At 34.6% G+C, this 111,951-nt stretch overlaps 3 protein-coding genes and 1 long non-coding RNA gene across 5 annotated transcripts; 3 read left to right on the forward strand and 1 right to left on the reverse strand.

Moving 5' to 3' along the window:
* Positions 1-8,366: 8,366 nt before the first annotated feature.
* Positions 8,367-26,821, reverse strand: LOC128546123 (uncharacterized). The gene is made up of 4 exons (XM_053531188.1): positions 26,302-26,821; positions 25,429-25,650; positions 24,714-24,788; positions 8,367-16,565 (listed from the first exon to the last, which is right to left on the reverse strand). Exons 1-4 carry the CDS (start codon positions 26,819-26,821, stop codon positions 14,092-14,094), a joined length of 3,291 nt encoding a protein of 1,096 aa, XP_053387163.1. The 3' UTR covers positions 8,367-14,091.
* A 37,571-nt stretch (positions 26,822-64,392) lies between these two features.
* LOC123542958 (uncharacterized) lies at positions 64,393-72,250 on the forward strand. Of its 2 annotated transcripts, XR_008368613.1 has the most exons (4): positions 64,393-65,469; positions 66,837-66,972; positions 67,590-67,758; positions 70,378-72,250. It is a non-coding gene; the product is annotated as an uncharacterized LOC123542958 (long non-coding RNA). The 2 variants fall into 2 exon arrangements; XR_006684873.2 differs by having other exon boundaries at positions 64,406-65,469; positions 67,590-72,237.
* A 19,451-nt stretch (positions 72,251-91,701) lies between these two features.
* On the forward strand, positions 91,702-100,354 carry LOC123542985 (uncharacterized). The gene is made up of 2 exons (XM_045329044.2): positions 91,702-91,880; positions 98,349-100,354. The coding sequence occupies exon 2, from the start codon at positions 98,464-98,466 to the stop codon at positions 99,955-99,957; it is 1,494 nt and encodes a 497-aa protein (XP_045184979.2). The 5' UTR covers positions 91,702-91,880; positions 98,349-98,463; the 3' UTR covers positions 99,958-100,354.
* Positions 100,355-103,846: 3,492 nt separating this feature from the next.
* LOC123542948 (uncharacterized) lies at positions 103,847-111,622 on the forward strand. Its single transcript, XM_045329002.2, has 7 exons — positions 103,847-104,095; positions 105,193-105,228; positions 106,057-106,260; positions 107,328-107,495; positions 109,660-109,848; positions 110,352-110,460; positions 110,581-111,622. The coding sequence occupies exons 1-7, from the start codon at positions 104,008-104,010 to the stop codon at positions 110,690-110,692; spliced, it is 906 nt and encodes a 301-aa protein (XP_045184937.2). The 5' UTR covers positions 103,847-104,007; the 3' UTR covers positions 110,693-111,622.
* Positions 111,623-111,951: the final 329 nt, after the last annotated feature.

Below are 111,951 nucleotides of genomic sequence, written 5' to 3' on the forward strand. Positions count from 1 at the left end.
TGCCGAAAAGAAAAAAAACAAATAAAATAGCATTAATTTTGCTATGCCCAAGGTTTTAAGTCTTACCCAATTTCAAAAGCTTCAACGGATCATCCTTGAGAAAAAGTGTTGTTAAAAAATCTTAAATTTTCAAAAACCAAACTTTTCCTATAGAGGGTCTACATCTGCAACTCCCGAGAATTCCAGACCGGACCAACCGGGTCAGTTCGGGGTTGTAAAAAACAGACGAAATTTTTTTTTTCTATCCTTTTAAATTTCAAGATCCGGGGAGTTCAAAGCAGACGACAATTTTACATATTCCACAGGAAATTTTAAAAAAAAACTTTTTGTACAGAAAAGGGAAAATTTGATCAGTTAATGGAACGCGGAAACTTGAAAATAAGAAATATTCAAAAACAGTTAGCAACTTACACCCCCGCCCCCCCCCCCAACACCACAATTTTACATTTTAGTCAGTAAATTTTAGAAAAAAGAATGGGCGCCCTAATTTTTTATCGCCCCTCCTACTTTTTTCTACATTGCAAGTTTATCAAAATGCCAAAAACTATTACATAAAAAATGTTAAAATTTTTCATCTGGACACAATTTATACGCCCTTTCGACAGCCTCACATCCTTTCAGTCTTACATGTTTTCATTGTTTGCCATACAGTCATTATCTTTTTTTAAGTCTGTGTTCGTAGCCTATTTTTTTTTACAGGAAGGGAAATTTTGAAGCTATTCAAATTTTTGTAAATTTGTTAAAAGTTTCTCCAAAATGAGATAAACAAACTAAGAAAAAATTAAGAAATGAGAGAAATATTAAACAAAACACTAAAGAACAAGTGGGCAGCGGTTGAAGCTTCTGGTAAGGGATAACGTTGTTGTTCAGTTTTAAAAATTTGTATCAGATTTCAAACTTTTTGTTACAAAATCAAGGGGAAAAATCTGCCTTTTCTCTTTCAAAGGGGATTTAAAAAAAGATAGAGAAACTCGTGTGCTTATTGAAAATTTTTTGAGACTTAGTTTAATTTTTCTCAAAATCTTTTTTTAATTATAAGCATTTTAACAAGACAATGGAAACACCCCCTGCTTTTACGAAACAAGAAATAACAGTAAATGAGAGCAAAGCACTTAGGTCCATTGGAACTTATTGATGAATTATATGTAATTTGAAAGATTCAAGTTATAAACAAGAGCTTAGAGAACACTTGCATGAATTAACTGACAAGGAACATAAATTATTTGGGACACTCCTACTGGATTATTTAACGTATTGATTTACACCAGTCCCTTAAATGACCTCTGTTTCAAACGTGATCTTGACCAAACATAATCTAGTTTTTCCTGGCAAAAAAGTTTTATGCCAAGTGATATTGACCATTGACCTACTGAACCAGAACCAATAGGGGTACTTTTGCTGTCATGTCAAATCTTTACACTCATAACAGTTAAACAAGCGTTCTCCAGTTATCATCCGGAAACTGATTAACAATAGACCGGCCAACATCATCATCATTAACCATTAATATTTACCATATACTCCCTCCTTCTTCGAATGAGGACGAATAAATTTCAAATTAGAAGATGCCCAATGTTTCCTGCCTAGTCCGCCAATGCAGAGTCGTAAAATAGGCAAGATGATCAATAGAGATAGGGGAGAAAGACAAAGATACACGAATGTTAAGCTCAATAGAGATCATCCTACTTGGCATGACAATCACTCTAGAAGTTACAAATTCTAAGTCAAGAGGTTCTCAAGTAAACCCGTGTTTTCCATGATTCTGGCCACCGTGTATCACCAAAACATTTTCAGTCTCAGCCCAGAAGTTTGATGATGAAACTTTATTTGTCACTTATAGTTAAAAAAAAAAATAAAAAAAGCTAATATCATGTTTAAAACTAACTTTAAGTTAATTAACTATTTATCAAATGACTTTTTTTCAGTATTGATGGTCGGTTCTCATCTGGAATTAAGTCTTGAAGTTTTAGTAAAACTGTTAGTATAATTACAAACTCAAACTCACTGAGATCGAAAGATGTTTGTGAACACGGGGCCAGGCCCCTGTGACCTTGATCTTTGATCCAAAGAGTCCACACAATCTACAGGGGTCATCTACCTCTGCATGTCAAATCATTCTATGCAGTTTTCAATATTGTGGAGGTCATGTGGTTCACAAGTATTTGATCCAGAAATAGTTTTTTTTCCATCTTCAATGCCTCTGTGACCTTTCCCTTAAGTCAAGTGACTCCCAGAACATTAAGGGCATGATCGGCTTTGGTAATTCCTATGATCGTGATAAAAGTTCCGGGTCAAATGAATCTAAAGTATATGGTTTGGAAACTGTTTTCAAAGTTCTGGTTCCTGTGACCTTAACTTTTGATGAAGTGATTCAACAGAGGGCGCAAGATGGCCTAGGTCACTCACCAGGGAAACACTCCATAACAGTGTAAACATATTTGGCATTGTGATTTCAAAGGAAACAAATATTTCTGACCAATTTCCATTAAAATTGATCAAAAATGTGGTCTCTTAAGTGTAAAACAAGTGTTTTTCTTCAATTTTGACCTAGTCAGCTAGTTTTTAGCTAAGATGACCTACAATCGAATTCCACCATATATTTGATTAAGGGCAATCATTCTGGCTAATTATTCATCAACCTCGAATAAAAAATAATCCTCTATCGCCTACAAAATCGTTTTTATTTGATATACTCCTAGCGACCTAGTTTTTTTTGATCCGCAGATGACCCATATTCAATATTGAAACCTTAAATTATATCAAGGCTACATTTCCGACCAAATTTCATGAAGTTCAATTGAAAAATAACATCTCATTGCTTACAAATGTTTTTCTTTGATTTGACCTAGTGGACCTAGTTTTTGACCACAACAAAATTCAATTCACATTAGAGATGACCCCATATTCAATCTGGCCAAGATTTTGTCAAGGCAATCATATTTGACGTAAATGTTAGCTATGAATATCCAGTGTAAAATGCAACCCTATTGCGTACAACGTGGTTATCTTATTTTGACCGGGTGACCTTGTTTTTTACTCTAGATGACCTATATTTTTTTAAACTCCACTTAGATTCCATAAAGATTCCGTGTAAAATGCAGCCCCTATTTAAGGTGCCCCCAATTTGAGCATGTAAATCACATTTTCCAACTTAGGTAATTGAGACTTTTTTATTTCGTTTAAACGAAAGATTTCTGTTTAAACGAAATAACTATTATTTAGATTATAAAAACTATATTTAGGGCGCAACCGTACTATTGCATACACAAGGTTTTTATTTGATTTGACCTGTGAGACATTGACAGGTTATTTTGTTAATGATTTTTTCCCAAATGAGACCTCATCTTGGTAAAAACTGGCTATGAATATATTATATAAAAATTACGTAGAGCAAAAAACACTTCAGAATAGTTCTTAAACAAAAAGCAACCTATTAAAGAAAATCTACAATGAAATTAAATGTTTCATCCAATTTAAGAACCAAAACAACTACTACTATCTCCATATCAGCACACATCATGATCTTCGGGTTGGCATTTCAGTCAATTTTTAGCTGTAGATTAATATTATGCCTCATAATCATGAAATATTCAGTATTATTATATTTACAGGTCTTTTGGGATCATTGAGTCCATTCAACATATATTTAATTACATTTCTACTTAAGCCAGCGCTAGGTGGGGGTGGGAGCACATTTAATTACCATCATGAAAAGACTCAATCAAACCGGGTCTGCTATTTTCATCTTGGCTGCATTCTATGCTTCCAAAGGATCTTTTAACGAATTTTATTTTTCAATTTTTAAAAAAATTTAAAACGAATTTTTTAACTATTTTAAACTAAAAATTTTGTTGCCATTTCCCAATCTCACATGAAAAAAATCGTCGCCGAACGTGAATATTTGGGGGGAAAAAACCCCCCAATCTCTGGGGACAAAGGCGAATGGAAAAAAATAATGTTTTCTTTCGAATTAATGACATGCTCGGGGGTTTTTTTTTTAAAAAATTTGGTGCAAAATTTAAACACGAGTACAGGTGTGGTAACTAAAAGTGTCAGGTATTAATTTCCCGCACGCTAGTTTCCGCACTGGGAGATAGTGAAGTATGTCAGCCCGTCTGGGAAAAGTAGACAGAAGGATATTTTATTGATTTTTGCTCTCACATGGGGTTAAATTTTACCCGGGCTTTAACATTTACAGCAAGATTTTAAGTACTCATGAACTACTGATATTTGCAATGTAGACGCTACAACTACATATATGATGGCTATGACAAAACCGAAAGAACATAAAACTCTCGGTAAACGATATACTCGGGGTACGCCCCCCGTACAAATCGTTACCTCGAGTTTCAATGCTCTTTCTATTAACTTATACCCTTTAATAACATGTCAATCATAAACACCAGCTGGTATGTAATATTAAATCAAATTGAAGTGCATACGTTCGTATTTTCAAGAAACAGGTACGAAGCTTGCTCCCCCTCCGTTACGCTTGCAATTATTTTCCTAAGTCGTCCAAATAAAAATTATTTACGTAAATATTATGAAAGGATCGTATCTTTCTCTATGAAAAGTAAAAAGGATAACACCTCTTCTGTTGATTTCATGCAATATATTTTGCATAAACCCATTTCTGTGCTACAAAGTTCAACGGATACACGGGTGCAATTTTATCCGAAATAGAACATGTAGAAAGCACGCCGTGCTAACTTAGAGTTTTCTGATCACGTAACCAAAACAAGCTCTTCGGGTTGTGCAGGGTAACCAGTTATAAACATTTAAGTTAAGATCCAGTTTGTCGGAATTCAAGGACCAAACAAATTCTTTTTTCTTGTTTGATTAATTTTTTATATTTTTGTCACTGATTTTCTGATTTTATTTTTTTTTTGTACTGAAGTATTTTTCTCAGTCTTGGGTATTTAGAATCTGAGCATTATCAGAGTCAAGGCCGTTAAGGGTCAATTAGAAGTTTAATAAAGATTTTTCCTGTGTGACCAAGTCTTTAACTGAAATGAGAACCCGGACCTTAATTATACACTGATCACTGTTTTTATTCGGTTGAATTCCTTAAATATAGATCTGTAGGTTTATACGTATGAGACAGAAATTGATGTAATAAATTAGAAATGATATATGAGCCGCGTCATGGGAAAACCAACATAGTGGCTTTGCGACCAGCATGGATCCAGACCAGCCTGCGCATCCGCGCAGTCTGGTCAGGATCCATGCTGTTCGTTATCAATACCTATTGCAATTAGAGAAACTGTAAGCGAACAGCATGGATCCTGAACAGACTGCGCGGATGCGCAGGCTGGTCTGGATCCATGCTGGTCGCATACCCACTATGTTGGTTTTCTCATGGCACGGCTCAAATAAAATTAAATGCTAAGACTTGTTTGTATGTAGCCAAGTTATTGTCCAATATTACGATATGTCTTTCTATGACAGGCTCTATATTATGTGTTATAGAATCATGTATACGATGCCAATATTTCATATTTGAAAATATGGACAGTCTCTACATTGTATGTAAGTTATTACGAAATCAAAGTACGTATGTGTATAAACAATATCGCTGGGTACAAATATTGCACAAACTAAACGCAGTATGAATATGTGCTACCACTAAAGTCACCTTCAGCGGTTATTAGACTAAGTGAAATGTGAGTATTATAAAGTATGAAATATGTTTTTAAATAAAATTATAAGAACTGACTTTAGCACATCATGCCAAGATTTATGATACTACTTGCATGCAGGAAAAATCACTATACTTAAAATAAATTAATAGAATTAATATTGACAGTTGATGCAGGTTTTGATAATTAATGAAATGTCTTTTTATAGCAACCGCAGATAAGTTTAGATCTTGGATGTCATCCTGCCAGAGACATATAGACTCAGTGTTTTGGGATTTAAGATTCGGTTAAATGTAACTTTATCATGTAGTTCCGCATATGGAGGTGCTAGGGAAGTAAGAGATATTGTACAATTTATTACATCTCATGAACAGATTCAATTTAATCGAGTCTGCCATAAATTTGCTATGATGTGTTTCATGCTTCCAAAACATAATCTTGGGGGGCTACGTTTCCGAGTGGTTAACGTCGCAGACTTCGAATTACTTACTCCTAACCGATGTGGGTTCAAGCCTCACTCGAGGTGTCGAATTTTTTATCTAAGGAAGTCATCCAGCTGGCTTACAGAAGGTCGGTGGTTTTACCTAAATGCCCGCTTTTAATTAAGGTAGTTCTGCACGTTTGGATCGAAATTTTTTCTACAATGTAGAATTTGATTAAACTCTGATTTTTCAAAACTTCAGAATAGACCTTGAAAATTCAGCAAATAAAAATGATAAAGTCGTGTTCTTGATTATTTTGTTAGACTGTTTTGAAAAATTTGGACCTCATGCAATACCGTTATTTCATAATGGAAGTCTATGGGAAAACCACAACTTTCATAACATTTTCGCGAATAGAAATTTCTCTACAATGTGGATTTTGATGAAACTTCCCATAGTTGTCAATAAACATATGGACAATAATTTGATGAAATAAAATGTATAGGTCCATGTGCTAATTTTTGAGATATTTGACCATGATTAAAGTGAACCGGACATTTCACGCTAATTTTGACACATTATTTTGAATTTTTTAACGTCCCGTATGTTTTACTACCATTTTTTTGACTTTAGAAATATAGCAACAGTGCCATTGTAATAAATTTACTCACAGGTTTCAATTAATTCATAAACTGATTTTCATTCCCGTAGGCCGAATCCAGGCTTTATTCTACGTTTTCCGAATAAATAACGTCACGCCATCACTTCCGGGGTTTCAAACGTGCAGAGCTACCTTAAATAATGCACGGAAGAGCTGGGTTCTCCTTCAACCATCAAAGCTTGAACTTGTTTTCGATGCGACGTTAAGCCCAACAAAACAAAACAAACAAAAGACCGTCACAGATCTTCTTAGTACTATCTGTTAAAATATAGTGTTCTGTTCTAATACTTAATATTTTACAATCATGTAACATAACATATTTGAGCCGTGCCATGGGAAAACCAACATAATGGGTTTGCGACCAGCATGGATCCAGACCAGCCTGCGCATCCGCGCAGTCTGGTCAGGAACATGCTGTTCTCTAATTCCAATAGACTTTGAAAGCGAACAGCATGGATCTTGACCAGACTGCGCGGATGCGCAGGCTGGTCTGGATCCATGCTGGTCGCAAACCCGCTATGTTGGTTTTCTCATGGCACGGCTCAATTTTGTTTAACCAATTGACAATGTTGTGCTTTGAAAGGCTTTCTGTTGTTGAGAGCTGTTCGATTTGACTTCGTTCAATACTTCATGTTTTGATAACTCTTCCTTGGAGGTAGGTAGAATAAAGGAGCAAAATTGTTTAATCAAGTTCATTGCGGTCGAATATATATCACAGTTTTAAGTTACGCCTAAAGCATATTATTTGAAGACATAATTTAGAAAATATATCGACGATACAGACACATCTGTAGTAAATATAATATTATGCAGCGCAAGCAATTCCACCTCTTTATATATATGTTGATATGAATTTTAACTATATCATATGAGATTTTTTTTATCAAATTTTAACTTGCACTTTTCATAATGGTCTTTTTTTGTGCTAATAATCTATAAAACAAAATGTGAAACAGGAAGTAGTATAGAAAATCTCATTGTAACATGTAGTTGTTTCATGGTATTAAGAATAAACCAATATAAAGACTCGCAAACAATAATTGTAATATTTACAATACTTTCGCATGCGCAAAGATAAATCTGTTAGACTTGTTTATTTAACGAACGCACGAGACTATAACGTGACGGAAAAGTGGAACATTCCAGGCATCAGAACTTTGTAAGTCACAAAGTACATGTTTATTGACAAAATCAAATCACAGCAAGTGTTGGTATTAATTGATCTGATAAAAATGACATAACGCATAAAACGTATTAAACAGGAAAGTGTGACACTTTCGAACATTTATGTTCTTTTAACTTCTCTTTTTAACTGCTGTGCCAATTTCAGCAAAGACAGTTTGACAGAGAAGTACATTTTCGTCTCTAAATATTCGGAAAATGTGATAATTAAATTAACATTGTTCTTACTCCCGATGAAATAAATTAAAATAGCCTTGAAACATTATAAGCATTTCTATGACATGCATTATTCAATGAATGATTACAGAGCTAAAAACAATACTAAATACATTGTCACACACATGTTCACGAACGGGTAAAATTAAGTCCATTATTCAATGAATTCACTACTGAAAGCAACACTTGTATAAATATTCTGTAACATACAATGTATGTATGTATGTATGTATGTATGTATGTATGATACATGTTCACAATCAATAAACTTTACTTCATTCATTTTAAGAATTCAGTTCTTAAAACACTTGTCTAATTGCTTTATCATGTAGTACATATTCTTAATCAGTTAAATTTACTTCATTGTTTTCAAGAAATTCAGTAATTAAAACAACAATTGTATAAATATTCTATCACATACATATTCGCAATCAATTAAAATTTGTTCATATTCTCAGTGAATTCAGTACTTAAAACAAAACTTGCATAAATATTCTGTAACATACATATTTACAATCAATAAAGTTGACTTCCTTTTTTTCAAGGAATTCAGTACTTAAAACAACGCTTGTATATTAAGTACTCTATCATATACCATGTTCTCAATCAATTTATTTTACTTCATTTACTTGAAGGAATTCAGTATTAAAACCAACAACTGTATAAATACTCTATCACATTGATATTCACAATCAATTAAATTTACTTAATTTTCTTTCCAAGGAATTCAGTACTTAAAACAACACTAAGTTTTGTATAAATATTTTATAGCATACATTTTCAAAACTAATTAAATTTACTTCATTTTCTCAATGAATTCAGTACAGTAACTTTAAACAAAACTTGTTTAATATTCTATAGCATACAATAAAATTTACTTTATTATCTTTTTCAAGGAATTCAGTCCTTAAAACAACACATATATAAGTATTCTATCACATGCATGTTCTTTTTTTATACCATGTTCTGTTACTTTTCTTCAGTTTTCATGGAAAATAGTACTTAAAGCAACAATTGTATAGATATTCTATCATATACATATTCACAATCAACTAAATGTAATTCATTTTGTTCAAGGAATTCAGTACTTAAAGAAACAATTATATAAATATTCTATCACATACATACTAACAATCAATTAAATTTACTTCATTATTTTCAAGGAAATCTGGTATAAATATTCACATGCATGTACACAACCAATCAAATTTACTTCAGTTCATTCAATGAATTCATTACATAACAACACTGTTGAAAATATTCTAACATATATATTATGCACTATCAATCAAATTTACTTCAGTTCTTTCAATGAATTCAATGCTTTAAACAGTACTTGTATAAAAATTCTGTCACATACAAAATCTAATACATAATCAATATTTTCAACGAATATCAAAATTCAATTAAACAAAGATGGACAGAATACAGGTTATTAACGTCATAGCCTTTATTGCCTTTATATCAAAAGAGAGAAAATGTGATTGGTATGAAATTAACTGCGCACAAATGTCAATATATTTCTACAAAACAACTACTAATAATAGCGTAAAACCAAGCTGCATAGTTATTAACATTTGATTTTTAGAAGAACAATAAATGCAACCGCTCGGACCACTAGAGCAGAAATATCAAAGGGGCATGACAAAGTGGATGTTTACTATTGTTATTATTATTCAAACTTTATCCTGCTGGCGGCAATTGATTCTGCCTTTGCGACCAGCGTAGATGAAGATCAGCCATAACGTCCGTGCCGGCTGATCATGGTCTGTACTGTTCGCTATTCAGTCAGTAAATATTTAGTAAACAACCATTCGAAAAATAAATGGTACTGCGCAAATTGAATAATGGAACAGTCAATTTTAGAAATTTAGCAGGCTCAAAGTTTATTGACAGGAGTGATACAAGTTCTTATCAAAAAAATGTTTACATTCTATTTACAGGTAGATTAGTGCTGGAATAATAGATGTGCTCATTAATTTCAATATGCCAAATGTGTTTAATATACACCTACACAAATCATGTGGACAAAAAAGTTTAGTATTGTACAAGTAAATACGTACAGAAAGGAACAATTAGAATTGCATCTTTTGTATTGCATTTTGCTGCACTACTTCCATTTAATATACATGAATTGACACAGTTCTATAAATAGAGCACACAAAATATAGACGCAATTCTATTTTAACATCGATATACTGTCAAAACATTGAAGATTTCTTTCGATAACAAACCACAGACAAAACAATGGTTGTAATAAATGAAAGGGTCATCATAACAGTACCTAGATCTGGGATTTTGTATTCGGCTGTCACGGACTGTTCCAGGCCGTATCACTCAGCGCTTGCGCGCCTCCTATTACACTAACTTGGCATAATTCACTCGAGCCAAAAACAGCATTCCATATCAAACTTATATAGCAATAACCATATTTTACTTTAATAACCTGTTTTATCCCTATCAACTCAACTCACAGGGCAGTCCTAGGTAACACGAGGAATTATTAGATGACGAGTAAGAATTTGGTTTGATGGTGATAAACGTCTCAGGTTTGCACGTTTTGAAACAGATGTGGCGGCCGAAGATGAGTGTATCAATTTGATCGTCAACAAACATTGATTAGAAGGAATGAAAAGACAGCCATTCATTAAATGTAAGACACATTTATCCACTTTCTTAAATACTTCATAATAACCGTTTTATTATTTTCTTTGTAGAAATTTTAGAAGGAAATATGACCCAGGTAGAAACTTCAGTTACCGCATAAGCGCATAAGAACAAAAACTGGCCTTCATAATAGGTATATTGTATATGCCGATATGCCAATAAATCTAAAACTGGAACTGAAAATGGCCTTTATTGTCCGTCATGCAGTCCCGGTTTATTATGTGTAGACGATCATTATCATGATTTTTGTCATGCCTCTGCTGTAGGTCGAGAGCGTATCAGTTTCGGATGTAGAACATTGACGTTATAAATGCATCATATTTGAGTCTGTAGACAACCAACCAGTATTACGTCTAATGACACACGATGAGAATGTAGCCGAAACCAAGAACAGCGATGATCACAACGCTTGTTAAAACAAACATTAGTACTATTTAAAACTATTCTCTATCAAAACTGTTCACACTATTGTGTTGGTCTGAAAAACTTAAATTTAGAGAAAATACGTGCCGACTTTAAGCAAATGACTATTATTTGATTTAGCTGTTATTCTTCTGGAATTTAAAAACATTTGTTAAAACGAAAATGTCTAGTGAACGTTTACCAAAGTCGTATAGTAATTTGAATGTAGTGGTCTCGAAGTCCCCACCCCTCCGCAAAAAATAAATAATACAAAATCAACAGAAAAAAACAACAACTGATATTCACATCATTGATTCCACAACCAAACCATGAACCTGAATTTATAAAGAAAACAAGATATCATCAACATATATAAAGTATTTTAGATAATATACTACAACTTTATTTCTATGGAATTCATGTATTAAGTTAAAGACACATCTGACATTTTCCTATATGCATATAGGCAAAATTTTTCCTACAGACAGAATTTCTTTACATTTTGTGTACTGACTGAGAATCAAGTCTAAAACGGAAATATGTATCAAAAGCATAGGTGCCGGTGCTTGATCTTGATACAAATAAACTTGGACCTTGAAACCCTTTGACAAGTTAAAATCATAAAATGTTTCAGATATAAAGAAATCGAAGCATAGTTTTCACTGTTAAGGAAAGCTAAAGCATCTAAAACTTCATTCCTACTGCTTCAAAACGTACAGAACCGTGGAAATTATCGTCATCAAATTCGTCCAACAATTATTCGTATTAACTAGTACTGCCATACGTTCCTAAATAATAAGTACTATGACGTTATCAGTCGTTACTGTGTATTTGGGCGTAATTGCACTTTCTAAAGACAATTCTGGTTAGAGTAATTGTAAAACATACTGTATGCAACAAAATATCAACTTTACTATTTGGTCAAAGCTTTTGTAAGCCCAGATGTAAGTATGCAATTAAAACATACCCATAATATATCTATTGTTCGAATCCCTCTATGTTATGTTCAAATATGTTTTTGTTAACAAATGAGTTATTATTTTTCTCTGTATATATAATCATCAAACAAAGTGTCATATTACAGAAAATTATAAAAATCTTCAGTCAAGTCCACACAAATGCGTAAAATATATTTTCATGTAGGTCCAGCTGAAATAACTAAAATTATCCACATCTATGATCAATTTCAAATATTTTGTAAACAATGAGTCAACAAATATTTTTCAGTCTTTATAACAATCATACGAAGTGTCCCTATTGCAGATAATCATAATTAAATCCTCCATCAAATCCGCACAATTTCGTAAAGAATCATCTTCAAGTAGGTGCAGCTGACGGTGCTTGTGAAAAAAACCCACCAAAAACATACAAACTTGTCCATACAGTTCGATTACTAGGTCATACATGTTTACACGTTTTCAAACCAAATTTTCTCTACTTGCAAAATGTCCTTTCTACTTTTTGATTATGTTTTGTTTTAGCTTGAGCTCACGTTTTTCTTATACAAGACACATTGAAAAATGGAATCCTGAGTTAAGGTTACAAAACGCAATCTTTAATGAGAATTCCTATAGTTTTTTTCCTTTCATAGAATTTTTTTTTTTAGTTTACATATATGATAGGAAAGTTTGTGCTGAAAACAATGAACAAATAAAAACAATAGGTCACCAGGCTTGTTTTTGTGAAAAATTGTTTTGAACACACCCACTGTTGCAGAAACTGCCAGCGATTTTTCAACATTTTCATAATTTTCTGCTTTTTTTTTATAAATACCAACAAAAATATGCACCAAGACAGCACAATACGGTTTTTTTTCTTTTTACAGATTTTATTATATACTTATTTGATATCATATTAGTCATATTTGTAATACTATTATAACAATAATGGGTACAAATGAAAAAGTGAACTTTTTTTCAATGAAAAATACCCATAGTGAAGAATATTTTTTTTTAAATTTTGAAAAAACTCTTTCATAGAATTTTTTCCTGTTTTTCTTGTGTATAGATAATTGCATTGTGAGCATAAAAATGGCTAAAAACTTATAGGTCACCTGGCTAAATTTTATGTTAAGACCGCTAGAATACAATACATATTCGGACGGAAAATGCCGCGAACCTGGACAAATTGATTACATGTATGTCTGCTAGAAGTTAAAAAAAGTTTTAAAAAATTCTTAATTCTTTCTATAATTGAATACTAAATAATCTGAAAGGTGATATTGTCTAATCAGTACTAAGTCAATTATCTTACATTATATGAACAACACTGTCTTTGTACTAAAATGCGATGTGAAAACACAACCACAAAAATAGCCAGATACCTGTCAGGCATGATACTTGTCATTGTTGTCAATACAACATAAACCAGTATCAACATTTGATTACTGATAAAACTTATGAAAAATATTATTTCATTCAAGATTCCTCATATTTAAGATTGTCTGTAACATGTTTCAAGAGATTTTGACTTCAGCTCAGTTTTCCATAGAAAGTGTCGGCTGCGCAATAAGATGCACATAAAAACTATAGGAATTCCCTTTAATATTTATAATCATGATGTTTACGAAAACGAACTGTACAATTTGAAGAATGGCGAATCGAACATATCTCCCGCTCAAGCTTTTACCAAAAACTAACTGCAAAGAAGATAGCTCTCGACGATTCGAAATATTCTGTTTTACCTTCTGCGATATCGAGTTATATTGATATAGTATCGCCTCATGCAGGACATAAGGCATTTTGTATCAAGTGACATGACAGAGTTATTCCGAATAACTGATTATCTGTTCCAAATGAAATCGTCAAAAGGTCAGACTCTGAGATCAATTACGAACCAAGTCGATCCCAATATAACAGGATAATCGATGCAATGCTGCTGGTATCAAGAACTGGAAGTACAACTAAAATCCATTAATTAGGTTTCTCAACACATCCCAGTCAACGTTAACACATTCACGAGAGCAGTTTGAAATTGCAGTGACCAAGACATCAAGAGTTGCTTTATCATCTTCCTTCATATCCCATTTTAGAAGCATTTGGTAAATCTGCATATCAACAGTTTGGTTATTCATCTCAATATGTTGTAATTCTATTTCGTGAAGACCTAACTGTAAACCAATCTGTTTCCAACCTTGCCCGATCGCCATTGAGAGTGTGCTGTACCCTTTCCTCGTCAACCTTTTCTTTGGTGCCCTCTCGGGTTTTGTTTCACTCAAGTACCATTCATCCCGAATGTCCCTTGCCTTGAAACAATGACTTTTCCTGTCAGGACAAGGACATTTGTCTCTTGAGATCAGACTTTTAAAATCACAGGTCTCCTTGCTTCCCTTGAAACCGTGTTCAATGTGAAAACATCGAACAACAAGATTCGTCGCAAAGCGTGATTCATTTGTTTTCTGTCTTTGATATTTATTCATTTCTGTGTTGATGACAAGTTCTATATATCTTCGAAACATGTCGCAGATATTGGCACTGACATCGTCAGAAGGACAAAGAGAGACGACTAGAATTTCAAGTCTATTTTCGTTCATCATCAACAGTCCGGCATGATCAAAATTCAATTCGCACGCAACAACATCATTATAGATGATAAAACAGCCATCGAATTTGATAAGTGGCCATCTGCTCACTACAGCTGCCAAACATTGTTGGTAAAGTATTGGTAGAATACTTTCATTCACTACATTGAAGCCTAGAGCGACCTTAGATGATGTTTTATCCTTGCAAAATGCTCTCAGCATACTATCGTCAGCTTGTACCTTGAGGAAGCTCGGAACGATATAACTACGAAGTGGTTGGTACGAATTCGTAGACTCATTATAGCTTACCATGTCGGAAATGATGCGATGCTTTTTCAAGAACTCGACCAGTATTTCTTTGTATTTGATAAACTCCTCATTGCCACTCTGCGCCCAAACTTCTTCAAGCAACTCCGGTTCCAGTATTGCTGTGTCATATAGCTTATTCCAGAGTTTTCGCATTTTTGGACGAACTTTACAAAATTGTTTAGATGTAATGATGCAGCGGAACGCGTCGATTAGAAACTGAGGTTTTAAAACTACATAACGAGCTAAATCCCCCTCGTCAAAATAGCAAATAGAGCCTGTGGCATGTTGGTAGGAAAGGAAAAGCTTGATCTGGTCAAATGTGTCGTCATGTTCTTTTGAACAAATTGGAAATTCATTTCTGCTATCTATTTCTATAACTTCGTCAAAGCTAACGATGCTCTTTTTTTGGGATTGCAAATCTTTTTCTAAAGGTATCCATTTTGCAGGTAAGTGTCGCTTCTTTTGATTCTTCTTGATGTCCAGTATTGACCTACGTAGCTGCTCAATACCATCATCAGTCAAAGTCATGTTGGATACTGCGAAATCTTCAGGCTGAATATGGTTAAGGCATATCCTATCCTCGAAAGTCTGTCTGATGTCTTCAAAACAATGCTCAATATTTGCTCCTGCCTTTAATTTGTCCATGTGTGTTCCAACCAAAATAATTGGTGGGTCATGACCATCCACGCTCCCTACAAACGAATCTATTGAACCCACCCAGAATTTCATGTAGTCTCTAAGAGTTTTCTTGTGCAGAGGGAATTCATCATCGTTGATAATGGTATCCAAATCCTTTTCGAGGCTGAATACTAAAATGTAAACAGCTTGTCGAGAGTGAAAAATCTGATGGGTTGCATAATAAACAAACTGTCTACCAAAATCCCATATACGTATTGTTGTACTTACATCAGGTTTGTTACTGTCTGTCTCATATCTCATCAATTCCGATTTAAATTTACTCAAATTTTGAAAACGAATGTTTGACTTGTTTGCCTGAAAACTTACACTTCTGTCGGAAGAGCTTGCTTGTGGCTGATGATATTTTTCTGATTTAAACTGACCATGATCTAAATCAGTGTTGGAAAACTTCATCTTTTTATGCAACATATGTTGCTCATCAATATATTCAACCTCGTTTTCGGTTGACGGATAGTCATAATCTTCGCCCGGTCCGCTTATCCCGCTATCTTCTAATTTCAAATGCAGAGGTTGAGACTGATCCTCAAGAACTGACTCATGTGTGCGCGTACCTTTTGCAATATTAACTAAACGCCGAATCTCTTCACCCTCGGAATCTACCTCATCTGGTGGCTTCCATTCAGTATCGCTTATTGCGACACATTTTTGAACTTCTATTCCATCAGTTGATTCAACTCTTCCGATTGGCAGTTTCAATAAATTACGCACTAATGACGTCTTTCCCTGACCATAACAACCAACGACCATGACTCTGATGGTGTTGTCTACTTCTGTTCCTTCTTTTAAGGCGTTTTCGTAAAGTTGTCTAGTGAATGGATCATCTTCTAGCTCATCTGGTACTGCTTGAGCTAATTGAAAGATAACATATGTCTGAATTATATAATTGTTTGTTTGATTGAATAAATGAATTGAAATAGCATGCGAAAGGAATTTGTACCTCGAAAAGAATACTCATGCAAAAACAAATGGAAGAAGGATATCCTGATTAATGAATAAATCATATTTAAGTCTTCCTTTCACCTAGCAAGATTAACGATCTCCAGGAAGCACGGATGAAAATAGCATGCGAACAGATTTGTATGTAGAAAAGAATACTCATTGTAAAGAATACAGTCAATGAATGTTTGGATATTAGGTTGTCCGATATCATGATCAAGCCCATACACTTGGTGGAACTTATAACTATACAGTTACACAAATTTATAATACCCCTATATCAGTATCTATTGAGTAGATATTGTGAAGTTTGCAACAAATGTAGTTAAGAAGTGAGTGATAATATTTTATTATATTTCATTGCATAATAATCAAAATTTAGAAAACAACAGTACGTAATTCATCGTTGCCTTAAAGTGCAAAATCACAAAAACTGCTCCTGCTCCAATCACACTGTTTTACAATTGGCTATTAACCTGCATGCCCTCCTTGGGTGTTAATGACGGCTAGGTAACGTTTTGACGTCACGTATCGATGTACTTAATTTTTGGGGAATGTTGATCCATTCCTGTACTGGCCTGGCTCTCAGCTGGGGAATGGTCTTTGGCACGTGTCTTTTTACCCGGCGGTTCAGTTCGTCCCAAAGTTTTTCCATAATATTTAAAGTCGGGGACGTGGATGGCCAGTCAAATACGTTTATGTTATTAATACACAACAGCGTTAGTCTAGCTCTTGCGGTGTAACAGGGGGTGCCATCCTGTACAAGCCTCTAGGGTCGGATGATTTCGTTCTGATACCATGCCGCGTTCAAATTGCCCTCCGTGAATACTAGGTTCCTCTTGCGGTGCATGGACACCCCAAATTAAATCATAACTGATCCTGGTCTGTACCTGTCACATTCGGTGACATTTTCATCGATAAACCTCTCTCCCCTTTCACAATATACTCGTGCACGACCATTGTTACCACGTAAACAAAACTTCATTTCACCTGTGAAAAGAACACGTCCCCATTCTGCGATGACGCCGCGCCAGCCCTGTGTCTCTGCGTAATGAAAATGTTTTGAACAGCGACGCGTCGTCTCCGCTGACGGTAGAACCGTATCATTTGCTGGTCCTGTACGGCACTTGTAACACGTCCACGTTGCCGGCGAGAAATATTATCTACGCTGCCTGTAGCTCTGTCCTGTACTATCAGCGTTTTGATGGTATTGCGATGTACTCCTATTCGCCTTACAACCTGCGGAAAAAACGGATACACTCTTTATAACAAAATCTGTGATATTATCAGTTTAGGGTGACACTCGATTTATTAACATTATTAAATCTGTTTAATTATTAAAATGATAAAAGTTTTATATAAAAATAACACATACAAATTGAAACTTACCTGTGACTGCGTGACACCAGCGTTGATAAGCCCGACGGCCCTTCCTTGAAGAAAATACGTCTGTCCCATTTTGTGTTTTATTTTTATTATACGGGCCGTAAAAATATATAACATGACCATGTGCAATTTTAATTCTCGCCGTTTGCACCATTGCAATATTCAATACGATAAAACACTATTTCATTTTACACTAATGAGATAACAGCTTTGATGAGATATCTGAGAGACATTTTTTCACATATCGAAACTTTTCTTTATATAAATTAAATCTTGAATTCGCTCAACACAAATATTATCAGATTTCCAGAGAAAGAAATGAGTACGTTTACATGATAACGTCGGTATAGATGATTAGATGTTACATTGTAATCTAACGTTACGGTAGCAGAAAGTCTTTTACGGATGTCAATACTGACATTGTTGCGGGACTAATATCACAATCATATATACAAAGTTTTACTTATCTATGAAAGGAACTTGTACGCTGTACAGAAGCTTTTAACAGAAATACATTAGATGTTGTTATGTTATTTCATTCAGTACTTTTTTTATTACTTATTTTATGTTAATTGTGACAACCACCAAATGCACATGAGAAGCTCGTATGAATAAAAAAGCTACACAAGACTAAATACAGACTGTTAACTGGGTTTTATTAAGGCAAAAGAAATGTATATGAAACAGAGTGAATTTTAGACATATCTGGCCATTACAAAGGAAAAATAAAATATTAATGAGAAATGGAAAAAGACATTACCCTCCCGAATTTATGATACTTGAAACTATGCAATATTTTAAACGACATTTGAAGTATCGAAATTTAAAGAAAACATCTTCAAATATGGTCTTTATGTTAAAGTTTCCTTCAGATATAAGTTTTAAGTGCAAGCAAAGTGAGGACTTTGCACACAAAATCAACATAAAACGGTATAAAACAGAGATTACTTCCGCCGCACACGTACATAATTTTTTTATAGCAACGTCTGAATTGTTCAGTGTAATAACAACATAATAATAAGATATGATAAATTTATTTCTTTTTTATGTTTTACTTAAGAAATAATAAGTTCCTTACCGTTGTTTATAGTGGAATTATACATTCCACGATAAGAAACGGTAAGGAAATTATTATTCCGATTCTAACATGGTTGATAGGGGTTTATTGCCTGAACATTGTCATACTACATTTCGTGGCGAAAGTCTGTTGTTAGGAAAGTCACGTGGTATAAACATATCGGCTGTTATAATAGCCTCCCCAATGAAATACAACACTATTTTTTTTTATTGCAATACGCAATTTAATGTAGTTACTACAGGTCAGTAAACGGCCGCCATGAGCCATGATGAGGCACGACAGGAAGTGAACAGTTTCCTTTGATTAATTTAAGTATTAACTTCAAAAACGGTAAGCAGAACTTTCTTCTTAAATTATTTTGCATTGTAAATGTTAACTGTAATAGTGCTCGAGGCAATGTTGCCAGTGAACATGTGTAAGGCACGACTGTCGCTGATTTGCCTTTTGGTAGAACTAGGAGAAAAGTTTTCCTAAAAAATGTTTGATTACAATATAATCTATTTTTTATACAAAATTTTACTTACATTCAAATGACAGACTGTTTTTAAATTTGTATGTAATTTGCGACTACTTTTGGCAACCATAAATTTACTAAGATTTTGAAGCTTGAATCGCTAGTAAAAATAATTTTACTTTCAAATTGTTTTATAATTATATTTGTAAAGGATAATCTGATAATATTTATAACCGTCAAAATTTTGAAGGACCAAAATATTTAAGAATAAGTCACAGTTCTCAGTAATGTAAAGTTTTTGGTTTTATCGTTTGCGCATATCGTGTGTAGACGCAGTAATCACTAATAATATGCAGTAAAAATGCAAACTTACATTATAAATACAAGGGAATTTTAAGGTGATAGATGCCCATCTTTTATTTGCTACTGGAATTCTGAGAAATTAAATTCAAACCCTAGGGATATAAAATATAATGGTAAACTTGTAATTTGATAAATAAGTGAAACAATCATTTTATTGTCAGATCAGTAATTATTTAGCATTTGTCTGACTTAAGATATATCAGAGAAGTAAAAAATACATTTATGTTTTTAGTTCTTTGGGTGTATCAGCAATATTAAAAAAATGATGATGACTTTTTTCCAGTCTTATATTTATCAGAAAATCTGTAATTTAAACTTCATTCACGGTTCAGATATATAATCGCTTTAGTAGTTAAATTTTGGAAAACTTACTTCATTATTCTAATATCTTGCATAATTTAGGGCTTTGCTGATTGCTGTATCTCTCATCATAGGATGGTTTCACATACGAATGAAGACTTGATACATTTTTATGACCAGCTCCAGACATTATTGCTCTGCTTGAATAGCCCCTCTTATGTAGATAGGAGCCAACAAAGGCTGTTAAAGAGTGATGTGTGTACCTTTGACTGAGACATGCTTTTTCAGACAACATAGACATGAAACTTTACACCGACAGCTTTGTTTGCGTATCAGATTTTATGAGCAGGTTGGAATTTGTCAATAGGTCGCAGAAAGAGATTAGGACACTGGACTTAGCTTTGATATATATTTTAAGTAAGATCTCATCGGACATCGTGGACCTTCATTTTCATACAAACGTGGCTCTTTTGGATCTTCTCTATGGTCTAAACCAAGATTGCTTCGTTGTATGACATATATTGACAGCCCTTTGAGTCCATTTTTACAACAAAGGAGTCCTTCCTAAGGTCATGGAGGCCTTCCTTCCTGGCCACGGCAGCCGAACTGACTCAGGATATCATACAGAACTTCATTCTGCAGTGTTCCTGGATGATGCTCTGAAAACAGTCCACTCTCAAACAGTTTATTCACATCATCCTCAGTAATTGGCTCTCTGTGTTTACTGAGGTCCTTTCCTTCACGTTTAAGCCCCTTAACCAATCCAGACAAAATTGATTAGAAAACATGAAGTCCCTGTCTTTCATGATATTTATTTGCCGTGACACAGGTGGTGTGGTTAGATAGCGATTTATTCCTGTTTTGAGGCCAATAAGACCTGCCTTGGAGTAGCCGTCACCTTTTTTTTTGTCTAGACTGAGGGATAGAATTTCTGTAGGATTTTATCCAACACAGATACCTCTAACCATTCAAACTCAGTACTTACTTTGGTAGCTGGTTTCTTTCATCCAATCTGTAGTAAATTTATACATTCAAGTAGGGGTGTAATGGTACGCCAGTCTCACAATACAATATATACCGGGATACAGATGAAACAGTACGGTACATATAGTGATACATGTCAGAATTCATGTGACAAAGAAACAACAACAGTTTTCCTACATTTGGAAAGTACTTGAATTGTTTCTTTCAAGTTAAAGAAAGTGTTATAAATAATATACTTGTGTAGTTACTATCTTTAATATTCATTGTATTAATGATTTCATTCAATTGTAGCTTTTTACTGTATCGTTTCTATATCCTGAAACAGGCTTTTGATACGAAATGTGTACCAACTGACTGATGACATATGATATGTATCGTGATACAGTATTACTATATATCGTTACAATCTCGCATTTAAGTTTGAAATGATAACTTTGAATTTTATTTATTTAAATTAGAATTTTTTCTGCCACGTCATGGAAAAATGTGCTCCATTTTTTATTCAACAAAACTCATTTAAATCATTCAGTTTTTTTTATAATCGCTATTGCATTGCTTAAAATTACCTTACAAATAATTTTACAGGCCTTTACATGGATTATTATTCGATATATACAGAATTAAGGTGCATAGGAATTGATTCCTGAACCATGGTAAATCAGACAGTAAACTATAAAATTGTCTTATGTGTATTTTAATTGAATTCTTAGAAGCTCACGGAATTATGTTTATAGTAATGATAAAAATATGCCTAACTTTGATTTATCAAATTACGAGTTACAATATTTTATGCGATATTTTGACATCAAAACTGATGTCAGAACATCGCCTCACAAGACTTAGTGTGTATGTAAACTGTTGTCTATTGCAGAATGTACAATGGTTGATTTCATTTGTTTGAGTTTTGTTCTGGACAAAATGTCAGACTGCTATAGAATTTTCAGAAACTATGATCAACTTAGATTCATAATAATTGTTTTCAAATTATCAATAATAATATAATGAAATTAGTTTTTTAAGTTAATTTTTTTCCCAGTTGAACATTATTTTGCTTCTCTTCTCTCTATAGATCAATGGTCAGAATGCTTTCTGCTGTATGTAAGAAGTAGGAAGTGGTCTGTGTTCAAGTCCCAGTGGAGAGTTTAGCTAAGAAATGATGTAGACTGGTCAAATTTCGGAAGAAATATATAATCAGGACTCACATGTTTGTTTGTCAAATAAGTTTCAGCAAGTTCATTATTCAATATTCAGTGATAAACAATGTTTGAGACAACTTCATGTATTATGGTGTAAAATAAATCCTGGTTCAATTCTGCGTACCAGGCGTTATGTCCTGCAAGACAAGAGGTTGCTTGAAAAGCCCATGAATGAAGTTCAGCATTATGGCTATCATTATGCTTTAATGAGCAAGTTAGGACAAAAATGAACTCATACTGCCTGATTTAGTTCTACAACGGTTCATTGTTCAGATTTGGGTATATTTAAACACACAGGTAATGCCCTTCTGGTTTAAGTCCTGTGCATCTGAATTCTGTGCTTATTTTATTTTTTCAAACATGTTACATTGGAATGAAATGATAAAAAATTATATTAATAGTTGATGATCCATTTAAATAGTTTTACCGCCCACTTTGCTTGTCTGTCAGTTTGTTTTACAGTGTTCTGTGCCCGCAACATGTTGACGGAGGTTTCTGTTGCTGCATAAATTCTAGGTACTTCAGTTTCAGAAGTAATTTCAGAAGTGATCGTGTCCACTAAAGGACCAGGCAGTGACTAGTTCAGGTGCATCTACTTGTGAAGATGTAGCTGTTAGTGTGTCATAGAGAATGTCCCTTGTAGCATTGTTAATGCTAAATTTTACCAGTCTCAACTTTGACATAGTCTGGGTCTGGCATTTCATCGTCAAGACCGCTCATATCCTCCAAACCAATACAGTGACTTGAGTGAGAAACTCATTTAATTCCTTGTAAGTTGAAGTATGTTTTCAAATATTTTAAAGGTAAAAACACATTTGGTGATCCTCGAATATTGTGACTGGACAATATATTTGTAGACTGAACCGTCATAACGATAACCAATAACTCTCCATTCTTTACTTGAACCTCTTAACTCACAAATAGCCCCTATACTTATCATGTTCGCCATGTTTACTTTTTTGCAGACGAAGTGGTAGCCTAGTAGTACAAATCTAGGTAAAAAAACTACTTGTTTGCATCACGTGACCTAAACTTCATACACATTTTCATTCATAAAATTTTAATGCACGTGGGGGTAAAAAGAACAGCGGGTACTGACTGGGTTCCTTGATATATATTACGTCATTATGTGCTATTTTTAGCTACCCTTGTTTATCGTAGATTTTATCGAGATTGTTTTTAGTCTTTGTTTAACTGGCAATCAAATACAAATATGTTAGAATAATTCATTTCAAAAGTGATGTAATTAATATACATCATGGACTAGCGTATTTTTCCAAAATATTCCCTTTTTAATTATTCTTGGAATACTTTGCAAGGGCATGATAACGAAAAGCATGTTTGAGTGCGTGCATGCGCGCGCGTGCGTGAATATTAGCGTGTTTAGACATCCTAAATCTCGCGCCGTTGTTGCAGTGAAGAGAAGGCAGAAAATATTTTACTATTGACATAAAGTTTTCTAAAGCAAGTGTTATTTAGAAATCTTTTTAGCACCACCAACTCTTAAAAATAGGACTTTTTGGATCATTATCACTCGTTAACGAAGCTTGGAGATAAAACCATTGATATTCGTATGCGTTCTATATGTATTGCATTAAAATCAGGACACTCACTACCGACCATGTCTTCTTCATTTAATAAATTATGATCTTTATCAGCTAGAGAAATGTTTACCCAGCAGATAAAGTTTTTGCAAATAGTGTTGAAGTCGATAGAATATCTTATATTAAGACATAAAATACTGAACAATATCCCTGTCTAACTTCAGTAACATTAAAAATATTAAAGATCTTGCTTGAGAATATGTGTACTATCGTTAACTTTTATTGTATTTATTTTATGATAATATTTACTTTCATAAACATTGTAAGGCTGATAGGCGGATGCTCCTCGACCCCTATTATGCCAGTGACGGGGAAAAAAATTGAAGGTACCCATATGGGGCCTGAAAAAAGGAGAAACCAACCTATGTTCTCAAATGACCCATAAACAACAACAAAAAGAAACGCCAACAAAAATAGGGGTAATGTATCCTCTAAGAGAGATTTTTGTTTGACAGGTCAGCACTATGGAATATCTTTCTCACTGATAGCTAAAATGTTGGTATGAACACATACTTAATACAGTTTGTTTACATTTTAAAAATGCAAAAGTCTCCTTGAAGATGCTACCAAAATATCGAGTAAAGGTGAAAGAAAAGAAAGAAAGAGGAAAAGGAAAAAAAATATTGCTGAAATAAAATGCTAGCTTAGTACTAGTATACTAACAGCAGTCAGAAAATATTGAAGAGCAAAGTTACCTTCATCAGTTGATTTGCTTGGACGTCTTTGAGGAGATCTAGCATTGTCGTCAGAAACGTCTGTTGATTTTTCACCTATCAACAAAAAACCGTAATATATAATCACTTGCTTAATTATGTGTAATGTGTGATTAAAAAATGTGCTTCTTCTGTAAAAGTGCACATAACAACAAAAGAAAATGTCGAGGGCGATCTCTTAATAACTGAGTGGCCGCAAGCACGTTCATGACTGAAAAAAAGATAAATTATGTCAACAGTATTTTAGTTAAAACAAATACATTTATTCTGGTGTAACTGTTAAGTCTAAATTATTTGTTTTTGATTTAATGCCGTTTTTCAACAGTATACTAGTATCAGGTATGTGACGGCGGGCAGTTAATCTAAACAGTGTTCCTGGATTATGTACCAGTACAAACCTGTTCTCCGCAAGTAACGACCAACTTCCCCACATGAGTCCGAGACGGAGAACGAATTATTTCAGACACAATGTCATTTATCAAATCGTCACAGAGAATACTCCCCGACCGGGGTTTAAACTTATGGCCGTAGATCTACGCTATCTCTATTGAGCCAAGCGGACGGGCTCAAGTGTACATTGACTCCTCATATTAGAAAGAGTGGAACACAGTACAAGGGCAAGATCATTTAGAGATTCCAGGAAGCTTCTGCACTCCAAATACATCGGCATGTTTAATATACCTTTATATATACCTACATCTCACAACAGGCATGGGCATGGTTTTAAGCATCTGTTGAATAGCACTGCGAATTTCCGGATAGTCATTTTTGTTTTCGACTTCCTTTATTGCATTACGACACGCTGTGTGTATTATGTCACCAATATATATGTCTTTGCTTTCCCCTAGGGCTATATTCAACAATGGCCTAAAACTCAAACACTGAAAGAAAAATTCTCTAAATCCATCAACCTTGAAAACTGTAGTAAACAGTGTTTAATTATCTGTGGTCAATGTAGTTGTTTTAACTAAAATACTGTTGTAAAATATATCGTTTTGCGATATCTAGAACATTATTGCAGAAATGTTGTGGTAATAACATATTTGTCTTTTTAAGTGATGCCAAACATATGCCACCATACATATCAAATATATTAAATTATTGTTTTTTTTCTAAGCTTTTAAACATTTTTCCTACGATTACGTTTAAGTTCTAAATATTGTTTTTTCGTTTCGGTCTTCAGTCACACTCACTTTGTGTAACTTGTCCATTATTTCTGTGGAAAGAAATGTGCTGTATTTAATATTAAAGCAACACGGCGTAGAATTAGAGGTAACGAGCTAATACTCATTTAGTTCAGAAAATAATATATTGGATATTTAGTAGAGTTTTAAGCAGTCATACAAACATCAGTAGTCAAGGTAAACCATAGTCAAGACGGTTCTTGGGTCAGTGATGACTTTTTTTTGTCATAAACACAATTATAATTATCAAAGCTGTCTACTTTTCTGCTACAAATGAATCTAAAATAAAAAAATACTGACAAGGATCATAAAAAGACAGATACTTTTTCTCATTTCGCTCTTGTTTATCAATTTGTTTATTACAGCCTGGAACGAGTGTTCTGTACCTTTTGTCTGTTTCGTAAGTTCTGCTATACATGATGGGGTGATAGGGCCAGTTGTGCATTCCTGAATAACCTTAAAACACTCGTCTTTCAGCTTTTCACTTAATCCAGTCGACAGTGAAGTGAGTGCATTTTGTAATTCCTTCCGGATTTTTTCGTATTGATCGGCACTTAGCGACACAGAGATATGGGCGTAAAACATATTCCTCACATACCTAATAGATTTTAAGTTATTTTTCACACCGTCGGTTAGTGACTGTTTAAATACCGTCAGTAATACCGTTATTAACGTGGCTAAATCCCATGTTCCTACGTCGGTTACTCCAGTATCTGGAAACAATTTTTCTTGCTGCTTTTTTACAAATAGGTGCTTTAATTTTCTTTCGTGTTGTTTTAGAAGTAAATCAAGATTTCCTCCGGCCTTTCGTAGTTCTTTGTAGAAAGTTTCTTTTAACATCAATCCCCCTCCTTTCAGGAGCAGCATGTATGCTCTCAGATAATATTCGTCTTCCTCGGTAAACATGCCTTCTGTAATGGGAAAGCTCTTAATCTTTATTTCTGCAAAACATCGGAACCTTCGAAGCTCTATAGAGCTCGTCTGAACAAAGGAAACCCCAGAAAAATAATATAGTTTTTCTATTCTTATGTGAAGGGCAAAGTCTAGGAATCTATATGGTCAGGTCGGTGTTATATCCACGTGCCCGGTATTGTCTGAAAATGCTCAAAGAGGCTCTATTACAACAAGAGCTGTACAATGAAACAGCGCGCTCGACTATTTCGATACGAGCACATCTGAGGAAGCTGAAGAAGTCGCTTGAGTGTGTAATGACTCCAATGTGGATAAAGGTATTGGCCAATAATTTATATTTGTGTCAAAACAATTAAACAATAAGAAAGATAAAGATAAAATTTATCAAAACATTAGATTAGTATAATTGTAGGCAAATGGGGGCATGATTAAAGAACTATTGCGGAAAGAGTGATGCACCTTTTGTCATATGACGTGGATGATGACGTGTAACAAATACTTTAAGTTTGAATCAAATCTATTTAGTAATAACTGTGATAAGTGAGTAATAACTGCACTAAAACTTTAAACTGAATTACGATTGAAAAAATTCCCTCTGTAATAAAATATATATAGTGAAAATGCATCAAAATTAACCTCAAAATCTAGGTGAAATGGGGCTTTATTTATGAAATGTTGGTGCCGAAGTTATGGACATTGTGTCATATGATGTGGGTGGTAAGCCTGAACAACTATCTTAAGTTTGAATCAAATCCGTTTAGTAACAACTGAGATAGAGTGAAACTGCACCAAACCTTTAACTTGAAATTCTATTAAAAGGGGGATTTTTCATGAAATATTGGTGCAATAGTTATGGCCATTATGTCATATGATGTGGGTGATGATGAGAAATAACTATTTTAAGTTTGAAACAAATCCGTTTGGTAATCATAGAATGAAAATGCACTAAATCTTTAACCTGGCATACTAAGTAAAAAGGGAAATAATTCAAGGAAACTTTTTTCCAGAGTTGTGGACATTGTGTGATATGATGTGGGTGATAATGTGAAACAAATATTTTATATTTGGTGCAAGAGTTATGGCCCTTGTGCCATTTGATGTGGGTGATAATGGGGAATGACTATTTTAAGATTGAAACAAATCGATCAAATAATTACATAGATAAAGAGGAAATGCATCAGAACTTTAACCAAAGTGTGGACGTGGAAGGACGTTGACGCCGGGTCGAGTAGGACAGCTCTCCATACTTCGTATAAGGAGCTAAAACGCTGGAAGTCGTTACTTGTATATATTACCTATAATTGTGCCGGTGCGACGTTTGTCCCAAAGTAAAATCATATAAAATACAATGTTCCAATTAAATGCTGTTTCTGTGAAAGCTTGGTCGAAAGATCATTTTAACAGATTTGATTGCATGATTTATATGTATGATAGATATATAATCAATATTACCTGTTTAAAGGGAATTCCTATAGTTTTTTATGCGCATCTTTCTGCGCAGCCGACACTTTCTATGGAAAACTGAACTGAAGTCAACATTTGTCGAAACATGTTACAGACAATCTTAGATATGAGGTTTCTTGAATGAAATAACATTTTTTGATAAGTTTTATCAGTAATCAAATGTTGATACTGGTTTATGTTGTATTGACAAGTATCATGCCTGACAGATATCTTGCTATTTTTGTGGTTGTGTTTCACATCGCATTTTAGTACAAAGACAGTGTTGTTCATAAAATGTAAGATAATTGACTTAGTACTGATAGGTCAATATCACCTTTCAGATTATTTAGTATTCAATTATAGAAAGAATTAAGAATTTTTAAAACTTTTTTTAACTTCTAACGCACATACATCCAATCAATTTGGCCAGGTTCGCGCCACTTTCCGTCCTAACAAGTGTTGTATTCTAGCGGTCTTAACATAAAATTTAGCCTGGTGACCCATACATTTTTAGCCATTTTTATGTTCGCAATACAATTATCTATACACAAGAAAAACAGGAAAAAATTCTATGAAAGAGTTTTTTTAAAATTTAAAAAAATATTCTTCACTATGGGTATTTTTCATTGAAAACAAGTTCACAAAAGTAAATATGAAACAATATTTTTTTTCATTTGTACCAATTACTGTAAGGATAGAGTATTACAAATATGACTATAATATTAAATAAGTATATAATAAAATTTGTAAAAATGAAAAAAACCTTATTGTGCTGTCTTGATGTATATTTTGGTTGGTATTTATAAAAAGCAGAAAATTATGAAAATGTTGAAAAATCGCTGGCAGTTTCAGCAACAGTGGGTGTGTTCAAAACAATTTTTCACAAAAACGAGCCTGGTGACCTATTGTTTTTATTTGTTCATTGTTTTCAGCACAAAATTTCATATCATATATGTGAATTTAAAAAAAATCTATGAAAGGAAAAAAACTATAGGAATTCTCTTTAAGCTTAATGTTGTTCGACGATTAAAGCAACAAAAACAACTTAATGCAAAGCGGATCAAAATCTATTGAAAGCGTCCTAAAGTTTGTTAATTTTCTTTCCAGAAATAACATTTTCTCTTCCTTGAAGAAGATTAATGCACAGAACTTACCAGACCAGTAATTTCTTTTTCTTTCTAGTAAGTAATCCTTTAAAACACTACTGTGATTGTAAGTTACTCCGTATCAAGGCAAACGATATGAAGTCGTTCTAATCTACGCAAGTGTCGTTTTTAGAAAATGGCTATAATATCAATTGAAACATGTTACGTGCTATTAAAGTTAACTCGTTTTCAACTGTAGCGCATATTTTGTAGAGATCCCGGGTGTTTTAACAATTGTATCATTAAATATTGGTTGAAAATTCATTTCATTTCTCTACAATATGCATGCTTTTATCAACCGTGTCATCTGCACTAGTCCAATTGAAATTTTTAATAGCCTATTACAAGGGTGACCAAGAAAACCAGATAAAACGAGCTTAAACCAGTCTAAAGTCTGTTCCACCCATTACGTTTACCTCGTTTCTAAATTATCAGTATCGGTAAAATCGTCCAAAAACATATTTATATACCATACATTAATATCTCTAGACTTTTTTTCATTTTTTCAATAAAGTGTATTTGAAAGATATAATCTTGGATTTTTCTTTATTCCCCATAGACCGTCATGCTATATGACGTTACGTCGACTTTTTAATATGGCGGCGTCCGTAGCGCAATAAACTAGGGGTCAACTCAAAATTTAAACTCCCGAGTTAATATTTAAAAAGACTGTGTTTGTTATCGTATTATGTTAATTCTTGGGGGAATTTATGTTAAGCCACCTCAACATAAAAAAAAATAAATAAGAAAATAGAAAGAAACAAACACAAAAATCAAGGACATTCTAAAAACAAATGTGCGTGCGAACGTCTCGATATTTTAATAACACATGGGCATTCTTCTTATATTATGTTTTCTGTCGTTGAAAGAAAATTATATATAACTTGACTTCAGTTGATATGACCTAAATAGATATTACCTCCTAGAAGTTTTTTTATGGATTTAATTAATAAAATTGGAAACTAAACTTCGCAGTCCGTATATTCCCTTTCAATCACGTCACATTAACGTTTTATATTGTTATTATTAAAATAATATTTAATAGCAACATAAGTTAATATTTTCCATTTCGATCCGCATCTTGTACATGTTTGTCCTTGAAAACGGAGAGAATATGAGTATGAGATGTACAGGGACACATTAAACATTGCTCAGCTGGCAATTATTCTTTTGTCCGCCAGAATATTAAGTGAAAGGTCTTTTGTGATTCAACTTGACGTCCTTTTTGAAGTTTAACAAATAACAAAAATATTAATATTTCCGAAAGAATATTTTCATAAACATCTAGTCACCCTCATACAGAAACAAAATTCATTCTCGCGCATTTTCATTTGGTTAACTTACAGAACAATTCAAGATTACGTTCTATAATAAAACCAGAATCGTAAACCGTGGCAACATGAAACTTTATGAATCGTCTTCAGTCCGATTTAGGCCCCCAACGTGCATGTTTTTGTTTCGGTTTCCTTTTTATTTCGGTTTAGGTTTCGGCGTATATATGAAAACATTCGTCAGCTATAAAGCATTCTATTTCTTTCAGGTTCAGTTTTGGTATGCATAGTTATGTTAAATCTCTCTCAAAGCTCATTACATGTACACTAAAACAATATGTTTCTATAATCTTTGAACCATTAGCTTTGCATCAAATTCTTATATAGTTCCTCTCTCAAATGGGTTTTCTGTTAATTCTAGGAAAAACCTCTTGTTTTAATTAAAAGTGCGGGGAACAGCGGGAAGGAAGGATGGAGAGGGGGAAGGGAGGGTGCAAAATACATGCTGTACACCAACTCTCATAGTTGTTGGTGTCCTTCAGGTCCCGCTGCTCCTACGCCTATGTTACACTTTCTGCTAATCATTTTGATCATTCTATCATATTTTCTTCGATCGCGCGCCTCGTCACGTGCCAAATATTACACATGTGAGCACAGGTCGAAAAAACAATCTATCAACCGCGGACTTTATCAACAGAGACAATAATTAATCTGTGCTTGTTTAATCCAGAAGAAAACTGAAGTTACGTAACATTTGCGACGATTGCGCACATGTATACCTTTGTGGAATTCAACAGGAATATACGATATATAAAAATAATGAGCAGAAACAAAAAGAAAATATCAAACCTTTGTTAAAAACCCTGACTGGAGTAATATAAGACTAAAGAAAATGTTTAAATCTGTTTCTGGACACCGTAGCTCTGATGGACAATAAAAGTTGATAAAATGATAGTTCGGGGATATTTTTTTGTAATTGAAATTGGCGGTTATAAATAACAATATTCTACGTTCTATGGCTGCTCTCTAGACTTCATACCACTTATTTAAGGTATTAGGCCCCTAATAGCAATGATTAAGAAATGGCATTTGCTTGGTATATTCTTACAGTTGACCGTGCTTTACATTGTGTTGCAAATTTTTAAAAACTTTTACCGTGCCGTATTTTATAAATTTTGTATAATTAATGGCATTTCCTCAAGCTCAAGCGGGGACAAATTTCAAAGTGATGGACTTTATCTAAAACGTTTACAGAGAATTCATTTTACCAATACTTTTTATGAAAGAAAATCAAACTTTTGGTAAACATATATAAAACTTAAAATAAAACTGTCAATATCATCTTTTTAGTGTGCCTCAAGTAAACGGGTTTAATGTGACAGCATTCTAACTCCAACATTGAAAAATTAAGGTCGAATTCTGTTGGTCTGTTTTGAAGATTGCTTGCTTCATTCAAAAATAACCTTGGGGCAGAATTAAAACCAACCTACATTTCTTCCACAATATGTAATCTAAAGATTGATGGCAAAATAAGGAACTTTTACCGTGTGTAACTCAGTATTTTTAAAGATGTCTAACTCTACCCCTTCTGTTTCAGAGGTAAATTCATTTTGAACAGCAAGAAATCGCCTATCAAATGATTTTATTCCCATTTTTATGCAATAAATCATTAACAAGTCTTGAAAGAAGTAAAAACTTACTAGAAAAAATGGAAAATAAGGAAAAAAAAGTTTGATCCCAGTGGGGTTTGAACCTACACCCCACCCCTGAAAATTGCAGTCAAAGTAGGTTTTTGGTAGGAATTGAATACTGTTCAAAAAGAAGGTACTCTATTATGGGCCTAATACCTTAAGTCAAATATAAATCTGGTATAATAATAATAATAATTTGATAAGTAGAGAGAATGGGTTCGCGGTCCGATTTTGCTTTTAAAGAAATTTAAATTAGCAGCCTTCGGATCAAGAGTAAGTAACGGGCTTAAAAGGAGATGCTTCCATATAAACAGCAACATTATATAAAAAAATGAAACAGATAGGCTGATGAAACGATAAACAATTAATCATTGTTTGAATATAATATTTCAAAACGTAAAGTATAATTCCAGCATGACATTACGTCAGGATTTCTATCTTCTATCGGCTGATTGTACACCTATGTAATTTTCCCTTGTGCGCTTCGTATAAATCTGCATAGTGCCAGCAATACTCCGTCTTCTATCTCATACGTCATCAGTTTCTTTCGGAGAAAATGATTTTAAATTCTCTTGCATACACAACCGGGACTCGATATGATGAATATTACTTTTTGAAAACTGACCGTTATGAAAGAAATTGAATATGTGGCGGACTGTAAATACTTCAGTATGGATGCTAAAATACTTCTATATCTTTGAACCATGCGTTTGGAAATGATGTTAAATTGAACAAGTCATCGTTTCAAGGGCATGGTGCGATTGATGACTGAATTTCACCGATGTTTAAAAGAGCTTATTTGTTTACAACTGATTCATTGAGGATTGGATAGAGCTACTGAAGACTGGAAGAATTTTGGAGGGTTTACAACTTTGATAGGTTAAAAGTGAGTCAGTTAACATTTTTTTTTCTAGATCTAAATAACATGTTTTTAAACACAAAATTTTAGTTCACTCATGCACGCACTTGCAGGGTATTGTAAACGAAATGATATTTGAATCGTTCCTGATAAAATTCACGTGAATTTTCCCGTAATACTTCAAATTTAGAGAGCAAACTCCAATGGCGACAAGAAATTACAATGGGAGACTGCCGTTGAAAATATAAATTTGTCATTTATTTGGATGTTTAACAAAGAAGAAAAAAATCATTAAATTTCTCGAGGGTGACTTTTTTTTAGTTTATCAATCCATATTTACTTTGCCGGTAAGTGTCGTAGTTTTGTCATATGACACCAAAGTTGGGTAAACCTTTGGAATGGAACAGACTTTAATCAATAATTAAACAACTACATTGCGCACGCTGGATTGCTTCCTCACTTAAAAACAGTTCTACACACAAAGCCGGGTTTCAAACCTATAGCGGTGAGTGGGAAGTTACTGAAATTATTCGATGTCAGCGAACTTAATGGAGTGCTAACCATAATGTTATATGAAAGCCGTCGTCGCGCCTTCCTTAAAGGTTGACAAACTTTATAAATATGGCCAGTATTGCATAAGTGACAGCTAAAATTTATTTAGTAATCTGATATTTCGACGTACTTTTTTACGTACTTTAATTTTTTAGATGCGTTAATCAATATTTTTCAAGTGCTGTAAAAGTGAAAGCAAACATTTTGATAAAATATATGATTTCAAAAGCTCCCGCAAAAGAGATATTTTGACACTGACTAGATATAGCAAAGTTTATTAGGCAGGTCGATTTTGTGCTATATCTTGTACATGTTGTATGAGGGTAGGTTAAATTAGAATAAAACCCGGGACAAGAGAATGATTTTCGTATAAATTCGTTTCAAAATCTTAAGACATCAAATCAATATTCGCATGCATAATCTATAACACATAACGACTTCATAAATATTTAAGCAGATAATTTCTTTTGTTATTGCATAAAAGGTTCTTCTACTGGTTTAAATCAAATAAAGATTTTGAACGCTCGATACAATTCATAGCTTGAAAGATGACTCAGTTGGAAACTACGTTACTTATAGATTTAAACGTAATATGAATAAGGCTGAACTCGATATTATTGTTAAACTTTATACATAAACAATTGGCAAACGTCTAATACAATCATCTGATATCTAGCATTCCAAACGTGATCTAAATTACATTGTATTGTTTAAAAACAAACATTTTAATGATCTTAAAATTCTATTGAATTTTTAATTTAAAAAAAAAATCTATCTAAAATTACAGTAGAAGTCTATATAAAAAGGTGAACTCCAGAACGGGGCAAAGTCTGACCCCTGGGATATAACTTGAACAAATGTGGTAGGAGACCACTATGCCATGCTACAAATCAAATATCTAAGCTCAGAGTATTTCGGTTTTAGACATAGTTTATTCAACATAAATATAAAAAAAGCAAAAAAAAAACAAAAAAAACAAGCAAACAATGAAGTGAACGGTTAAGATAAATTTCCCGGAAACATAGAGCACCCCAAACATATTCAGATAGCATTTTTTGCAAAGTAGGACCAAAACAAGACACTGTAGCGAAAAATATACATGTAGCAGACGTTTGCTTCTAAAATCCGAGAACAAGGACTATGGACCATGCTCAACGGACTAGACCTGTACTAACAGCCCATCCTAAAATGTACAGTCTCAAATTAATTCCACAGTCACTTATGTAATATACATACACAGAAAATATACATGATCTGAAATGGATATTTGAAACTTAAGAGCGGCCATTAGAAAACATTCTAATAGGTAAACACAATGAATTGTCAAACATACTGATTTCTATTATAAGGCATAACTTTTTACAAGGTTACAAATATGAAACTAACTATGCCCATTTTGTATTGTTTATGTTTAGTACTAATGTTTTGCCTTATAAAACTGAATATATTTCATTCCAATCGTTCAATTGGTTTTCCGTTCAGGTACTGAATAAATAGCGGTAAAATGAAAAATGGTTGATACATGACATATTTTTGCGTATGTTAACTGTATCTACATAATTCATTAAATGACATAACTATCTAAACAATTTGCAGTAAGGGTAAGATTAATGCTTACCAGCTCTTATCCTGTCTTTTATACTAATAAAGCCTTCTTTGATTACTAGACTTTCTGCCATTATACAAAATACAATATATTCATTCCGCCATTTACTCCTAACGTACAGGTTGACACTCCTTTAATATAATAAATACGTAGCGAAGTGTACACGAAATCACCCGCATTATGGTATTTTTGGCACAATTCATAATACACTTAGGTGTATACATACTATATAAAAACGGAGGTTATTTAGGCAGTGAAACTTATATATATATATGCGTAGTAAGCTGTATCAGAGTACGTAAACTGGCAAAAAAATTTCATTTTCTGAAAATATATTATTTGGCTTGAAAATGATCCCGGGTAAAATATAAGGAAAAAATGGAGACAACCCAGCTCTGACTTTATGGTAGGCTTAGGTGGCTATTGACCTTAGTAGACATTTGCGAATTAAGTCTACGTGGACTGTGGACACCTAAGACGTTACATTTTTCAAGGGGACTATCTCAACATAATTTGATTATATTATACGCGGTAAGAAAAAGAGTTTATAACGGCAATAGGGTTTGGGTTATTATAGCATCACTATGCGGTAGGTGATATAAATTCTGATGTACCTGTTTAAACTTGACTTTTCGAAGAAAAAATAGAGCTAAAGTTTTTGATAAAGTCAAATATCTCTGTTACTATCAAAATTGAAAGCTATTAACTTGAAACTTATAATAGTTGTTAACTATCAAAGTCTACACAAGGAGAAATAATCCCCATAACTCTGATTGAATTTTGACAGACTTATGCCTCTTTTTGCCTTAGAATTTCTGGTTAAAGTTTTTTTGATAAAGTAAAATATCTCTGTTACTATCAAAGCTATTGACTTGAAACTTAAAATAGTTATTTACTATCGACGTCTACACTAGGAAAGTCTTTATTACTCTGATGTGAATTTTGACAGAATTATGCCCCTTTTAAATTTAGAATTTTTGGTTAAAGTTTTTGATAAAGTCAAATATCTCTGTTACTATCAAAGCTATTGACTTGAAATTTAAAATACTTATTTACCATCAACGGCTTCAGTAGGAGACATAATCCCCATGACTCGGATATACCTGTTTTAGCTTGACTTTTCGAAGAAAAAGTAAAGCTATTGCACTCACTCCGGCGTCGGCGTCGCCGTTGGTTAAAGTTTTTTGATAAAGTCAAATAGCTCTGTTACTATCAAAGCTATTGACTTGAAACTTAAAATGAGTATTTACTATCGAAGTCTACATCAGGACAAAATAAACCCCATAACTCTGATTTGAATTTTGACAGAATTATGCCCCCTTTTTACTTAATTTTTTTTTTGTCAAAATATTTGATAAAGTCGAATATCTCTGTTACTATTATAGCTTTTGACTTTAAACTTAAAATGCTTTTTTAATATCACAGTTTACACGAGGAGAAACAATCCCCGTTACTCTGATTTGAATTTGAGTTATGTTCCGATTTAAAATTTAAAATTTAAATATTTTTACTGACTCTAATTCAGAGTCAAGCACTGGGAAAGTCGAGCGCGCTGTCTTACGGACAGCTCTTGTTCCGTGTTTCTGTCCATCAGAGAGAAGTTATGCTACACATATCGCCAACAGTATTAAAGCGAGTCATGCGCTCTGTACGTCGTCATAATATGGTGAATATTTGTGCCAAGTTTCTTTTAAATCCTTCAAGCAGTTCAAGAGTTACACATTGCACTAGAAACAAAGTTATATGGCCTTTGACCCTACCCCTAAGTGTGACATTGACCTTGTCTCGATGTGGTGGACATTTGTGCAATGTTTTTTTTTAATCCCTCAAACAGATCAAGAGTTACAGAGTGGACATGAAACAAAGTCATATGACCTTAACACCTAAGTGTGACCTTGACCTTAAAGCGAGCCACCTGATAAAGGGGTTCTGCACGTCGTCTTGTTGTGGAGAACATTTGTCAAGTTTGTTTAAAATCCTTTAAGGGGTTCGAGAGTTACAGAGCGGAGGCGACACGAAATTACTAACGGATAGACGGACACACAGACAGACAGGCGGCCAGATGAACACCTGTGGTATCCAAAAATACGTCCCCCTGGGCATATAGTAACAACAAATCTATTACGTTTTCCACAGTTTTCACAATGATTTACCTACTGACCTACATTTTGATCCCAGCTGACCCTGTTTAGATTTTTTCATGTTTTCCTATCAAACATTATTTAAAATTATCATGTTGAGACGGTCCCCGTGAAAAATCGATCGTCTTATGTGTTCACAGTCCACATAGACTTAATTTGCTAATGTCTAGTACCTCGTGCATTCTATGCACTCTTTACCTCTAGGCAGGGAAAAAACATGCATAATTGCCACAAGGACACAAGGATTAACAATTTGAATAGAAACAAATAATAACAAATAAGTTAATGCCCCGGGGAAAGTGTGTCATTTCTTGTAGAAAATTTTGTCGACAAACAGACAATTATTTTATACATATATATGCGCCCACAGACTTTGTCCGCAGCATATCTTTTTTTATGCATGGAGGGGTATTGATGAAACTTAGCACAATTGTTCACCATCATAAAGTGCAGTGTTATACGGAAGAACCAGGTCTCTAGGTCAAAGGTCAATGTCAGACTTAGAGGTCAAAGGATACAAGAATGAAAACTTTTTTTGGAGGATTTTTTCAACATACAGGAAAAAGTTTGGTGCATATTGGCAAACATGTTCACTACCATGAGACAGAGTGTCATGCGCAAGAACTAGATCCCTTAGTCTAAGGTCAAGGTCACACTTAGAGGGCGGGGGTCAGATACAAGAATGACTTTGTCCGAAGCAATTCTTCCTCATGCGTGGAGGGATTTTGATGTTACTTAAGGCAGTTGTACACCATCATGTGACGGAGTGTCATGCGTAGGTTCTTCTTTAGAATTTATTGTTACTATAATAGCTTATAATTTTAAAACTTTTTTCACTACTTGTCGTAGGGAAAATTTGAGACCATTTTTCTGTAGTACAACATGCATGCTGCATGCATGCATGTAAATGACTTCTATTGTAACATTTTTATAACTGACCGAGGGCAAAATCAAGACCATTTTTCTGTGGTATACATATCGAGGGTTGCCCGCAAAACTGCGGTAACTGCATTTTTGAAAACTTTTCAGGAAAAGCTAAAAACTCCCTTATTTTACAAGAAACAGCTTATTTGACTAAACTTGAAGGTATGTTGGAAAACTTTCATTGACTTATGAAAATAAATTCTTCTTTTATGTCTAAAGTTATATTTATCTGAGATATTTGACTTACAATTACTTACAACTATATTGCATGACTTTTCTAACTTTAAGCAGTCAAGTCATTACCGCAAAGTGTTGTAGCTAGACTTACAACTCCTTTGGGGGCTAATCAATTTCTCTTGCATTGTCGATGTTTACTGCAAAAAGGTTGTATCTAAAGTTACAACTCTTTTACAGTATTCTAGACTACAAATTATTTACATTGGTATCAGTTACGACCTTTTGCATTTGAAATAAAACTTAAAATTATGCCTTTCTAACTTTTCTTTTGCTTTCTTTTTTATATACACTGAAAATCTGGAAACGGATTGGTGAATATAAACTGTCTGCATTGGTACATTTGCACTCAATCAGTAATTTAAATGCTAATTCTGGTATAGTTCTTTACTTTTCCATAAAATCACACCCCTATACTTCTGGCAACAACTTCATTAGAATGCGAACTGTAAACTTGTTTGCACAATCTGTTTTATTTTCCTATTTAAAGAAGATTGAAACTGCGGGTGTTTGTACACCACTATTATTTTGTTACAGTGTTATGTGACATAGATGTCAAAAGTACTGAACATTTAAGCCATAGTCCTGTAGTCTTTCTCCTGCACTAAATGAGCGGACTGGTATAAATATCCGTGACTTTTGTAATGAGAGTAGTATAACAATTATGAATGTAACAATGGCATTTCTATAACAGGGCTGGACGAATTCCTTGGAAGTAATTGTAGTTCTGAAGGATATCTGCTTAGAATTTTCACTCGTCCAGCTTCAGTTTGTACTCATCCTGCTAGAAGAATTTTTTACAGACATGTCTTTTCTGAAGTTCCTTAAAAGTAGTACACGGAGTATTAATCATTTCTTGATTACCGAGGGTCTACCTAATGCAGTCATAATATATGGTACATTAAGGATCGAGAATGAATTACTGTGAAATCATTAATATTCGTGGGGGACTAATTTTCGTGGATTTTGTAGTTGAGTCAATCCACGAAATTTAATTCCAACAAACAAGTAAAATTCCCATTCATTTTATGTTCGAAAGTTGAAATCCACGAATTCATACCCCTACGAAATTGCAGTTTCGACTACAACCACGAAATTTCATGTCCACGAAATTAAATGATTTTACAGTATATAGTTACGATTCCTTTTACACCTTTTAGCTGTCTGGCTTCTGCAAAGACTGTTTTGATTGGATTAATTAATATTTTTGGTCAAAAATCAAAATTTAATCCTGCAGGGCAAGTACTATAATAGCAAGTTCCACATGCGCAAGGATAAATTCTATTCATATCTGCAACAGGATAGTGGATTTTGTTGAAGCCTGGTTAATTTGGCATATATTACTCAAATTATGAGAGCCTGGCATTACTGTGTACACATGCATGCAAATCAAATATAAAATTTGACATTAATATTACACACCTTTAACTCGACCTTTCGAAGAAACTACAGAGCTGTTGCACTTGCCACGGTGTCGGCGTTGATGTTGGTTAATTTTTTTGCTATTTAAAAGTCAAAGTCTCTGTTACTATCTGAGCTATTGACTTGAAACTTAAAATGGTTATTTACTATCAAAGTTTACACTCCCCATAACGCTGATTTGAATTTTGATAAATTTATGCCCCTTTTAACTTAAAATGTTTTGGTTAACGTTTTTGATAAAGTCATCTCTGTTAATATCAATGATTTGGTCTTGAAACTTGAAATAGTTATTATACACTAACAAAGTCTACACCATGAGAATAATTCCACAGAACTTAACTCTTAATTTTTGTCAGAGTTATTTCCCTTTTCCACTTATTTTTTTGTTGTTAAAGTTTCATATAACATCTAATATATTTGTTACTATCAAAGCTATTGACTTGAAACTTAAAATAGTTATTTGCATCACAGGCTACAACATAAGAAACAATCCACATAACTAGAATTTTGACAGATTAATGTCCCTTTTACTGGCAATGCTCTAACTCAGAGTCAAACACTGAGAAAATTTGAGGGTGTTGTGTTACGGACAGTTCTTGTTAGATCAACTATTCCAAGAAAAGGTAGAGGTATTGTATTCATCCATTTGTTGGTGTCGTCATCCCATTTTGGTTAAGTTTTTGTATGTAAAACTGTTATGTAAGTTACAACTGAGAATGGATTGATACTTCACACAATTATTCACTGTGAAGACCTGACTTGCATTGCACAAGTTCCATAACTCTGTTTTGCTTTTAAGCTTGACTATTGAAAGAAGCTATTGGACTCACCCATGCGTTGGTGTCCAGGTTTGATTAAGTTTTTGTATGGAAGTTGGTACCTCAGTAGCCACTGCTGGGAATGGGTTGAAACTGCACAGTTATTTACTGTGATAAGTTGACTTACACTGCATAGGTTCCATTACTTTATTTTGCTTTTTACAAAATTATGCTAGTTTTCCGACTTGGAAATTTTTGGTAAAGGTTTTATACGTAAGCTCGTAACTCAGTGCCCACGAATGGGAATGGACTGAAACTTGTCACATTTGTTCACTGTGATGTTATGACATGCAGTGTACAGGTTAAATAACTCTATTTATATTTTTACAAAACAATGCCTCTTTTTCGACTTAGCAGCTTTTGGTTAAATTTTTGTATGTAAGCTGATATCTCAGAACACACTAATAGGAATGGATTGAAACTTAAGATATTATTGTTCGTTGTCGTGAGCTGATATACTTGCACAGGTTCCATAACCTTGTTTTGTAATTTTACAGAGTCATGCCCCTTTTTCGACTTTTATATTCATTCACTTGACAGGGCTGTTGAATAGTCTATCTTTGCTGTCGTCCGATAGCTCGTTAACAAAATGTAAATGCCCTTTTTTTGACTAAAACATTATTGGTTGAGTTTTAATATGTAAGCAAAATGAGGTATCTCAGTACCCACTGATAGGAATGGATTGAAACTTCAAACACTTGTTCAGTCTGATGATATGACATGCGGTGTGCAGGTTTTATAACTCGGCTCTGCTCACCCTGACGTCTGCGTCTGTTTCTCACCTTGCTTAAAGTTTTGCATGCAAGTACATATGGCTATCATTTATAGGCATATAGCTTTGAAACTTATTTTCTTCTTTTTCTAGGTCAACTATTAACCTCACTGGGTCAAGTCCAATAAATCTGACATGTAATTTGGCCAAAGTATGCCCCCATTTTGACCTAGAAAATCCTGGTTTAAGTTTTACATGCACATAACTATCTCCAAAACAAATCTAGATATTGAATTGGAACTTACCAGGTGTCTTTGGGGTTATAAATAAATGTAGGTGATAACTTGAGGTCCGATAACTCTGACTTGCATTTTGGCCTAAGTATGCCCAAACTTATCCTGGTTAAAGTTTTGGATGCATCTGCAGAGTGACATTCCAGTAAAGCAGCACTAAAACACTGGCATTGTTCTCACCGCTGCATGTAGACACTGTCATTTATATTGGTTATATATTTCATTGATATAAAGTTAACATAATATTAGTTCTTCACAGCTTATGTCCTAGGCAGATTAAAAGATATGAAATACTAAAGCATAAAATAAATGTTTCACATCTGAATGATAATGAAGTAAGTTACATATAAATGAAAATTATGAACAGTAGCATATTACAGAGAAAAATTAGGAAAAACAGATACATCACATTAAAGTATATGATTCAAACAAAAAATCTTGTTGTTCTGTCCCTACTCCGAGTTACCTCTCTATCAATTAAGCTATATATGAATCAAATTTTGTATTTTATAAATGTAATTTCACTTCCATGGTGGAAGGTGTTATTTCATAACACAGCAACATGTTACAAATCAATTGATACTGAGTTTAGTTTCCAACCGGTGGTTAAATTTGATAGACTATCATTGCAGTAGACTGCTTGTACGAATTTCAGAAAGTCTTGCCCATATGGGAGCAAAACATACCGTCATTATGACGTATGAGTGTATGTCACATTTGTGTATAAGTCACAGTGTAAAATATTATACAGATTACTGAAAAAATGCTTATAACCATGTATTGGTCGCAAAAAGGGAATTTCAAAACCATGTAAATTTGTAAGAAAATGCATTTTTCCGGCATCAGTCGGCCATTGTTGCACCACCCGCAATTTTGACAAATTTGTGAAAAATCAGGAGGTATTTAAAGTTTTATCCAAACTATCTTAAACTTCTTTGGGCGCAACACCTTTTCGATCTCATCACCTTCTAAAACATCTCCTTATTATCTACTAAACATATTAATGAAAAACTGCATTTTTAAAGCTTATAAGGGAGATCTTAATTTTACATTTAAAAACAAAATCATTAAAGACACTAGGTCATGATACCCGCCTTTATGCCCGAGTCCTAGGTAGTTTAACTCCCCGTGAATTGTCTGCAATGTAAAAATAGATTTTCTTATTTTTTTAGTCAGGGAAAAATGCGGCTTGTCCTGTACCCATGTATCCTGGGCACAATGGTCTTTCCTGACCAGAATCTCGGTACAAAGGTGCAACCTATACTCATACGATGATGGTACATATTACTAATCAGTTTTTCTTTTTGCTAAAAGTCATTGTAAGCTATTGATTAATTATTGTGTATGTGTAAAAAAGGTACTTTGACCCCTACAAACTATTGAATTTGTATGAAAAAGCTTCCCAAAGCATTTCTATAGGAGCCGCATAGTGCATTTAGTTAAAAATTCATTTCGACTCTCTTACCACATCCTTGCATGTAAGTTCTGTTTAAGGCATTACTATAAGAAGCAATTTAGGAGTATAACTAAAACAGTTCAAAATTAATATCAGTGCAATAAAGCAGTAAGTCATTTCTTTCTTATTGACAAATGACCATCAGTTTCCCGCAAGACTGCAATAAGTCAACTTACAACAGTCTTGCAGGAATTGCATTATGTCATTCTGAGTTACAATTTTGTTGCATTTTAATTATATAACAAAAGTTTTGGGAATATAACCCTATAATTTTTTTGCAGTTGTATAAAAATGTATATGAAAATACTTAAAAAATTCAAAAACATGATTCAATTTTTTCCAAAAAAAAAGTGAGTTACCACAGTTTTGCGGGCAACCCTCGATGTCTGTATCCGCCTTTGATACTGCAGACCATGACATTCTCGTTGATGTGTTGAAAAAGCAGTATGGCCTTTGTGGAATAACCGACGACTAGATGAATGAGAATAAGCTCAAAATGAACACTTCCAAAACTAATTTCATCATGTTTGGTAGTAGGCAACAGCTGTCTAAGTCTGCGATTGACAAATTATAGATTGTAGGTGATGAAGTGAGATCAGTGAGCTTTATTTGATATCTAGGTGCATACCTGGTTAAAAACAACAAGGAAGAATATCCATCAGGGAAAGCCAGGTTCAAAAAATGCAGCCTCCCCAAAGACACACACGAACAACTCTCGCACACCATACACAAAATGAACACAAAAGGACGAAACAAACAAATACAGGAACACAGTGGGGCACCGCCTTGAAACAGTCAGTGGCAAAACCACCACTGGGGAGTTTAAACCGGTTTATGGTGCACCTAACCTCACTCTTACCCCCACCATGTTCCAAAGTCACAAGACAGTGTAAATAAAAGTAATCCCCGCCAGGTGAAACCCTAACATACGTAAAGGCAACAGAAGGTATGTAATGTAAAACACAAAGATGCTCTTGTAGATATAATATAAAAATGCAATCCTTAAGAACCTAAAACGCATGTACTCATTGCCTTTGCAGAAGACAGTGCAACAAGGGAAACACCCTTAAGGGCCCGACGAAACAGGTCATAAGACAGAAATCAAAATAGCTCAGTCCTGGTTGGATTTAAGAACTACCAGTCAAAGAGTCTTCCACCTGATCCGTAAGACACAATCAAAGAGGAAAGCGTAGCGTCCAACTGTAAAAGGGTTGAACACCAAACATGCGGTGTGTCGCAAAACAGTTGGGTCATAACCTCTTTTCATAAAACGTTTAATTACTTTACTAAATACAATTGGAAAATTGCCATGACCCAAAATCTTACGAAGTTTGTAAACCACATCCCCATAAAAAACGGGTTTTGATATACCTTCCCGCAGAAGTGATTTTAAATTGCTATTATATTTAAAAACCAAATCTGAATTACGATAGTAACATCTAGAAAAGTATTTACGTAATTTATAATAACGGTAGCCTTGTTGAAGAAGCTTAATTGTAATAAATAAGTTACGTTCATTGAAATCTTCAACATGACTACACGCTCTTGCAAACTGAATTAACTAAGAAATATGTACCCCATAAGATGTAGCCTGAAAACTTGACAATAAAAGGCATGTGAAACGGAAGTGCCGAAACTCTTGTGCTCTCATTGGTGATATCCCATTTAGATTATTGCAATGTCATTTTTATGGTATTGCTCAAAGCGAGGTAAATAAAATACAACGAATTCAGAACATGTGTGCAAAACTTGTCCTTAATCGAAGAAAATATGACAGTTCCAAAAGTTGGAAACTCATTATTTCAGAAATTACTTTGCACACGTTAAGAGCCTGTGACTGTGATTTCGAAGATATTGTGGTAACATTTACTTTGTAAATGCATTCAAATATGAACTACTATATCACAAATACAAAAAATTCATTTGTTTATAATAACATATGGGCATGTCACAATATTCCTCCTTTACTTACTTGCTTACAAAACAGCTATCTTTCATTAATCTTATCTGATGCCTGATCTTTTGTTTAATACTTACTAAATAGTTAAGCACAATGATATTTATGCTCATTTATTTCATATATCTTTAAAATGTCCTTAGATGTATTTTTATGTTTGAATCTACATTTACGGCCAACGAAATAAATTATACTAATGTGTTAGTTAATAAAGTCTGTACGAAGATCCATCAAAATAATAGCAGACACGCAAAGAGTATTAACGTGTACGCATCTGATCCTAGAGATCTACACGACGATATTCGAGCCAATTTGTATTATATTCACCAGGTAAGCAATTATTTATCGGCACTGCCCGGGTCTATCCGACACTCGCCGATATCCACCGCCCAAGCAGCAAACTGTATATTTCCGCGATAGGCAATCGGGTGTAGTTAATACTAGTAACCGTAGAAACACCCCACACGGAAAGGTTCGCTGGCTTAATTGAAACAGGCAAAACAAATTATACATCTGTTATCTTTTTACGCTCAGCTTACGAGGGACCTGCTAAAATATTTGTCACTTATGGGCTTTCGTAGTTATATCCCAAGTATTTTTATAATGATTCATTGCACCTAAATGGTCCCTTTATTTCGTACAAATTGCTTTTCAAATGCCTAGTTGAAATACATGCAGTCATATACTCTGACCAGTATAAGTTGTCACATTGTAAACTGGACGAAAAGACTGAAATTCGTAGCTATATTAAATGCCACATTAGGATTGATATAGATTCAATGCAGATATTTATGAAATGTATGGTATATTTGGACCTCAGGCCATTTTAATGCGCACCAATTGTAGGTGGGTTTAAGCTTTTAAAGCTAGGAAATTATCTGTCGAAGATGATACCCGTTCTGGTAGGCCTAAAACTTCTCTTACCAAGGCAAACGACGCTGCTATAAAAGCTGTGGTTGAACAGAATGCGTTATTGTCGATTAAAAGATAGAGCCAGGTGTACTGGCATATCGGTAGACATTGTACAAACAATTCTGAAAAGCGTTTTGGACATGAGAAAGGTTTGCACTAGTTGGGTACCTCATTTGCTCACTGAGGCTTTAAATAAACAACGCCTTAAATGTGCCCGGGAACTGTTAAAATCATAAAAAGGTTGTGATAATCGGGTAATTTCTAACTTTCTAACAGATGAAAAGATCTGAGAGCACTTTTGTTAGGGCTGATAATAGGCAATGGAAGTGAAAAGATAAAAACAAAACGCCCCTGCATTGTCAAGAGAACCATAAGTTCGAAAAAGATGCTGTACTCAATTTTCCTCAATTCTAGTGGACCAGCGCCTTGTCCATCTAGTCAAACAGCCACAGGACGATTCTACAAAAACTCTGTATTGAAGAAAGAGAAAAACTCTTTACAATAGGGAACGTCCGAGCAAAGGATGGACAGGAATCAATCTTTTGCACGACATAGCCCCTTTCACAAGTACGAGGTTGTTAAAGATGCTCGCGGTCATTATTTGTTTCGCAATAATAGATTTTGATGAATAACAAGATCACGTTATGGTATATTAAAAAATGAAATGAAAATACTAGGTCACCAGCACTGTTTAAGTTTTATTTTTCCTCAGATATGATGCTATCTTGAACATTTTTCAAAATTTCCATACTCCTACTATGTATCTCAGTAAAGTATAATAACTAGTATCAACTTGAAATCTAAGCATTTTTATAACAGAAAACATTATTTCTAGTGGGGACATGCACAGAGATATCAAAAGAAATTGATTTTATAAAGGAGAACAGTTATAGTTGTTCAGCAAGCCGATGATTATTATATTTTTGGTATTTCTGCTATTTTATTGAGTTTCACATAATAGAACTAAATCAAACTCTGCACATGTATATGCTTATGTCTACCTAATCTAAAGCCAAAAGGAAGTTTGTAGGTCACTATATTAGATTTGGCTTAATTTAAATTACAACGAGGTGGTGTGTGGCGTGCATTTATAGAACGCATGTTGGTGTGAAATACGTAATCAATTTTTATTTCAAACAATGGCATATATTCAGCCAAATCTTTGACAGTACACTGTTTTTGTCCACAACTTAAGGCAAAGATATTTAACAAAAGGATCAAATGGCCCTAGGTCGCTCACTCGCTGAACGTGTGACTGAATAACCTGTTTTTTCTTTATTTTTAAAAAAAGAATCAGAGAGGAATCATTCCGGCTGTTGCATCCTAACCTTTAACATACTGAAAGCATAGGGGTTGTCTACACAATTCGGCCAATTACCCCACTAACTTTGAAGGGTGCATGTTAAAGGCTTCTCAACAAATGCTAGGGAAACTCTTTTCAGTGTTTAGACGTCAATGATTTGAACATGTGACCTAGAGATATATCAAATTATCAAGCGGCAGATTTCTTAATAAGCGCTATTAACGTGCTTCTGAAATATTTTGAGGGCAAAGATGTAGGTTTCCGCCATTCTCATAAAAATGTTTTCGAATACGGATTTACGGTACTGATACGGTATGGGGATAAGGAACAACCCAATGTTGGGGTAAATATCGACCCGTCCGAAAATACAACCGCGAGCGCCTTTAAGGCGTTTTTACTTCTGAAAGGTGGATGTTGTAAACCATATGAACCTGACCTGAGTCCCTGTGACTTTTATTACTTCCAAGGCTTAAGAAAATGCTTTCTGGAAAGAAATATAAGTCAAGAAGTTCTCTTGGCAGCGTCAGTTATCTATATGTCTCAAAAAGATACCAAAAGACTATTTATATGCTTTTCGCTACTGGATAAAAAGGTTACAAAAATGTGATTCGGCAAAATGTAAATACTTCGAAGGTTTGAAATAGAAATATTTTTTGATAAAACGTAGCACTTAAAGACACTGCTTCTGATATGCCAGGTATGTGGCATATGGGAATGATAAGGTCTGCGTATTGGTGGTAATGGCCAATGCACACGACTGGACCATTGATAGACTTGCTTCTGTTTATCATAGTAAGCTACTGTATAGCTACTGTGCAGTACAGATATTACAAGTGATATTTCTCACCTTCATAGCAAAACAGTTCTCACCTTTATAACGAGTTTAGAAAGCTTGATTGAATTAGGGCTAAATAAACAAAGTGACAAGTGTTTTTATTATATTTTTAATAGTCAAGTTTTTTTTAACAATTACATTTCATCATTTCTGTTTTTTGTTGTTGTTTTCCTTTTAATCAAAAATATAGAAAATGCATTCAGGCACATAGCTTTTAGAAATAATAAATTTTATGTATTTTGAACAATGATATCTCTTTACTGCTGGATTTTATTATACATAAAAGAAACATTATTTAGACAACACAAGGGGAATTGTGCATTTTTCATATATAAAATCCTTCTGTCCATATTCCATTTTATCTATTAAAATGCAACTGAACGCTTCTTTAACTTTTAATAAAATCCAGTACGTTTCTTTTTTTCTGATTATTTTTTTTTTGTTACATTTGATAAAAAGATCATAATCATTGAATAAACAGACTTTTAATTTCTTTTAAATTTTAAATAATTATTTAATGGTTAAGGAGTAAGAATTGCTTTGCTCTAATCAATATCAGTTAAAATAATTTTATATACATGTTTTCTAAAAAAAGAAACAAAAAACAGCATTTCAATCGATTAAATGCAAAACACAGGAAATAACCAATTTATCTTTATCTATAGGCAATAAAATTTATCATTGTCTAACTATAATTAGGCTACATGTCAAGTCTATAGGGGTTTTATGGACCATTATCAGAGTGGACCAGATAAGATCTTGTATATTGGGGATTAAGAAATATGATATTTGGAGGGGAGGGGGTCACTTATATAGGATATTTTCTTTCTCTTTAAGAAATCCGAATCCAATGACAGAGCTTTTTGCAGGACCCTAACAAGTGTCTGGTGTTCTGAGGAAAATATTTCCTTGCCGCCCACATGCCCGGCTTATCCCAGATAGGATGAAAAGAATTGGTGCAATATTTTACTAAGTTCTTTTGTTTACATTTTAAATGTTTATCTGCTTAAATAGAAGAACAGAAGCGTAAACTAGTTTTGAATAATTCATAGGGTACTAGTATACACATTGTGCACAAAATGAAACATGCGTTTTTTAAAAATAGTTTTGATGTTATAATTTAAAAGTAAATGAACCGCGTCGTTGCTTAGCTGGTTGTTTTCATTTTAAATTGACAATTCGGATGAAAAATCTTTATTTCAAACGATTCGGAAAATAAATAAAGATCCAATTGTTTAATTACTTGAATTTACCTTGATGATCAACAGCAAACGTTTAAATATAGTTTATATTGAACACCCACATAATTATTGCTTTAGTTTTCAATTCGGTACAGTTTAATAGCTTATCAGCCCTCGTTCCTTTTGCACTAAAACTTGGCCCTCTTTGATCACTGAATTATCCTCCATAGTATGGAAACAAAATTAGCTAACAATTAGTCATTTCACTTTAAAATTAAATCTATTTCAGTATACTGCTAACATATTCTCCTACAGTTACACTGAATTAAGTTCGCAGCCTTGACTGAAATCGCATTATACAGGTTTTTCAATTGTAACACGTCAAGTAACGCTTCAGTAAGTGAATATGAATGCGGTCGGTCGATAGTTTATTGAACTTAAACTGGGTACATATCATAGCATGCATAATATTAAACTTCAAGTTTATACTGATCTTCTGATGCATTTTTTTCGTGCATAAATGATCTTCTGATAGATTTTATTAATTTGACCTAAAGAGTTTCTAATCTTTCTTTTTTTAAGGTAGCTGACCTGTAATGACGATTGGAATTTACTGTTTGTTTACCTGTCTTCCCTATGCGACTTCCTCTAGAATTCCAGTGAACTACTTTTTTCGGCAGACGGGCTATATAGTGTGCAATAAGCTGAGTATATATTAAAATGCTACCAAAAAAAAAAAAATATATATATATAATGCAATGTTATTATTGCGTAAATAGGCCACATCTACCTGAGTGCCGGTCTTCGTTGAATTATATAAATAAATGAGAGATCTAGATAAGATCAATTGATTTGTTGTCACTATATATAAACAAGGTTTTACCAGTCTATTTTTGATACTTAATAGGAATGATTTGGGACTTTCCGAAAGTCGCTTAAATGCAAGAGCATTCTTCTTTCTACCATAAAACAGTTATTGTTCTCGTTTTCAAGGAGATGACATGCTATTTATAAACCTTTTCGTGTTTTATGATAAAACGCAATTGTAATATGACACTGCAAAGCATATTTAAAATATTTTTGAGCTTTGTACGCGTTTTTATCCTAGAATGGCAAAAGCACATGTTTCATTTTCATTATACAGTTGCAGAATATTGCGGGACACGTTGGGCTCGTCAACCTGACTTTGTGAACTAAAATAAATGTATATATAGTTATCACAACGGGCTGCCTGACGGACTGTCAATGGTTCATTCTTGTTGGACGACATTGCCAGAAATGATACCAGGAATGGCATGAGCAGTCTTTCGAAATCGTTTAAAGTATCTATTACTTGAAATTATGTCGGTGCTACTTAAAATAGATAAAAACAAAAGCAAAATGCCAGTAAATTGTCCACTGTAACAGTTGTTTTCAGCGTGTATATTTATCCAATGATTATGTCAGAGTAGGTCGCTCTATACTTGCGGGATAAATGTGTTTTCTTGAGACTCTATCACACAACGTTAAGTACTAGTTAATGTCTTACCATAACAATGCGTGCTTACAAAATTCTCTTATTGGCGTCTAATGATTTAATCTTGGAGACTCGCTTAGAGGTTATGTTCAGTGTTATGACTACATCGTCCATTTGTAGAAACAGACACACAGATAGATAAAAATCAGTATTCTAACATGACCAGCAAATAACCTACATACATGTAGAGCAAAATCTATCTCGGGTTTTTCTGCAATAAACCACTATTAACATTAAATAATAAAAGAAAGGCGGAAACAGTATCACAATGTAAATGAGCTTTTTAAACGCGTTTGGGGCTTTTTTTTTGTTTCTGTAACAAGTTAGTGTAGCCGGTGTAAATGATTATAATTCCGTGTCTGAGATGAAGCTGTTCTTACAGACCGTATTAAGTAAAAAATATAAATGAGCCACGCCATGAGAAAACCAACATAGTGGGTTTGCGACCAGCATGGATCCAGACCAGCCTGCGCGTCTGTGCAGTCTGGTCAGGATCCATGCTGTTCATTAACAGTTTCTCCAATTCCAATAGGCTTTAAAAGCGAACAGCATGGATCCTGACCAAACTGCGCGGTAAAACATATAAATATGTTCAAGGCATCAGTACACCAATGTACTAAATGACTTTTCAGAGCACACTCAGCTTAGTTTGTAAGGACTAGACTAGCCCAAATACACTCTTTCCATCTGTTTTGTTGGACGTAAAAGAAAAGTATCAATTCTCAAACTTGCGTGGTTCACAAAACAAAAAACAAAAAATGGAAAAGCGCTGCAACCAACTGAAGAGGAGTGAATAGCTAACAATGCATTTTGCTTTTAAAATTTTACATTGTTTCCCCTTTATTGTGACCGGTCGATGTCCGGCGTCTGTCGTCCGTCAACATTTGCATTGAGAACACCCTAGAGGCCACTGTTGTGACCCAATCTTTATGAAACTCGTCAGAATGTTTGTCTTGATGATCTTTAGATCAAGTTTGAAAGTGGGTCATTCGGGGTCTAAAACTAAGTCAGTTTGCCAGATGGATGGAAACGTTTGTGAACACATTCTTTATGAAACTTGGTCAGAATGTTTCTCTTGATAATGTCTAGGTAAAATTTGAATCTAGGTCATGTGCGCTTAAAACCTAGGTCACACGGTCAAATCACATGAGACGCTTGTGAACATTCTAGAGGTCACAGTTGTACATCATTCTTTATGAAACTTAGCCAGGTTGCTTGTCTTGATAATGTATAGGTCAACACTGAAACTTGTAGCATGAATCACGTGAACAAGCTTTGAGACATTGTCATGACGTCACTCATTTATTCTCGCAGTACTGGGGTGCGTTTCATAAAGAATCTTAAGTCTGTTTTTACTCGTAAGTGCAAAACTAGGTGAAAAGTGCGTCTCAAGAAAAGTCTTAATGCGCACTATGTGTGAAATTAAGACTAAAATTAGGACTATTCCTAGGGGTGCCTCAGGGCACCCCTAACTTTTATCTTTTGTCTTAAGGGGACGCATACTTTGAAATTAGAAAAAAAGTGGGTGGGGTATGATAAAATTTACCTGCAAAAAAGTACAAGATATTGGTACATGAAATGGATACTGTTTCAACTGTTATAAGTACACAAAGGATTGCTCACTAAAATAAAAGTGAGAAAAACTGAAACAAGAAAGTTATTGTTGAATTACATAAGACTTGTTGTGTACATTCAAAGTCAACAATTAATACTTTTTTGTGCAAAAATAATAGTGCTTCACCTTGTCCAAACATTTATCAATGTCCTACAGATTCTAATTTAAAGAACGAATGTGAAATAAGTTCACTGTCTTGCTTTTTATTTCGCATATGTAAGCTTAAACACATTATTTAGTTTGTTTACAAAGTAGTGCATAAGAAAAGATACGGTGGTCAAGGAATGCCACATACCAAAACTTAAAGAGTATATTCCCCTTAATACATTAAACATTTATCGTTACAGAAGTCTAGTGGCTTACAATAAGGGCCTAGAAATGTTGCCATTATTAAGGTACTTCCGCAAATTGAAATTAGAAATTCATGTGAAAAATCAGAATCCTCGAAACAGCTTTCGAAATGCAAGGACACAAACAATATATGATAAAACTTGAAAAGATATATCTGTAGGTAAACTTGCGAGCATGAAAGTTACGTTGAACACTATATCCACAGTGCTTTGAAAGAAAATGAGTGAACATTTTTGGTGCAAAATCTTAGTATCGTATGCATCCTAAATTGCTATAAAATATTTATTTTCAAATCAAAGAAATGCCAAAATAGTGCACACGAGCGCTATTTTCTCAAGAAAATGTCGTTAAACATTCTAATGCGCAAAACACGTGCACAGTTTTTCTAAAATATTTCGCCGCCATGTTTATTTCAAGAATTAAAATATATGATTGTTCTTTTACCTCAGATTTCCTTACTGAAATATAGATGCCTTCTTATCAATGGTTAGAGATATCCATTTAGTATAGTTTTGCACTGTCCGATCTCCTTAATCCGTTACCGATCCTTTACATTTAAAGAATTAACGCAATGTGTAATGATAGTTTTTCGCCTTACACACCTCTCTTGGACAAGAAAGCCGTTTCACTTAAAATTTGTAAGCATCCGCTGACAAAATATTGACGAAAGATCGGGACTTTTTCTAAAAACAAGTTCAATTTCAATCATTTTCAAAAACTGGAAGTATTGCACATTGTGTTGAATTTATAAATAAAACAAAAATCCCCCAAATAAGCCATTTTAGAACTTTTCCGGGAACTATATGTTTCAGCCGAACAACGCATTTCAAGATGACACAAAACTGATTTCTCTTTGTAAACAATGTCAAAGTTGACCTGAGGAACATTGCTGGAAAAGTAAAAGTGCTTACTTGTTTCAGTTTTACGTCCTTTAGAAAACAATCAACTTTCAACTTTAAATGCATATATGTTCTATGATTATTCCAATATAAAAATCAGTCCGATCTTTTCCGTGAGAAATGAAACGAAGCAAATCAACTATTTGTTTACACTTCAACCATGTGAAATTAAAGGCATGTACTATCACGAGACTCCCGTGCATTTTGAACCTCGTGGTGAATAAACTGAATTTACTTTAAAGTATGGTGTCTCAGCGGAGCCAGTTATTTGTTAATTTCAGAGAACATACAATAAAGAAGTGTTTATGAGATTATGCATATGTACGAATATTTACTAGTTTACTTTATATTAACGATGATAGAAAACAAGTGTGCACTCGGCAAATAGCAAGTCTATTATTTTCAGGTGTGTACTGAACACTGATCCCAATGTTCGTAATTTTCAGATAAAGAACTCGTTATCCTTGGTTTTGTAAACAGTCTTAGTACTGGACAGCTGCTTCCGCTGTCAACACCGCAGTAACCACTAATGTAAAGTCAGTGTCCATTTCTATGCCGGAATTTCAATACACATTTATTGTAGGGATAATACACGCTTTTTGTGTGTGTTTTAACGTCTGCAGAAGCCCGCGGGATTGTTTATGACCGAGACCGAAGGTCGCTATTCTTGCATAAAAATATATTTCACGACGATTTATGTATTGTTTTCATATGTGATGACTTGACGATTTCGGTAATTTTTTTACTTACCATTCCAGTTGTTCTTGGAAACGGTAAACATGTTTTAAATATCCGTATCCAGAGTCCGGAAATAAACATCACTATCAAAAGCACATCTTGAAGGTTTTATCTCTCATTATTACAATATAAAATTACCGATAATTTTTCATATCAGTTCACAATTTGGTGGACTCGATCACAACTTCAAGAATAATAACTTTACATTCGAGTTATACTGGGGTACGGATGAGTACGAACGTAGTGTCAAGCTGTTTATATAATTTCTTCGAAAAATTAGATTAAAACATACTGACTCATACTTATCAAAATCCTAAATATAATACCTAAAAACAAAGAATCGTACAGGTAAACACGCAATTCTTTAAAATTCACAGTTGTCTACAAAATCTTAATTGACGCAGAGTTAAAGGGGAGTTGGGGGAGGTGGGGCAGCGTATTCGTTAGTTACTGATATAGTAAATCATTCTATGTTTTAGATTGCATATATAATGCTTCAAGTAGAGGTTTTTTTATGAAAGAAAAAAGACGTAGAAACTAGATGTCAATCTGCGCAGAATTACATATACGTCTCTGGGAAAGCATTTTTAAAAATAAAAATCGGGTATTAACAGCACGTGAATTGCCTTGTTTGCACACGATTTTTCTCCCATTAATACATGGGCGGAGTGAATTGCCTTGTTTGCACACGATTTTTCTCCCGTTAATACATGGGCGGAGTGAATTGCCTTGTTTGCACACGATTTTTCTCCCGTTAATACATGGGCGGAGTGAATTGCCTTGTTTGCACACGATTTTTCTCCCGTTAATACATGGGCGGAGTGAATTGCCTTGTTTGCACACGATTTTTCTCCCGTTAATACATGGGCGGAGTGAATTGCCTTGTTTGCACACGATTTTTCTCCCGTTAATACATGGGCGGATCCAGTGAAAAAAGTAGTTTTTTTATGCAAGAATATCTGTTTAAATCTATGAAAGTGTGACAAATCATCAGGTTATCTACAATTTTATACAAATTATAATACCTCCTAACATATTTGGCTGCACATTTTTTTTCCTGCGATTTATTACATGCTGCATAAATTCTCATGTTGTATAAAAAGTCGAAAGATCAAAATTGGCAAGTTTACGACGCATGAAACCTCTAAGGAATCATTATACACATCGAACTTGTCCCCAACCAGTATGCGGAAATACTGTGGCCAAATGTTTCAAGATTGTCTGAAAATATTGGCATATACCGTGATAACGCAAATATTTAATTGTTTTTATAACTTATAAATATACAATCACGTATGTGTGAGAAAATTACGTTAAGTAATTTCGGTAGTTACCGCAGGAAGTGCCGAAAATTCCATTTCCACCAAATTTTCCGTGAGATAAGCAGCGCGTTAGTAAATAAATACCACAATAGTAAATTAAAATTTACTTATACTTGCACAATCCTTGAAAAGAATTTTGGATCGTTGCAAATCTTGATCACATTAAGTCTGAGACTTCTCTTACAATTTTAGGCAGTTTGGTACACCATACATAGAGAAATCATTGTCCGCACATTGCACTACTTTTATGTATGCTGAAAATAGCAATATGTACAGATTTATTTTCGTTTTAATACATGAGGTGGTCAGATTTGAAAACAGATTTTGTACGAAGTTTAGTTCTATTCGGTAAGACAATTCTCCTATGCACTAATTGATACTTTGAACTAACTTTTGCCATTCATGAATTTTTAATAAAGTATTTTGAAAGGATTTATAAATCTAACCAAAAATTTGGAAAAATACAGGTAAATATCTTCTTTGTTTATTTCTAAATTTCAGTTTTACTTTTTATACAGCTACTTTTACTTCAGATCTTGCAAACTGAGCGGTTTTTGTACTCTGGAACAGCAGCATTTGAAAGCTTTTTTTTACTATATTTTCACACCTCAAATGAAGGTCACTCTAAATTCAATATGGCGGAAGTACCTTAATTTTTAACTTGGTATTCATGAACTACAATGCACTTAAATATCAAAACACATTCAACAAACTTTTGAAAATGTATTGTCTTAAAAATCCCTAAAATAAGGTATGAAATTTGGTTGAGAGGTCCAGTCAATGTGTATATGTGCAAAAGTAACATTCTAATCTTGTTCACAAAAGTTACTAATACACAGCAGGCATGTCAATGATCAAAACTGGACGAATATACAGTTATCCTCACTTTAATGTCATTTATAATTTGTCCTTGAATTCTCCACCATACTTTTCATAATTCTGTTTGCACGAGTTGCACGAGAATGCTGTCATTCACGTAAAAAAATGGGGTCAAATAAGTTGTAAATGCAATATCATCTAAACGTAATTAATGGATTATGCAGTTCAAGATAAACTTTATCTCATAACGTAACGAACATGTATAATGTTGTAACAACAACTTTACTTACACTGATTTAAGTAGCAGTCGGTTTATAAGTAACTTTATTGATTCATTTTATGTTTTGTTATTGTTGTCAAAAAGTATAACGAAGTGCCTCACAACTGAAGCGGAAACCAGTTTGATGCGCAAAGTAGTCCAATGTAAGTAATACTTTTTGACAAATGTCCACAGAAATTAATAATTTTCTAATATTAAAGACGAATATCTGAATAGGATTCATTATTTGATAAGAAATTATAATCATCGACATGTTTTTTTAAAAATCGTACACGTGCTGACACCTAAGTTGTCTCCCGTTGTTTATTAGAGTTACCTTTCGTCCGGCGCAGTAATACATTTGCAGTGAATCGCCGAGAAGTCGTGGGAAAATTAAAAACCATGTAAATAAACTAAAATTAACCACCTTTTCAAGATGAATTTCAAGTGATCGCCATTATGCATTTAACCCGCATGACCTGTGTAGCATCTTAGATATCTGTTCTAAGGTATTCATTGTGTAGAATGTCATGTTATGCCCTTGCAATGCTAATCCCACTCTGATTTTTTTTTGTTTACATTTTTATCAATGAGAAATATGGCGTCCATCCCGAGCTGAAATGACATGGCGTTAAATTTTTACATGTTTAAGCAAACCTGGTGTGTTAGAAAGAAAATCTCATCCCTTCAACATTATTTGAAACACTGTTATTGTAAAAAACCTGTTTTTCCTTATACAAAAGCTTAATATTTTGTGTTGAATGTACTTTCACAAAGACCTCTGTTTTCCTATTACATTCATAGTACCACATCCTTACCCACAAAATACTGAATATTACAGGTGTCTATCAGTATTATATCAGTTTAGGAATATGTTTTTTATTTTCCCATCATCGATTTCTTGAATATGCACCCCTTCCGCATTTCTGTATGAACTGTGAATGTAGCAATATGCGTCCCCTTAAGACAAAAACTACGTGCAAAAATAAAATGGCGGCGCCCATGTATCTTGCGCTTTTCAGTGATTTTCCACTATAAATTACGAAAATATTTAGCCCAACTGATACGTGATTTTGTAATACACCTTCCAATACTGTGAATCGGAGATAGTGTTGATTAACGACAGCGTCAAACAAAATATACATATAGATCTATTCAGTTTAAATCCTGGACATTAAACAAATTACATCTTGAGGTATGTTTCGTCTACACTACAGTTACTTGTTATATTTGATTATTGCATCATTTATTCCTTGTGTTATAGGGACTCAAAATTAATCACTCCCCACCCACCTAGAAATGCACCAGCGACCAGCAGGGGCGGTTTTAGTTAGTGAGTTACTGTAGTGGGGTGCGGAGTTTTTTGTTGGATTCGTTTGCATGAATCACCTTCGAAATTTATTCGCAAATATAGCTCTACCTCAAGTGTGTTTTTGAACATGAATATATGGGTACATAGATACTTTATAATTAGCGCATGTTAAGTGTTAAATTCGCGTTTTACACTTAGGTGTATCTTGGACGTAACCGGTACTTGACTGATGTCAGATGTGTTTCGTGCGTTATTTCGGAAAGTGCTAAGGGATCGAAACCACAGGAAGGGTCGAACTGACAAGAAGTAGGCATATGTAGATCTGTAGCTGTAAATATTCACACAAAATAAAATGATTTGACTAATATTTGGGTGGACGGATAGCTCAGTGGTTTGCACACAGGCCTTCCAATCCTGAGGACAGGGGGTTTGATCCCCGGCAGCTACTCGGGAATTTTCTGTTCTAAACACTTTTAAGTGTTTCCCACCCAACTAGAGGTGTACTGGTCAGGAACCCAGGCAATCCTTGCGTGTATCAGTGTTATACACTGGGCACGTTAAAGAACCAGGCTGTCTATTCAAAACGAGCTAGGCTAAGTTAGCTGGACAAGCCTGTATCTGATTTCTGATCTCTCAGTCGTGGGAGCTTTGTCTCACTCTGTCCCTCTGGTCAGATCAGTCTGTGTCTGTGCTAGTAGAGGATGGATGAATTATGTGCCCTGTGTGGCTGCATTTGAACTATGTAAAGCACCTGAGAAATTGAACGTGTAATTGATCATGAAAAGGGCGCTATATAAATCTGGTATAATAATAGTAATAATAATAATATTATTAAAGGTAATTTATGTCTGCTCCAACCAGTTTAGTAATTCTAATTAGGGCTACTGTTAATGATAGACTCTTACATGGGTATAGGAGCTGTGCCGCCCCACTGTTTTTAGGAGCAGTAAAATGCCGAATTTTTAAGTTTTAGAAAAGGCTAGAAAATATATATCTAGTTCAATATTTAATACAGCGGTCTTCCATTTATCACAAAGTGCATCAGCTGCTCATTAGTACGCAGAATCTTGTCATATCGCTGACACCTTGCTAGATCACCTTCGTAACAGGGTATGGTACAAAATCTATAAACCTCAATGTCCAAAAACATGTAATTTATTCATTTTTTAGTTTACAGCGACATGCCTCCAGATTTGACTAAAAATAATCAGTCTTTCAAATAATTGAAGCTTTGGTCATATCACGAACATTAGAATATGAATGTTTGTTTCTAAAATATTTTATAAATTCTAAATCAAGAAAAAAGGATGACTACTTCAGGTATCGAACCGTGACCCGCCGTAGCAATAAAGACATTTTCCCGTCGTCGTAACCGATAGCGCTATAGCTGAAGTAGTGAATAATGATTTCAAAATACAAATATTTATAATTGAGACACTGCTTACCAGGAGTAAAAGTCTAACAAACGCTTTTCAGTTTTCATCTTAAAAAGTACCGTTAGTAAAAACAGCAAATTCTCATGTGTTTCCATAACATAAAGTTGTCGGTTACTTATTTAAGTTTTAAAGCTTTCTTAAGAAATATAGCATTTATTTCAAGATATCTAAAAAAATTGTTTTATTGTCCAACAATCTGGAGGCATGTCGCTTTAATCATGCATAAATATTGGATATTTCAGATAAAGAAGGCAGGGCAAGAAATGGCTGTCAACACTGGACAAGAAATGAGCATGCATTGATGGAACATTATTTACTATGGTTTAGTTCCCAGGTATATTATGTCTGAATTCGAACAAAATTGCATTCTTTATTTATAAATTCATCTGGAACCCAGACACAATATTTAGCAACTGTTCTGAACATAGTATTTCAAAGGCTAAAATCAGAATATGAAAAAAGTTATGAAAATTTATTTCTAATGCATGTAGTAATATTTCTTAAAGAAACTTACTGAATGGCTTGCTTGACAATGAAGTCAAAAGTGTTTCTCTCATTCCTTTAGGCCTTGGGGAAATAGTTTTCAATGTTACATGACTCCTTAAATATAAATTGCTGGTCCATAGTATGATAGTTTGTGCTATTTAACCACCAGTCTATATTCTTCAACATTGTGTACTCAAATAATAAGTCCAAAATTTAGAAATAAAACTAAAAATAGATTTTCTTGTCACGTTGACTGCTTATAGAATCATTTCTGAAATAAATCTGAATTCATTTAGATATGTGGTAATAGCCTTAGGTCCTATTTCACTAAATTCAGGTGTCAGTAGTCATTCTGTTGGAGATGAAAACCCTTTTATTCAGTTTTCAACCAATCAGATTACATAATTTGTAATTTTATCCACAGTATTTTCCATTGGTTTTGCTTTTTGTCTGTAGGACAGTAACCAGACTGTACTAGAAAACATAATTTGTTCATCTTTTAGTTTAATCATTAAAACTTTGAATATTTCAGATAAAGAAGGCAGGGCAAGAAACGGCTGTCTACACTTTGGACAAAAAATGAGCATGCTTTGATGGAACATCATTTAGTTCTCACGTAAATTATGTCACTTTGAACAAAATGCATTCTTAATTTATAAATTCATCTCAAACCTACAAACACTATGTCGCAACTGTTCTCTTCTGAACATTATTTCAACAGCTAAAACCAGAATGTGAAAAAGTTACGAAAATTTATTTCTGATGCATGTAGTAATATTTCCGAAAGAAACTAACTGGATGGCTTGCTGGACAATGAAGTCAAAAGTGTTGCTCTCACCCCTTTAGGCCTTAAAGGGCAATAGTTTTCATTGTTACATGACTCCTTAAATATAAATTGCTACAGTAACTACAAAACTGTAACCGGTCTTTATTATTCATCATGTGAACTAAGCTGAAAATCCAAACTTTAGAAATAAAACTGAATATTATATACCCTTCTCAAATACGCTCATTTGATTGGTTGAAATGAGTGCACACAATGGTCCGCAAAAAATGATATTGACCTGCAAAAGTGATAATGACTCTTGTGATATCATTTTTTTATATGTTTGAAATATGGGCCAGTCAGATGAATGCATTTGAGAAGGGCATATACCCCCGGTAATATAACAATTATAGGTTATGTTGAGGTCAATATGTGTTTTTACGGACCTGTAAAAATAATATTGAACTCGGACTGCGTCCTCGATCAATATCATTTTTACAGGTCCGTAAAAACACATATTGACCTCAACATAAGTCAATAACTGTATACGACAAATTTTTTGTCATGCTGACTGCTTAGAATCATTTCCAAAAAAATCCGAATTCATTTAAATATGTGGTAATTAATAGGTCATATTTCAGGTGTCAATAGTCATTCTGTTGAAGATGAAACTCTTTCATTCAGTTTTCATCCAGTTAGATTACAGAATTAAATTTCTTAAATATTGAACGGTTATATAGCACAAACTATGTACTGATGACTATGTACTGGTGACTTACTGGCAAGCGGCTTCAGTTAGTGTATTGTTTTCTCTAGACTTCAGTTTAAACAGACAATATATTCCATATACAAGGTATAAAAACAAAATGAGGCGCACCATGAGAAAGCCAGCATAGTAGGTTTGTGATCAGCGTGCATCCATGCAGTCTGGTCAGGATCCATGCTGTTCCCTTTCAAAGTCTATTGCAATTAGAGAAACTGTTAGCGAAAAGCATAATTCCTGACCAGACTTCACGGATGTGCAGGCTGGTCTGGATCCATGCTGGTCGCAAACACACTATGTTGGTTTTCTCATGGTGCGGCTCAAATTCTGTTGTTGTTGTTTTAGAAAAATAGATCCTTGAATTATTTGCTGGATCATCATTTCTTTATTATTCTTGTGCCTTTTTACATGTAAACATTTTAAAGATTTGTTATTGACTTAGCTGAAAATATTTTTATAATGTTAAAAGTTTCTTCTAAATTTATAAACAATGTCATTTTGCAAGTATATAGTACTTTTTTATTATACAGAGGATATTACATGAGTATCTTTTCATACTGAATTTATTAAATGAGTTGAATAAAATAACAAAATGCGAGGCTATGCCGAGTATTTTATCAATTTTATTCAACAAGTTTAATACATTCAATGTTGAAAGTCACAAATGTAATTTCTTTTTATTACATGTAAGCCTTTCTTGTCAAAACATCAAAAAATCGACGTCGCTTATAAATACTCTAAATAACGTCGACGTCATAGCTTTATTACACTAGTGTATTATCATTATTATTTAAAGGCTTTATTACACTCCTGCGACGTCACACATATGATAAATATGCATATAACAGGACAAGTCTGCAAATATAGTACTGAAATATTTTCTCAGCAGACTCCAGACAGAAGTTCTTTCAGATGTAAAGTGAATTGATGAAATCTTTAAAAAGTGTTGTGAGTGTTGGTGTTGTCCAGATATAAAAAAAAAATGAGGTTTGTATTAAAGATATATAGACTATAAATATCTGAAAAATGTTAGTTTTTAATGCAGTGTGGGTAAGTAAGAGGTCGGTATCATTTATATACTCTGTAAACCCTTATCATGCTGGACACAATTGATTCTGCCTTTGCAACCAGTGTTGATCATGATCAGCCTGCACATCCATGCAGTTTGATCAAGATCTACACTGTTCCCAATTCAGTCAGCGTTTTTGGTAAGCAATCCTTTTGACAGTTAATGGTACTTTCCAAACTGACAGATGGACAAGTTCGTATACAAATTAGCAGGGTAAAGACTTGCAAGTGTTGAAACATTTATAATAATTAAATTAAAATTTTCTTCTTTAGGTCTGTAACTACACTGTAATTGTAAACATTGTCAAAAATAGGGTTTGCTTATCAAATGACTATCAATCAATATCCCTGAGAGATATTACTAATAGGCTTTCTTTAATGTGCCAGTGCAAATAAAAATCGGTTTTAAAAGATCAGTATTTGATATACATGTTCAATTATTGTTTAGTAATTTATGAAAAGTACAGTGTAAAAAACTACTATAACTAATACATTTTTCGTTTCAGCAGCTGCCAGATGAATGTACTTTCCAGATGTAAACCATCACAAATGATGCCTGTTTGTACTTACCAGTGTTTAAAAAGTGTAGGTTTGTTAAACATGATATTTAAGGTTCTCTAATTTAAAAATATTTGAGAAAATTTGTTATTATGCTGCCAAAGGTGGGCATATTAAAATCACACTCACTGTCCGTCCGTAAATTCTTGTCGGGGCTGTAACACTGCATCCGTGAAGGAATTTTAAATAACTTGACATAAATGTTTACAATAACCGGACAGTGTGTCATGCCCTAGACCCAGACCCCTACCTCCTAGGTCAAGGTCGCATTTAGAAGTCAAAGGTTGACAAGGTCTGTTTTGTGTTCGGTTCATAACTCTGCCATTCATAAAACGATTTTCAAATAACTTGGCTTAAATGTTTCCCATAATGAGTTGACATCGTGCGCAATATCCAGACCCATAGCTCTAAGGTCAAGGTCACACTTGGAGATTAAAGGTTAACATGGTCTGTTTGTTATTCAGTCCATAACTCTGCCATCAATGGAGTGATTTTTATGTTACTTTGGCATAAATGTTTCCTATAATGACATGACGTGTCACGGGCAAGACCCAGATCACTACCTCCTAGGTCAAGGTCACACTTAAAAGTAAAAGGTTAACATGGTCTGTTTCTTATCTATTCCATATTACTCTTTAGGGAACAGTTTCTTCTCCATTAAAAATGTTTTCAAGTCTTTTTTCTAGAAAATATTGTAAAAAATGTAAGAATCACTTGTTACAAGGACTGTCAATCTGGATGCCCAGTTAAAGGCTTACATTCATTTTGTCGAGCCCGCTTGCGGAAGCGAAGACATAGTTGTCCAAATGTCTGTTCGGTGTATGTGCGTGCGTGCGTGCGTCCGTCCGTCCAGATTTGTTTGTCCGGACCATAACTTTGACATGCATTGAGCAATCTTCTTTATATTTGGCATGAATGTTAACCTCGGTGAGATGGAGTGTCATGCGCAAACCCCAGGTTCCTATCTCAAAGGTCAAGGTCACATAGGTCAAAGGTCAAATTCAAAAATGACTTTGTCCGGAGCATTTCTTCTTCATGCATGGAGGGATTTTGATTTAACTTGGCACAATTGTTCATCATCATGAGACGGAGTGTCATGCGCAAGATCCTAGAATTACTTCCCTTTGTTGTTGCTATAAATAGCTTATATTCGTAACTTTTTTATTACTGGTCGTAAGGAAAAATCAAGACCACTTTTCTGTAGTACAACATGCATGTTACATCCGATTTTCAGATGTATTGTGACCTTGTGATCTTTGTGTGGACTTATTTTTTTTTAAGATTTACGTCCCTTTGTTGTTACTTTAAATAACTTTTATTGTAACTTTTTGCAGTATCTTTTTTATTTGGCATAAATGTTTGCCTCAGTGAGACAAGGAGTGTCATGTGCAACTCCCAGTCCTTTTGACAGCTGGCGGGCTCGACATGTTGCCCGTGGGCATCTAGTTTAATGATTGTACATGTTTATCCCCACTTCTGCTGTTGTTAGTAACTTCAGTAGTCTTAAGTAATTTTTTTATAAAATGTAGAAAAACAGTCGATTCACTGACTGCCTTAAGGCATAACTGAATCACTGTCTGAACTGCTGTTAAACCCATATATGTGACGTCGTCTTTGAAAACCGGTCCAGATACGGCATGACGTAATATCGAGAAACGACGTTTAAAGTTGCGCCAAGTTTACGCGCGCAGCTTTCTTACACATGTTTTAATTAGCAAAAGTTTGACCAACCAGTACGACTGCTTGTTACATGATTCATAACAGCCTACTAGAGAAAGAATATTTAGACATCAGACCTGTAAAAAAATAGAGGTATTACGCCTGAGGCAAAATATTTCGTTCAAAATCAGTTGTTTCCCCCATCAATATGTTTCCGGTTTCGGATTTTATCAGGGAAGCGTGTGAAGTTTGCTTTTGTTTATTTACCTTTTGTTCAACGATGAAGGGATCTGAGACTTGTAATACTGTTTAGTGATTTGGTAAGTACCGTTTATAAACAGATGTCAATGTAGATTCTCTAATATATTTGAAACTTTCACTGAAATAAGTCTGTCTTTTACCCGGAAATGAATCCAAAACATAAAGAGGGAAATTTATCTTGTGGCCACTAAAAACAGGTGATTTCACTATGCCTGTGTATTTAATGTAAAATGGCCAGTTGGGTTATCACAAAGATTATTGAAGGCAGAAAGCTTCTTTCTCAAGGTGACCAGGATTCATCAAATAATTACATTGTCCATAGACTAGTAATGCACCTGTCAATATTTTGCCCGCCCTGTGGGGGGGGGGGGGGGGGGGGGGCGACGAGCTGACCCAGGGGAATTTGACATTTCAAAAAAATTGTTGTCTAAATCCCCACCCTAGAGACAACCTTTTTTGTCTAAATCCCACCCTAGAGCCTTGTTGGTACATTAAATGTTTGTCTAATTCCCGCCTGTCGGGAATGGCCTTCTGTCTAAAGTCCCGTGTATGCCCGCCGCTCCACCGGGCGGGCAAAATATTGACAGGTGTATAAGCATTATTTATGGAAAAAAAAACAATAATAAAAAGTCAATATACATGTAGCTATGATAATTAATAAGTTTGATGCAGACTTATAGATGCCTGCCTATGTCACATGATTTCTCGAAAAGTCCCCTCTCATAGTAGTAGCCAAGGTATTTTAAAAGGAAATATGTAGATGTCCGGTAACCGGAGCCTACCCTGCATTCTAGCTGTCCGGCAACAAGACGACTAGCCTCACCGCTAATGTTTTTCTAGCTGTTCGGCGATCTTTTTACATATGAATACTGTAATGAATAAATTTATTGTATCATATTTTTTGGCATAAGTTTGAATATTCACCTGTAAGGCTTATACAATATTTTAAAATTGATAATTACCGGACGCCTAGAAAACCCCTATAGGATAGGATAGGCTAGGCTAGGCGTCCTGTTACCGGTCGGCTAGAACACTTGCTAGGTTTCTGGTTACCGGATGTCTAGACTATTCCGTTTATAAAATGGTAACTGTTTTTGCTGTGGGTCTCATAAGTCATGTTATTTCTGTCTGGTGACTAAGTACTCTCTTTCCATTATTGTTGATTCAGAATGTTTTGTAACAAGATGATTGTATATGGATAGTGGGAATTTATGCCATGTAATGAAAATCTTTTTATTTTTGAAATTTTTGAGCCTTGCTGTGTGTAAAACAATTTATGATCCTTTAAAAATAGATTCATAGTATAATAACTTTTAAAGTATTTTGTGGTAAGTTAATGAAACCTTTCAAAATCACATTATTAATTTAGTAGTCAGTTTTTGATTTTTAGTGATGTTTACGGTACATGTAATGTATCTTCTTTCAGATAATATTCCTTGTTCCTTTGATGGTTCATTCCACTACAGCTGGTTCATATACCCTACAATAGCCAGGATATTGGTCTGCTTACTTTAAGATCTCAAGAAAATGTAACATATTTTGGATGTGCTTTGAGGAATCAGGTAAGTAACATGCAGCTAAAGGCTCTTATTATAATTTTAATGCAATACATTTTATATTATTTATTTATACCTCTGTCTAGGTTTTGTTGGAGCCAATACAAAATAAGTCTACTTCTACACTAATGATTTGTACAATGTATGTACATGTATTATGACTATTGAATGGCTTAAACTGACAAAACTGGCATTATTGAAATTTAATTTCAACAATCTGGTTTTGAGGAGGATCAGTTGGTGTAAAGTCTTCATTACATTGGCTATTAGCCTGGGAAAAGTTTGTGGCACTCAATAAGTACATGGATATTTTGAATGCTTAACACTACATGTACATGTGTATAAGTTGATATCTCATTAAGTTGTAGAATAGTTCTAAATAATAGGAATTTTAATTAATTATTTGAAGTAAATCAATTAATTAATTGTAATTTAGTTTAATTGTAATATGATTATTTTCAGATTTAATTAACCCATTCTTGACATAGACATTGTTATGTGATTGAATTTTTTTACGAGTTTTATTGCACCAAGAATATGGATTAGAATGAAGACTGTATAGGTTCCTGGGATACATGAAGATAACAGATACTTTTACCAAAGACTTTTAAATCATTTTTCAGGAAGGCAAGTGTTTCCTCTTGTTTATGAAAGCAACTCATTTGGTTAAGGGGAAGACAACTTGTGAGCATGGTACATCACTACCTGTATTGGTATTCCATTTTGACAATGCTGCTAGCTAGAATAGAAATAACATCTTGCTGTGGTATGGTCTGTGGAGAGTTTTACTAGGTAACAACCATTTTTGATAGCTGTTAAAACAGTGTATACTTTTAACCCTTAGGCTGCATGAGGCAGCTATGTCTGCCTTTGCAACCAGTGCAGATCAAGATCAACCTGCACATCTGTGCAGTCTGATCATGATCTGCAGTGTTTGATACTTAGTCAGCAAATTTTCTATTAGAACCCCCTATAAGCTATAAATGGTACTGTCTCTATTTAAAGATGGAGTAGTCCATTTTACAAATTTAGCAGGTTAATGGTTAACACAAAAAATGTGTTTTAGAAGTTTGAATCTGACTTGCACTTTTGAATTTAGAAGAATCTGTGGAGGAGGGTGAATGCTGAGACCTTTAATAATACATGATATTGCTGACACAGTGTGTCAGTCATCAAAGAAATGTCATAACAACACAGTTGGTCAACAGTGATTTAGATCCTGTCACATTCTACCAGTGGAGAAATATCTTATCACAATATTTGTAACTTTTGAAGAAGATAACCAAGTATTACCACTTTATCATGTCTGCAGAAACACCTGAATTGTTAGTCTTAAAAGTGACAGTCCAGTTAACTTACTAAAATCTACTCCCCTTGCCAAACAAATATTATTGACATGGAATGACACAAGCCTGACAATGGTACCTGTATGAACTCATAAGAGAATAGTATTTGTCTGAAAAGTCAAAGGATTCTGTTTGTCCCAAACCACTTGATCTGAAATTGGATTGTCAAGGATTTTTCTGAGAACTGAAAAAAGGAAGTGAATATAAAAGATAGAAATTGTTGTTGAATTCAAACGTTTTAATATACAACACTTTAGCCTGTTTTGCTGTTCATATAGATGTGTTTAGCTGTTAAGGTTAAACATCAAGTAAAGGATGTAGTTTCAGTTACCTACATTAAAGTATTGGCTGGAAATAAATATTTACTTTTCACTAGAGCTTGTAGCAGTGTAACCTTCATCTAAAGTTAAGCTGTTGTATTAATTATTAAAGTATTTTTAGAAAAAGGAATTTAGTATGTATGTTGCCATGGTAACATAATTCAGATTATATTTCATTGAAATTATGGATTTGTATTTCAATATGGGATCTACAGTATATAATGTAATGGTAAAAGAATGCTCACTTTCTTCAGTATTGTCAGTTATAACTAGCCAGTGAAAAAAACAGATTATGAGGAAAGGGATGACTGAAATGTTTATTCTTACGATAACTACTTCTGTTACAGAACATGACTGTTTTAAAGTTTTTATGTGAAAATTTCAGATTTCTTTCCTGAATACTTGTACTTTCAAATATTTAACTTATTAGAAATACTTTTTAAAATAAGCTCTTGTTTTTAAGTATTATTGTAGGAAAAGGGAATTTAAAACATATGTCGCCATGGTAACACAATTTTCTTAGAAAATGTGGAAAATGTTTAGTTAGCTGTACTTTCTAGTATTCCAGATAAGCATAAACAATAAAAAATCAATAGTAATATATATTTCATTTATTTCAAAATAGTCATTTATTACCAGCAGGTAAAAGGCAAGTTATGAAGAAACAATGACAGAAATGTCTTATTCTTATAGTTATTACTCATGTTACAAACACTGTCATAAAACAAAACATTTTAATTTTTTTAACATGGAATCTTGAGATAATATTTTTGAATACATACCACTTTATAATATTCAAGTTATCTGAAACACTTTTCCAAATTTAGCTCGTTTTTAAAGTATTATTGTAGAAAACAGAATCAGATGCATATGTTGCCATGGTAACATAATTTAATAATGTTTTTATAGAAAATGTGAAGGACTTTAGCCAGCTAGATGTTTGCACTTTAAGTGAATATCTAAATATTCTTTGTAAAAGAAGATTCATTTATTTAAAAATAGCCAGTGATTACCAATAAGTGAAAACACAAACTGAAGAAACAACGACTGAAATAGTGTATTTCCCGTGTTACGAAATCTGTCATGAAACCAAACATTTTATATCTTTTCACATAAAATTTTCAAATTTTACTTTTGAATACATAAACCTGTAAATATTCAACTTATAAGAAACATTATTAAGCTTTTGTTTTTAAGTACTGTGGTAGAAAAAGCAATTTATTGCATATGTTGCCATGATAACGCAATCTGAATAATGTTTTCATAGAAAACATGAAAGACTTAAATTAGCTGTATTTTTCTGTTTTAAGTAAGCATCACAAAAATAAAATTTCATAGTAATAGAAGGTTCTTTTTTTCCAAGGTAGTCATTTATTACAAGCATGTAAAAGACAAGTTATGAAGAAACAATGACAAATCTATCTTATTCTTGTGGTTATTACCCATGTTACAAAAACTGTCATAAAACCAACATTCTAAATATTTTCATGGGAAATTTTCAGTTTATTTTTGTAAATACATATACCTTAAAATTTTTTGCTTTTAAAAATCCTTATGTCAAGCGAACATGTTTTTTTTTAAAGTTTTATCATAGAAAAGGGATTTTAATATATTTGTTGCCATGGTAACACAATTTTAGAAATATTTTTATAGAAATTGTTGATTTTAATTGATTATCATTTTGTGTATTAAGAAGGGATCTTACTTATATCATGCAATTGTAACAAAGGATATATTTATTTCAGAATTGTTAGCCATTACCAGTATGTGAGAAATAAACTAGAAAGAAAGGATAACTGAAATGTACTGTTTTCAATTTTAATATCTATGTTACAAAATCTGTCATAAAATTGACAATTTTGAAGATTTTCATCTGAAATTTTCAGGATTTATTTCGGAATGAATATACTTTCTAAATATGCAAAAACCTGAAAATGTCAAAATTCCTCATATGGACCCATTTTCTCAGTCATGGTCACATATAATGAATAAAACGAAAAACTTGATTATATAATGATATAAAGATAAATCAAACTTACAACCTGTAAGCCACTGGGTGAATGTAATATTTTCTGGTATATTATAACGAATTTGAAGTGACACTTATTACTGTGTGTATATAGTTGTCTTTAAAATTATTGATGTCATAATAATATAAATTGTACTTTTTTAGCTCACCTGAGCCAAACGGTCATGGTGAGCTTTTGTGACAGCTCAATGTGCGGCGTGCGGCCGTCAACAATTTCTAAAAAAATCTCCTTCTTGAAAACCACTAAGCAGAATTACACCAAACTTCACAGGAATGATCCTTGGATGACCCCCTTTTCAAATTATTCAAAAAAACTTAATTCCATGCAGAACTCTGGTTGCCATGGCAACCGAAAGAAAAAACTTTAAAAATCTTATTGTCCAAAACCACAAGGCGTAGAGCCTTGATATTTGGCATGTGACATCATCTTATGGTCCTCTATGAAGATTGTTCAAATTATGCCCCTGGGGTGAAAAGAGGCCCCTCCCTGGTGGTCACAAGTTTTACATAGACTTATATAGGAAAAAAAAATAAAAATCTTCTTGCCTAAAACCACAAGACCTAGGCCTTTGATATTTGGTATGTTGCATTACCTTGTGGTCCTTTACCAAAATTGTTCAAATTATGCCCCTGGGGGGGAAAAGAGGCCCAGCCCTGGGGGTCCTAAATTTAGACTTATATAGGGAAAAAAATCTTCTAGTCCAAAAGTTCAAGGCCAAGGCCTTTGATATTTGGTATGTAACATTGCCTAGTGGATCTCTAACAAGATTGTTCAAATTATGAAAAGAGGCCCCGTCCTGGGGGTCAGTTGTTATATGAGTTATATAGGAATAAATACTTAAAAAATTATCAGATCATATCTCCTAGACTGTTTAATTATAATTACCAGATGAACCCAGGTGATTAGGGGTCACTTGACCGTGACCTTGATCTATTGATCTACTTTCTTGTTTTTTAAGATACAGTCTTGAAATTTGGATGACATGCACAATTTTGCACACCGATCTTAAAACTGACTTTCAGTGACCATGAATGTGACTTACTCCCCTGCTTTGTAACATTTTAGCATCAGTTTGGCATTTAAAACATGTGGCTCATATTACTCAGGTGAGCGATTCAGGGTCATCATGACCCTTTTGTTTCTATTTTAGGATTAAATTTGGTGCACTGGGATGATTCAAAACAAATCTTCAAATTGACAATGGCAAAAAGCAAGTTGAAATGGAATACTGCAGTTGATGAAAATGGTTAGCATGGATTTTTTTTGCCTGTGAAAAGTGCAGAGGTCTATACACTACTGGTGTGTTCTTTGAGACTGTTCTTATTTCTAGCAGACTTTATTATGCCCCCTTCGAAAGAGGGTTATATATTGTTTTACTGATGTCGGTCTGTCTGTCAGTCTGCAGACAAATTGGTTTCTAGATGATACATTTATAACGCAAGAATGCTTGGGCCTAGGATCATGAAAGTTGAGAGGGAGATTGGTCATGACCAGCAAATGACCCCTATTGATTTTGAGATCAGTAGGCGGAAGGAAAAGGTCACGGTGACCCGGAATAGTTAAACCATTTCCGGACGAAAACTGGAGAATGCATATGCCTAGATAACACATGTTATCCTTACAAAGGAAAGGGGGTGGGGATGGGGGAGAATAAAATCGTTAAGTTGTCGGCTCTTTTTTTATTTTAATCTTGTAAAACTTAAGACTGATACTTCTACTTCTTATTATGTGATTCAGATATGAATAGCACAATCCAGACTTTATTCGCTTATAGTTCACAGGTATCCGATGTATATACAGTAGTATAGACGCTCACGTGTAACCTAAGCCCCTAGAAAAAAAAACACGATTTAAGTTATGAAAATATATATAATTGATCAACAAATTAATATATTTTTTTATGCAGTATCTTTTTCTTACAAGAGAGGTAGGGGTGACATTGATAACTGCTAAGGGTTGTCTAAAACACACACCTGGCGCTAAAATCTTTCATGTCAGTCAAAATGTTTATAATATAAAGCTGTTTATCAGACAAAAAACTATGCTACGTATAGAGTTATTAGTTCTACAATTGCGCCACAATGGGACTTAATACATTATTTTCCACGTGGAATCCAATATTATTGTAATTATATTGGACTGTGTATTTGATATTGGACTGCACGAGGAAAATGATTTATGTACAGAATCAATGTCTTCGCGTAGGCCAATATAAATTATCAATACAAGTAGAGTTATTCCATATAGAAATATTATAATCAAATGAAAGCAATCCAATATAATAACACAGTACTGATAATATAAAGGAAAATTAGTATCAAAAATTAGTTTTATGTATAGATCTAGAGTGCATAATATATATGGACAAAATTTTAAAAATAGCATTATACATATTTTGCATGTGTCAACGTAGTCTTACTTCCTAAACGACGACTTCCTAGAGCAACAATGAAGTTTAAATGAAACGTCATTAATACTTTTCAAGTAATGCTCCGGACAAGCCTTATTTTGTATAATAAAGGGAGATAATTCAAAAGCTAGGTAAGGTATAGTTATGGTTCTTTGACACTGCTCTTTGTCTCAATGGCCTCTATGTAAAATTTTAATAAAATGCAGTTAATACTTTTTAAGTTATACTACAGACGGACGGGCGTACGGACGGACGGAAGGACGGACAAAGTGTCAACTATATGCTCGCCCTTCGGGAAGCATAAAATAATAGTAATAATAATTTACGATTAACGAAAGTTAAGTGAAGCATTGCATCCTCGTTTACATAGCTAATTTTTTTTGTTATGTCACAATCCCCATTTTCCGAATTTATCCGTACATCTGTACATAGAAAAAACTAAACAAATGCTTACACGTTTCTAAATGTTCATTTAAACCCCTGAAAATGATATAAGTCGCGCCGTGAGAAAACCAACACAGTGCGTTTGCGACCAGCATGAATCAACACCAGCCTGCGCAGCCATTTAGTCCCGTCAGGATCCATACTGTTCGATAACAGTTTGTCTAATTGCAGTAGGCTTTGAAAGCGAACAGCATGGATCCTGACCTGACTGCACAGACCAATATGGTGGTTTTCTCATGGTACAGCTCATATTTTTGTTGTGGTTTATGTTTATTTGAGTATTACATCCATATTTAGAAGAAAATTGTATAAAAACCCACAAAAAACAGGATGTTTCATTCAAAATATAAACGTTTATAGCACCCTACGTAGAACAAATTGCCTTCATCTCTTGTATTTGAAGCCAGTGTGAAGCATTTGCTCACATTTGTTCAGTCTATGAGACTGCCTATTGAAAAACAATAACAACTACAATTAAGGGACACATGTAGGGTAAATTCGGGTAACAGAGCCACCCGGGCAACTGAGCCAGTTACCAATTATACCCGAATTTTTCCGATAACGGTTGTGCCCCCTATGTTATACTGTTTTATACCGTTTTACTGAGTGATACGCCGGAGGGTTTACAGTCATCTTGACTTATTGTTTGATTAGTGTTAACGGTGGAAATTAACCGTCAATAAAATTGCAAAAATCAAAATTATCGTATTATAAAAAAAAAATACAATTGTCAATTAAGGGAAGTAGAAAAGTGGACGTATGATGGAACTGACATAGAAATTGTGGACTCATTCATTATTTAGGATTCGTTTTAAGCAGTTATGGTTCATTAAGACGCGACATTAACGCGCTGTCTAGTAAGGCCATAAAATCAATGAATTCACTATTAACACTCATGAAAGACATCAATATGCCGAAAAATATTAAATTTAACTTGTTCGATGCATATGTCACATCCATCCTCTGCTACAGTTCTGAGGTATGGGGCGTCTCGTCGGCCAAAGTGGTGGAATGTGTGCACCGTAAATTCATTAAACGAATCCTAAACGTCAAGACAGCTACAAGCACTCATGGCATATATATGGAGAATCAGGAAGGCACCCACTGAATATTAACAGAAAATGCAAGATTATAAAATACTTGTTCAAACTTGTTAACAGTGATCAAAATAACTGTATTACGTCACACTTGTATCAATTGTTACTAAAAGGCGTCGAAAAATGGAACTATAAACTGGCTTTATAAAGTTAAAACGTTGTTAAATGAAAGTGGTTTCGGAGAAGTATGGATGTACCCCAACTCAGATAACGTTAAATACTTCATGGTTACATTTAAAAACAGGATTAAAGAGATGTATATTGCTGAATGGCGACAAAGCTTAAATAATAGCCCTTCATTGATACTGTTCAAAGAATTGAAAGACTCATTTCAATTATCTGAGTACCTATTATTAGTTGAAAACTGTAAATATAGGCATATTTTAACAATACTGCGTTTGTCATCTCACTGTTTGGAAACAGAACAAGGCCGATATAGGAATATAAATAGAAATGAACGTCTATGCACATTATGTAACAAACAATCAATTGAAGATGAATTCCATTTTACCTTGGAGTGTCCAGTCTATAGTAATTTTCGTGTACAATTGATACAATTTAGATATAGGAACAGACCTAGCATGTTTAAATTCATTGAACTATTAACATGAAAGAATAGAGTGATACTTAATAGACTAGCTTTACTTTTGCTGAAATCGTTTGATAAATATAAGACATTGTTAAATGCTGCAGTACCTTGACAAATTTATATGAAATTGATCATGATATAATATGTGATAATCGCATCTATTATTCTCTCTATTACATAGCAGATGGTGTATATCCCCGCGTTTTGTGATTATTATTAATATCATATACTCTGACTTATAATGTCATGTACTCTTTGTGTCTTATTTGTACAATCGATATGCCATATGCATTAAACTTTATTCAATAAACTATGTTATGTTATGTTATAAGTTGCCATTTACTTTCTGAGACTAAAACAATGTTTTGCGGGCGGGAAAATAAAATTTTTGAATTATATATCATCTCTAAAAGCGGGAATAAATAAATGAACGTAGTCTGGTAAGTACCACGTGAGTTTCTCAAATTAGAATTGTGGAATATACAAGTACCTGCTGAACAAATCTGTGATTTAGCGTGTTATGTTCAGATAAAATCAAATGTTAAAGTTTTGCAAGAAATGTACTTTTATGAACCTTAGATTTGTCGAAATAGCTTTTAATTTTGTACTCGTATATTCTATTTTATCTTATGCTATTTTCTATGAAATACTGACATCATTTTAGTGAATATAAATCTAATCAATTCAATGTGAATGATATCAAGTATATTTTTCAGTATTCCAGTTGGGACTACATTAAACATCCATAGTGATAATAACTTAGATATGAATAGCTTCGAGTGCATAAATAAAATTCATAGTTATTGAAAGCAAGTGTTTAGCTCACCTGTCACATAGTGACAGGGTGAGCTTTTGTGATCACCCTTCGTCCGTCGTCCGTCCGTCCACAATTTCTTGTGAACAAGACAGAGACCACATTTTGCAAGCAATTTTGATCAAACTTGTAAAAAACATGTTTTGGTATGATATCCAGTTCCTTCAAAAACTGCCATATCCCATGATGGTTCTAGAGTTATTGCCCTTAAGGGCCAGGTTTTTGCTATTTTTGTGCAGCAAACAATTCTTGTCTGCACGATAGAGGTTTCATTATGATTTTTTTTTAAACCAAACTTGCACACAACTTGTATCGCCGTAAGATCACGTTCCTTTCTTAAACGGGCCAGATCCCACAAGGGGTTTTCCAGAGTTTAGGGGGCCCCTGAAAGGGCCAAAATTAGCTATTTGGACCTTTGTCTGCATAATAGCGGCTTCTTTAGATTATGTTTTAACCAAACTGCACACTAGTTTTTATCACCATAAGATCTGGGTTCCTTTCTTGAACTGGCAAGTTTTCCTTTAGGGGTTCCAGAGTGATGGCCCCTGAAAGGGCCCAAAAATTTAGCTATTTTGACCTTGTCTGCACAATAGCAGCTTCATTTATGATTTGAATTCATTAAACTTGCAAAATACTTGTGTCATAAGAATATTGGTTCTTTTCTTAAACCCCGCCAGATCCCATAATGGTTCCAAGTTATGGCCCCTGAAAGGGCCAAAATTTAGCTATTTTGCCCTTTGTTTGCACAATAGCAGCTTCTCTAGTAAAATTTTTAATTTTAACTAAACTTGCACACAACTTGTATCACCACAAGATCTTGCTTCCTTTCTTCAACTGGCCAGATTCCGTCATGGGTTCCAGAGTTATGGCCCCTTAAATGTCCAAAATTTGCTATTTTGGCTTTTGCAGCCATATAGAGACTTCATTTATAGTGTTTTTTTTTTTCAAACTTCCAAAATATCTTCAACAACAATAAATCTTGGATTCCATGACAAATCAGATCCAATCGTAGGTTCCAGAGTTATTTTATATCTGATTACAGCCCCTGATTATAATCAAAATGGATTTATATCAGTAAGTACTTATAGGACTTATTTGAAGTTTCATTATTGTTATTAGTTGGACTGAGATAATCAGGGTAGATAACTATGGACTGATTTTATGTCAAATTATCTCCCTTTTTTCAATTTAAAATTGCTATATCTCCATAACTAATGAAGATACTGATCTGAAATTTCATTTATGTCAACAGATTTATTTGGCAAATCCTTCTTTTGTCACTTACAATATGTATTTTTTTAATTATTTCCCCTTTTTACGTTACTAAACATAGCTTTTTTTAGTAACTTTTTTTATATTGGCTGTACGAAAAACCGAGACCACTTTTCCTGTGGTACAACATAGCGGGTACCCCCCCAATTTTTAGGTGTATTTGACATATCTATCCCTGTAAATTTTTTTTTCTTTTTGGTTAAATTTCTTCCCTTTGTTGTTCCTGTCCTTTGGACTTAGATATTTTTTCTGAGGACCTTCTTCTCCTCAAGTGCAATGATAACAGGTGAGCGATATAGGGCCATCATGGCCCTCTTGTTCTTTAAGTTAGTTTTCAGATTCCGCCTCGCCACTATGCGTCATGTACTAACCAGTTAAAAGGAACGAAAATGACACAGGTTTAGTATGATTTGGACTTACCATTAGCTGTACCCGATAATGTATTAAAAATGTCTGTTCTGTAAGTCTTCTTGTATAATTTGAAGATTTTGGGGCAAATTTCCCATGTACAACCCCAACAAAACGTCTTGAACAAATAAATCACAACTGTATATTGCCAGGCGTGTAAACAAACAACCCATTTTCTCTTTTAGTGCACATGCAGCGGTCATTTTCTCCAGCTGTCCGATTCCAACAGTCCAACTACGCTTTCAGTGAAACATTATCCTAATCCGCCATACCCTTGTAAATTTTAACACAAAGAACGTTTCCTTGTACACACTTAAATAAAAAGAACATTATCACCTTACCCTTGCCATGAATTAAAATAAATCCAGTGTTCTGTTTCTAAAATGTCACAAAATTCCTTTCCTCCCGCCGCCACTCATGAGAATACTACTGCTAATTCCGTACATATGTAAACACAATTAATAGCATCACGAGAATCCCGGGCTAACGAAAGTCCAATATTGTCTTACTATTTAAATGTGGCCGGTATTTTTAACGTACTCAAATTTTGGAGCAGTTTTAAATTTCCGCCAAATTATTTTTTCTAATACAAAATATGCAAAAGTCAGCTCAATATTGATTTCTATTACTATACGTCCTCTGAAAATTTGCGACGAACACACCGAATATAAATGATCACCAAGTATGTATCTGTACCTTATCAAGTACATTTTTTGCAACCCTTAACATGTTGGACACGATTGATTCTGCCTTTGCGACCAGTGCAGATCACGATTAGCCTGCACATATGTCTGTCTGATCAAGAGCTGCACTGTTCGTTATTCAGTCAGTATTTTTTGGTTATCATCCCTTTTAACAGTCAGTGGAACTGTCCCAACTGAAAGACGGTCAAGTTCATTATAGAAATTCAGCAGGGTAAGGGTTAACAGGCTTTGGTATACCAAATACTATATAAGCAATAATCGGGCTTAAATTATCAAACAGTAAGCACGTTTGAACGTGATGGCTTTGTTAACATTTACGCAAAAGAATTTTTTATTGCTTGATCCTTTTAACCGCAATGTTTATGAAAGATGTGAAAAAAAATCATGTCAACAAATGAAGGCGTTTTAGCGATAGGAAATAGGCGCTTCCACATAATCGGTATGTGTCGCGCTCTAAACTGTTTGTGTATGCACCGCTTAGCAAAGGTTAAAGGTCAGTAATTCAAATCCTTCTTTGTTTCATATAAAAAACGACAACTTCATGTCGTCTTTACGTATCTTTAGAGAACATCACTTTTTCCTACACCAATTTTTCATGAAAGTTCTATCACAAATTAACGAAAAAAATGAAAAGAAAATAGGGGGTTGAATAGTTCCTAGAGAAGGCTGATCACTACCAAATAGAATGTAAGCCTCCGCAGGTCTAGTCACAAGTAGTCCAATATAAATAGTACTGACTTTTTTCCTTTCCTAGTGAATTTTCTCGGCAGCAACGTGCTTATTTTTAAACCCTACCCGCGTTTCAGTATGTATCATTTTACATTCTATTGAAATCGGCATGTTCCTATCGCATGCTGGTAAAAATGGCGGCGTAAAAAATTTAAATTTGACCATAAAGAAAATTGAAAGAAGCGAAAAGTAGTAAATTCAGCGGGTTGTATTTAACGAACTGTAGTTTTCTTATAAAAGTTAACACCCCCTTTTCTTTGTTTTTCTAAAGTAGCGATCTAGTTCTTTATGGAAAATAAGTCTCTGGGAAAAACTGATATGCTAAAATGTCGAAAAACCGTTATGAAGTAAGGGAGATTTATATGAAATAAAAACAGCTGGATTTAGTGGTGTTCAGCCAAAAGCCAGTCATTGTGGTCTGCTACCCTAAAAATGGCGCATATTTGCTCTCCTCCGCGCAATAAACACCTACTTCCGGTTTCGATCTGCAAAACTTGCCATGTGGGTTGTATGGACATGAAAACCGTCTCATTTCATGCAGAATGTATTCTAGTAGCGAAAACGTGTGATTAAAGCACTCGTTCTACACGAATTTGCGCAGAAAATGGGAAAATTAGGATCTATTTATTATGGACTTCTTTCGACTACACCACGGAAGCACATTTTCGACCGAATTACTGACCTTATTCCCAAAATCGATGTGTTCCGGTGTAATGAAGTATTTCGACCCCCATAGAATAACGACCCCCCGGTCATTATTCTATAGAAAATGTGACTCCTTTCCTGTAAAATATTGACTCCCCTTATAAAAAACTGACTCCTTTGGGAAAAATCTATAGAATAACGACCCCCCGGGCATTATTCTATAAAAAACTGACCCCTCCAAGTAAAAAAACTGACTCCCTAAGATGACTCCCCTTTGAATCCATAGAATAACGACCCCGGTTATTATTCTATAAAAAAAAGTGACTCCTTCCATGTAAATACTCACTGCCGAAATTTTTACATTCGAACTCTCATACAATATCGATTCCCGGGCATTATTTCATTTAAAAAAGTTTCTCTTTCCGTGTAAAAAAACCGGCTCCTAAAAGACTCGACGATAATATCTATTAAAAAGTGATCCCATCAAACCTAAAAGGACAATTTTACTAGACCTACAACTCTAATACCCTTAATTGCCAATAGTTAACATTTTGATTGTGCTACTACTACTGGTGCCGCTACTTCTATTGCTGTTACTACATGTACTTCTTCTTCTTCTACTACTACCCCTACTACTTCACACTACTACTACAAGGGGTACTACTGATACTACTATACCTGCTTTCCCCTAATACGTCTTGTACATCTACCTCTTCTTCTCCTGCTGCTTTGTTGCTGTCACTTATTCCTCTGCTGCTGCTGCTGCTGCTGCTACTGCAACTGCCACTAACACTTCCACTACTACTACTACTACTACTACTACTTTCTATTGTTGCCGCTACCGTACTTTACTGCCACTGCTAAGTATTGCAATTTCTATTAATACTAAGTTCTATGCTGCAGTTTCTGTGCAGTTTTTTTCTGAAGAATTACTTCAAACCGAAGTTTGCAAGGATTATTGACACTGTGTGTTTTTTGAACTATTGTGAATTTTTATTTTCCTGAAAAAAAATGTATACACCAAGATACAGCGTCTAGAAATAGAATCCCCCTTTTCCCGTTGCGGGAAAGCTCTATTTCTGTGTCAAGTGATGGTATCTGGGCTAATGCCAAACGGAAGGACGGACGGACGGACAAGGCAAAACCATTGCCCCTCCCCCGAGTGGGGGCATAAAATGCAGCAATTAGGCCTTAGAACATGAGTTATTACTAATTTGACCAAATGACCGGGGGGCGTTTTTTATGGGAGTCAATATTCTTCGTGAGTTCAGTTTACTTCACGGGGGAGTCATAGTACTAGATCTGGAGGTCATACTACACTACTCCTACTACACTACTAAAACTTCTATTTTTCCGCTACCGTACTTTACTGCCACTGCTAAGTATTGCAACTTCTATAAATAATAAGTTCAGCTAGCAGTTTCTGTGCATTTTCTTCTGAAGAATTACTTCAAACCGAATTTGCAAGGATTATTGACACTGGTGTGTTTTTTGAACGGGATTGTGAATTGTTTTTTACCTGAAAAAAAAATGTATACACCAAGATACAGCGTCTAGAAATAAATCCCTTTTCCCTTGCGGAATGCTCTGATTTTTTGTGTCAAGCGATGGTATCTGGGGCTTATGGTCAAACGGAAGGACGGACGGACGGACAAGGGCAAATCTAATGCCCCCTCCCCCGAGTGGGGGCATAAAATGCCAGCAATTAGGCCTTAGATACAGAGTTATCACTAAAATTTGACCAAATGACCGGGTCCGTTTTTTTTATGGGAGTCAATATTCTTCGCGAGGTTCAGTTTTTTTTCACGTGGGGGGGTCATAGTACTATGAATCTGGGGGTCATAATACTATGACCGGGGGTCACTTTTCTATAGAAAATGACCGGGGTCATTATTCTATGGGGTCGAAATACTTTATTACACCGGCATAGAAACACAGTTCGACAGGTAAGTTTTATTTCTCAAAATATTCTATCAAGACTTAAAGTACTATTTGTCAATGTATAAACACGTGTTCAGTCATTCTCTATTCATGGCTTGTGTTTAGACGAGTCTTCAAAATATGCATATTTAAATGGATTTCATTGGTGAACCAGTGGCGCATGGAACCTAAATATACTGTTGAAGGCAGTTGAAAAGTGGGAATTTTCAATTATTTATGGTTTGTTTCTGGTTTGCAAAAGAATTAAACGGTTAATCTGACAGCCGACAATAACAACAACTTGTTATAGTTTGTTTCAAGAATATCTTGAAAAAAGAATCTAGATTCAGATTGATTTTCGTTCGATGATTTCAATTTGAGCATATTATCATTTCTTTAATGTTGACGTTATGTTTTAATTTAAGGTTAGGAAGAAGGCCACACCAAATCATAGAAAGAAAGATTTGTTTGTCATGACATGAAAATTGAACAGCATGTAAAAGATGTATATTACTTTATGAAACAAGTGTCAGTATACTGATATAAACATTGAATTCCAGAAAATGACTGCCTATAGGGGCCCCATTTCCGGACAGTCAAACCACTTTAAAAACTCACCGTTTTCAAAAAACTGTTACACATGTTCGTTTTGAGGCATTTGCGATAGCATATAATATATATTCTAGTTATTTACAAATGGCATTCATAAAGTATTCCGGAAAAGTTGTCTCCCTTTGAAAATGAATACCATTTTGTACCTAAAGTATTCCGAAAAATTTGGCTCCCGTGAAAATGAATGCCATTTGTACCTAAAGTTTTCCGAAAAAGTTGTCTCCCTTGAAAATGAATGCCATTGGTACCTAAAGTATTCCGAAAAAATTGTCTCCCTTTGAAAATGAATGTCATTGTAAGAAATAAAGATAAACAATTGCTGAAAACTGTGTTCCACCTGTTAGGCAATTTCACCACCGCACGCTATTGCAAATGCATCAAAACGAACAGTGTAACAGTTCTTTAAAAATGGTGAGTTTTTAAAGGCGTTTAAAAAATGTCCGGAAGTGAGCCCCTTTAGGCGGTCCTTTCCGGAATTCAATTTTTTTATCAATATACTGACACTATTTTTGTAAAGTAAATTACATGTTTTGCAGCGTTTTAATTTTTATGTCAAAAAAAACTCTTTCTTTCTATGATTTAGTGTTGTTTGAGTTTGTTTCTCAAGGCCTGATTCTTATCCTTAAATCTGGTTTATTGTTCTAGACGAGGGTTCTGCAGTTCTTCCTTGAGTAGCTCCCTTTGCTATTAACCCTTCGTCTAGCGCCATGACCTCATATCGTTCTTGTTTATCATCGCTTTTCATGTAATTTCTGAGCTGGAAGGGCTTGGCCTTGAACAGCTGTGGGTAACATTCAAACAGGGAACAAATTTGAATTGGATTCCCATAAATGACGTCATTCAATCAATCGGCTATATCAATCAGAAGTGTCAGATTTCCGGGGAAAGGGTTAAAATGCTGTTTGTAGAACTTGAAATGTTTGCCGGGAAGTGACAGATGTCTTTGAGAACCTAAGAGTATATCGGACAGTGATGACTAATGAGGACAATATGGTTCTTGTGTCAGACTGGACATGTTTGCCCAAAAGCAGAGGTCATATGATAGTATTCCCCCAACTCATGCAGCCTTTGCCGAACACACAAAGCGTGCTGTATACCAAGCTGGTTGCATATGGGGACAGACACTGTTTTGTCAAACGGAAGTCGAGAATCCTGCTGAATAGGGATGGGAGAAACATGGTGGCCTTTGGCAGATAGACTGGACGACAATCCACCAGTTGCAAATAGCTGTAAAGAACTGACCAAATGTGCATGTAAAACAGAATGTTGTGGTTGGTATAAATGCAATGGTTTTGGACTCCCGTGTACAGATCTATACAGCTGCAAATGTGACAACTCTTTGGACAAAATATAAAGTCTTGAGACATACCTTCCAGTAACAAGTACGGTAGAACTGCATTGTTTCACCTATGACACAAAGCAGATCTTTTGTTAATCAAAATTGATGTGTCTACGTGGATTGCTACTTTAACTTTAAAAATGTCTGTCTTATATAAAGTTTGACTACAAGTTCCAATCAAGCAGTGACAGCCATGAAAGGACATAATAATGATACAGTCTATGTAGACACACAAAAACTTATCGTTACAATTTCCAGTTTTAAATGGGGGTAATTTTGTTAAAATTCATGTGTCAGAGTTATGGAACTTGGCTTTGTACAGTGCCTAATGACCATGAAGGCATATGTGAAGTTTCAACCCAATTAAAATAACTCGTTCCAATTGTATTTGACAGTTTCCAAACTGTCAAAATGCTTGATTTGTCGAGAACTAGCAGAAAATCATAAAAAGAACAAGTAAATGTTTCATATCTTTAATGATCATGAATATGTATTAAATACAAAACACCTCGAGCATGTGTGAATTCGAAGTTTCGACCCAATTAAAATAGTAGTTTCTGAGAAAAAAAAGCTTAATAATTGAACTTGCCTCAAAGTAGTTATTTCTATTTCATCCCGACCTACAGTCAGTTCCACAGTTACAAGAGCAGGCATAATTAGATATGAATTCATTGTCACACGGTTTATATAATATAAGCTCAGAACTAACATTCTATCTGACATGTATTCAGCCATAATATAAATTTTAGCGCAATGTTACAAAATGATGCGTAAAACTATACACACAATATAGAGGGTATAAATTTTGGCTTAATGTAGGATCTGTTATGAAAAAGCAGTGAACAAAAATACCAGTAACATAGTCAGTTCCCTTTTAGAAATAATTATTTTATGAGGTTTGAAGTTACACCCCCTTTACTATGAGAGTTTCCTATCTCAAAATAATGTCTAATTTTGCATATGTACTTGATAGATATTGAGATATTCTCAGAATCTCTACTAAAAGGCAAGCTTATTATGTGTAGCTTCCAAATTCTATCCAAGACAGGTAAAGGGAGAAAATGATAATATATAAACTTGTACATGTATATCTAGCGAAAATCGGCTAAGGTAAATCTTAATATATAAACTTATACATGTATATCTAGCGAATTTCGGCTAAGGTAAATCTTGATATATAAACTTATACATGTATATCTAGCGAATTTTGGCTAAGGTAAATCTTGATATATAAACTTATACATGTATATTTAGCGAATTTCGGCTAAGGTAAATCTTGATATATAAACTTATACATGTATATCTAGCGAATTTCGGCTAAGGTAAATCTTGATTAATATAATAGTTCTCATATTCATAACTCCTTAGGCAAAAGATGTTAATAAAATTTATACATATGCTAAAATAAAACTTGGTTGTGTAAACCAGGATAGGAATTTCAAAGTTAAATGTTAGAAATAATTACCCGTATCAAGCACTCACTGAACATGTTTTCTCGGTGGAAGATAAAATAAATCCCTCATTTTGAAAATCTTAACGGAAGTGTGTTACGGAACAATACACTTCAGGAACACACACTGCTCCGGTGCTTCAACGTCAGCATGTTTTGGATAAGTTTTTGTTTTGGGGGTATATGTTTTCTGGGCACAAAGGCAAAAGTTCAAATGAGCCGCGCCATGAGAAAATTATTATAATTATGAAAGCAAATAGTAGGAAACCGTGTGCAAATCGCATTACACGCCTGTAGATATATCTGTGAAATTATTATTCTGATCTACAATTTCAGGGGTTTCAGCGCCGATTCGGTTGATTGGATAGGACATGGTGACGATATCAATTTTTATTTGATATTTACAAAGCAAATAGTGGCAAACCGTTTGTAAATCGCATTTCAAGCCTGTTATAATATCGGGCTGTTTTGGCATATATTTATGCCACACTATAATTGAAGATATATCTGTGGAATTAAGTTTCTGATCTACAATTTGAGAGGTTCCAGCGCTGATTTGGTTCATTGGTTAGGGAAGGGTGACGATATCAATTTGCGTAAGGTTTGATTAAATACCGCGTGCAAATCCATTACAAGCCTGTTTTAATATCGGGCTGTTTATGTCTCCCTATTATTGAAGACATATCGGTGAAATTAATATTCTGATCTACAAGTTGAGGGGTTTCAGCGCCGATCTGGTTCATTGGTTAGGGCAGGGTGATGATATAAATTTGCGTCAAGTTTGATTAAATATTACAAAACAAATAGTAGGAAACCGCGTGCAAATCGCATTAAAAGCCTGTTAAAATATCGGCCTTCTGTGACATTTATGTTTGTTTTTCTCTATTATTGGAGATATATCTGTGAAATTAAAATTTTGATCTAAAATTAGAGCGGTTTCAGAGCCGATTCGGTTTGTTGGTTCGGACATGGTGACGATATCAATTTGAGTAAATTTGATATTTACTAAGCAGATAGTGACAAACCGTTCGCAAATCGCATTACAAGCCTGTTTTAATATCGGGCTGTTTTGACTTATATATTTGTATCACTCTATGATTGAAGATATATCTGTAGAATCAATTTTCTGATCTACAATTTGAGAGGTTTCAGCGCTGATTCAGTTCATTGGGTAGGTGACGGGTAGGGAAGGGTGACGATATCGATTTGCATAAAGTTTGATTAAATACCTCGTGCAAATCGCATTACAAGCCTGTTTTAATTTCCGGCTGCTGTGACTTATATGTTTGTGTCTCTCTATTATTGAAGATATATCTATGAAATTAATATACTGATCTACAATTTGAGGGGATTCAGCGCCGATTCAATTTGAGTAAAATTTGATATTTACAAAGCAATTTGAGGGGTTTCACCGCCGATTCGGTTGATTGGTTAGGACTGTATCAGTTTGAGTAAAATTTCATATTTACACAGCAAGTAGTAGGAAACGGCGTTCGAATCGCATTACAAGCCTGTTTTAATATCGGACTTTTGTTAGTTATTTGTTTGAGTCACATTATAACTGATTATATATCTGTAAAATTAATATTCTGATCTACAATTTGAGTGGTTTCAGCGGCGATCCGGTTCATTGGTTAGGGCAGGGTGACGATATCAATTTGCTTAAAATTTGATAAAATTTTACAAAGCAAATAGTAGAAAACCGCGTGCAAATCGCATTACAAGCCTGTTCTAATATCGGGCTGCTGTGACTTATATGTTTTTGTCTCTGTAATATTGTAGATATATCGGTGAAACTAATATTGTGATCTACAATTTGAGGTTTTTCAGCGCCGATTCAGTTTATTTTTTCGGACACGGTGACGATATCAGTTTCAGTAAAATTTGATATTAACAAACCAAATAGTGGCAAACCGTTTGCAAATCGCATTACAAACCTGTTTAAATATCGGGCTGTTGTGACTTATATGTTTGTGTCTTCCTATTATTGAAGATATATCTGAAAAATTCATATTCTGACCTACAATTTGAGGGGTTTTAGCGCCGATTCGGTTCATTGGTTAGGGCAGGGTGACGATATCAGTTTGCGTAAAATTTGATTAAATTTTAAAAAGCAAATAGTAGCAAACCGCGTGCAAATTGCATTACAAGCTTGATTTAAGATCGGGCTGCTGTGACTTACATGTGTGTGCCTCTCTATTATTGAAGATATATCTATGAAATTAATATTCAGATCTACAATTTCAGGGGTTTCAGCGCCGATTTGGTTCGGACATGGTGACGATATCAATTTGAGTAAAATATGATATTTACAATGCAAATAGTGGCAAACCGTTTGCAAATCGCATTAAACGCCTGTTTTAATATCGGGATGTTGTGACTTACATGTTTGCGTCTCCCTATAATTGAAGATATATCTGTATATTAAATAATATTCTGATCTGTAATTTGAGGGGTTTCACCGCCGATTCGGTTGATTTGTTAGGACAGGGTTATTGTATCAGTTTGAGTAAAATTTCATATTTACAGAGCAGGTAGTAGGAAACCACGTGCGAATCACATTACAAGCCTGTTTTAATATCGGGCTGTTGTGACATATATATGTTTGTGTTTCCCTATTATTGAAGATATATCTGTACAATTAATATTCTGTTTTAAAATTTGAGGGGTTTTACCGCCGACTCTGTTGATTGGTTAGGACAGGGTTACTGTATCAGTTTGAGTAAAATTTCATATTTACAGAGCAAGTAGTAGGAAACGGCCTTCAAATCGCAATACAAGCCTGTTTTAATATCGGTATGTTGTGACTTATATGTTTGTGTCAGACTAAAATTGAAGATATATATGTGATATTAATATCCTGATCTGCAATTTGATGGGTTTCAGCGCCGATTCGGTTTATTGGTTCGGACATAGTGACGATATCAATTTGAGTAAAATTTGATATTTACAAAGCAAATAGTGGCAAACCGGGTGCAAATCGCATTACAAGCCTGTTTTAATATCGGGCTGGTGTGACTTATATGTTTGTGTCTCTCTATTATTGAAGACATATCTGTGAAATTAATATTCTGATCTACAATTTGAGGGGTTTCACGGCCGATCCGGTTGATTGGTTAGGACAGGGTGACTGTATCAGTTTGAGTAAAATTTCACATTTACCGAGCAATTAGTAGGAAACGGCGTGCGAATCGCATTACAAGCCTGTTTTAATATCGGGCTATAGTTGAAGATATATCTGTGAAATTAGTATTCTGATCTACAATCTGAGGGGTCTCACAGCCGATTCGGTTCATTCGTTAGGGCAGCGTGACGATATAATTTACGTAAAATTTGATTAAATTTTACAAAGCAAATAGTAGGAAACCGCGTGCAAATCGCATTACAAGCCTGTTTTAATATCGGGTTGCTGTGACTTAATACCAGATTTATATAGCGCCCTTTTCATGATAAACACGTTCAAAGGCTCTTTATATATAGCAAACGCAGCCACAGAGGGCGCGAAATTCATCCTCCACTAGTACAGACACAGAGCGATCTGACCAGAGGGACAGAGTGAGATAAAGCACCCAGAACAGACAGAACAGAGAGAGATACAGGCCTGTCCGGCTAACTTAGCCTAGCTCTTTGCGAATAGACAGTCTGGTCCTTTAACGTGCCCGGTGTACAGCACCGATACCCGCGAAGCCGTCTTTCCTGTAAAGAACCAATACAGGCCTCTTAGTCAGGTGGGAGACGCTCAAGAGCATCTCAGAAATTTCCAGTTCCTGGACCGGGATACGAACCCCGGACATCTGGATTGGCAGTCAAGCGTGTTACCACTAGACCACCGGCCCACCTATAAAAAACAACTAGTATGGGTCCAGACTATCCTGCATATCTGCGCAGTCTGGTCAGGATCCGTGTTGTTCGCTAACGGTTTCTCTAATGACAGTAGGCTTTGAATGCAAACAGCATGGAACCTGACGAGAGTGCGCAGATGTGCAGGTATGTCTTGATCCATGCTGGTCACAAAGATACTATGTTGGTTTTCTTATGGCGCGGCTCAAATGAACATCGAAGATATTACAAATTTACATTATCAAAAATATGTTGACTCTGTTTTTTCTAAACACAAATTAATTGATATTCATTTAATCTTATTAAAGAAATCTTATTGCATTTTATATAAATGATAGTTCATAAATTGCGATCGTGTTATTTTTTTATTTTTATTTATTTCTTTTTTTTTTTTTTTTTTTTTTTTTTTTTTTTTTTGATTTAACGTCGCACCGACACATGATAGGTCATACGGCGACTTTCCAGCTTTAATGGTGGAGGAAGACCCCAGGTGCCCCTCCTTTCATTATATCATCACGAGCGGGCACCTGGGTAGAACCACCGACCTTCCGTAAGCCAGCTGGATTTGTTTGTTTGTGGTTTAACGCCGTTTGTCAACAGTATCTCAATCATGTAACGACGTGTTGTTAACCTAACCAGTGCTCCTGTATTTTGTACCAGTACAAATCTGTTCTCCGCAAGTGACTGCCAATTTACCCACGTGAATAAGAAGTGGAGGACAAATGATTCGTATAGTAGAACAACGCTTTACATTACTAAGCAAAGCCGGTGTAATGAAGTATTTCGACCCCCATAGAATAATGACCCCCGGTCATTATTCTATAGAAAATGTGACTCCTTTCCTGTAAAATATTGACTCCCCTTATAAAAAACTGACTCCCTTTGAAAACTCTATAGAATAACGACCCCCACGGTCATTATTCTATAGAAAAACTGACCCCTCCAAGTAAAATACTGACTCCCTAAAGATGACTCCCTTCGAATCTCATAGAATAACGACCCCGGTTATTATTCTATAGAAAAAGTGACTCCTTCCATGTAAAATACTCACTGCCGAAATTACTACATTCGAACTCTCATACAATATCGATTCCCGAACATTATTCTATTTAAAAAAGTTACTCTTTCCGTGTAAAACACCGGCTCCTAAAAAGACTTTCGACGATAATATCTATTAAAAAGTGAACCCCACCAAACCTAACGGACTATTTTACTAGATCTACAACTCTAATACCCTCCATTGCCAATAGTTAACATTTTGATTGTACTGCTACTACTGGTGCCGCTACTTCTATTGCTATTACTACATGTATTTCTTCTTCTTCTACTACTACTACTACTACTTCTACTACTACTGCTACAACTGCTACTACTGATACTACTATACCTGCTTCCACTAATACGTCTTGTACATCTACCTCTTCTTCTCCTGCTGCTGTTGTTGCTGTCACTTATTCCTCTGCTGCTGCTGCTGCTACTGCTACTGCAACTGCCACTACCACTGCCACTGCCACTGCCACTACTACTACTACTGCTACTACTACTACTACTACTACGTTCTATTGTTGCCGCTACCGTACTTTACTGCCACTGCTAAGTATTGCAACTTCTATTAATACTAAGTTCTATGCTATCAGTTTCTTGTGCAGTTTTCTTCTGAAGAATTACTTCATACCGAAGTTTGCAGGGATTATTAACACTGGTGTGTTTTGTGAACTTATTGTGAATTGTTATTTTCCTGAAAAAAAAATGTATACACCAAGATACAGCGTCTAGAAATAGAATCCCTTTTCCCGTTGCGGAATGTTCTGATTTCTGTGTCAAGTGATGGTATCTGGGGCTAATGGTCAAACGGAAGGACGGACGGAAGGACGAACAAGGGCAAATCTATATGCCCCCTCCCCCGAGTGGGGGCATAAAATGCAGCAATTAGGCCTTAGATACATGAGTAATCACTAAATTTGACCAAATGACCGGGGGTCATTTTTTTTATGGGAGTCAATATTCTTCATGAGGTTCAGTTTACTTCACGTGGGGGAGTCATAGTACTATGATCTGGAGGTCATAATACTATGACCGGGGGGTCACTTTTTCTATAGAATAATGACCGGGAGGTCATTATTCTGTGGGGGTCGAAATACTTCATTACACCTGTAGATACATTACAGGTACCTATTGCAAAAGGAGATTGACAACGATTGCAAATTCTGTACCATGTTCGTTGTGATAACTAACTACTTCATGATGTGTTGTAGTTACCTTACAAATAACCTTTTTTTATTATGTTGTGACAGTGATTGATCGTCGAACAAAATTTTGTGCTAAATCATGATGAAATGGGAAAAGCTCCAACACAGTCGGCAGAGGAATGTTTTTCAACGATTGGTAGTAGTTTATCGAGTGGTCGCAAAGGTCTAATCCTTTCATTAACACGATAGTGTTCATTTATCAACCTTTTATCAATGTATGCTAGTTATTAGCTTCTATTGCTTCTATGACAGTAGCTTATTGAGTACACGACCCCTACTGACTTTGGGGTCACCAGGTCATAGGTCAATGTCACCAGGTCAAAGGTCAAGGTGCTGCGTGGGTATTTGTCACCATTAGTGACAGCTCTTGTTCAAGGAGAAGGATACCTCTTACGCAGCGGCAGTTTGGTGTAACACTGAAACAGGAAATAAATTTCAATACTAACAAATGCATTTCACCTTTAATAAGCTTCCGTATTGAAGAGCCTGGAGTAGTTTTTAATGCGTATTAGGAAAAGTTGTAAGTGGATCGTGCATTATTATTTTTATGCTTTTCAAGAGTAATTGCTGTTGAAATATACTATAATCTAAAAGTTTTATTTGGACTTTGGAACTGATTTTTGTGGCGCTATTTGATCATAAAGTGTATTCAGTTTATCACAAGACGACCCCGGTGTGCAGCGACTATGGAATACGGTAAGTATTTCTTACGTGGTCTTACGTATTTGTCTTGGTAAAATTCTGTCCTTGTGAAATATCAGAAACATACGAGATACCATATAATTTCATGGAAAACACAATGTTTTACGATAACATATAAAAAAAAATACTTTCTAAAATACAGCCAGCTAAAATCAACCAACTAAAATAAGGCAAGGAACCTCCGTGGCCGAGTGGTTAAGGTCTCTGACTTCAAATCTCTTGCCCCTCATCGATGTGGGTTCGTGCCTCACTTGGTGCATTGAATTCTTCACGAGAGGAAGCTATCAAGTTGCCTTTTGGAAGGTCTATGGTTCTACCCAAGTACCAGCCCGTAAGGAAATAATGCACGGAGGGGAACCTGGGTCTTCCTCTACCATCAAAATTGGGAAGTCGCCATATGGCCTATATTTGTGTCGGCGCGACGTTAAATCCAACAAAAAAACAACAACAAGAAAACGATAGATATATTCCATAAAATTTTGCTATTATGCAATAGCTTCTATACCTAGTATGTATATGTCGAATAGAATCTCCAGAAAGCGGACATTAAAATCACCATCTATTAAAAGAACATTTTACAGTGAACTGTATTGTATTTGTCCGTTACGATGTATCACGTATTTTGATCATCAAAAATATAAAATGTATGAAATGAACACATATCGTGTCCAATGCTGCATAAAGAACAATGTTTACGTGACACAATCATAAATATACCCTTTTTACATACGGAAGAAATCATTTTTCTGAAGCATATTAGTGCTAAAAATGTACATTATAGCACTGTTGCTGCTGGAACAAATGATCGGAAAGTAAACTTTCAATATTTGTTGGAATAAAGTAACATTTTCTTCTGTAAATCATGATTCACTAGCATAAAGGTCAGAATCCATTGGGTCACATATCATTGTATTGGTTCTGCTGTCTTATATATCAATTATTGCAAACCTTTTACGAAAACAATTATTATGTCAATAAGTAACATTTTTCTCGCATGCTATATAATCATAATATTTAACAAAACAAAAAACCACAGCACATTGAACTGAATTCTACTAGGAAATGCACGCTATTAGACCTGATCGAAAATATGTGTGAAATCTGACGGTATTCCACAGATAACTTATCTACGTATCGGTTTGTGAGCAAATGCATTTGACAAAAATGTACCAAATATTGCAATGCATAGCAATGTTCCAGGGCTCTAAATACATTTAAAAAGTAGTTGCGTCAAAGTATCATTACCGAATGTCTATAATTTATTCTTGTTTGAATTTTACCTGTTACTTTTGACAAGAAATATTTTAACACCTATTAACAATTTTGACAATACTTTATCGTTTAAGTTTGTAATCTAATCTAAGTTAATCAATATAATATTCTTTATAATAATTCGGATATTTAATTTACCTCAATATTTTCACAAGCAGTTTTTTTTTTTAATTATTTTCATTTGAAATGATATTGATTTATTTACCCTTTTCTCGCTTCATTTTTTAATGTTTCATTTACGCCATGCTTTTCAATCCTGCAAGCCTAAAAAGTAGCACAAATGCCATGCGCTTTTGTCTTAGACGAAGAAAAAAAATAACATTGGGTTTACGCACCAAACTAGGCCTTCCGTAAACTCGTGGAAGTCGAACCCAGGACTGCAAGCACTTTATCTTCGATGCTATATGATATTATTAACTATCATTCTCATGGTCTATATTTATCCTTTGTTACCACTATGGGGAATTACATGATCAAGTTGCTTCAATATCATCGCATAGTATTCATGTATTTATTTGTTTTAGTTTAGAGATTATTTTGATCGTGAGATTCCCACAGTGTGCTACATTTTGTATTAACTTGTAAAAAGTGTTTTACTATGATGTTTAAACCTATGTTATCATGTCACGGTGTTAACTTGTCAGACCATTATGTGATAAACTACTTCATCATATCCATGCACCGTGTGATCCAAAATTGTGGAAAACAAGTTGCATTATTTTGTCCATTCATTTATTTCATAGTTCAACATTTCATTACATGGTGCAAAATATACATATATGAAACCAAGAAAAAAAAATGGAAGCTAAACTGCATTAAATGATGAATGTTATTAACACAAATAAAACTTGCAACAAGTTCTGCAAACAAGATTTAAACAAAAGGTTGCTTTGATAAGAGATTTATACTTAAAATATATCATTCATTGCAAATAAATAGCTTTGATTAAAACTATGTGTATATAATAAGAAGGAAAAATAGAAATATTAAACCATGTCACAACATTAAGATAACAGGATGACACAAAACAAGGAAACTAATCCTTATTTCCATTGTGGTCCTTTATCAAAATGTAGCTGACACAAGAAACAACAACTGTTTCATCAAATTGAATGAAAAAATGAAATGGCACATTAACTGAAGCTTGGGATCATCATTATCACAGACAGGAAATGAGCCGTGCCATGAGAAAACCAACATAGTGGGTTTGCGACCAGCATGGTTCCAGACCAGCCTGCGCATCCGCGCAGTCTGGTCAGGATCCATGCTGTTCGCTTTCAAAGCCTATTGGAATTAGAGAAACTGTTAGTGAATAGCATGGATCCTGACCAGACTGCGCGGATGCCCAGGCTCAGGTCTGGATCCATGCTAGTCGCAACCCCACTATGTTGGTTTCCTCATGACAAGGCTCAAATGAAAATGGAAATGGGATATCAGAGAATTATCATTATTTTCTACAGACTATTAAAGATGGAGAAAAATTGCTATCTGTTTTGGAAAAAAATACCAAAAAGAAAAAAAAAGTCATTAAATCATATTAGACTATTTTAGTACTACAGGAATAAAATTAAAACCTCAGACACTACAATCGCATTCAAAAGAGTTTTTAATTACCACATCTACTGAGGAAGATATATTGATTTAGTGTTGTCCGTTTGTCTGTCCGTCTGTCCGAGCCCTCATTTGCAAACTTAGGTGAATGAGGTGCATTTTGATGTCATTGATTCCGTAAGACTTTTCTGTAGATATTTTCCTTTAACGTGGCTAAAAGAACAATAGAGATAACAAAAGAATAGCCACATAAATACCCAGGAGCGTCCATCTTTCTGCATCTTATCCGACGCCAGTGGAGGGATTTACATCAAACTTTACAAGTTGTGCATATCGTCCGCATTTTCCGTTTCATGAATTCCAGCGGAGTCTTTGGTCTTGATTCGTCAAAATTAATGGTGTTTTAATCACTTTCATATAGATTCATTTTCTGAACTTCAACTAAACCTTACAGAAGTTGTTGTTGGTGTTAGATTTAACGTCGCAAAGACACATGATAGGTCATATGGCGACTTTCCAGCTTTAATGGTGGAGGAAGACCAAAGGTGTCCCAGGTGCCCAACCGTGCATTATTTCATCACGAGCGGGCACCTGGGTAGAACCTCCGACCTTCCGTAAGCCAGCTGGATGGCTTCCGCACATGAAGAATTCAGCGCCCCGAGTGAGGCTCGAACCCACATCGACGAGGGGCAAGTGATTTGAAGTCAGCGACCGTAACCACTCGGCCACGGAGGCCCCTCCTTACAGAAGTGATTACTGTCAAGCGTAATTATCCATAATGTAGACATTTTTCAATCCGATAATTTTCAGCGGTGTTAAGGCCCTTGATTCATCAATGTTTGATGTTTTGGTCATTTACAGGACTAATCAGTGCTAAGTCAAGCTATATGTATTGTCGGCAAGTTCCGGTTCAGCTGTTCAGTCGAGCTATGGCCCTCGATTTGCCGTATTCTACATTGTCCGGGCAACAAGTATAAAAACTCCAAACTTCACAAAAGGATCATCGCCAAGCGCAGTTTTGTAATTCATGGGCATGTCCCGAATCGGAGATTTTCAGCAGATTTATTGCCATTGATTCGTTAGAATTTATGATGATTTAGCTACTTCTCTTATACATATAGAGTAGATTTCCACCAAATCCTGCAAAGGGTGAAAAGTGCCAGGTATTACTATGGATATAATTAGCATGTTCCGATGGAGCGATTTTCAGGGGAATAATATCCCTTCATTTTTCAAATTTTAGGATATTTTCGCAACTTGTCTTATACCACAGGGAAGATGTCCAACAAACATTTCAGGTTTTTTAATACCAAGCCTACTCAGTAGTTAAAAATATAATCGGCATGTTCCATTTATTTCGGCATATATTCAGCATTGTTACGGCCCGTAATTTGTAATACTTAAAAGCGTAAAACTGCTTGCTATTTACAATTAGGCTGACTTCCACCAAAACTCACTAGTGATTAGTTTAAAAAAAAAATAGTTTTGCATCTTGTCATCATATTTTGATGAATTGAGTCATGACCCTTGATGTGTACAATTCTTTGATCTGTGCTACTTCTCCTATACCAATGGTTGGAGTTACCTCAAACTTCACAGGAGGTATCACAGTTGTATAAATTTGTGAATTGTTATGGTTCAGTGATTTCCCTGGGAGCCCTTAATTTGTGGCGTTCCACAATTTCTACATGGTAAGTGGTGTGATAAATACGTTTTTCTTGAAAAACAGTCTCTAGTTACTGCATCACTATTCAACGTATAGTTACTACTACTACTACTACTGCTACTACTACTACCACTGCCACTGCCACTGCTACTACCACCACCACCACCACTACTTCTACTACTACTATTACTGCTACCACCACTACCACTGCCCTCATACTACCGCCACCTCCACCACTACTTCTACTACTACTACTACTAGTACTACTGCTACTACTACTACCACTGCCACTGCCACTGCTACTACCACCACCACCACCACTACTTCTACTACTACTATTACTACTACCACCACTACCACTGCCCTCATACTACCGCCACCTCCACCACTACTTCTACTACTACTACTACTAGTACTACCACTGCCACTACTACTACCACCATCACGACCACCACCACCACTATTCCTACTACTACTACCACTGCTACTACTAATACTACTACTGCTAGTACTACTGCTACTTCTACTTCTACTTCAACTACTACTAACTGTCAGAGTTTTTTTTCTCTGTCATCTTAAGGTTCTTTACTTACTCAAGATGTTTCTAGAGATTACGGAGACTTAATGCAGTTTCACTTTCTATTGTATGATATTATATATTTCAATATTTTCCGTGAATTGGTTTTTCGTGACCGTAATAGTTTATTACTGATACCATTCATTCTTCAATCACTTGTACACAACCTTAGCATACCATATTGTCCAGATTTTAAACCCATGATGCCGGTGTGACCTTAACGCTAAATAAGTTAAATCTCTAAACAGGTTATCCTCGTTGTGTAATTCGATTAGATTAAGGTCCATGTTGATGGTCATGACACTAAGTGTGATAATTATGATATTAGTCAAAGCTACTTGTTAACTACTGGTATAAAACAAAAAGGGAATTTTGCGACAGACCTCTTAGACTAAGACATTCCCCTGCCAAATCTAGTCTTCTACGAAAAGATATAGATGTAACGTGTGTATTTTATTCATCTACTTAGTAGAATTTGCGAAGTATTTAAATGCCTCTGTGTATAACTTTTTTTCTCAGCATTTGTTGGCATGCATTATCACACTTGTGTGATAAAAGTCAAAGAATGTCTTGGACACTAACGCAAAACATATTTTGTTGATATTTAAAAGTTACCTGAAATACAACGTTTACAAAAGTATATTTTAAATTAATTTCAGCCATCCAATTTAAGACGACACTATATTCTAAGTCACATAAACGTATTAGATATTTTAAACAAGAAAATTTGATTGAGTACAAACACGTTTAAAAGGTAGTTTTGAAAAAAGTCAGAATCTCCGCCTTTCTATATTTATGCCCCCGAAGGTGGGCATATTGAAAATTGCATCTTGCGTCCGTGTAACTGTTTGTCTGGTCTGTAACCCTGCCATGCCAAATGGATTTTGATATATCCTTGCATAAATGTTAGATGTGTCGACGTGTCAGGCGCAAGACCCAAATTCATAGCTTCAAGGTCACGGTAACACTTAGATGTCAAATGTTAGAACAATGTCTGTTTCGTGTCTGGTCCATAACTCTGGCTTTTGAAATAACTTGGCATAAATGTTCACCATAAAAAGACGACGTTTCATGTGCAAGGTCCAGAACACTACCTCCAAGGCCAAGCTCACACTTAGAGATCAAATGTTAACAATGTCTGTTTCGTGTCCGGTCCATTACTCTGTAATCTTTGAAGGCATTTTAAAACCACTTGACATAAATGTTTACCATAATAAGACAATGTGTCATGCGTAAGACCCAGACCCCTAGCTCCAAAAATGCTCGGGGCATTTGTCACTGATAATGACAGGTCTTGTTAAACTTTAAAATACTATTATCACGGTCACTGCAGAGGAGGAAATTGGGTGCGACATACAATGGCGATAATTCTGAATGCTTCGTATTTTTCTTTCAGGAATGTTCAATGGTGCCATGAACGTGAATCAGCGGGCTCCACTTCTAGACAGCAGTTTTCAAATCTTACATGATTATTAAGCTACATTCCGTTCCGTATTTCAAGCTATTGTGAGATGGAACCTTATCAGCTGATAACTAGATATGAATCATTAAATGGAAGGAAATGGTTACCTAATTCCTTTTATAACGAGGCCCTTGACAAACTCGGCTATACAAAGGAGCGTTTGGAGGAAAGAGTCAAAATATATGACAATGGAGCCGAAGGTATTGCCAGAGTAGCATGTAGAAACTATCCAGAAAGCATAAATGTTATTATTCCCGGAAGTCGTGGCGAAGGAATGACAGTTTCATGGAAAAGTGATTTAGATTTGATGTTTGTTCAGCCAGCAGTTAGATGTTTTGAAATTTATCCAACGACAGATTTCAAAGCAGTTGAAAACTGCGTGGCAGCCTTTGAACTTGATTTAGATGATGTTCCCGCAGGATATACAAAATTACATTTAAAACATGTTGTAAGGTCCAGGGAATATATCTCACTTACATCAAGAATTCAGGAATCATTGACGGACAACGATTATTTGAAAAATGGCCAAAGATTGATTGAAGCGGTAGAGTATGGTTGCAAACATGTAAAAGTAGAAGGTTGGATCAGCGAAAATTACCAGTGTGATGATGTAACTGGACCTGCACAACCACGTCAGTTTCCTCTTCCATATCCGAACTGCTATGTGTCTATAGACTTTGTTCAAGCATTTCCCTGTGCGTACCAATCGGTATTATATGATTGGTTTAAACGAGAGAGACAAAATGCCTGGCCTAGTTCAGATGACCTGAATGCAGTGAAAGAAACAGATGTATTTGTTGTATCTGTTGGGTTGTCCGGCAGTAAAGAGGAGAATTTGCAATGGAGAATTTCTTTAACACTTGCAGAGAGATCTCTGGTACGCTCATTCAATGACACGCAGATAAAGGTGTATGCTGCAATGAAAATGCTGGCGAAACATGAACTGAAACCATTATGCGCTAATATCACTTCATACATAGTGAAAAACCTGATCTTCTGGGTGTTTGAAAAGAGATCGGGCACATTTCAGAGACACGAATTCGTTGAGATATTATTGCAGACGCTGATATTCTTGAAAGATTGTATAACTTTTGGATGCATTCCAAATTACATGATTCCGTCTAGGAATTTGTTACGAGGCAAAGTCTCACAAGAGGAAGCATACACTTTGAAAGAGCATCTCGATATTTTGATTGCAGACGATTCAACTGTACTACTTCGTTGTCCTTTGGTAAACAAAATGGCAGAACTATCGGAGGATGAGACTAAAGAGAGACTGTTATTTAGGGAACTCTCGGACAAGTTATTTCTTGCAGTCGTTGCTGTTCCACCGCATACATTTGACATAATTGAACACTTATTTCATATGGCACAAAACCCCTATGAATATATTCAGACGTACATTAGTTGTGTGTTACCAATCATAAGAGAGACAAATCCCTTCGGTCTATTTACTCTATTAAAAACAATGGCGGATGAGGAAATCACAAGTCGGATGTTGAAAGGATTTGAGCTTAGCTATGATAAAATGTGGATGGATTAAGAACTATAATAGATAAATAAGACACTTGTGAATACTTTGCAGACCCACTGGAAAGAAACTTTACTTGTCGTTTACTCACATGCCATCGTTACATTCTTGTTTAAGACAACTGCATTGTATATACATGTACTAGCATGTTATAGTTCATACCGATGTAACTTAGTAAACATTTTTCAACTTATACTGCGCTATCCATAGTTACAGTGAGGGGTGTACCCGTTCGGTTTACTCAAGACATGGAATGGAGAATACGAATAGCTTAAATGTGTCTTTTAACAAAAGCGAGGGGACATTTTTTTTCTGATGCAATTCGTTCTCAAAATGTAATTGAAGGTAGTGCGTCCGTTACGACAGTCAGGCTATTCTTATACGTTTGTTTATTTATTCTCCTTAGGCATTCCGACATTTTCCGAGGTTAAGTACCCTAATGCACACTTGAATTTCCGTAAAATCCGGAAAATGCCGATATGACAAGCAGAATACCTAAAAAGGTGTAAGAGATATCGGTGTTTTCGTATTACATATTCTACTTGTGATACACTAAAAGATCATATGAGCCGCGCCATGGGAAAACCAACATAGTGGGTATGCGACTAGCATGGATCCAGACCAGCCTGCGCATCCGCGCAGTCTGGTCAGGATCCATGCTGTTCGCTTTCAAAGTCTATTGGAATTAGAGAAACTAATAGCGAACAGCATGGATCCTGACCAGACTGCGTGGATCCATGCTGGTCGCAAACCCACTATGTTAGTTTTCTCATGGCGCGGCTCATATTTACATATCTGAAATGCATATATTAAAAAGATCTAAATTGATATTCAACAAAAACACGACCTACATTTATACTGCAGCAATATTATGTTTCTTAAAATAAACAAAAAGATGATATTAAAGATAATTCCGTAAAAAGTGTACATCAAATGACGATAATTGTTATTTTACAAACTTCGTAAGACTCTGTTTTGTGACGCCCTAGTCGATTTTTACTCTATTTTATTACCCGCTTCAGCGGCCACCCCTCATCCGCGGTCAGCGGTCAACGATTTTGCCTCATGGCCACCACATTTACCCCTATCAGCAGCTAAATATTTTTATTTTTTCAAAATGTAAATATATATATATTAGGGGAAAAAACATCTAGTCAGCTTCTTTACTTTCACAATCTATTAATGCGATTAGTTTTTTGTCCCCTTTTCGGTGTACAATAATTTTCAAGGAAAAATATTTAACATGGGATGAAAAACATCTTGTCATATTTTTCTCCAATGTTGTGTAAAAAAAGCTAAAGTAAAAACAAGGTAAGCAATTTGGGAAGAAAACAACGAGTTTGTTCTTCTCGGTTTTCGTAAAAGAAACATATCAAGGAATAAAACCTAAGCATACAGAGAAGGAAAAATAGGTAAGTTTTTTATTTATTTTTTCTTCTGGTCAGTGTCTTCTTCTATGTTAATGTACAGATACTAAGGGGGAAAAACTAACAAACTAATTTGTTTGTTTTGTTTTCTCTCCCTTAATTAAGATATAAAAAGTAGGGAGAACGAAATAACCAGGGAGAGAAAATTCCAAGTGGTCGTTTTTTTTCTCCCTTGTATCTGCATAAAATCTACAGTATAACACTCATGTCATGAGAAAGTATCTAAACATCCATCAAGAAATGTAACAGCTTAGCATAATGTGTTGTTACAGACAGATTTCTCCCAATCCTTTATTACCCAGTCTTGGGTGGGTGTGTTTGACTGTTTTGGGTTCAGCACCTTTTTTCAACAGTTTTCCTGTTACAACAGGACGTTAACATATCCTGTATTATTGGATTCTGTACCAGTACTAATTTGAATCCGATGTAACTCATTGCAGACTTGGAGCGGTCTTCTGCGCATGCCCGAAAGTGATTATCAATTGTAGCGCTCGGCAAAAATATGCATACATGTATTTTGCATGTGCGCATGCATTTAGTGTACAATATGCATAAAATACTGACTAAAGGTTAGGGTTAGTATCACCATGGTTACAAAGTATATACATTTATGATATTTTCGTTCAAATTTAGTTAATCCGGTATGTACCGGAGTCTGTAATTTATACCGACGCTCCAAATCTGCATTGAGTCACAGTCATTTGAATCAGAAGAGGATGATGAAATGATTCCAGACACACTGTACTAAATCAAATCAACAGAGACAACATATGCCTCACCACAGGATCAAACTTACGACCATGAGATCCTATTGAAGTTAAGTGTGTGTATGTGTGATGATCCTTGTTGGCCAATTCACATTTAATTTCCACATTCTCAAATGAACAGGTCATAGTATTATTTGGGAAAGTGCATTCGTATAGCAGAAAACTATCGAAAACGCTCTAAAAGCGACTATGTTCAACTTTATTCAGAAAATTTTAATGAGCTCTTCAGTTCTTTGTTTCATGTCTCGTAAATTAATGTCGAAACAGAACGCACTATAAACATCATGCAAGAGGGATTAGATACGCTATAATCGAGCCTAATGACATTGCTTTATATGCATATCTAAGAGCCATAGCCGAAATTCCTCTAAACAAACCACTCTGCCCAAAATTCATTTTATGTCCTTTAATATTGCAATATATACAGCATCCAAGACGGATTATGTACCCTTCAAAGAACCTAAAAGTACACAAACGAAGTAACGGTCCACAACCGACAAAAAATATAATTCCTCTAAAATATATTGTGATTAGGTGATAAGTTAGCGTGTATTGGTTATATACATGCTTGGTAAACTGAAACCTGTGAGGATTGATATCAAATAAGTAAATGAAACAACAAAATGTAGAATGCAAACTAATCTTGACGCAAGCACTTCCAAGAACTACTGTATTAATAAAGGACGCGGAAGCACTTCCAAGAACTACTATATTAATAAAGGACGCGAAAGTACTTCCAAGAACTACTGTATTAATAAAGGACACGGAAGCACTTCCAAGAACTACTATATTAATAAAGGACGCAGAAGCATTTCCAAGAACTACTGTTTTAATAAAGGACAACTAGTCAGCTTTTTAAAGAGGGCTACATTTATAATCAAAATATGATAATGTTTCATTAAAAAAACATAAGATAATGAAATAAGCTGAGATATTGCAGTTAAATAGCAGCTTATAAAACAAAATTTTACATTGGTGATAATATTATATTAAATTCAGGTTTTTATTTGATAATAGTACGGTGAAGCTTTTTATTTCCGGCAAAGATAAATGAAAACAAGGGAGATAAGCATTGCTGTAAAAACGAAGTGCGGTTTAACAACAATATTATCACGCTACTGCCGCTTGAAACGCAAAACACGACTATATGTATATATAAATCCTATATTGTAGACCCTGACTGCAGCATGGAAGGGCTGGACTTGGGTCGATGGGTTTGTTATTGAGCATATAAGACCGATAGACGTGACTGTGACACCTCAACTGCTCGGTATGAATTGAATAGTGTAGAGTCTTAACATTACTGCACCTTTGTAGACCGATCAGCTCGACTACTGTGCACTGCTCAACGTGACTGTTTCCCTGTGAACTGCTCGGCGTGATTTTAATTTTTTTGCACTTCTCAACGTAACTAGATCTAGATATCTGTAGACTGCCAGGCATGACGTAACTTTTGTAGATTTTTCAACGTGACTTGAGCTAACAATTCGAGAGAAAAATAATGAACACATGAAAGGTAAATATTCAGAGTGTTGCAATTTTATTTTATATGTTTATATAAAATACCAGGGAGATGAAAGACGAAACTGGTTTAAGAATTATTGTAGTGATCTTATGGATACAAATTTTAGCGTAGAGTACAAGGAACCTCTTATGCAACTCCGAACGTTTGACAAACAGGAAGAAAACATTTTTAAAAACCCGCCTGAATCGATAATAGACGGGTCATGTTGTGCATACAACCTTGGGCAGTTACATAAATTATTTACGTTTATGTACTCCAATTATATAGCGATCATGACAAAATGGAGGTCTTCTTTAACGGCTGTTGAAAATTGACTTCATAAAATGGAAAATAAATCCATGTAATGATCACTTGTAAATTTGAGTTGCACTTAACTTTGAATATGTGTTTAAGATTTGTGTTTTTTGTTGTGGTTACTGGAGTTGCTACAGGTATGTTTTCATTTATTCTATCGCTGTTGTAGCTTTATATACTAACACGAATTATTTAAAACATTTTTACCCGGCGGACACCAGTTGCAATGTCTGTTTTTAATGAATTAAACTGCAAGGTGGGATATTTGCGAATTTATCATCTTTAATACGAAATCAACAAAATCTTTTTTTTTATTTCAGATTAATTTTCAGTGTTTTAAGCTAAAATTTACACTATTTTCCAGACGTCAGTTGAAAAATTAAAGTAAACAATATATAGATTTATTTCATAGTGATGTAGTCAGTTATATTCAAAATTTAATATTACACGACTCCTGATAAAAATCGCCGGTAAATAGTTTATGCTACCGATCGGTCTATAGTTCAGCACAGGTTTTCTGAATTAAAGTCAAAATTTAAAAATATACAGTTTGTGAAACTGTACTTTCTATGTCCTTTAGATTTTTACGTTTGAACGGAACTATTTGAGCCGTGCCATGAGAAAACCACTATTAAGGGTTTGCGACCAGCATGGATCCAGACCAGCCTGCGCATCCGAATAGTCTGGTCAGGATCCATGCTGATCGCTAGTCGCAAACCCACTACTTTGGTTGTCTCAAGGCACGGCTCATTTTATTTCAATATTTATTGACAGTAAAAGAATAATAGTTAGTTCGAATTTTTTATGTTAATTGTTTTAAATAAGTTCTTTTCAAAAACTGCTGTTTCAAATTCGTTGAAAAATTCTGTTATTTAAATTACCATAACTAACTCATTCTCTCTCAGTTTTTAAAATGTATTTGTTCAGATTATGACAAAATTGTTCATGTTATTAATAACTTAACCATTACCATGCTAGACACGATTGATTCTGTCTTCAAGTTGACGATCGTGCAGTCTGATCAAGATCTGTATTATTCGCTATTCAGTCAGTATCTTTTTTTGGTAAGCACTCCTTTAACAGTTAATGATAATGTCCAAATTGAAATATGGACAAGTCCGTTATAGAAATTTAGCAGGGTAAGGGTAAATTCTACTGTCGTGCGAATTCAGTAGATCCATCATTAAATTGAATACACTTGTTCAACTGTTTTGTTTTTGTTTTTGTTTTCCAGCACACCAAGCCACAAGTTGTTACGAATCAGATTCAGGTAATTGTGTTTTGTTTGTAATCAAAATTCCTTTGTCAGGGGCTTTCTTCATAAAACTTAACTGTTTTCACGCAAATAAAAACGCAAATATTCTTTTTGTTAGATGTTTTTTTTTTTCTTACCTGAAAGGCGCGTTACACCACTAAATAATCAAAGTACAAAGTGAGCTGAACGTGGCGGGACTAGGTATATTATTGAAGTTATAGTGACATTAATTTACAGTGATCCACCGTTACATTATGTAGTTTCATGTTCTATTTCACAATGTCGCACAGTGTTCGTCCGCGATAATTACGCTCCTCGGTATTATCCCACTTTTCTGAACTTATCATAGGTAATAAATTAATTTTCTGATCACAAATGATTCAGATTTGTAAGAACTTGAATGTATACGAATGAAAAAATGTTACACTGACCAGACTAGTATTGTAGTTCATTTGCTTAAACGAAGATCAAAGATTTATAGGTTATTAGCTTTTTATCAAGAAATATGCACGAGCTCTGCAGCGGAAATATTGCGCGACTCTAGGAGTGCAAAATTATTCCATTAAAGAACGAATGCATATTTCTCAATGCAAGGCTAATAACCTTTTAATACGATAATAAGAAAATAATGCCAAGACTACACGCACTAAAATGACGTCGTGCACCTAGTATGAAATTCAGAAGTCAATATGGAAAACTTGACGTTTCGGTTCCATTGTAACTTAATGAAGAGTAAGAAAGAGTGTGTAGTTAATGTAGTTTATCTTCCTACATTGATATTTGCTTACACAAATATCAAAACTAGTATGGTTTCTTAATTATCATTTTCTATTTCAATTTCAGACCTATGTGATGCAGAGATGCCTGTTATTCCATATCTGGCGTCTAGAGATCCAACAGTTTTAATAACCAACGCAACGTCTAATTGGACATTCTGTGATGTTTTCGCAATAAATATAACTACTTGGTATAAGAGTATATACCCAATGAGTACAACTTGTCCTTCTATGTACAGTTGTGGAACAAAGTTTCCTATCTGGATGAATGGTAGATAGTTTTTTTTTTATACTTCTGCGCATGTCCGAAAGTGATAATCAATCAGATTGAACGGCAAAATACGCAAATTATCGCATGTCGGCATGCATTTAGCGTATAGTTTGTATAACATACTGATTAAAGGTCAGGATTAGGATTTCTACGATTGCTTGAATTCGGTATATACCGGAGTCTGTTATATATTACAGGCGTGCCCAGTCGTTTTGCAGTCACATACTTTTATTGTCACTTCAAGCATCCTGAAACACGTTTAACTTTAGTTAACAAATATCACTTAATTAGTCTCCGTCGTCATTCTATGCACATGACGGTGTAAAGAAAAATCTCCCGTCTTTACAAATACTAGACATATAAATTTGACCTCAAACATCCTGATGACGTTGAAGTCGTGTATGTATATTTTCACCTTAAATATAAACAATGTGTATATAGTTCCATTTATAATTAAAGCTGAGTCAGTAACAAATGACCGTTGAATAAACTTCCAGTTTTAGTGATTGTTCGCTTTATATCCTATTAAACTATAACTGTATAATGAACCATGCCATGAGGAAACCAACATAGTGGGGTTGCGACCAGTATGAGTCCAGACCAGCCTGCGCATCCGCGCCTTCTGGTCAGGATTCATGCTGTTCGCTTTCAAAGTCTATTTCAATTAGAGAACCTATTAGCGAACAGCATGGATCCTGACAAGACTGCGCGGATGCGCAGACTGGTCTGGATCCATGCTGGTCGCAAAGCCACTATGTTGGTTTTCCCATGACACGGCTCATATAGTTTTTGTTTTATCTACTGAATAGTGCTGTAACAAAACATAAACATGTAAGCTTTTGCTTTTCCCATGTAGCAAGTGTTTTTTGTTGTTGTTTTTTTTTTCTTTTCAGATACGAAATTTGGCACTAATATACATTTAAAGATAACAACTATAATTCAGTGTTTACCAATCTTTCATTATTCGGCTAAATTATAACTTTGGCATTATTCCGTTAATAGTGACATCATTTACAACTTTGTATTTCAATATGGCTACACGCATTATTCAATTTATCCGAAATTAGGTCGAAATCCAGATACATATGAAGGGCTGGTAAATCGGACATCTTGTTTAGAATGGTATGATAACTGTTGCCTACATACTTACAATTTCACCGTTGTCAACTGTGGATATTTCTTCGGTTACTGTTTTGATGAGCCACCAACAAGTTGCCATCAGAGATACTGCTTCGGTATTTACCTTTCAAATTATTCATTATCAAATTTATTACTTGCAAATACAAAACGGTCAGCATTCTTATCATTAAATCATGAAATACGAGGTGTGTTCAATAAAATCTGTCATTCGGCTTCGTATCTCCAAATTATCGATCAGATTAAAATATTTTATGCTACCCCTTCTAAGTGTTCTCCCTGTACAGAAACACACTTTTGGAGTCTTGCTATACAAAGCCTAAATGGTGCAGAGTAGTCTTCCAATGGTTTACGGTTGAGACACTAAAAAGTTGAAGTAGTCTTCCCATGGTTTACGGTTGATACACTGAAACATTGCAGTAGACTTCCCATAGTTTACTGTTGAGATACTGAAAAATTGCAGTAGTTTTCCCATGCTTTACCCTTGAAACACTGAAAAATTGAGGTAGTCTTCCCATGGTTTACGGTTGAGACACTGAAACATAGTTAACTGCTGATACACTGACAAATTGCAGTAGTCTTTCCATGGTTTACGCTTGAGACACTGAAAAATTGTAGTAGTCTTCCTATTGTTTACGGTTGAAGCACTGAAAAATAGTAGAGTCTGAAGTCTTCCCATGGTTTACGGTTGAGACACTGAAAAATTGCAGTAGCCTTCCCATGAATTACGGTTGAGACACTGAGAAAATTGTAGTAGTCTGCCCATGGTTTACGGTCGAGATACTGAAAAAGTGTAGAACCAAGGGCACTTCCAAAGGCATAACTTTTACATTCGAGCATTTTCTTTAACAAGAGAAATAAGAACAATGTTAAGGGGATTAAGCTCAGGAGGATAAGGTGAGTGCTCAACCTAAATAACAGTTCTTGTTCCAAGAATGCCTGTACAATTTGACTTACATGTGAACTTATTGTCATAAATAAGATGTATATCTTCGAAACTTTTACTTTGGTATCAATAATGATAGATTTTCTGACAACTGTGTGTACTTTTTTGTAGAAGTTTTATTTTATAAGTTTATAACTATGCAAGACGTTTGTATAACGGGGTCACTAGAGGTGAAGAAAACAGCATTAAAACCGTCTTGTGTTTGTTTGTTTTTTTACAATTGCCGACCTGGCCTGACTTTTGCTCTGTCATTGTTTGATATTAATGCGTCAATTCGGCTCAAAATAAAGAAAATAAGTTCTATCCTTAGTAAGCAACTCAGAATCTTTTCGGGTTTACAATTTTAATTTTTGAGCAGTTCTTTTTCCGTGATTTAAATGTTTTAACTTTTGGTTTTGTGTCAACGGTGGTCCCATCTGAAAGGCCTATACTTAGAGCTATTTTGGAAAGAGAATATGAATTATCTGCATTAGCATATTTCTAGCGGCTGTAATATTTTATCTGTTCTTGCCTAGACGGTTACTGTCTTGCAGGCTATTTTGACCCCAATGGAATTTTGTAACCCAAGGATAAATTGTTCTTAACGTCACGACACAACTTCCATGTATACGACACAAATTGTTCTTAACATCACGACACAACTTCCATGTATACGACACAAATTATTCTTAACGTCGCGACACAACTTCCATGTATACGACACAAATTATTCTTAACGTCACGACACAACTTCCATGTATACGACATAAATTGTTCTTAACGTCACGACACAACTTCCATGTATACGACACAAATTGTTCTTAACTTCACGACACAACTTCCATGTATACGACATAATTCATGCAATATCTCTTTTAAATATTCGATCCGACTTATTTGATAAAGGAATACGACCTGACTTTTTATATCTATGAATGTGGCCTTCTTTTATCTCTTTTTATACCTCCGAAAATATTGGACTTTAATATTATCTCTGAATTCTATGTTTCATCATAAAATCAATATATAGCCAATGTGTGATTGTGTATAGTTCAAAACTGGATAGTTTGGTCATGGTAACTGTTTTGATTCGATATTTCCGTTATCATACATGAAACTAGCGTGCAGTTATTTATAATGGTTTCGTACAATCGTACAATCTGATCTACAAATACCTTCTACATTTCACAGTACTCCGTTTTTCAAATATATTGTACTTATGCATTTGAATTAAATAATTGATTTAGGTATGATTTTATAGGTATTTACTTTGGAATTATATTCAAAAAGCATTCAGTTAAATATACCTTTTAAGACAAGGGTCAAATTTCATACAGATGCGAAGAAATCCGGACCAGTCACTAACATAAACTACACGCCAACACTTTCAAATGCGTCAAGCCAGACATCTTCAGCCAGCCCTGGATTACATGTCAGTACAGTCGGAACTGACACGTCAAGTACCTCTCTACAAAGTACTGATCAAATCACAAGTCATACGACAACTGGGCGGGAAAACGTAGCAGGTATAAATGTATGTTCGAAGTCGCTCATTGCAAACCTGAAGCGGGCTTCTGCGCATGTCCGGAAGTGATTATCATGAGCGCACATCAAAAATATGCAAGTTATTGCACGTCTGCACGTATTTAGTGTATAATATATAGTAAACTGACTAAAGGTTCGGGTTAGTATTACCATGGTTACAAATAAATACATTAAAGATTCTTATTGTTCTAATCCCTCGAATCCGACATATGCCGGAGTCTGTACTTTTCACAGGCGCTCCACGTCGGCAGTGAGTGAAATTCAGGTATGCTGCTTTGAAGGAGCACTAAGTGTTAGTTTAGGATTATCAATATGTACATTTCATAGTTATACTACTTAGATAACATTTAGCAATTCACTATTGTTATAGATTTTTTTTCTTTTTTTAAAAATGACTTTAACATGAATGACTAAACCAAAGTTTTATTTATTTCTAAATAGGCCGTTGTGGATGTATCTAAATCAATGTTGTTCGTCGTTTCAGGGACAAAGATTGGTGAAGATAACTCAATGACTGCTTTATTGCTAGTATGTTTGGGTCTTGTGACTGCAGTAATTCTAGTATTGGTTACAGTTATAATTCGTCGTAAGCGGTAAGGAACTGTGCTATTGAAATGTATTTTGTTAATGCATACTCATTTGAAAATTTCAATATTAATGCATGAAGAGACATGTTCTTGTTTGATTGTTTATGATATAAATTTATTTTACAGATTGTCAAAAGCGTCAGATCGAGTCGACGACAACCAAGAATCAATAGAGCCTGTTAGAAGACATATAAACGAATGTGACTACGACACCGCGAACAGTAGTAACAGTTGCTGAAAGTGACTATGGGACAAATAATACAACAGTGAAAAAGCTGTATTAAGACCATATTCTACCAAAAAATCTTATCTTCAGTTTTTTTAATTCAAAATGTATAAAGTCCTTTAAGTTATGAAAATTTCATGTATTTAACTTAAAGTTTACTAAATATATAAATCAAGTTTGCATACATAATTTAATGTTATATAGTAACGGTTGAGTGTTAAAACACAGCCAGTTCTTTTTCTTCGTAGTACACGTTTATACTCTGTTTTATTTTTAACCTAATGCAAAGTACTATTAATAACATAAACTTATTTATTTTATGTTTACATAAACTATATAAAGTAATTGTTCATGCTTTGAAATATGAAACTTTGATCTAAAATAGCTTTAAAATATCAGTGTTTTATACATTATGTAAACCATTCGTTACATAAACTAAGGTTTTTTATATTTCTGTCACTTTAGATGTTTAATTCTGTTTCGACAAATGTGTGTTTCTGTGTTTAAAACCTCTCAAAGTCAACAGCCGAGTGTCATAAATTACATAGTTTAACTCTTAACCTGCCAAATTTCTAGAATGGACTGGTCCATTAGACACGTTGGGAAATACCATTTCTTATTCGAAGAGGTGTTTATTGAAAATGCACTGACTGAATAGCGAACAGTGCAGACCATGATCAGCCTGCACTGGTCGCAAAGGCAGAATCACTTGCCGCCAGCAGGCTAAAGTTCAAGGACAGTAAGGACAAGAATGTCGCATGTTTTACTTTTAGCGATTAAATATTTTTACAATAAGAAAACTATGGTTATTCCATAGTTTAATATAGTTAAAACATTTTAGGAAATATTGTATTTGCATACTTTTTCAACGTAGAATGTATTAGATATTATAACGTGTTATATAATAGTGTATTTTGCATTAAATTATATCTATCATCATTGCACTCTGTTACATTGATCGTATCTTATTATAACTCCAATTATGATTTTTGTAGTGCACTGAAATGGCGCCGCTAAATTATTGCACAATAAATAAATCGCTACATACCACGCAAAGGTTTTTACATTACAAAAAAAAGAAAGAAAAAAAACAAGTCGTTTGTCGACTGACAGCAAATTTTGATACCGATATAATAAGAGATTATAAAGAATTATAACTTAAAGGAAGTTAAAAAGTAGCTGTCACTCAACAACAAACACTTCAGTTTTCAAACGGTTTAGGCCATAGTATGAAGGTAACTCTAATCTAGACCTAAGTACACCTAAGTAGA

The sequence above is a fragment of the Mercenaria mercenaria genome, chromosome 19 (genome assembly GCF_021730395.1).
Source record: "Mercenaria mercenaria strain notata chromosome 19, MADL_Memer_1, whole genome shotgun sequence".
In the NCBI taxonomy this organism is placed as follows: Eukaryota; Metazoa; Mollusca; class Bivalvia; order Venerida; family Veneridae; genus Mercenaria; species Mercenaria mercenaria.

Bases quoted from the DNA above. Each gene is read 5' to 3' on its own strand.
- LOC123542985 (XM_045329044.2), top strand. From the start codon at position 98,464: ATGGAACCTTATCAGCTGATAACTAGATATGAATCATTAAATGGAAGG.
- LOC128546123 (XM_053531188.1), bottom strand. From the start codon at position 26,821: ATGTTTACCGAGGAAGACGAATATTATCTGAGAGCATACATGCTGCTC. The intron at 25,651-26,301 runs GTACAGAACACT...TGTTTACTACAG, and splicing joins ACTTACGAAACAGACAAAAG to TTTTCAAGGTTGATGGATTT. The intron at 16,566-24,713 runs GTAACTTTGCTC...TCTTTCAATTAG, and splicing joins AAGCAAATCAACTGATGAAG to CTCAAGCAGTACCAGATGAG.
- LOC123542948 (XM_045329002.2), top strand. From the start codon at position 104,008: ATGATCACTTGTAAATTTGAGTTGCACTTAACTTTGAATATGTGTTTA. The intron at 104,096-105,192 runs GTATGTTTTCAT...TTTGTTTTCCAG, and splicing joins GGTTACTGGAGTTGCTACAG to CACACCAAGCCACAAGTTGT. The intron at 109,849-110,351 runs GTATAAATGTAT...TCGTCGTTTCAG, and splicing joins TGGGCGGGAAAACGTAGCAG to GGACAAAGATTGGTGAAGAT.